This window comes from Mauremys mutica, chromosome 11, assembly GCF_020497125.1.
Source record: "Mauremys mutica isolate MM-2020 ecotype Southern chromosome 11, ASM2049712v1, whole genome shotgun sequence".
Taxonomy (NCBI): Eukaryota; Metazoa; Chordata; order Testudines; family Geoemydidae; genus Mauremys; species Mauremys mutica.
In genome coordinates, this window is record NC_059082.1 from 44,792,421 (window position 1) to 44,915,034 (window position 122,614).

General features: G+C 51.4%; 2 protein-coding genes across 10 annotated transcripts; one reads left to right on the plus strand and one right to left on the minus strand.

The window, feature by feature from the left end:
• Nucleotides 1-15,412: 15,412 nt before the first annotated feature.
• On the plus strand, nucleotides 15,413-114,435 carry CD276 (CD276 molecule). Of its 9 annotated transcripts, XM_044979147.1 has the most exons (11): nucleotides 15,413-15,574; nucleotides 23,380-23,524; nucleotides 24,852-24,929; nucleotides 47,101-47,264; nucleotides 47,702-47,830; nucleotides 60,446-60,796; nucleotides 62,006-62,302; nucleotides 94,451-94,591; nucleotides 100,533-100,574; nucleotides 103,487-103,522; nucleotides 109,635-114,435. In XM_044979147.1, the coding sequence occupies exons 3-11, from the start codon at nucleotides 24,856-24,858 to the stop codon at nucleotides 109,655-109,657; spliced, it is 1,257 nt and encodes a 418-aa protein (XP_044835082.1). In that variant the 5' UTR covers nucleotides 15,413-15,574; nucleotides 23,380-23,524; nucleotides 24,852-24,855; the 3' UTR covers nucleotides 109,658-114,435. The 9 variants fall into 9 exon arrangements, with proteins under 9 accessions (XP_044835082.1, XP_044835085.1, XP_044835086.1 ...); XM_044979150.1 differs by lacking the exon at nucleotides 47,702-47,830 and having other exon boundaries at nucleotides 15,414-15,574; XM_044979148.1 differs by lacking the exons at nucleotides 15,413-15,574; nucleotides 23,380-23,524 and adding an exon at nucleotides 22,849-23,024.
• Nucleotides 88,115-91,188, minus strand: LOC123343778. The gene is made up of 2 exons (XM_044979146.1): nucleotides 89,623-91,188; nucleotides 88,115-88,839 (listed from the first exon to the last, which is right to left on the minus strand). The coding sequence occupies exons 1-2, from the start codon at nucleotides 91,126-91,128 to the stop codon at nucleotides 88,318-88,320; spliced, it is 2,028 nt and encodes a 675-aa protein (XP_044835081.1). The 5' UTR covers nucleotides 91,129-91,188; the 3' UTR covers nucleotides 88,115-88,317.
• Nucleotides 114,436-122,614: the final 8,179 nt, after the last annotated feature.

Sequence of the window (122,614 nt, forward strand, 5' to 3'; positions counted from 1 at the left end):
GGTATCATAAAGATACTTGTAAACACCCATCTGTGATAAAAAATTTGGTCTTAACATTAAGTTTTGGAGATAAGAATTTTGACACAGATGTCAAACCTTATGATAATGCTACTTTTCAATTAATACCTGTAAACAGACTTAAAGCTTACCACAGCGGAGAAACCATAACAAACCTGGTTTGCTGAGTGAAGGGGAAACTGAGGCACACTGCCTCTTGGCCTTAATGGCTGGATGACAAGAGAACTATAACACAAACTGCCTTTGAGATAGTCAGTGACTAACCCTCTTTCAGTAAACTAAGGGGGTGGGGTGTGTCGCTTTGTACCTTGGGGGAACACCCTGCACCCCCATGTTCATTCTTATAATATGATTGTGTAGTATCCAATGCAAAGTTTGTCATGTTGGGTGTCTTCAGAAGGTTCATGATGCACTGAACATTGTTGTTATAGTAATGTTATAGACTGTAATTTCACGTTATAGTTATGAGGCTGAAAATGTGTCCTCATGGTGTAAAATAAGCCCAAGCAAAACTCTCCAGGAACAGAGGGGGAGTTCACACCTCATCAAGGCATGTATGGGACAAACCCAGCCCAGCCTCACAGGAACAAAGGACGCTGGCCTAGGCAGCAACAAAAGATCTGTTGGACTCTTGAGTGAGTCACCCCCCTTCCCTTGGTCAGTTGGGAATTACAATGAGGTAATGCTCACCTGACTCTCGCTCTTCCACCTCCATCTACAGACATCACCACCAAGTGACTGAAGTGCTGATCAAAGGGGAAAGCCTGGCTGAAGGGCAACCAGCCAGCCTGTGGTGAGAAGCATCTAAGTTTGTAAGGGCACTGAAAGTGTTAAGATCTGCTTAGAATGTGTTTTGCTTTTATTTCATTTGACCAAATCCGACTTGTGCTTTGACTTATAATCACTTAAAATCTATCTTTTGTAGATAATAAATTTGTTTGTTTATTCTACCTGAAGCAGTGCATTTGGTTTGAAGCATGTTAGAGACTCCCCTTGGGAGAACAAGCCTGATACATATCAATTTCTTTGTTAAATTGACAAACTCATATAAGCTTGCAGTGTCCAGTAGGCATAACTGTACACCACAAGACAGAAGTTCCTAGGGTTGTGTCTGGGACCGGAAATATTGGCTAGTGTCATTCGGTTGCACAATCCAAGGAGCAGCTTACATGCTACAGGTTGTGCATGAACAGCCCAGGAATGGTGGTTCTCACAGCAGAGCAGGGTAAGGCTGGCTCCCAGAATTGCGGACTGGAATGACCTAGTAGATCACTGGTCCAGATAACACCAGGGAACATCACAGTGACTCACCCCCCAGATCAGATCCACCTCCAGTGCATGTCCCATCTCTGTGCCTCATGAGCGAGCAGGATTTATGGTGTCTTAGACACAGTCTATCAAAAAGGCTATGGAGCTTGAAGTCAGCAATAACTCTGCCTTGTGGGAATGTGGCTGGCATGGATCCACTCCTGGCAAGGGCTTGATTCTCAGTCTGCTGTTTGAAGCAGCCTGAGGAATCTGCTTCCTGTCTTTCCTCATTCCTTTGCTCTCCACAGACCCAGTGTTGCTAGCTTTGCTCGCCCCTTTTCCTCACCCTCCACATATTATTTTTCTTGTCCTAGGTCAGGTTCTGGGAATGGCCTTGGGGCAGTCAGTGAGTGGAGAGATCCCCTACTGCTTATTAAAAATAGCCCAGCCCCTGGGCTGCAGCTGCTTTGTTCCACACTGGTGTAAAGCCAGCCTTTGAAGGAACTGCTGAGGCTGATGACATCACCAAAGGGGTGGAGCCGACAGGGGTTGGTCAAGGTAACAGTTGGAGACAGAGTGGATCTCCAGGAGGGAGATCTGGGAATGGTGACAGAGAAAGCTGTTACAGGGGGTCAGACAGAGGGTCTGGCTACACTTGCCTGCAGAGAGAGGGCTACCTGAAGAAGGGTTGTCTCTGAGGAGGGAACTGGAAGATAGCTCAGCTTGTCATTCCGAGCCCCAGAAGCTCCAAAATAGGTAGAGCATGGAGTGCTTTGGGGGGAAGAGATTCCTCAGTGAAAGGCAGGGTCCCAAACCCATCCCAGTTACCCAGCAGCAAAGGGCTGGTGCTCGGAGGCAACATCAGACAAGGTGGCAGCTGTAGTTAATCGCTTTACCTGTAAGGGATTAAGTAGCTCAAATCACCAAGTTGACACCTGACCAGAAGGAGCAATGAGGAAAGAAGATACTTTCAAATCTAGTGGTGGGGATTGGGGGGGAGGAATTTGTTTGTGGCTTTCTTTTTGTTTGTTCCCTCGCTGGACGAAGGGAGAGACCAAGCAGGTACAACATCTCCTGAAAACATTTCTGGAATGATCCATCTAAAATTACAGAAATTGTAAGTAAGGCAAGGAAATGCGTTAGGTTATCTTTTGTTTTGGCTTGTGAATTTTCCTATGCTACAAAGGTAGTTTTATTCCTGTTTTTTTAACTGTGAAGCTGAGTCCAGAGGGGAGTCTTCTGTGTTTTAAATCTTTTTATTACCCTATAAAGTTACCTTCCATCCTGATTTTGCAGGTGATTCTTTTATTTTTTTCTTTATAAATAAAGTTCTTCTTTTAAGAACCTGATTGATTTTAGTGTCCTAAAGATAAAGGGTCTGGTCTGTACTCACATTGCTAAGGCAATTCATTGGTATATTATTCTCAAGCCTCCCCAGGAAAGGGGGTGAAGGCGCTTGGGGGGGGTATTTTGGGGGGGATATGGATTCCAAGTGACCCTCCCCTGAATTTTTGTGTAAATCACTTGGTGGTGGCAGCAATACCGTCCAAGGACAAGGAAAGGAATTTGTGCCTTGGGGAAGTTTTTAACCTAAATTAGTAGAATATAAGCTTAGGGGTCTTTCATGTGGGTCCCCACATCTGTACCCCAGAGTTCAGAATGGGGTGGGGGGAGGAACCCTGACAGCAGGTCACAGCCCAATGTGTTTATATATTTGTAAATGATTCAGAGCCTCAGGATGCATTGACACAGACAGGATAAGCAGTGTGGCTTCTGTGTATAAAACTGTTTCTTTAATGCCTCCCATTCCATGTTAGATTAGGTTTGTTCTTGGTGTAATAAATAAGATACTTTGTTTTCCCTAACTGCAAGACTAAACCTGAGATGTGCTACTAGCCTCAGGGGTTGTGAGCCTTGGAACAGTTGCAAGGGTAAGCTCTCTCTCTGACTCAACCACGTGCTGCCTATTCTTTTCCCCTTTTCTGCTATGTTCTCTCTTTTAATCTATCTTTATATTTTTCTCTTTTATTTAACCCTTTTAAAATACTCTTTTCTTAACCTAACTTTATAATTATTTTAAACGCTTTTCTATTAACCTACCTTCATATTTTTACCATGTGCTTACTAAACAGTCTTCACTTTATAAAATTCCCTTTTTTCTGCTATGTGCTCTTTTTTAACCTAACTTTATATTTAATAAAACTTTTACATCTATTTTAAATTTTTTATTCTTTAATAACATGCCAAACGAGTCTTTTAAAATCATTTCTCCTTTCTAAACCTAACCAATCTTTCTTCTGTTTAATAACCTTTCTTTCCCTTTTTCCTCTAAACCTAAACAAAGCTTTCTTTTTTTAATCTTTAAGCTCTCTCACTCTGTTCTTACAACCTTTTTCTCTAAACACTCAACCAAACGTATCAAAGCACTAGCATGCAACAATCCCCCTGTTCAGATATAAAAATAATAATAATAAAAAATTCAAAATGGCCGATGGCACCAAACCTCAACACCAATGGAAACAGGAATGGAGGGCAAGACATAAGCCCTAAATAGGGTGTGGAAACCTGTCAAAAAATACGTGGGGATGAATACTATCGAGCTGTATACTTCTACTGTCCGTGAGCTCCTTGGCCACAGCTGAGGATCTGGGGCTATAACTTTCCATTTAGAGATCATTTTTTCATCTCAAAGGATCATGAAGTTCCTTACAGAGTGTCAGTGTTCACTCACTCATCAATGGAATGCAGTCACCTCTGGGGTGGAGCACAGCAGCCATCGTGTGCCAGAAAAAACAAACATACAACCCTTTGAAGGAAGAGAGAAGAATAATAATTTATCCTGATAAAACTACAGGGGGATTTAGGGAGATGGAAATCGGCCATTACCTGAGTTGGAGTTTAGCCCATCCACACTACTACCGTCTACTGGATGAGATCAGAAATACTTAGCTATGTGTGGTAAACCATATATGGATGGGAACTAGCAGAGATTCTCCTTTAGCTTATTTGGTAGATGTCTGTGTCTTTTGGAGCCTGAGTTTCTGTCTCTGCTGTTGCCCTGAAATCCCAAGTGGCCACAGTGTGAAATACTAAACGTCCACACATTTGTTGCCAATGATCTAAGCCTATAGTTCTAACCAGCTGTTGAATGAAAAAAAAGAACAAACATTAGTTCCTCCCAGATAAACACGGGGAGAGCTGAGAAGCAAAAAGCTGACCCTCAAGCCCACTCTCTTTGCTTTGTGCTCACTATCTCCATGTCACTTCTGAAGCCCTGTCAGAATAGTAAGGTCTTGCCAAGATAATGAAAACTTCCCTTCCAGCTTTCACTTGGCTCCTTGATCAAATATTGGATGAGTGCAAAATTAAAATTGCAGGTTGCTGCTTTCTCCTGTCTCTCTCTTTTGGTGGAGGGGGCGATAGCTTCATTATTAAGCACATTTTTTATTCACATACCTTAGATAGTTCATTTTTTGAGAAGGGAAAATTAGCCAGAAATAATCATTTGGACAAAGAACATACAGTATTTAAATTCCTTCCCTGAAACCCCTTTATTATTAATTCCAAGCAGACTTGGAAGGATCTAATTTAAAGTTTTAATTGAATTTCAATTCCTCAATCTGCCTTCATTTTCAATCATTTCTTTTGAGTTTTACATTTGTGTGTAGTGGGAAAAAAGTCAACAATGCTCAGATACTGATTGTTACTTCCTCAGAGTCTAATGAGGATAGTTGTCAGGATCTGTGGCAGACTCGGAAGTGAAATCCTAGATGAAAACCATGCTATCTGACATTTAGAGAACCGATTGCCAGATGGAATGAACAGCCAACCCCCTCCCCCCAAACAAACAAACAAACAACCAGCACCAGTTGCCTACAAGTGCTCTATGTTGAATGTAAGATCTTTGCGGGTAGAGACTGTTTATTTGCTCTGTGTTTGTATAGCACCTAGAACAATGGGGTTCTGGTCCGTGACAGCAGCTCCTAGGTGCTACTGCAGTATAAATAATGCTTTTAACTTAATCTCTCCAGGCCTTTTGATGGCTCAGGATATCGATTGTTTTTTGCATTGAGGTAGAAACTGACAGTGACAGACATTTACTGATTACAATCAAATTCTGCCACTTTTAATCACTTGAAAGTTCTGATCCTGTAAGGTGCTGAGTGCTTGCAACTCTCTCTGAAATCGACAGGGCTTATGAGTATTCTGCACGTCTCAGGACCAGGCTTTTCCTTGGGGGAAACTGAGGCACAGAGTTTACTGCCAAAAGTGACTCTGAGTGCCCCAATTTTTGGGTGCTCAACATGAGACAGCTTGTGTCTGACTTTCTGAAGTGCTTTTCCCTCCAGTTGAACTCAGTGGCAAGTGTTCAGCACCTCTGAAAATCAGGCTGCAGGTATCTCAAGTTGAGCAGCCAAAAAACCCAGTTGCACTGCTGACTTGCCCAGCATCAAATAGAACCCAGGTCTCCTTACTTGGGACTTGACTACACTACAGAGCCTTTCCCAGTATAGCTATGCCAGCAAAGCCTTCTAGTAGAGACACAACATATACTGGCAAAAGGAAATCTGCCAGCATAGCTATGCCGCTTCCCAAATGACCTTAGCTATGCTGACAATGGCACTTTTTTGTCAGTACAGTTGCACCTACAGCAGGGGATTTGCTGGCACGGCATACTACATCCGCTGGGATGTGTGTGACTTTTTCACACTCCTAGCCAACACAGCTATTCTGGCAAAAACTGTCCTGTGCAGACTAAGGCATGGTCTACACTACACGTTTTTAGCAGCGTTATACCGATTTAACCCTGCACCCGTCCACACAATGAGGCCCTTTATATTGATATAAAGGGCTCTTTAAACCGGTTTCTGTACTCCTCCCTGACGAGGGGAGTAGCGCTGAAATTGGTATTGCCATGTCGGATTAGGGTTAGTGTGGCCACAAATCGACGGTATTGGCCTCCGGGAGCTATCCCACAGTGCACCATTGTGACCGCTCTGGAAAGCCATCTGAACTCGGATGCACTGACCAGGTAGACAGGAAAAGCCCCGCGAACTTTTGAATTTCATTTCCTGTTTGCCCAGCGTGGAGCGCTGATCAGCACGGGTGGCGATGCAGTCCCAAATCCAAAAAGAGCTCCAGCATGGACCGTATGGGAGATACTGGATCTGCTCGCTGTATGGGGAGACAAATCTGTTGTATCAGAGCTCCGTTACAGAAGACAAAATGACAAAGCATTTGAAAAAATCTCTAGGCTATGATAGACAGAGGCCACAGCAGGGACTCAGCACAGTGCTGTGTGAGAAGCGTAATGGAAAGCCAAAGAATCAAATGGACGCTCATGGAGGGAGGGAAGGGGGAATGAGGACTCCAGCTATCCCACAGTCCCGGCAGTCTCCAAAAAGCATTTGCATTCTTGGCTGGGCTCCAAGTGCCTGAAGGGTCAAAAACATTTTCCCAGGTGTTTCAGGGTGTATGTCGTCAATTTACACCCTTCCCCCCCCCGAAAGAAAAGGGAAAAAATCGTTTCTCGCCTTTTTTCAATGTCACCCTATGTCTACTGCATGCTGCTGGTAGACGGGGTTCTGGAGCGCTAAACAGCAGCATCCTCTCCTCTCCGACAGACGGTACAGTGCAGAAGGACTGGTATCCGTCCTTTTCATCAGCCCGTGAGTGCTCCTGGCTGGCCTCGGTGAGGTCGGCCAGGGGCACCTGGGTAAAAATAGGAATAACTCCTGGTCATTCCCAGCAGATGGTACAGAATGGCTGGTAACCGTCCTCATCATAGCAACTGGGGGCTGAGCTCTATCAGCCTCCGCCCCGCCCCCATCATGTCTAAAGAAAAGATTCTGTACTGCCTGGACTATCATAGCAGCGGAAGGCTGGTCTCCTCTCCCCCCCTACCCTTTAATGTCCTGCCTGGACTATCATAGCAGCTGGAGGCTTCCTCCCCCTCATTTTATCTCACTAAAAAATCTATGTTTCTTATTCCTGCATTCTTTATTACTTCATCAAACAAATGGGAGGACACTGCCATGGTAGCCCAGGAGGGTTGGGGGAGGAAGGAAGCAATGGGTGGGGTTGTTGCAGGGGCACCCCCTAGAATGGCATGCAGCTCATCATTTCTGCGGGATCTCTGGGGCTCTGACACCGAGTGGCTGTGCTCTCTGGTTCTCTAGTACACTTGCCCCATATTCTAGGCTGGACTGACTCTATTTTTAGACAAAACATAGGAAGGGAATGACCCAGGGAGTCATTCCCATTTTTGCCTGTGTGCCCCTGGCCGACCTCAGCAAGGCCAGCCAGGAGCACCCATGATAGCAGCAGACGGTACAGAACGACTGATAACCATCATCTCATTGTCAGTTTACAATGGCAGATGGTGCAATATGACTGGTAACCATCTCTGCTATCTTGCAAAGGCAAATGAATGCTGCTGTGTAGCAGTGCAGTACCGCGTCTGTCAGCAGCATCCAGTACACATATGGTGACAGTGACAAAAGGCAAAACGGGCTCCATGATTGCCATGCTATGGCGTCTGCCAGGGCAATCCAGGGAAAAAGGGCGCGAAATTATTGTCTGCCGTTGCTTTCCCGGAGGAAGGATTGAGTGACGACATTTACCCAGAATCATCCCGCGACACTGTTTTTGCATTGGGATCTCAACCCAGAATTCCAATGGGCAGGGGAGACTGCGGGAACTATGGGATAGCTACAGGATAGCTACCCACAGTGCAACGCTCCGGAAATCGACACTAGCCTCGGTACATGGATGCACACCACTGAATTAATGTGCTTAGTGTGGCCGCGTGCACTCGATTTTATACAATCTGTTTTACAAAACCGGTTTATGTAAAATTGGAATAATCCCGTAGTGTAGACATACCCTAAGACTCAGTCCTAGACTTTTGCAGGAGGATTATCCTTCCCCTCATTCATATGAGCCATGACCTGAGGCAAGCCAAGCAGCTGGTACTGCCAAGCCCAAGGACTCAAAAATCCTGAGTGAGCCCCCCTCAGATAATCCTGAGATTATTTTATAATCCTGCGATTATAAAAATAAAAAATGTCAGATTCTTTTTGAGTTCTTTGATTTCATCTTTTCTTCTGAATCATGAGGGCTAGAAACTTCCTTTTTTAAAGAACAGAAAGCCAAGATTTTCACTTAGTCACCTGACTCCTGGAGCTGGGGCTTCAAGAACAAACACAAAACACCATGAAACTCACTATCAGTTCACAAGAGCTGGCGACACTGATGTGTCCATAGAGCCTATCAGCCAGGCTGGAAAACAGGTTAAAAACAAGAAGCCATTTCCTGTGGGGAAACACATCTGATGCACACTTGCATGCATCTGAAAATGAGCTCCTCTAAGAAAATACATCACATAGTCATCATCTGAGCAGAGCTTCCTGGCAGAAATACATCACACGCACAGAGTCCCCCCATAACATAATGCCCCCATCTCCACCAACACACCCCACTTACTCTTCTCTTACCAGGGGTCCTTTCTCCTGTTTCCTCCTCCTCTTCCCTTTCCTGTTTGATTGCATCTCTCTCTGTCCCCAATCCCCACCCCATTATATGTCCATGGGAGTGGAGGGTTGTGGTCCTGGCTGTATGCACAGAGGCAGATTGTTCTTGGCCACACCTGAAAGGGACTGTGTGTGTGTGCATGCGTGCGCGCGCAGGGAAGGGGGCAGTTCTCAATCCTTCCCCGCCTCGCAGCAAGCCAATCCCACTAGCCTCAGCAATGTTTTAAAGCTTGTCTCTTGAGCTAAGATCCATCCAGGGCTTGAGTATTTGCTGCAGTTAGTGTGTTCCCAGGGAAGTAGGGCTGGGGGATGATAAAGCCTGACAGGTCTCAAAGGTGGGGGGGGGATTTTTGGTTTGCGTTTGGCAAATACAAATGTAACCCTTCTGCCATCTGAGTTGGCAGCAATAAGGGCCAGGTTCAGTACCTAGGGGTTCCATTTCAATAACGCAATGCAAAACCAGCTCGAGCCTCCACCCAGTGACCTGGGACAATTACACACCACCCCCCGAGTGCCTCTAAGAGGCAATACTTCCCCTCTCACAAGCACAGAGTCTGAGTGTAGCAAAATCCTTTTAATAAAGGAGGGAAACAATGTGGCATCATGTTGGGGAAACACCACAAACAGGATTCATAACACAAACCATGAGTGAAAGACCCACCTCCAAGTAAGTTTGGCAGTATCCTTTTTCCCTTAGGGTCTTAAGTCCAACACCCCAAAAGATCACCCCAAAATCCCAAAAGTCCAACAACCCAAAAAGTCTCTGTCCCTGGTCAGTGCAGCCCCAGAATTCAAAAGTTTATCTGCAGAGTTTTACACCCCCCAACCTGGGTGAAAATGGGGGGCAGGGAGAAAGGGGCACGCAGGGTGTTAAGTGGCACCTTACATGGTCCGAGGCCAAATGCTCCGCCTCTCCGTGGCGTTCTGCTGCAGCCTTCACCACAAGCCACTCCACTCCACCAGCTGCCCTGTGAGCTGCTCCAGCCGTCCCACAAACTGCTCCACTCTGCCCCGCTTCACTCCACTCACCATCCCGTGGGCCACTCCAACCATCCTGCAAACTGCTCAGCTCCGCTCTGCTCGCCATCCCATGGGCCACTCCGACTGTCCCACAAACTGCTCCGCTCTGCCAGCCACTTAGCAATATATCTTCAGGCTCCCCTACTAGTTAACACAGCACTCAGTGATCTCAGCTCTTTAGTATCAGAGGGGAGCCGTGTTAGTCTATAAGGTGCCACAGGATTCTTTGCTGCTTTTACAGATCCAGACTAACAGACATTTTGCAGCATGAGCTTTCGTGGGTGAATACCCACTTCGTCGGATGCAAGTACATCAGACGAAGTGGGTATTCACCCACGAAAGCTCATGCTGCAAAATGTCTGTTAGTCTATAAGGTGCCACAGGATTCTTTGCTGCTTTTTCAGCTCTTTAGGTGATTTCAGCTTGTAGTAGGGGAACCCCAGTGCTGGTGCACCATGGCCTTGATTCACATAATCAGGGTAACACTTTATTCTCCCTGCCCCAATAACAGAGAAACTGGGGATCCCACAGCAGCCAAAGTGACCATTTGGGTGGCTGTCGGCTCATGCTAGGTGGGGTGGGTGTGCCTATGCAAACAAGACCAGCCCCTGAAGTACTTTTCCACAACTCACCACAATTCACCACCAGATGTCAGGGTAGAGCTCATCCTGACTCTGCTTACACAAACTCCTGGTTGTAGAGGATTAAGGATCAAACTGCTCTGCAGGGGTTGCTAAATGCTCCAAAGCACCTGAGATCAGGACCCCAATGTGCTGGGCGTTGCAATGACACAGTAAAGGGCAGGAACTGTCTCCAGGAGCTTACCATCTAACTAGCCAGGACAGATAAAGGATTCAAGGAAAAGTAACTTGCCCAAGGCCATGCAATCAAACACCGGCAGACCAACGTTTAACACTCAGGACCCTAGAACCCCAGTCCTGTGACCTATCCACTGTACCACAATGGTCCCCACACCTCATTGTACCCCTACCAGATATAAATGGTTTTGAAGCCCCACTAATTTAGATGGACTAAAAGGGCCCAGAGAGTTTGTAACGAAGCTGCTCTTGGTAGGACACAACTGAGAGTGTCAATTCAGGACAAATTGCTTAGAGCAGGGCATTCATAGCCCAAAGTTGGGTGTCCTTTATTATTAAGGCACGCCAAACCAGCCAAACAGAGAGGACTTTGGTTTTACCCCACTGACTAACCATAAGTCATACAACCAATGTCTTAGACACTCCAATTTCCTGAGCTGCACTGGGCCGTGCCATGCCTCTCTGGAGCCCTCCTCCTGGCCCCCCACCCCAGCTTATCTGCGGCTGCTTGTTTCCAGGCTTTCCACACAAACATCTGATTCATGGGAAGCAGGGGAGGGGGAGGCGGAGCGTTCAGGGAAGGAGGGGGAGGTGAGCTGGGGCCAGGGGCGGGGTGGACAGCTGCCGGAGCTTGGGAACCGGCTCCAGCTCACCAGTGGACGCGGGGCCCTCTTAGGCATGGGGCCCGATTCAGGGGAATTGGGGGAATCAGCCTAAAGCCGGCCCTGGCGCTGTGCATCAGAGAGGCTTTGAAAACCAGTTTCATGACTGGCTAGTCTTCAGTGTGACAGTTGTGTGTGTTTCTCCTTGATGCAAACCTGCCCCCTTTGTTGATTTTAATTCCCTGATTTTAATTCCCACCCTCCCCTCTTCAAAATAAAGTAACTATTGTTTTGAAACCATGCATTCTTTCTTTATTAATTAAAAAAAAAAAAAAGAGATAACGGACAAGGTGGCCCGTGTGGGGTGGGGAAGGAGGGAAGGACAAGGCCACATTGCTTATTGTAGCCACACTAAAAATCAAACTGTTTGAATGACAGCCTTCTGTTGCTTGGGTTGTTTGCAGTGAAGTGGCTGGGTGCCCGGAGCCTCCCGCTCCACGTTCTTGGGTGTCTGGGTGAGGAGGCTATGGAACATGGGGAGGAGGTTAGGTGGTTAGACAGTGGTTGCAGCAGGGGTCTGTACTCTTGTTGGCTTTCCTGAAGCTCCGACAGACGCTTCATCATGTCCGTTTGCTCCCCCAAAATACGCTTCATCATGTCCCTTTGCTCCCCCATTAACCTCAGCATTGCGTCCGCCTCTGCTCTTCACAATTAATTCTTTCCTGGCCTCTGCCACTGAATGCCTCCATGCATTAAGCTGTGCCCTATCAGTGCGGTAGGACTGCATGAGCTCGGCAAACATGTCATCGCAAGTGCATTTTTTTCGCCTTCTAATCTGTGATAACCTCAGGGACAGAGGTGATGGGGGAGCAGCTATGCTCTATGATTCTGGGGGGACTGCATGGTCATCTGTGCTGCTGAGTTTGCCACACTGACCAAACAGGAAATGAAATTCAAAAGTTCCAGGGGCTGTTCCTGTGTACATGGCTAGTGCATTGGAGTTCAAAGTGCTGTCCAGAGCGGACACAATGGAGCACTCTGGGATAGCTCCAGGAGGCCAATACTGTAGATTTGTGTCCTCAAATTTGACCCAGCTCAGTCAATTTTAGTGCTACTCCCCTCACCAGGGAGGGGTACAGGTCTATTTTAAGAGCCCTTTAGGTCGACAGAACGGGGTTGGTTCTGTTGACGCATTCATTTTTAAATTGACTTAATGGGGCTAAATTCGACCTAACCCCATAATGTAGACCAGGCCTCAGCAAAAACATCGCGGAGTCCTTATGGCACCTTAGAAACTAACAAATTTATTTGAGCATAAGCTTTTGTGGGCTAAAACCCACTTCATCAGATGCATGGAGTGATAATGCAGTAAGCAGTATATATATTACAGCACATGAAAAGATGGGACTTACTTACTTACTGTATTTTTCACTCCATGCATCTGATGAAGTGGTTTTTAGCCCATGAAAGCTTATGCCCAAATAAATTTGTTAGTTTCTAAGGTGCCATAAGGACTCCTCGTTGTTATATATTGACCTGGGTCTGGAGCTTGGTCCTTTGGGATTGGGAGAACTTTTTTTCTTTTACTGGGGCATTGATTTTCGTAACCATTCATTCCCATAACGAGTGGCACTGGTAGTAATACTGGGAAACTGGAGTGTCTAAGGGAATTGTTTGTATGACTAGTTTGGCTGGTTTTGTGTGCCTTATTAATAAAGAACACCCAGCTTTTGAGCTGTGACTGCCCTGCTCTAAGCAATTTGTCCTGAATTGATACTTTCAGTTGTGTCCCACCAAAGGCAGTAACATTACACCTGCTGCAGGGATCTCCATCTGCTGATCCAAGCCATCTGCTCTACAAATAGTACTGAGGTGGGGGGATGAGGATCCAGGGAGCCTTCACTCCGGTGCCTCTTGCATCATGTTGTGTTTTTTGCTGTTCTCCACTGTTGTTGCACAATGTCACTTCTCCCTTGGGGTATGGGTCTCTCTCCCTGCCTAGAATCAACGCAAATTCCTTTCTTAGCTATTCCCAGGTTGGATTGCTCCCAAAGCCTCACAGCTTGGCAGCATTTGGTGCTAGTGTAGTGCGATCCCACAATGAAGCGGGTGCCACATTCTGTTATTCAGTGCAGGTGAATCGAGATGGTCTTTTCTAGGAGTGTGCTTCCCAAGGGCCTGATGTCCTTCCATTGTATGCAGGGCTATGTCTGAGTCTAAGGCAGCACATAACCCTGTGGCTGCACACAGCCCTATAGTTTGGGATTCCTGATTTGTCAGCCCCCCCTGCCACTATATAACCCTCTATAAGCCCTATAAGAACATTTTACACTTCTGGATCAGCTGCCACAACAGTCTCAAAGCGCTTCCCAGCCATTAATCCATTAACCCTGACAGCCTCGACAGGCAGGGGAGACTCCTTTGCCACATTTTCCAGATGAGGCAAAGAGCAGGGAACCAAATTAACTGAGGTCACTAAGACAGTCACTGGTGAGAATGGAACTGGGCTCCCTGGCCATCCCCACCCCACTAAGCACTTTTCCTCTACCGGGACCCTGGTGTCCCCTGCCCCGAGTCCAGCTGGGAGCACAGGCGAAGGAAACCAGGTCTCCCCTCTGATGCCTGTTGGAACGCAATGGAGGTTAAAGTAGGAGGATGAAGGTTTTTCTGTAACACAGGCACCGTCTCTCCCAAGCTGGGGCATTTGGCATGTCCACCAGCTGCTCCTCACCCGACCAGCGGACACTTTCCCCTTGCCAGAAGGGAAATCAGGACCCTAAGCCTGAAAATCCCGAGGGAGCATGCCAATACTCCAGCTCAGCCTGATTGACAGGGTGGGCAGGCTAATGAGGGAGTCAGGAGGCCAGGGGGGTCCCGTCCTCCTTGTGAGCTGGAATTGCCTGGAACAGAGTGGGGCCGAGCTAAGGGGAGAGCAGGGGCCTGAGTTAAGCTGGGGAGCAGGGCTGTGCCAGCCAGAGAGAACCAGAGAAGCAGCCCAGGGAGCAGACCTGTGCTGGGAGGAGAGCTACAGCAACCAGAGCCAGAGAAGCAGCTCAGGGGCCTGGAGGCAGAGCAGCAGCAGTGCTGGGGCTGGAACAGTCTGGAGCCGGGTGCGATGAGCATCTGAGGAGAGCGAAGGGGAACTCTGGGCAGCAGGTCCAGTACAGGGAGACACCCCCAGGCAAGATGCCTTGCAGGCCAGACTTGGAGGGGGATTGTAACCCCGATGGGGGCGGGGAGGCTGACGCTGGGAAGAAGGGCCCTACCACCGCTGCAGCAAGTGGCCAACCTGCGGCATCTCTGCAGCACAGCCAGGGCCTGGGCAGGAGGCCTGGGATATGTGAGGAACAGACTGCAAACTGCCCTGACATTTCAGCAATGGCTGTTTGTGGTTCCCTGCACCCACAGAGTGGAGTGATGGGTTTTCCTTTAACCTTTCCCATCCCCCCCTTACTTTTTGTAATTAGTTGCTGTTTAATAAATTGTATTTGCTTTAAACTGTATGTAATGATCAGTGTGTCAGGGAAGCCTCCAGAGCGGAGAGAATACCCTGGAGTGGGGACACCCTAGCCCCTGCACTAAGTGACTATGCCAAGATTGGGGGTCAAGCCCCCAGTAATCCTGGGCCCAGCCTTGTTGGGGTTAAGAGGACTCTGCCACACTGGAGTGTGGAAAGAGAGCCCTCAAGGGCAGGGAGGCCTCTGGGTAAAGGGACTGAGGACTCAGAGCCTTTCGCTAGCCCCTTTCACCGGGGTAGTGTATAAGCCAGGAAAGTTCCCCACAATAGCAGGATCATTCCCCCACTTACACAGGTCTCCCCTCTGACGCCCCTGGGAACCCAATGGAGGGGAGGTTGGCGTAGGAGGATGGAGGTTTCGCTGGAACACAGCGAAGTAGGGTAAGTTGAGTTGGCATGGCCACCGGCTGCTCCTCACCCCACTTTCCCTCCGCCAAGGACCCGAGACCCGCCTGCAGCCCCCGCTCTCACTGCCGCAGCCGAGGTCCCCTTCAAGGGCAGCGGGTGTCTTCTCCTCGCCCGGGCCCCGGCCCCCAGCCCTGCCCGGATCCTGGCCCCTCCCGGGGGCAGCCGGCCTAGCCAATCGGGTAGCTCCCCCGCAGCCTGGGGGCCGGGATGAGATCACTCCCGGCCCAGGCAGGCGGCCCCTGCTGCTCTTGCTGGCGTCGCGCCAGCCTCCGCCTCTGCCCTCTTAGCCCGCGGAGTTCGCTGCAAGGCCTGCCTGGTCCGGCCGACTCGGGGCCCTGGCCGCCGCCCCTAACAGGCGGGGGAAGAACCCGGCCGGTTCCTCAGCGAGTTGCTGCCGCCGACCCTGGCAGGGTGAGTGCTCGCGGGGCCATTGTTTGAATGAGAGGGCGGGGCGGGGGGAGCAGCCCGCAGCTGCTGGAGGGAGAGAAACTGGGCCCGGCCGCGGGGGTGTTCAGCCGTCGCCGCTTGCAGTTCCCCTGCGAGTTTGCAAGGAGTGGGCTGCCCCATGCCTGCGGGCAGGGTGGGTCTAGTCACAGCACCAGGGGAGTTAGGCGGTGTGCACCTAACTCCCCTGGGTGCTTTGGCTAACCCCACCCGAGCCACGCACCCCTTTATGGTGTGTATCCCTCTTGCCACAGATTTATCTATGCCTGTCTACGAGAGAGGCGCTGCAGTATGTGTCTCATAAAAATCACTTATTAACTTCAACCCGCAGGAGCTCTGCCTGGCTGCGGGACCGAGACATCCCTAGGAGTTTCCTGCTGGATTAGGAACATTTTGACAAGGAGCAAAGGGCCAGCGTGGACTGGGCTGGCTTTCGGAACTGAAGGCTGCTTGGCGTGGTCCGCAGGCAGGAGGGAGTACTAGGGAGTTCAGTGCGGGGAGAAGCTGGCTAGCTGCTGTTCCTCTGTCATGTGCCTAGAGCAGGCGGGTTGCTGGCCAGAGCGAGATTCCTGAGTGACTGAAGGGACGGTGAGGGATCCAAGGCATCAGTATAAGATTCTCTGCCTAGGGTGTCCTGGGGAAAGGAAGGGCCACACATTACACTCCCCATCTAGACAGGAAACAGACTTGCTTGGGAGACTCTGCGCTGCTGGGAAGGGATTGGATTCTCTCGCTCCTGGTTAGGATATTATGCTATCCACCACTGTGGGCACCATGTTCTCTCCCCCCTCCCTCTTATGGTTCCTCAGTAGCATGGTGCATGTGGCAGTACTGCAGGGAAATGCTGATTGCAGGGCTTTGGTGTCAGGCTGGGAGGCGGTACTCACAAAACTGCAGGCACACAGCATGGGTTTAGTGGCATTGTTGCAGGCACAGGCTGGCACTTGATCCCAGACCTAGTTCCATTAGGGAGCTCCATGTGAAACAAATCCCTGTGTGCAGTTCCTACTGGGCAATTGGTGTCCATAAGTATGTCAGCTGGCTCCAGTGTTTGGGGAAATGGGCATAACTGGATGTGAACCTTTGCCCAGTATTTAAACCAAACATGATGTTCCAAAAAAGTTCAATTAAAAGTGACATCAACTTGAAAGCTATATTTCCCCCTGAAAATACCTGCTGTTGTTATAGATGACACTTTGATTCCTATTGGTGAAAGAGACAAGAGGGGGCAACAACTCTATTTCTTTTCCAGTTCATTAGTGCATTTGACAACAATTGCTCTTGCCGGTTTCATTGTTTTGTTGCAATCAGGTGCACTTCTCATCTCATGGCTTAGCATGAGGACATCATTCCTAGCCTGTACTCCTCAGCAAGGCGCTCGCTTATGGCACGCTCTGTCCCAGGCCCTGGTCTGCAGGAAACTCACCCCTTCACATCTTAATAGATTTGTAAGGCCAGGATGAATCACTGTGATCTAGTATGGCCTGCATGACACAGACCTTAGAATTTCCTTCAGTGATTGCTCATTTAAACCCTATCTTCTGGGTGAGCAAATGTGTAAGTACTTATATGGCCCCCATCATCATAGAATTCACTTGTTTTCACAAGTACCATCATCCCCAGTTTCTCCTCTCTTGGTTTTCACTCAGCTGCTAGAACAGGGCCTCATCCTCCCTGATTGAACTAACCTCGTTATCTCTAGCTTGCTTCTTGCTTGCATATATAAACCTGCCCCTGGAAATTTCCACCACTTGCATCTGAAGAAGTGGGTATTCACCCACGAAAGCTCATGCTGCAAAACGTCTGTTAGTCTATAAGGTGCCACAGGATTCTTTGCTGCTTTTATCATCCCCATAGTCTCTGGCCGTTGGTCCCTAAGTCACTTGACCAAGTCCCCCCTCTTCAGCACAGCAGGGAATTAAACCCAGCTCTCCTGAGTCTCTAGCTAGCACCCTAAGCAGTAGACAGTCCTTCCTGTGTACCAGGCCCTGCAAGAGGGTGGTCAGCAATGGAACTGAAACAGAAACCAAAGAGGCAGCTGGCAGGAGTGTGCAGAGTGGAAGGGCAAGGGTGGGCCTGAGCACGTTTATTGGTATTGGTCTCTGTTCCACCCCAAAGACCCTTCTGAACACGAGCAAGACAACACGAACCCCTGTAATAGCTTTAAAGGAATAGGGATATTTTAAAATCAATACTATTTAAAGGGGGATCTTAAAAAAATCCAGTTTCTGATAATTTGACAATTAGAGTGGACAGTATCCCTTTAAATGACCTTCCCCTCCCCTCACCCCCGCAGTTCTGAGGTGTGATGGGAAAAGTAGAGATGGCATCAGAAAAGTTTAGAATAGTTTTCTAAGGCTCTTTAAAAATGATAAAGTTTAGGCACTGAACCTCCAGCGCTCATCTCTCACTGGGCTGGAATTGGTGCTGGCTGTTTGTCTTTGCTCCAGGAAGAAGAAATGAGTCTTTCAGCATCCTGTCTTCTTGTGCCATGGCAGGAAGACAGGAGAATCTGGGTTGGGGCCTGAGGGCGGAGAGAGCAAAGCTGGATCTAGGAGGAAGCCAGCTAGGAGGGGGAGAAGCAAAGATGGATACAAGAGGAAGCCAGTCACTCAGCATGGTTGTCTGGAAACTTGTAGACTGTGCTTCATTGATTGAGAGTTCTGGTAGCCCACAGCATTGTCCTGGCACTTAACTAAGGGGAGGTGCCAGGTCCATAGTGTGCAGACCCTTCAGTAACAAAGTGCTTGGGTTTATTTAATTGCCTAGGTGGTTTGTCTGTTTTCAGAGCTGATTGGCCAGAGAGAGCATACTCCAAGGTCCATTCAGCATATGGAGGCTGGCATGTCCCTCTGCTCTCCTCCCACACTCCACTAACGAGATCAATGGGGGCATTATTTACATGCCAGGTTTTGACACACAGAAATCAATCCCTGCCTGTGGTTTTGGCCAGAGGCGGCCAGATGACACTGATTTCCCCCCCGCCCCAATGAGTTTGAAACAGATGCTTCATTCAGATCTGGGATGTACAGAATGGATGATTACACCATAGAATGATTGCCTCTTCATCAGCTTATTAAGCACCAGTTACTCTGTGGCACCTGAAATAATGGAGAGAGAGTCTCTTCCAGGGGTCAGGGTCAGGAAAAACAATGTCCAGGGCCTGGCAGGGGTAGTGTAGGGGTCTGAGCATCAGGTGTGATAGGTTAGTGCTATCTGGACACATGTGATCAGCTTAGCCCTTCCAAGGCAGGTAAATGGGAGTCACCTGTGTGGGGAAATTTCAGGAGAAATCATAAAACCTCAAGGCCCCACTTGCTTGGCGTGGCTGAGCTGAGCATGCTTCATGGGCATAGGGGCCATTCTCCAGTGAGACAGATCTTGCCTAGGGGCTATCGGGAGTCACACCAGTGTGACAGCTCGACTGTCCTCAGAGAGAGTGGGGTGAGCCTTGTGGTCTGACTCTCATCCCACCCTCTTCCAGGCAGCTGGCAGCCATGGGGCCGAGAGAAGGGGGCAGAGCCTGCATTTTTAGCCCCACTATGGCTGGGCCCTGTGCATGGGCTTGTTGCTTTTGCCTTAGGCCCCCCAGGCAGAGGCTGGCTGCAGCTTGGTCCTAGCAATCCCAGAACCCTTTTCCTAGGAAGTTACGCTCTGGTGTCCAGTCTGTCCTCTCAATGTGCTGTGCACAGGTTGGCTGGTGCCCTGCATTCCAGAGGTGGATTTTGCAGCCCTGCTGAAATGCAGCCTTTGGGCTGGAGATGGGCAGAGCTAGAGGAATATAAATGGCCCTAGTTATGTTACTTTATTATGGTTGGTTCAGTCATGGACAAATCTGGCCTCTCTAGCATCCTTTGTCCTCTGAGAGGGCTGGCAGGGCAGGGGAGAGTGCCTGGGGTCTATTTCATGGGCAACCACCACCCTCTATCCCATGCCCCAATGCTATTCCTGCCATGGTGTTAGGAATGCACACCATGGTGAGATTTCCAAAGTGTTGGGAAAGGACAAATCCCAAAGTTGTGCGGGGGTCCCCAGGGATGCATGCAGGGAGTTAAAGGGCAGAGGAGGGGTGGCTTCATAAATGTGTTTCTCTTATAAATGTCTGCCTTTAGCTAAATAAATACTGCATTTCAAGAGGCACATTCTGCACTGGGAGAAGTAGCCTATTGCTAGTGAACTTGTTATTCCCGGCCCCTAGACTCTAAGTGAAAGGATAATTTTCCTCCCTCTCCAAAGAACAAGTTTGACACCTCTTCTATAGCCCCACCACTTCCAGCATTCCCTGCTGTGCTGACCCCCATTCTAGGCTAAAATCAGGCAGAGACTGATCCCTTAAAGGGCCAGCCTGGCCTACTGCAGTTTGGAAACAGACTATTCCTTGCTGGTTTTTCTCTTTCTGCTGGTGGAGGGGCAGGGTTGGAACTAGGAATGGATGAAAGAATCTGTCCCAGTGTAGGGGTTTTTGGATTGCAAGAGAGGAACTATTGGGGCTAGCACAAATCCTCACCTCTCCTCTGAGAGAAATACTTTAAAGGAGATGGGGTGAAGGCAAAAGGAAGATCTTCCTTCAGACATTTTTGAAACCTTGGTGCATAATTTTAAACACGTGGATAAGGGCAGATTGGTTAGGTCAGTGGTTCTCAAACTTTTGTATTGGTGACCCCTTTCACACAGCAAACCTCTGAGTGCGACCCCCCTGATAAATTAAAAATACTTTTAAATATATTTAACACCATTATAAATGCTGGAGGCAAAGCGGGGTTTGGGGTGGAGGCTGACAGCTTGCGACCTCCCATGTAATAAGCTTGATACCCCTTGAGGGGTCCCGACCACCAGTTTAAGAAACCCTGGGTTAGGTTGTTTTCTTCTTGTATCATTTCCACTTAGGAGTTGGCCAGGGCAGAATGTTCAGTTCAGTATGCAGGGTACAAATGCAGTGTTGCCAATCCTTGCAATATTGGATGTTTTACTTACAGACCCAGCTTCTGGAGATAAGAGATTATGAGGGAATCCCATCTTCTTATTTTTAAATGAAAATTTCTAGCCCTTATGGTTGCAGAGAAGTTGGAAAATTAGACCCAAGTGCATCTTAAAGGTCAAACCCAGAGGGCAAAGAACCCCAGTTTTTTTAATTCCCTGATTTTTAAACCAGTTTTAGGATTGTTGGGGCCCTGATTCATGATTTTTGAACATTTGGGGTTGTCCTGTGCAAATGATGGGTATTAATACCCGAACCTTAACTAAAAAGTGGATTATGCCTGAGCTGGTGACTTCAGTGTACTTCCTAATGGGCAAGTGTCCTCATCACAGACCACCACAGCTGACACTAAGTGCCCCCCTTGTTCATGATCTCAGTGGAGAGGCTGAATTCCCCTTTCAGCCTAGGTTTGGTCTCATCATGTTTGTGCTGGGAGAACCTTGCTCTGCTCTGAAGCTAACTGTAGGACTTCAGTGTCCAGAGGCGCCACATGGATTCCTTTGCGCTCTATCCATGTACAATACAAATCATTCAGTAAAGGAAACCATTATTAATTTGCTTTTCCTGTGCTGGTAGGAGCATCAGTTGGACAAGCCACACTTCCCTAGGAAGAGCAGGTTGAGAGAGCAAGAGCATGTAGCTAGAGCCCTGCAAATCTGTGGATATCCGCTTTACAATCGCGGATATCCGCATCCGCAGACCTCACACACTTGGGGCAAGCTTGTTTAACAGACGTGCTGTGCACTGACTTAGCATGTGTGAGCATAACTCTCTCTAGTAGCAACTATAACGCCCTGCTACTTAAGCGTGGTTAACAGTTATTCTTTTTGCTCAAGTGGTTCTTATGCTGAAGGTGTTAGGTTTGATTCCTTTGGGTGCTTAGAGCATCTATGCAAAGGGGATAGGTTCTTTTCATATCCCATGATGCTTTCTAGGGAGTAAAGTACTCTTCTGAAATGGAGGTAGAAATTCTGTATCTCTCTAAAAATGGAGTTCACTAGTAAATAGTGCATGGAAACTAATGAGTTATATTCTCTGTGGTTTGTATTTAGTTTACTAAACAGCACACGCTCTGTGAAAGTGTGGTAACCAAGATTTTAAATTGTTTACATATGTTTGATGAAGTGACTTTGTCTATTTATATACTTGTTCAGGGCCAGATTCAGATACAGGGTTGCCAGGCATCTGGTTTTCGACTGGCATGCCAGGTTGAAAGGGGACCCTGGCACTGCTGACCGGACCGTTGAAAGTCTAGTCAGCAGCGTAGTGGGGGCCTGGTGCTAAGGCATGCTCCCCGCCTGCCCTAGCTCCGCACAATTCCCGGAAGTGGCCACCAGGTCCCTGTAGCCCCTAGGTGCTGGGGCAGCCAAGGACTGGGAGGTTTTGTGTGCTGCCCCTGCCCGACTGCTATTTCCGCAGCTCCCATTGGCTGGGAACCACGACCAATGGGGGTTGAGGGGGGCGGTGCCTGCGTGCACAGAGGCAGTGCACACTGCACAGAGCCACCTGGCTGCCCATGCACCTAGAGGCTGCAGGGATCTGGCAGCTGCTTCCTTGGAGCCGTGGTAAGCGCTGCCAGGACCCTGCACCCCAACCCCTTGCCCCAGCCTGGAGCCTCATCCTTCATCCCAAATCCCTCATCCCTGGCCCCACCCGAGAGCCCACACCCCCAGACTGAGCCCTCACCCCCCGCACCCCTACCCCAGCCTGGAGCAGGGCTGCCGGGGGGGGGGGGGGAAGTGGGGCAATTTACCCCATGCCCCGGGCCCTGCAGGGGCCCCCACAAGAAGGGCTGAGGCTCCCCTGGCCCCCGGCTTCCCCCCAGCACCTCAGCGCACGCGTCCAGGAGCGTCCCTGGACAGTGCTGCAGCCACTTGCCTCTGGCGGGGCCTGAGCTCCTCCCCGCTCAGAGCCGCATGGTAAGGGGGCGGGGCTGCGAGCTCTGGGCCGAGTGGCGGGAGCTCCGGTCCCGCTGGAGCTCACAGCCCCACCCCCTGACCACATGGCTCTGAGCGGGGAGGAGCTCAGGCCCTGCTGGAGGCACACGGCTGCAGCGCTGTCCAGGGACGCTCCTGAATGCGCGCGCTAAGGCTCTGGGAGAGGGGGTAAGTGGCCGGGGCCGGGTGGGAGTGGGTTGGATAAGGGGCAGGGAGTCCCGGGGACTGAAGAGTCCTTTTACCTCTGTACTATAGTTACACTGTTGAGGTTTGCATCAACGTAGCTAATGGCCAGTCAGTGTTTCCATCACAATCAAGGTTTTAATGAGGGTGTTAATAGAATTTCTCTGCCTTGAAATTTGGTATGAAAAGATATAGGGACTAGATAGCCATGGAGGTTGCTGGACTTTCCTTTTCATCTCTTGAGATCCAGGACCAGCTGGTGCGCAGGAGTGCATTCTTGGGGGATTATTGATGTTACAACAGAACCTAGAGACCTCAGGTAAGATCAGGGCCCCATGATGCTAGGCACTGTACAGACACCCAGCCCCACAACACTTCTTATCTGAATGGACAAGACCAACAAAAAAAGATTTATTTCTGTTTTAGAGATGGGGAACTGAGGCCTGGGCTATAAAATGACTTGCCTCAGGTGAGACAGAAAGTCTGTGACAGCCAGAATTGAGCACACATCGCGCAAACTCCAAACCAGCTCCTTAACCACAAAACCATGCTTTCTTTCTGTGGGCTCTCTGTTAATATTCCAAATGCAAAACAAAGCTGAGGTGCTTTTCCCTGCCACTGCAGACATTTACACTCTCTCTCTCTCTCTCTCTCTCTCTCTGCATGTGATAAAGCATCGCTGCCAGAGATGACTCAACCCTGGGGCTCATAAAATACTTTACTTTCCTTGTGGAATGGAGCAGATTGGACCAAGCATTTGGAATTTAAACACAGCAACCCACCCAGTCCTAGGACCTAGAACTGGTCAGAAATATTCCGGTGAAGTGTTTAGCATTTTTTGAAATACAAGTGTTTTGTGGAGTTGGTTTGATTTCAGTTAAACCTGCCTGGTTTTCTGCCAGGTCACCTGCTTGGCTGCTAACAACCCACCTGCCAGACTGGCTCAGAATCCAGGGCTCCATCCTCCCTATTGAAATCCTCTGCAAAATAGAATTTCCTTCTCCACACAGCTCAACAAGGGACCAGGGCGGTTGGATAAGGGGCAGGGAGTCCTGGAGACAGTCAGGGGACAAGGAGGGGGCAGAGATTCTGGGGGGGTGGTCAGGGGACAGGGAAGGTGGGGTTGGATCATGGGCATTTGGGGGTCTGTCAGGACTCGGTGGGGGAGTGGATAGGGGTCGGAGCAGTCAGGGGACAGGGAGTTGGGGGGGTTGGTGGGGGAGTCTCAGGGGGGCAGTCAGGGGACAAGGAGCAGGATGGGTCGGGATTCTGGGGGGGGGCATTCTGGGGGCAGGAAGTGGATGGGGGTCGGATGGGGGCAGGGCCAGGCTGTTTGGGGAGGCACAGCCTTCCCTACCCTAAAGCTCATTCAGCAGTTTGAGGCTTGAAGACAGCTATTTAACACCAAGAGCCAAGCTGTTATCTTTTCCCTTTTCCCTACATTTAATTTCAGTGCCATAGGGAGATTCATGTCAGGGGAGAGTAGTGTCGAAGAAAAACTCAGTTCTCGCTTTCTGTTTGGGTGCAGCAAAATCAAATACTTTATTCTTTCTCTAGTAATTACAATAGAGGGAGAGAGTGTCTTAGGAAACAGGGTTGCCCCTTGTCCCGGACAGGTCTCTCTCAATTAGTAAACAATCACAGCAAGCATTTATACCTTTGTTACAGACAATAGCTAGCAATCCTGGAGACAGTAAAAAGAAAACATTTGCATTTGTTCATACATAAGCTTCTTTGCTATCTTATTTGTCTCACTACTAGAAAAAAAGCAAGACTGCATATTGCAAGGTCCTAATGACTTTTCACACAGTTCACTCTGTCTCTCATTATCTTGCTTCTACAAATCTCACATCATTAGGGTCACAGCTAGCCTAACTCATGCTAACTTAACTAACATACATTTAAGATCCCTTCAAATCCTTATTAATTATTTCCTGGCCTCCACAGTAGCTTCATTTAAAATTAGCCACTTTAGATTAACAGTGATAGAGCCAAGAGAGCCATGGGGGAGGGATCACATGAGAAGAGCAATATCTACACCACCTATCTCCTTCCCAACCCTACCAAGGGAGACCCCCCCCCCCTCCCCTGCATTCCCCGAGGCTCCAGAGATTTTACTTACTGGTCCTCTGTCCTTTGTCCAAAGCCTCATGCATCAGATGAGGAGCGCAGGTTGCATATGCTGGACATCAGATGGGTGCTGGCCTTCTACATCGTCCATTCCGTAAGTCAACGTAATTGTTTGTTGCTGTCATGGACGGGATGAAGGGCTGCTCGGTGTCAGTCCAGAGAATTTTGTCTTGGATCATGGCGTGCATCTGCCACTGCTATGAGCTGGCAAAAGTGCCCCTGCCAGCAATCAAAACTTCTCATTTCACTAGAGCACAGGCATCTTCAGCGGTCTTCCTGGTGCAGGTGCCGATCCAAGAGATCTGTTGGGCTGCTACCAGGTCGTCCATCCATACGTTTGCATTGCACTACGCACTGACCCAGCAGGCGCGAGACGGCACTGGCTTTGGCAGAGCTGTGCTACAAGCTGTGTAACGGTGAACTCCGAGCCCACCTCCATTGATACTGTTTGCAAGTCACCTAGAATGGAAGCAAGCACTCGAAGGAAAAAACGGTTACCTACCTTTCCTAATGGTTGTTCTCCGAGATGTGTTGCTCATGTCCATTCCATTACCCGCCCTCCTGCCCCTTTGTCGGAGTTTGTCGGCAAGAAGGAACTGAGAGGACGTGGGCCGGCAGTGCCTGATATACCGTGGTATGAGTGCGGCACGTGGGAGAGTGTCACAGCCGGCCCTACGAGTACCGCTAAGACAAATATCTCTTGCCACTCACACACATAGAATGGAATGGACATGAGAAACACATCTAGAAGAACAACAGTTACAAAAGATGGGTAACCATTTTTTCTTGGAGGTCTGCCTGGAGGAAACCCCAGTTCAAAGGATGGAGGCTCAGTCCACATGGATGGCTGTTCTGCCTCTCCTGGCAGCATGGAGGAGCTGCATTGCACCGAGCATGTCCCCCTGGTGTAGTAGCAAATTCAGATGGGCCCAGTGGGATCTAAAGCTACTTCAGCATTAACTCCTTGTTAACTGCCCTGATGGGAGTTGGGAAGTATACTCTACAGAGTGGCTGGTTCCCCATATCCCTCATTCTGCTCTGCCCCAAAGGGATAGAGGGGGAAACTGAGGCACAGAGCATGGAAGTGACTTGCCCAAGGCCACTTAGTGGACTAGAATGCTGGTCTTCCCAGTCCTAATTCAGTGCTCTAGCCACTAGCATATTTGGGAATCCTGCTAGCTAGACTTGCAGGCTTACCCCACTTCCCACACGTCCAGCTCTTGTCTCTGCTGGTGAAAATCCTTTGTTAAAAGAAATGATTTGGAGTGTAAAAGTCCCCAGTCATGAGTCACTCTAGCTGAAGGAGGGCTGTGGGAAGTTGAACAGCTGAGTGTGATGTGTCTGCGCCCCGCTGCCCCTTCCCACCATGACTCACTCGCTTCCTGCCTCCTTGGAGTTTTGGGGGTGGGGTGGGGAGGTTGGCTTCTTTCTCTCCAGATTTAGAAAAAGCTGTGCTCATCAAGAGAGAGGACAGTGGTTAAAACCAGCCCAGCCCAGCCACTTGTTTCCGGGACAGAAACCATGTGCTTCAAAGAGAATAGAGGAGCCTGGGAAGGAGAAGTGGGTCTGTTTCATCTCTGCTCTTTTCCCAACAAACAAAATTGCTATGTCAGGGTAACAGATGATTGACAGAGGACTGGGCAGCTATTGCTTGTGAGGAAATGTGGTTAGGGAGTCAGGAGAGACTGGTTCTGTTTCTAGATCTGCCAATGGGTGACCATGGGCAAGAACTGCCATGTTCTGTGCCTCAGTTTCCCCACTGGTAAAATGGGGATAATGACACCTCGTAAAGTGCTTTGAGAACTATGGGTGAAATGTGCTAGTGGGTTGCTACATAGCAGTATGGCTTTTCTCTTCCGTTTCTGCAAGTCCATGCGAGATTTAAAAAAATAAAAAATGTGGTGGTCAGCAGTCTGGTCCCCAGAATGACAGCGACAGATTGAGGGTAACTGCACTGCTTGGGGCTGATCCTGAGGCATTGCTGTGGGGGGGTCTTTGAAGAGTTATGGGCAGGAGCTGAAGCGCCAACAGAAAAAGGTTTGGAATCTCTTCTGTGCAACCTTTCGGTGCTGTGCTCTCCAGGGAAGAGTCCTGCTGTGGCACTGTGGTGAGCTTGTCATGTTTTTGAAGCCATTGCTGGGGAATTGGGTTTGTAAAGCAGCAAGTCCCTTCCCCTGTCTGTGCCTCGGTTTCCTCTCCCAGTCTTTTTGTTCTGTCTGTTTAGACTATAAGGTCTTTGGGGTGGCAACTGTATCTCGCTGTGTGTGGCTGTAAACTACTGGCCAGTGGGCGTTAAGCATCTGCACCTTGCGAGTGGGGATTTGGGTGTTTTAGCTCTTAGTGTGTTGGCTAAGGTGGTTGCCATTGCATGTACAGCACCTAGCACAATGGGACCCTCATCATGGATGGGGGGGGCCTCTAGGTGCTACTATACTGGAAGGTGTTAATGGCCACCATGGAGTGTGTCTTTGCTCTATGGATCAGTCACAGAGACAGTTAAAGCTGATGGGCTTGTAGCTGCCATCATTCCAGCTAAATGGAAAGAGTGAATAACTCCTTTATGGAGTGAGATTGCTAGAAATAATCAGGAGCCACTGTCCCAGGTCATGGCAGCTGCACTGGTATCTCCTCTCAGTGGCCCAGCATGGGCACCCGCTCCCAGCTCTTGCTTTTCTTGGGTGGAAACCCGCGTCTCAATCCATTCTAAGCAGGGTATTTCCAGGCTGCTGTGTTATTCCCAGCACAGACAGGCTGCCCAAGGACACCTGGCTGCTTCTCTTCAGAGATGGTTAACGGTGTGACTGCCCCCGGTTATAAATACCACCCAGCTCTTTTTATGTGCGCCTGTTTTATTGTCTTGGTAAAAACACTATGGAGAAAACATTAAAAGCAATGAAAGAACCTGCACACATGCTAATACTGGAGATTACCACAACTCCAACCTGGATGCTGGCAAGAGCAGTCCTTCAGAGCCCCACAAGGGGTCTCTTCTATGGTCACAAGTTCATAACAGCCTCCGTTCAGAACTAGCAGTAATAGCAGATTGTTAGCAGTTGAACTCTTCCAACCCTATAGTTCAGGAGTCTCTGTTCTTGAATTTCCAGGAGCAGGTAAATATTAGATCATGGGATTTGGTCCCCAGGGCATAGCTTCCAAAAGGGTTGATTCCAAGTGGATCATTTGCATTCCCCTTATCCCCCGGTACTTCCTAGGAAATCCACTTCACACGTATCAGGAAGTTCCTAATACCTTCTGGAGGTTGCGTTAGGCCAGGTCTGCACTACAGACCTGTTTTGGTATAACTATGTCTCTCGGGGTGTGAAAAGTCCACACCCCAGAGTGACATAGTTATACTGACCTAACCTCTGGTGTGGACAGAGCTGTGTCGACAGGAGAGCTGCTCCCATCTACATAGCTACCGCCTCTTGGGGAGGTGGAGTAACTATGCTAATAGCAGAAGCTCTCCTGTTGGCTTAGTAGCATCACTAAAGCACTACAAAAGCAGCAAAGAATCCTGTGGCACCTTATAGACTAACAGACGTTTTGCAGCATGAGCTTTCGTGGGTGAATGCCCACTTCGTCGGATGCAAGAGTGGAAATTTCCAGGGGCAGGTAAATATAAGCAAGCAAGAAGCAAGCTAGAGATAACAAGGTTAGATCAATCAGGGAGGATGAGGCCCTGTTCTAGCAGTTGAGGTGTGAAAACCAAGGGAGGAGAAACTGGTTCTGTAGTTGGCAAGCCATTCACAGTCTTTGTTTAATCCTAAACTGATGGTGTCAAATTTGCAAATGAACTGAAGCTCAGCAGTTTCTCTTAGAAGTCTGGTCCTAAAGTTTTTTTGCTGGAGGATGGCCACCTTAAGATCTGCTATTGTGTGGCCAGGGAGTCTCACCAGTAACTGCACACCGCACCATAGTAACTCTAGCTCAGGAACCAATCCATGCAACAAACCTCGATGCCAACTCTGCCCACATATCTACACCAGCAACACCATCACAGGACCTAACCAGATCAGCCACACCATCACCGGTTCATTCACTTGCACATCCACCAATGTAATATATGCCATCATATGCTAGCAATGCCCTTCTGCTATGTACATCGGCCAAACTGGACAGTCTCTAAGGAAAAGGATAAATGGACACAAATCAGATATTAGGAATGGCAATATACAAAAACCTGTAGGAGAACACTTCAACCTCCCTGGCCACACAATAGCAGATCTTAAGGTGGCCATCCTCCAGCAAAAAAACTTTAGGACCAGACTTCTAAGAGAAACTGCTGAGCTTCAGTTCATTTGCAAATTTGACACCATCAGTTTAGGATTAAACAAAGACTGTGAATGGCTTGCCAACTACAGAACCAGTTTCTCCTCCCTTGGTTTTCACACCTCAACTGCTAGAACAGGGCCTCATCCTCCCTGATTGATCTAACTTCGTTATCTCTAGCTTGCTTCTTGGGCTTTGGCTACACTTGCATTTCAAAGCGCTGCCGCGGCAGCGCTTTGAAGCGCTAAGTGTAATCAAAGCACCAGCGCTGGGAGAAAACTCTCCCAGCGCTGTCCGTACTCCACTTCCCTGTGGGGAATAACGGACAGCACTGGGAGCGCGGCTCCCAGCGCTGGGGCTTTGACTACACTGGCGCTTTGTAGCACCGCAATTTGCAGCGCTGCAGAGGGTGTGTTTTCACACCCTGCTGCAGCGCTGCAAATTTGTAAGTGTAGCCAAGCCCCGCTTGCTTATATTTACCTGCCCCTGGAAATTTCCACTCTTGCATCCGACGAAGTGGGCATTCACCCATGAAAGCTCATGCTGCAAAATGTCTTTTAGTCTATAAGGTGCCACAGGATTCTTTGCTGCTTTTACAGAACCAGACTAACACGGCTACCTCTCTGATACTAAAGCACTACAGCGGTGCAGCTGCAGCGCTGTATGTGAAGACAAGCCCTGAGTCCCTCTCCTAGAGAAATTACATACATGCACAATTGCATTTTTCATATAATGGACCCCAAGGTATTACATCTAATTCAATCAGGTTTAACTTAATCAATAAAGTTCATTCAGGATATTGCTGGAAATTCAGTGTGTCACAGCCACCACCTGGGTACTAGGCCTGAGCAAGAATGAACTCAGTGAGAAAGAGGGGTTTATTCTCTAATTACAAACACAGAAGCTGGGGCATTGGTTGCAGGTGTGTGTGTGTGTGTGTGTTTCAGAGCCTGGGAAAAGCCAGCAGACAGCATAGAGAAAAGCCAGCAGACACTGAGGGCAGCTGTCGTGAGCATGGCCCCGAGAGGAACAGAGGCAGAGCCCCTTGGGGCACAGGACTGACTGGAAAACAGGTTTGAAAATTGAGCAAAGAAATTGCCTCCACTTTCAGGGAAACAGGACTTTGTGCGCATTCTGTGTAAATCAAGCAGGATTGCACTACAGAAATACTTGACTCCATCCTCAGTTTCTCCTTATGATGGAAAGAACCCAGGAAGGCCCCCAGTATTGGCTCACCATTTGGGTTAAGGGGCTGCAGCATTAATAGGCCACTTGATCTGAGGCCAGAGAGGTCTCTGGCTGGGCAAAGTTTGGACATCCTCCTACTTGGGTGAGCGACAGCTGTGTGTTTGTCTTTCAGGGTGGATTCTCTGCCATTCTCTGGATTAAAGGTAGACACTCTAGATCGGGGTAGGCAGCCTATGGCACATGTGCCAAAGGTGGCACACGAGCTGATTTTCAGTGGGGGGGGGGGCTCTGCATTTTAATTGAATTTTAAATTAAGCTTCTTAAACATTTAAAAAACCTTATTTACTTTACATACAACAATAGTTTAGTTATATATTATAGACCTATAGAAAGAGATCTTCTAAAAACGTTAAAATGTATTACTGGCACGTGAAACCTTAAATTAGAGTGAATAAATGAAGACTTGGCACACCACTTCTGAAAGGTTGCCAACCCCTGCTCTAGATGGAGCTGGCACACAGGGTGTCATCAGCTGCCAGTTCCAGGTGCTGTGATGACTAATGGGCTGCTACAGCCCAGCCTGTCTGACTTTCTCTGTGCCTGCAGGCTGTGCATACCTGGCTTTGTTTGCAAAGGGCTGCACACCTGCCCTTTGGGTGCCTGGATGCTATAAGTGGCAGACTCCCTTGTGTAAAGGCCAGGCAGCAAGGGTATGAGTGGGGCTGAGGGAACATGTGCAGGCTAGTTGTGTGCATAAGACCAAGTAATTAAACTGGCGGTTGGTAGGAGAAATAAAAAACCTTTGGGGCAGGGAGGAAGGAGAGATGGGAAAAGACTAGGAGAGAGAAACTGCCATGGAATTAAAAATATAAATACATAATTTCTAAACAGTCAAATCCCAGGACTGCCAAAAATAGGGATGAAGGTATGGAGCCATAACTGGTCAGTGAGGAATGGGGAGCAAGAGGGTGTCCTTGCACAGCACATGGTGTTAGATGCCGTGCTTGGTGCTCTCCATCTGCAAAGCATGTTACAGTCCCCACTCCTGGGAGGTGGGTGAATGCAGTCTTACCATCCATGCTCTACGGATAGTGATTTGGGCAGAGACACTAAGGGAGCTGCCCAAGGCCTTGGACACAGTGTCAGAGAGATGAGAACTCAGGAGTTCCTGGCTCCAGCTTAGACTGGGCCTCTCTCTAGGATAGTGGTGATTTTGGACATAGTGAATATTCTCCTGCCTTGTAACAATCCTGGCGTGGCCCCAGTTAGGTGAAACTAAGGGTGGATTGATTATCCATAGTAAGATCTTGTTGCTCTGCCTGTCTCTCCCTGCATTTGGCTGTGTATGGTATTTATAAGATGCTCATTCTCTTGATCTCCAAAGCCCTGATCCTGCAAAGAGACCTACAGCTATGAATCCTGTAGGAGTAAGAATCCATATTTATAGGTCCCTTTGCAGGCTGGAGCCTACGAGCCAGATTATTAACCATGTTTATTGTTATTGGTTATTTTTATTACTCTAGTGCCTGGGAGCCCTTGACATGGACCAGGACCCATTGTGCAAGGTGCTGCACAAACAGAACAAAATGACTCTCTCACCCTGCCCCAAGGGTTAGAGACAACAGCTGGGCATAGACGCAGGGGAGTAGATGAAAACAAGGAACCAGTATTGATCAGCATGACCAGTATTGGTCAGCATGGTGGGTGGTCTCTGCACACTGACAGCCTAACTTTTGCTGAGCAGTTTTGTAGACCACAGGTCTGAGGAGGGACTTTGACAGATAATGAGGTAGCTTTGCAGATGTTTACAGGGAGCAACTTGCAAGTGTGTGGGGCAGGGTGGGAGAAAGCAGGAATGTGTTTGTTTGAAAATGTCACCAGTGGGCAGCAGAGACTGGCCTCCTGGGCTGATTTGAGGTGAGGTTGATTTCAGTGAGAGGTGCTTAAATACCTTTTAGAAACCTGGGCCTAAATGCTTCTTGCTTTGGTATTTCTCTTGTGTGCTGGCCCATTGTCCTGATAGATTTCCTTCTCAAAAGTTGGGCTGTCTATAGAATAATGGATGTTGGTGACAGCTAAATTAGTATCAGAACCACCCCAAAGCCAGCAAATTCACACTCGAGTGCAAATCTAAAGTCTGGGAACTTTTGAAGTTGGAGTTCAGGTTTGGTCCCATCTCTAGTAATAATTCACGTCTTGCTGCTTACTGAATATTCTGTTCCAGTTGCTTTCCCACCACAGCCTCCCAGCATGCCTGGTGCTGACGAGTGTGGTCTGGACACTGGGACTCAGAGAGGAATAAAATAAAAAGCATGCACACCCCCATCATAAGAGCAGCTGAGCTCTGTGAAACTAGTCTTAAACCACCTCGCTCAAGGGAGGAAGGAACTATCCAAACCTATGGAGCAGGCACCAGGCCAAACAGTCTGGGGAACCCACACCTCTACCACAGCAGCTTGGAAACAAAGAGCCAAGCCCCCTCAGCAGGGCATACCCACAGGGCATTCTGGGTGGGGGTGGGCTAGGAAGGGAGGGATTGTAGGGGTCTGGCCAGGGCAGATCTGTCTCCCAGGGATTGTCCACCCTGGCATGCTCCAATGGGTTTACGAAGCAGAGGCACAACTTAGAGCAACCCTGAGGGCTGCCTTAGCCTGTGCCTGGGCCACGCTGGCCTATGCAACCCTGAAGAGAGGAGGCCCAAGATGGCCTCCTCCATCGCTGGGTCAGTGCGTAAGAACATGCACAGTTACGTTGAATGGAGGGAATCTAAACTCTCATGGTTCACGCCGTAAGGCAACCTCTAACTGCCATGGGGTAAGAAGAATCTTCTTTTAGGGGCAAATTATCCCATAACTATCTTCTCTGGGGTTGGTTCCCTTTCCTCCGAAGTATCTGGTGCTGGGTGTAGTGTGAAAAACTGTTGTCTGACTTAATTTTACTACTTAGGGTGTACTGAGCATGCTCACACAAACTGAGCATGCTCAGTAACATCTGCTGAAGCCACTGCCCGCCCTTGGCATCAGATTCTGCGGACTGCTTTTTACAGCGGTTAAAAAGGGACAAAGGGGACAAATCGGAGAAGGGGTGAGCAGGTGGTGGAAATTGACTGACTGGGGGACAAATAAGGATAACCTTAGGTATCAGTAGCTGCTACTGGTTACAATTCACTACCCTGTACCAATAGCAGATTAGGTCAGGTAGCAGTTTAATATCAGTGACTACTGCTGGTAGCAAATTACATCAGATAGCAGTTTTTCACACTAAGCTGGCACCAGGTACTTCAGAGATGGGATACTGGTCTGGCAATTGCTAGCTCTCTAATGGGGTGCCTGCTCATCGCTGTGCTTTTTAGGCACCAGAGAGTCTTAGCGACAGCCTGGCAAAGGATTGGTAGGTCCCTGGTAGGAGGTTATTGATACTGTGTTGAACTGGATCAGTGGTTCTCAACCAGTGTTCCCTCTAATTTTTCCCATCCACGTGCGGAATGAATTGTGTTATGTGCACTAATATGGAGGTGTTGTGTGACACATCAGCTTATATTGGTGCACAAAAAAATTCATGTGGTGGGGGTGGGGCCGAGGGATTCAAAGTGAGGCAGAGGGTTGGTGTGCAGGGGTGTGAAGGCTCCAGCGGGGGGTGCGGGTGAGAGGTTTGGGGTGCAGGAGGGTGCTGCAGGGCTATGGTGGGGAGAGAGGACTCCTCCCAGCTCTCTCCCTGCAGCAGCACCTGGGCTAGGGGAAGAGGTGTCTCTTCCCTCCACGGCAGCTCTGGGGCTGGGGCCGCAGGATAAGTGCCCCTCCCCCCGCAGGTCCGGGCTGGGGCTGGGTCCGGGCTGGGGGAGGGGTGCCTCGGCCATGGCTGGGTTCAGGCTGGGAGAGGGCCACCCCTGCCACGGCTGGGGGGCTGGGCTAGGTGGGGCCGGAGGAGGGGAGGCCCTTCCCCAGCCACGGCAGGTCCCTGGGTGGGTTCCCTGAGCACCTGTGCGGCACTAAGATGGCTGCTGCACGGCAGCGCAGCTTACAGGGAACTTAGTTCTCAACCTGTTTACCACTGTGGGCTGCTTTCTATATGGGCCACATCCACACAACATATATACTACCTGTATGGCCCTGAGGATGTCACATGGGCCGCAGCTGTGTTCTGATTGGGCTAGGGTGACCAGATGTCCCAATTTTTATAGGGATAGTCCCATTTTTTGGGTCTTTTTCTTATATAGGCGCCTATTATCCCCCACCCCCGTCCCCATTTTTTACATTTGCTGTCTGGTCGTCCTAGATTGGGCTGCGGGTTGAGAACCACTGAACTAGGTTGTGTTGTAAACCTCTTGAGAATACTTTACAGTGGTTGCTTATGACAGGCTTGTCTACTGCCATTTGTGGTGTCTATTTAGACTGTAAGCTCTCCAAGGTAAAGACTGTCTCTTTCTCTGTGTCTGTACAATGCCCTGCCCAGTAGGGCCACGATCCCTGCTAGAGGCTTGTCTGGGCCGCTAGGTTCTAGTGTAATACAAATAAAACTAACGATTCCCATTGTCTGGGTGTGGCCAGGCCTCTCCCAGGAGAGGCTGGAGGAAACCCTGTGTTATTCATTGCCTAGGTTTGCTGTTCATTTCCATTGGAAGTGCTGCCTGGAAGCTCTGTTGGGTGCTGCTGGCTTTATGCTGTCCCAGCCAACCCATGGAAATGCCTGGGCCTTGCTGAATAAAGAGGCTGTTGATGTGGTGGGGAGGTGCTGGTATGAAAGGTGAATGGCTGCTTTTGACAGGAACCGAGCGGCTGCTCTTTTCTCTCTGTTTGTTGTCTCCCAGCCTGCGCTGGCTCTGATTCCCTGGGAAATCAAACTAAGCTGAAATGCATATGCAGGTCCTTATCCTGCTCCACTGGAGTCAGTGGTAGTTTAGCTATTGGGTTTGGTGGGAGCAGAATTGGGCCCTTAAAAGAAGCCTGTGTAACACCAACAGATTCTGGTTGTTGGCGGACGGGATCGAACCGGGGACCTCTGGAACTTAGTGCATGAGCCTCTACACATCATGAGCTGAAAGTCAACTCCCTATTAGCTAGGGCTGTAAAGCCGACTCATTTAATCTCTCTCTAAGTGTTCTCAGTGCCACTAGATGGGACAGAACACCACACCCAGAAGGTGTGTGGGTTACATCTGCACCTGGAACTAAAACTCTCCAGTGAAGAAATAAGTAAATCCAGGCAGAGCTGGATTAAGATTTACTGGGACCTTGGACACAAAGAACAATTGGGCCTCCCACACTGCAGGGGCTCGGGAGCACCGGAATCATGAAGTGCAGCACCTGCTAGCGGCACCAGCCTCTTCCCAGTGCGGGGCTGAGGTGAGCCCCGCACTGGGCTTAATTATGACAACTCTGGATCTTCTTGGTAGACATTTGTGTCCAATTTTTTAACCTTAAATTCTTGACCTCAGCTTAAATTCTTGACCTCAGTGGGCTTTGGAGGCCATGGGGATGGGAGGGAATTCCAGCAGAGGAAGCAGGTGCTGCAAAGCTCTTCCCCCACTCTGTGGTAGCCCTCAGGGGACAGGATGTGGAGGCAGTGAAGGAAATACCCCATTAGTGGAGAGAGCCATTGCAGCTTGGGGAGGATGTCATTACCAGGGAAGGAAAGCCAGACTTCTTAGCTGGCTGAAGCAAGCATGTCTTGCTTGTGTAGCAAGATGGGCTGTGTCTGCAGTTTTGTTTTTCCTCTCCTTCCAGGGGCCAGTGGAGTTAGCCCCTTCCCTTCTGTAGTCTGACAGGATGGTGGGACTGTTGATTCCACTTGATTGCAGAAGTGCAGCATTTTGGGTGTAGGGGAGGGAGAAGGGGCGGATGTGTTAATCTTCCAGTGCTGTTTCCTCCTCAGATCCCCCAGTGTGCCAAGATGCTGGTGATCTGTAATCCCACGCCAGCGCATGGGACAACATTCATCCCTGGAGTAGTACTGTTCAAGTCAAGCCCAGCATAGGAATTGTCCACAGGCACTGGACTCCTACAGTTCCATGGGTCCCCCTGGAGCTTGTGCCCATATTCCCCAAAGCCCAGGGGTAGGGGGCACATGGTTAGCTGCATCTCCACAGGCAGCTGGGTGCTTATCTGGATGGAGATCTCCAGATTGTTCTGGGTCAGAGAGTCCCTGGCTCTGAGCACTTCCTGGGCTCTAGTGGGGTGAGTTTGGGGATGAATGGGTGATTTGGGCATCCAAGGGCTGCCCCAGGGGCCCCCAAATTAGTCAGGACAGAGGCAGGTCTAAGAGGGAGGGCCTCAAGCAGTGATGGCTCGGCAGCCCTGCAGTGTGTGCACCCTACGACAGTCTCCAAAGAGGGTCCCTGACCTCCCCAGTGCACAGCTGAGTGGGTGACGAGTGGGGCCAGGCTTGCTGGGATTGGACTGGGGAGGGTTCGGGGCAGGGCTGGGCTTGGGAGGCGACTGAAGGAGCAGCCTGATCAGAGCACAGCGGTCTGGGTGTGTCTGGGATGTACAGGGCCAAGAAGGCTTGATATACATGGCAGGGTGGCGTATTCAAATTTCTCCATAATGACTTCACTTTCCTCTTCCTCAGCAGCTGAGTGCAGGAATCAAAAGCTCCTGTAATTGGGGACTTCCCTCCCCCCAACTTCCTAGTGAAGGGTAGCAGATGAGAGATAGAAATGGGGAGCAAAACGGTGCCTGGAATAGGCACCATTTGCCAGCACTGAGGGGTTGAAAAGCCCATTCTCCAGCTGAGTGTAGATACAGTGTAGTGAGGCGGCCTGGCTCCCGGCCGCTCCAGAGAGGGAGGAGCCAGAACAGCTGCCACAGTGGGTGGAGCCACTGCTGTCTGTCCCCGCCCCCCGGAAGTCAAGGGGCGGGACAGGAAGTATAAAAGCCCCGGCCCAGCACTCAGTTGCAGCCCGGCGGCCGGAGAGGACAGACGCTCCTGACCGAGCTCCTGCTGGACTGAGCCCGCCCCGAGCCCGGTACCCTGAAGAAGGTTGGCCGAGCCTTCCCTGAGCCCGGTATCCTGAAGAAGGCTGGCCGAGCCTTCCCCGAGCCCAGTACCCCGAGGTGGACTGGCCGAGCCTTCCCCGAGCACGGTACCCAGAGGAGGACGGGCTGAGCCTTCCCCGAGCCCGGTACCCCGAGGAGCTGCCTGAGCGTAACCCCGACCGGAGTCCTGAGGAGCAGCCCGAGCTAGCCGGCTCTTAGCACGGCGAGGAGCCCATGGTGTGGGACCCAGCGCCGGACACCAGTACTGAGCAGGTACCCGTGGAGGGGGAAATGGAAAGTAGCCCGGGGGTAGCTGACCCCAGTCTGGCTACAGCAGACTTTGAGCCGATGTCAGTGTGTTGCAGTCAGGACCCCACCGACACAGCAGCAGACTAACTGCCGCTGTTAGGGCCCCGGGCTGGGACACAGTGGAGTGGGTGGGCCTGTGTCCCCCCTGCCACCCCACTCACGGACCCAGAAGTCTGAACTATTGCTGTTTGCTCAGCTCCTGCTTCCAGGACCTGAGCCCCTTGAACTATTGCTGTTTGCTCAGCTCCTGCTTCCAGGACCTGAGCCCCTTGAACTATTGCTGTTTGCTCAGCTCCTGCTTCCAGGACCTGAGCCCCTTGAACTACTATTTGCTGCCCCGCCCTGACTGAGGGCTTGGGCTTAAATCACGGTTTATTTTGCTCAGCTCCTGCCTGAGGGTCTGAGCCTAGAACTGCTGGTTACTGCCCCGCCCGGACTGAGGGCTTGGGCTTCACTGACTGTGTCTTTTGCTCAGCCCCTGCCTGGGGGTCTGAGCCCTTAGACTATTGTTTGTTTCCCGCCCTGACCTAGGGCTTGGACCTTCAGAGACTGAACGACTGATTTAGGCCGTGTAGTGAGGCGGCCTGGCTCCCGGCCGCTCCTGAGAGGGCCGAGCCCCCACACTGGACCCTTACATACCCCCTTGAGCTCCCCGAGCTGGGAGCAAGTGATCAGAGCAGACACACTGTCCACGGTTGGCTCTGGAATTTCCCACTCTCATCATAGCACCCCGAGCCCAGACTAAACCCCCAGGGGAATCCATTGTGCACTCAAGAATCCCCCTGCCAGCGTCTTGCTTCCCTGGGCCTGTCCTCCTTTCCTGACTATTCACTGAGCAGAGCTACTTCCTAGCTTCTCCCTCCCTAAGCCCATTGGGAATGAAAGGTGCAGGCTCCAGGGCTCGCTTGGTGGTTGGCAGAGAAGTCCCACGCCCTGTTGCTGACATGTTCCTGAGGAAGGACGCGAACCCCTGGAATTGGCACCTGTGTGGGAACCGTGAAATGGAGGCAGCTACTCCCACTGCTTTCAGGAACTGGAGAGCTGAGGGTGCATTTGGAGCACTACTGCTTAGCCAAGCTGTGACCCAGAAACAGCTGCTGCCAGGGTGGAGTCGGACCTCACGGCCAACAGTGTGTTAGGACGCAATAAGATCACCATGCTGCTGTGAGAAGTTTTTGGCTTTTCCTCTGCAAACTTCGCCTGTAATGCAGTTCCAGTTAGTCTCATGCAGGGTCAGGATCCCCCCGAAGCATCGTGTGCCAGCATGAGATTGGGACAGGATCTGTGACCTCTGGCCACAAGTCGCAGAGCCTGAGCACTCTCCCAGACCACAGCAGTGTGGGAGCCACAAAAGAGAGAGGGAGTCTGGGGTTTTCTTGTTTGCTGAATGTCTTATGGGGACAGCATTGGCACAGGCAATGAATGGAGCAGTCTTCTGAGACGCCAAGCTGACAGCATGCAGCAGGGGTCAGAGGAGAGGAAAGGGAAGGGCAGGGGAGGTGAGTCTATTTCTGACTGGGCTGGAATATCTGGCACTTGGAGGTGTTTTTCTGTATCGTAAATGTTGCAGGTGAAATTAACGAATACAGTGGAATTTTGCAAAATTTTGGGGATGGGGGGTGTGAATGGGATGGGGAGATGCCAGCCTGCTGCCTTGCTTTGCACTATTCCATCTGCAAATGGATCATTCACCAAGACAACCCACCAGGCTGCCTGCTCCAGATTTCCCTGCCCCATGCAGGTGTTGGATCCATCCCTAAAATGCTCCCAACCCTTTTCTATAAGGCAGCTCCCCCTTCTCCAGCCTATTCAGTAAGGGTTGGATATTTTTGTTAGCAGGGGATGGGTCGAATCAGTGTCGTAGCCAGGTGGAGGGAACAGAGGGAGCAATAAAAAAAAAAAAAAGGCGCCACCCGCTACGGCGCTTTTACTCAGCCAGCAGCGCTCTGGGTCTTCGGCAACAGGCCCTTCATTCGCTCCGTGTTTTTCCAGCGGCAGTGAAGGTCCCGCTGCTGAAGACCTGGAGGGTTTGGGAGGCAGGAGCTGTGGGGGGCACTTTTGGGGGCCCGCAGGCCCAGAGTGGCCCAGGGGATTAGCGGGAGACGGGGAGCATCCTTCTCCGCTTCCCTCATCCCAGCCCCAGCTGTGTCGCTCAGGGGAGGGGGCTTGGGGGAAGAGATCCCCCCCCTGCACTCAGTGGCAGCAGCAGAAGCGGAGCAGCCCGGCCCCAGCCCGCTCCACTCTGCCAGCTCCCAGGCACAGCACTCCGCTTCCCACCGCCAGTGAGTGCAGGGGAGGGGGGACCTTTCCCCAGCCCCCTCCCCCCACAAGCAACATGGCTGGGGTAGGGGCAGGGGCAAGGGAAGCAGAATGGGCTGGGGCCGCGTCACTCCACTTCCCGCTACTGATGAGTGCAGGGGGGCATCCTTTCCCCAACCTCACTGCACTCACCGGCGGCGGGAAGTGGAGCAACGCGGCTGGGAGCTGGCAGAGTGGAGCGGGCTGGGGCCGGGCTGCTCCGCTTCCTGCCGCTGCTGGGGGGGGGGGGAACCTTTCCCCAATTCCCCCCCTCCCCCCCCCCCCCAGTGACACGGCTGGGGCCCGGGCAAGGGAAGCGGAGCAGGCTGGGGCCGCGTTGCTCTGCTTCCCACGCTGCTGCCGGTGAGTGCCCCGGCCCCGGCCCCGGCCCCGGCCACCTTCCCGGGCTCCGCCATGCCCGGCAGCTTCACCCCCTTCCCGGCCACCACGCTTGTGATCCTGCCGTGCTCCCCACGCGGCTCTGGCCCTGCGCTGACCTCGCCCCGCTCTCGCTGCCAGCCACTAGGATTTAAAATCCAAGCCACTCGCCGCTAGGCACCATGGGAATGCCCCCTCTTGCCTGGTTTAAAGGGACAGGTGCACCCGCTGCGCTACGAGCTGACTGCCACGAGCAAGGAGGCGCTTCCAGAACACAAGGTCTCAGCCCGCAACGTCGTCCCCGTGTGAGTGTAAAAATTAAAAAGCCACCACTTTTGGGGAATGTCCTCCCCCCTAGCTATGCTACTGGGTCAAATCTCATGGATTTGGAGGTTTTAGGTTCCCAAAACTAGCTAGGAGTCTGCAAATGTTTGCAAGCTCTAGGGGCGACCTGCGCTGGGGGCCGTGCCTATGTGTGCTGGCCAGTCTCACCTCAATCCCTGGAAAAATCATGGAGCAGGTCCTCAAGGAATCCATTTTGAAGCACTTGGAGGAGAGGAAGGTGATCAGGAATAGTCAACATGGATTCACCAAGGGCAAGTCATGCCCAACTAACCTGACTGCCTTCTATGATGAGATAACTGGCTCTGTGGATATGGGGAAAGCGGTGGATGTGATATACCTTGACTTTAGCAAAGCTTTTGATATGATCTCCCACAGTATTTTTGCCAGCAGGTTAAAAAAGTATGGATTGGACGAATGGACTATAAGGTGGATAGAAAGCTGGCTAGATCATCAGGCTCAACGGGTAGTGATCAACGGCTCGATGTCTAGTTGGCAGCTGGTATCAAGCAGAGTGCCCCAGAGGTCAGTCCTGGGTCCAGTTTTATTCAACATCTTCATTAATGATCTGGATGATGGGATGGATTGCACCCTTAGCAAGTTCGTGGATAACACTAAGCTGGGGGGAGAGGTAGATACTCTGGTGGGTAGGGATAGGGTCCAGAGCGACCTAGACCAATTGGAGGATTGGGCCAAAAGAAATCTGATGAGGTTCAACAAGGACAAGTGCAGAACTTAGTACGGAAGAATCCCATGCATTGCTACAGGGTGGGGACTGACTGGCTAAGCAGCAGTTTCGCAGAAAAGGACCTGGAGATTACAGTGGATGAGAAGATGGATATGAGTCAGCAGTGTGCCCTTGTTGCCAAGAAGGCTAACGGCATATTGGGTTGCATTAGTAGGAGCATTGCCAGCAGATCGAGGGAAGTAATTATTCCTCTCTATTCGGCGCTGGCGAGGCCACATCTGGAGTATTGCGTCCAGTTTTGGTCCCCGTACTACAGAAAGGATGTGGAAAAATTGGAAAGAGTCCAGCGGAGGGCAGTGAAAATGATTAGGGGACTGGGGCACGTGACTTATAAGGAGAGGCTGAGGGAACTGGGCTTATTTGGTCTGCAGAATAGAAGAGCGAGGGGGGATTTGATAGCAGCCTTCAACTACCTGAAGGGTGGTTCAAAAGACGATGGAGCTAGGCTGTTCTCAGTGGTGACAGATGATAGAACAAGGAGCAATGATCTCAAGTTGCAGTGGGGGAGGTCTAGTTTGGATATTAGGAAACACTGTTTCACTAGGAGGGTGGTGAAGCACTGGAATGGGTTACCTAGGGAGATGGTAGAATCTCCATCCTTAGAGGTTTTTCAGGCCCAGCTTGACAAAGCCCTGGCTGGGATGATTTAGTTGGGGTTGGTCCTGCGTTGAGCAGAGGGGTTGGACTAGATGACCTCCTGAGGTCTCTTACAACCCTAATCTTCTATGATTCTGTGATGCTGCTACAGCCTCTCCTAAGTGCACTGCGAACCCACTGACACTTGACTCCCAAGTCCACGGGCCCTGCTTCAGAGCTGTGCTTGGCTGCAGCTGGGGGGCAAGAGGGAGTGCACAGGGAACAGGTAGCTACATGGCACCTTTTTATGGGCCCCTGGATGCTTAAGGTGGCTGGGAGCCGTCCTCATCCTTCTCCCCGATGTAAACGGCAGCATCTCCAAAGCCAGCTCTGTCTGCCAACGATTGTCCCCAGAGCAGCTGCAGAGCAGTGTGCTCTCAGCCTCCCCTGAAGTGCCCCCATGGCAGGGGTTCAAGGGTGGGTGCACTGACATGGCTGTGTGGGGGTCCAGGACTGCAGTGTCTCGGGGGACTGCAGACCAGGGTTGAAGTGCATTTATAGGGCTGGGTGAGGGCTCTAGGACTGAAGTAATGGGATGCTGCAGGTCCAGTGCACTGACAGAGCGGGAGGATGTGTTTGTGGGGAGCATAGGGGGGGTGTTTCTGGACTACAATAGCAGGGCTGTTGCGGGGCAAAGTGCACTGGCACATGCTCTGCCTTTGCCTCTGGATCTCCAGCCTATCTCCTCCATCTCACACTTCCACAGCAGGACTAAAACCAACCAAAACAAACTACAAAGCCCCTGGAAGGCGGGGGTCTCCTGAGCACCTGAGAGAGGTTCTCCCCTTCCCATGGGCATTGCCGACTTCCTAGGAGGAAAGCTGAGGTCTCAGCAAGGACAATACAGTAGAACCTCAGAGTTATGAACACCTCGGAAATGGAGGTTGATTGTAACTCTGAAATGTTTCTAACTCTGAACAAAACATTCAGATGTTTACAACTGAGCATTGACTTAATACAGCTTTTACTCCTGGGGGCATTCTGTGCCAAAAAATGAAAATTCTGTGCACATCTTAAAAATTTGCAAAATTCTGCAAATTTTATTTGTCAAAATAACACCACATAATCACGCCAGTTTCAATTATTTTGGTAATTTATTTCAAAATACTTATCAGCAACTATGTCTGTAACAATACAGATGCACACAAAATTTCCCCCAGGAGTAGAGAGTTAAAGAAACCCCTATTACTACCCAGTTCCTGTTTCTCTGCCCCTTTTGCACCCCCCCCTTCCAGCCCAGTCATGGTGCCCCCCAGCCAATACTCCCCCCCAGCCAATACTCCCAAACCCCCTTTCTCCCCAGAGCCCAGCCACAGGGCCCCCCCTTGCCCAGATTCCCCCCCATTTCCCCCCAAAGTCCAGGGATCCAGAGGGAGACACAGCCTGATGCTTGATCCCAGGCTTGTACCGAGTTTCCTGCGCTGCCCTCTCCTTCCCTCAGGGCATGCTGGGAATTGTGGCTGCCAGGAACCCTCTTGCTCCCTTCTCCTCCCCCCAGCAGTGTCTTCTGTGTGTGAGCTGGGCTATGCCAGGTCCAGTGTCCCCTAGTGGCGGCCAGCAGCACTGCATCCCGTTTCTGTGGGGGAATGGAAATTCTGTGTGCACAACGTTAATTTCTGCAAAATGCTGCATTGCGCAGTGGCACAGAATTCCCCCAGAAGTAAGCTTTGAAACTTTACTATGCAGAAGAAAAATGCTGCTTTTAACCAGTTTAATTTAAATGAAACAAGCACAGAAACGGCTTCCTTACTTTATTAAACTTTTTTTTAAGCTTTCTCTTTATTTTTTTTGTAGTTTCTATTTAACACAGTACTGTACTGTATTTACTTTTTTGAGTGTGTCTCTGCTGCTGCCTGATTGCTTACTTCTGGTTCCAAATGAGGTGTGTGGCCGACTGGTCAGTTCATAACTCTGGTGTTTATAACTCTGAGGTTCTACTACTATGGTCCCCAGACTATGGGGTGTGCCCCCCTAGGGGGGCGAAGAGGAAGATTTGTGAAGGGGGGGCACAATGAGGCCTAGGCCAGCCCCCATGGGGGGTGGGGAGGGAGTGCCTCCCAGCCCTGCTCTGTCCCCATCTCTGCTCCGGCCCAGTCCCAGCGACAGCTCTGGCCCCGGCTTCAGCCACTGGCTCCTGGCCCTACTCGCAGCCATGGTCCCAGCTGCAGCTTTGGCCCCAGCCCTGGCTCGTGGTGACCGGGTAAGGGGAGGTGCGACCAAAAAAGTTTGGGGACCACTGTTCTATTTGAATTTCCCCAAATTACCCAGCATACTTTGCTTTATGTTATATGTAATTTATTCCCCCTGGTACTCACGTGGCACTAAAATCCCTATTGATCTAATTAAAGCAAACCAAGGCATCCAGCAGGGTGGCAGTGAAGGATAACTGGAGGAGAGACCATCGGGCTCAGGCAGTGGGACAGGCTGCTTGTGTTGCTAAAAGTGTGGGGGCATTGTCTAACCCAGGAAATGAGGGCCAGAGGAGCAGGGTGGTGGGAAAATGAAGTGCTCTGGTCTTCCCCAGCTGGGCAAGTTTAGGGCTTAAGCCAGGCAGGATGAAGGATTTGTGGGAGGGCTAGTGACGTGATTATTTCTGGGCTGGCCTCTCAAACCGTCCCAGGATCATTTAACTGAGGGTGTGTGGGAGGCTCTGGGCAGCGACCAGTGCCCTCTGCAGGAGAAGTGGATCCTAGCATCTGTGCTGCAGCCTGTACGCTTTGCCATCCCTTGGACTGTAAGCCAGTCAGGGTAGCCACCAGCCGGTTTATATATGCTGTACAGCACCTAGCGCAGTGAGGCCGTGATCCCTAGCTCTAGGATGCTATCACAATGTACGTTATTTCAGTGGGCTATTCAGTTTCAGGGCAGGGCTGGGGACTGCTGGGCCTCACTGGCTGGAGGGCTGTGCGCGATCTGGGGCTTGCCGTGTTCTCTTTCAGCTGTAGAGTCCAGAGCTGTCAGCAGTGTCAATGGGACAAAGGTCTTGGGGGTTGCCTTGGGGAGGAGGGGAGGAGAGCCTTCCTTTTGGTACAAACTCTGCCAGTGACTTTGAGGGCCCCCCTGGCAGCACTGTGGCAGGGAGAGGGAGGCTGAGCTTCCTCCCCTGCCCTTGCCTTATGCCCCCCCGCCCCCCTCCCAGGTCTGGCCCAAAGAGAAGGGGAAAGCGTTATGGGTCTACCAAAGCCTTTAAAGGGCAACGATTCTTTTTGCTCCCCTCCTGGCCTCTCCCCACCTCCATCGCTCTCACTGCCCACACTGTTCTGCCTCACGTTCCCAGGCTATCTCAGCCCCTGCACCCTAGAGCCGAGCAGGGCTTCCAGGCCTTGCTCTGAGCCTGCTTAGCCCTTCTCATAGAATCTCAGGGTTGGAAGGGACCTCAGGAGGTCATCTAGTCCAACCCCCTGCTCAAAGCAGGACCAAACCCAACTAAATCATCCCAGCCAGGGCTTTGTCAAGCCTGACCTTAAAAACCTCTAAGGAAGGAGATTCCACTACCTCCCTAGGTAACCCATTCCAGTTCTTCACCACCCTACTAGTGAAAAAGTTTTTCCTAATATCCAACCTAAACCTCCCCCTCTGCAACTTGAGACCATTACTCCTTGTTCTGTCATCTTCTACCACTAAGAACAGTCTAGATCCATCCTCTTTGGAACCCCCTTTCAGGTAGTTGAAAGCAGCTATCAAATCCCCCCTCATTCTTCTCTTCTGCAGACTAAACAATCCCAGTTCCCTCAGCCTCTCCTCATAAGTCAGCCTTGCCAGCCCCACATATTCACAAATCTTGAGTTGGGCCCCCTAAAAATAATTGGAATGGCTTAAAAATCCCAATTTTGACCAATAACAACCTATTTCTGGCTCTGAGCCTTCGGGGGTCTCGCTTTCCAGCTTGTCGCTGCCAGAAATGGACTCTTAAAGAATTTTTTTTAAAACTTTCCCTTTATTTTTTTCGTAGTTTCTAGTACATAGTTATTAGTTTCGTAGTTTCGAGATTCTGCTGTATTCGTTTGACTCCAGGAGTTGGGGCAAGCCACTGACAGCACGAGGCTCATGAGAATTGGCTGCCCTGCCTCCTGGAGGTGAGACCTCTGACTCCACCCATGGGTCCTGGCTCTGTGGGGTTAGGCTGTGAAAAGTGGCGCCCAGAGACTGAAAGAGAGGAGAAAGAATGGGGGGAGGAGAGCAGTACGTAATGGTAAAAGCCCCCCGCGGTGTATAACACGTATGAAGGGTCCCTGTGTGCCAGCCGAGGTCTTGTGACTCTTCTCGTCCTTGGGCTGCTCCGAAGCTGGCTGGAGTCTGTCTCATTGCACGTGTTCCAACGGGAACGAAGCCGGACAAGCCTGGCCTCTTTGAAGCATGTGGGTGAGAGAGGCAGCGTGTTCATCACTGGTAACGGTGGCCGTTGCTGAGGGCAGGATTATTTTCATTTTGGTAGCATGTAGCGGCCCAGTTGAGATTGGGGCCCTTTGGCTGGGCGCCGTATGCACGCCTCAGGAGAGACTGCCCCTGCCCCAGTCAAGACAAGAGCTGTTTATTCCCAAAGCAGAGAGACCAACTGACCTTGCCAGGGCTGTGCCAGGAGTCAGTGGCAGCAGGTCGTAGAGTGCAGCTCTCTGGAATTCCAGGCCAGTGCCTGACCCACACAGCCATCTCGGGTGGTTGGACTGAGCATGGCAGGAGGTGGGATCCTGAGCTGGATGCACCCACACTCTGAGCTAGTGCAGCCAAGGCAGGAAATACTGGATTAGGAGAACCAATGGCCAGACAGTGGGCAACTGGGCTGTATGGGCTGATGGCCTGTCTGAGCCGATGCAGGAGGCAAGCCGAGTTTGACCCCTCCGAGAAAGAAGAGTGCCAGAAAGTCCATTACATGCCCTAGGGACCTTGCTATTGCTGTTGTACATGGAAGGAGATCAGATGCCACGGTGATGGGCATTACTCAGGGAGGTAAGTAGTGGTAGGACACAGGCCGAGGCGGGTCTCTGGCTGAGCTGATGTGCTGACTCTTCTGCGCTGTTGGGGCTGAGCTCAGCCCTGCCTTCAGCTCTGTTCCTGGTGGGCCCAGCCTGGAGTCCCTGCTGTCCACGGCAGTTCATGCTGATTGTTGTGTCTCTTTCTTTTCAGCTCAGGGCAGTTCCTGCTGAGAGGGAAGATTCCCTTTGCCAAGGACACGCGGGGCCTTGCTCTCCCCTCCCCACCGCCCCCCACTGACGCTCTGGGATCTCGCCCTGCAGCACAGATGCCCTTCCCATTTCTCTTCCTGGGCCTGCTGGTGCTCGTTCCAGCCGGTGAGTGGGGCTGGGCAGTGTGTGGCTCTTCAGGATGGGAGATGGGACACTATGATGGTCCAATGCCCCGAGTGAGACCTTTGGCCTGAGTTACAATCCCCACAGGCTGCCATAGGTCCAGGTCCCATTCCCATTGGGGTCAGTGGGGGCTGTGACTTGGTGAGGAACAGGATCAGGCCCTTTCTCCATGACACCGACTCCTGGGATGTGTGGTGTGAGGGTCGGGATTTCAGAGGGGGCTGGAGCTCATCTGGCAATGACGTGAGACCCTCCCGCCCGGCTGTCTCTCCCCTCTGCTCCCAGCCCTCGCAGGGGAGGAAGAAGGAGCAAAGAGCCCAGCAACTCAGTGCGGCTTTGCTCCCTCCTCTCCTGTGAGGACCAGGGGCAGAAAGGTTCCTCACCCTGCCCCTCTTCCCCCCCCCACTCCTTCCCTGCAGCATCCAGTCTGGGAAGGAGCAGAGGGCAGGTGAAGAGCCTCTGGAGCTATCCCCCTCCCTCCCAGCCTGGAAAGGGGAGAGAGGACCATTCTGCAGGTTTGGGGATGGAGACCCCCAGGAGGAGCAGAGGTGAGGCTGGAGGGGGCAGAATGAATGGTGGGGATAAGCAAATGTGGGGTGAGAACTCCAGCAGGAGGGGCCAGATCAGCTCCTGCAATACACCACTTGTCACCCATGTGCTGGGTGTGGGCAGGGGAGTTGGCCATCAGCAGATGGACTGATGAACCGCAATAGAGTCTTTGGCCCTGCAATTGATTCTATGGGCGTCTCTGAGAACAGATGTTCTCATGACACTTCAGAGCTGCAGGTTTCAGCTGGGCTATCAGGAGAATGGTCTTTCTGGCAGCATTTCAGTTGCTTCCATTCCTGGCTGAAACCTCAACATGAAATAGTGTTTGTTTCCCACTTTGGGTGTAAACTCAGGTAGATTTTGACTTCTCTAGAGTCACAGAACCTGGCTGCAGTTCTTGGGAGGGGCATGCTGGGTGGGTGGGAGAGGTTCTGGCAGCAAAGGACAGAGGCAGGCATGGTGCCGGTAGGGGAAGCATGCTCACCAGCAGCCCTTGCTACACCATTGGGAAAGAGGTCGTTTGGTTTCCCCCTGTACCCACTGCAAGGGGAGGCTGGCAGGGAAGGACTAGAGCCGTGGCCCAGTATTGCTGGTAGCACTAGTGGCCTCCGTGCTCGAGTTCACAGGAGCTTCTGCAGCCGTCTCATGGATGGCCCCTGTGCAGCAACATCGGCAAAGGCGAATTCTCCTGCAGTGGGGCAGCCCTATCAAATCCAGAGGCGGAGCAGCCCCATTCGGTCATATAATCCTGCTTGCTGCCAATGCCATAGGGGATCAAAAGATGGATCTTGTGTGGCAGGGAGACCAGCTGAATTCAGATGGTTTTGTTTGTCCCACCGCCAAGTCCTGGAGGAGCTGTCTAATTGGTGATGCTCCATGGAAGTGTGGGGCTGGGGGAAGAGGCTCCAGCAGTGTGACTCTTGTCCAGCTTGGGAGCGTGGAGCCAGGCTGCTTTGTGCCTCTGCAATGGGTGTTCCCAGTCGGCTTGGTAGGACAGGGCTGAGTGAGGGAAGTTGCGGGCCTGGTCAAATAGTGCAAATGGAGCGGTGCGGGAGCAGGGGTGATGGCTGGGTTGGGAACGGGTTGCAATGGCAGATCAGAGGGCGGGGGAGGAGGAGAGGACCAGAACAGCAGGGGGCACTGGCCAGTACCGAACCATCTAGCACAGGGGAGGGCAAACTATGGCCTGCAGGCCAGATCCAGCCTGTCCTGGCCCCGCGCCACTCCTGGAAGCAGCTGGCACCATGTCCCTGCGGCCCCTGGGAGGGGAGGGGGGCAGAGGGCTCCATGTGCTGCCCTCGCCTGTGGGCACTGACCCCCCACAGCTCCCATTGGTCGAAAACAGGAACTGTGGCCAATGGGAGCTTTGGGGGTGGGACCCACAGGCAAGGGCAGCACGTGACGGAGCCACCTGCCCCACCCCACCCCCAGAAGCCACTGCCAGACATGCTGTCCCCTTCCGGAAACGGTGCGGGGCCAGAGCAGACAGGGTGCCTGCCTTAGCCCCGCTGCGCGCCATTGCCATCCCGGAGCAGCTCGAGGTATGCGGCATCGCACTGGAGCCCGCACCTCAACTCCCTCCCCTGATCCCCCTAACTCCCTGCCCTGAGCCCCCTCCCACACTCTGCACCCCCTCCTGCACCACAGCCCTCTGCCCTGAGCCCCTTCCTGCACACAGGACACCCTCCCACACCCCACACTCCTTCCTGCACCCCAACCCCCTGCCCAAGCCCTACATTCATGGCCTTGCATACAAGTTTTCCACCCAGATGTGGCCCTTGGGCCAAAAAGTTTGCCTACCCCAATCTAGCAGGTTCCGTTTTCCCACACTTGATTTAAAGGCTAGCACACATGGCGTCCAGAGAGGGAGAGACAGGTAGGATGACCAGATGTCCTGATTTTATAGGGACAGTCCCGATTTTTGGATCTTTTTCTTATATAGGTTTCTATTACCTCCCACCCACTGTCCCTATTGTTCACATTTGCTGTCTGGTCACCCTAGAGACAGGCAGGTGAGGTAGGTCATTCCCTGACGTGGCTGGAGGTTTGATAAAGTCAAACCTCTGGCTCCATCTAGTGTCTGAGAAGGAGTCACACACATCTTCCACTGGGCTTTATTCCAGATTGCAAGTATTGATGTGGCTGCTGCGCAGTACCTGTTAATTGCCTCACACCTGTGGCACCTGCAGGATGGTAGGAGTCCAGAGTGGTGTCGCACCTCCCCTCCCCCCCCGAGCTGTGATAATTTTCAGATTTTGTTTTTTCTTGAAACATCTAAACCACACTGAGTGCCTAGCGTGAGAAGTTCCAGATCTAAAGCAAACTTCCTACAGCATAAAACCCACGGCGTACTGCTTTTCCCAAGCCTCTTCCTTTTTTCCTTTTTCTCTAGCCTCCTCTTTCCCTAGGCTGTGATGTCTTTCCTTCACTCTCTTCCTTTGCCTGCATTCCCCTTGCATGAGTTAGTCCATTATTTTTCCTTCTTTTAAAATATTTTGCTCTCTCTCTCTTTTCCTCTAACGTCTCTTTCCCAGGGCATGTATACACTACAAAATTAAGTCGACCTAAGTTACATCGATATACAGTAATTACATTGCTTTTGCCTGTTCACACCACATTTCATTAGCAGTGCTTGCATCGATACAGAGAGCAGTGCACCATGGGTAGCAATCCTCATGGGCGGCATGTGAACCGCTGAATGGGGGCGGCTAGCCCCAGCCCTGCCCCTTCTGTCAGAGGCCCCTCCCCTTCTTCCCCCCGCCTGAGCCCAGAGGCCCCCCACCGTGGCCTCCAGCCCATGCCCCAGGCTTGTGCCCCCAGCCCCGGAGCACCAGGAGGGTGGGTGGTGTGGCCCCAGCCCCAGAACGCTGGGGGAGCCACAGGGTGGTAAGCAGGAGGGAGCCTGGGGGTGGAGTGTGGGTGGGTCCACGCCTGGCTGTTTGGGGAGGCACAGCCTACCGCAGCATATGATATCTGCTGCCCATGGCTATCCCACTGTGCAACTCACTATCATTTGGCACAAGGTGTTTTGGGAAGGGTTTGCAAAGCCTCATGGGCAAACAAGTCACTCAGAGGTGACTGGGACCCTGGGGTCAATGTCCCATGATGCAGTTTTCTCCATCCCATAATATTATCTGTATTATCAGTGGGGTTCCTGAACTGTGGTGGGGCAATAGATGTCATGCATATTGCTATCTTGGCACCAGACCATCTTGCCATGGAGTACGTCAACAGAAAGAGCTACTTGTCTATGGTATTGCAAGTGCTAGTGGATCACTGGATGTTTTACCGACATCAGTGTGGGCTGGTCAGGGAAGGTGCATGATGCGCACATCTGTAAAAACACAGGCCTGTTCCGAAAGATGCAAGCAGGGATTTTCTTTCCAGACTGGCGGATTACTGGGGATGTGGAAATGCCAGTAGCGATCCTGGGAAACACAATCTGTCCCTTGCTCCCGTGGCTCATGAAGCCATACACCGGCCACCTCGACAGCAGCAAGAAAAGCTTCAACTACAGGCTCAGCAGATGCAGCATGACTGTTGAATGTGCCTTTGGCCATTTGAAAGGGTGCTGGTGCTCTCTACTCAAGGATTGGTTATAGCTGCCTGCTGTGCACTTTGTAATATCTGTGAAGCAAAGGGGAGAAAAGTTCTGCCGGGGTGGAGCGCAGCGGTGGAATGGCTGGCTGCTGATTTGGTAGGGGTAGTGCAGTGGCCACGGAAAATACGTGGAATGCAATGGTGGGGTGTGTGTGTGTGTGTGTGTGTAGGGAGGTTCTGGAATGCAGTTATCGATAGACTGCAGTGGGAGGTGAGCATGGGTGACTTGGACCTGAAGGTCTAGAAGAGTGTCCATCTGGCGCTTGAAAAGCGCTATCATGTCCTGCTGTGTGTGTCTGTCCTTTTGATGTGCGTTTCTCCTCTCCACACTCTCCCTTTCCATTCTTTTTGCAAGGGAGATTCTCCAAGCCCTCTGCTCGGTATCTGCAGCACCAGAGCTTGCAGGATCTCTTGGAACATGTTGTCCTGCGTCTTTTTTCTTCTGCTCCTTGTCTGGCTGAGCCACTCTGCTGGTGTGGATAGAGGGATCTCAAGGCCACATTTCCAGCTGCAAAAGACACAGTGCACGGAGGTACTATTGTGAGTGTATTCACTCACCTTGATTCACACGCATTACAAGCACTACATTCTCACTTCCCTTTGGGATTCATAGAGCATGGCAGCAGTCCCAGCCATGGTGAGTACTGCCTGGTGGAGGGGTTAATTTGGGACAATAAGGGTGGGGGAGCATATAGGGATCAGTAGATGCAGATACGGCAATTGAACCGAATCCTGGCACTGTTTTCCAGGTGGTGGTGTTTTTAGCTGATAGCTCACTCCTGAGGGTAATGGAGGCTGAAAGGGAACAGGTCCTGCACACGTCTGGCTGCAGGCTGGGTCCATGTGCTGCTAGCATGTGTGCTGCAATGGTGCCTGCTGAAGTAATGGCTGAGTGGCGTGGGAAAGTGTCCTGCTGCAGTGGAAGAAACAAGACAGCACCCACCAGACACCTTCGACAGAGGATTGCAAACCACCTCCAGGAAAGTTTCCTAGAGATCTCTGTGGAGGTTTCATGGGACATCCTGGTGTGCATAAACAAACTATTCCGCAGGGCCCCCTCTGCCTTGCTGTACAGGGGAATGAGAAGCAGACAGTAACTCTACCTCCACTGTTTACTTCACTACCTCTTGTTGCCTGATTAAAAAATAGTAAATGAACAGATGTGTCCCTGCAATATCAAAGCAAACTGCATACCGGTACTTACCAGAGGTTCCTTTCCCTGCATCTCACTCGCTGGTGCTGGATGGTAGGGACTGGCTTGACTGCTGTGGCATCAGAAAGAAGTCCTGGCTAGCCACCCCACTGGATCACCGGTCGCCTGTCCCCCATATTTCTCCTCCTCATCTTCCTTATTCAACATCTCTTCCTCACTCTGCATTGCGGGGGTCTGTGTCTCCAGCTCCCCCGAAATATCCAAGGGGAGCTTGGGGTTGCTACTGAGGATGGCATGCAGCTTCTTATAGAAGCGGCATGTCTGCAGCTCTGCACCAGAGTGACTGCCTCCCTTGCCTTCTGGTATGCCTGCTGTTATATCCTTGGGGCAGCCGGTGTAGGAAGCAATCACTTGAGGCCAGAGAGCAGGCAGCTAACCAAAACCTCCATTTTATTTACATATATACAGAGAGCTCCTCAGCCGGTTGAAACCGGTTGAGCTAACCCATAATAATCTAACTCAGTTGCCATAGCAACAAAACCATGACAACCAAATACACAACATATTCCTCCCCCCCTAATAAGAACATCCCCTAAATAAAACACACACTAGACTAGAGAAGGAGGGTAGACTGCCTCCATTCCCGGCTAAACCCTGGGGATTATTTTGCCCCATAACCGTGGGTTCGCCCTAGCTAAAGATCCAGCCAATGAGGAGGCCTTCTGTCTCTAGGTGGATTACGGCGAACTACTGGTGTTATTGCACCCGAAAGCACTAGGGGCTCAGGGTCCGCAGCACGAACAGGTGAGGAGGTGGTATCAGCTCGTGCTGGGCAAAGGGGTATCTCAGCCGCCGGCAGTAATGGAGGAGAACAGTCAGAAACAGGTGACTCGTGATTCGATCCCTCACCAGAAGAGGTGAAGTCAGACCCCTCAACTGCAGATGAGTCCTGAGGACTGGCATGACCTGGCAACAGCTGATCTACATGTCGCCGCCAGGTAAGATTCTCTGCAGTCCGGACTGTGTAGGAAACAGGTCCTGTTTGAGTGATGACTGTGGCCGGAACCCATTTAGCTCTGGAAGTATAATTCTGAGCCAAAAATGGCTGTCCCGGGCTAAAGGTTCGGTCTTTTGCTCTGGGTGCCCGTCTGATGACTTGATATTGCTGCTGATGTTGCACAATTTGTCGGGGTTCAGAAGGTTTCAGCAGATCAAAGCAAGTGCGCAGCTGTCGTCCCATCATTAGAAAGGCCGGAGATGCGTGGGTCGTAGCATGAGGTGTGTTTCTGTAGGAAAGTAAAAAGGTATCCAGACGCTTTTGAATGGAGTGTTGTCCCCTTGCTGATTTCAAAGCGTTTTTCATTGTCTGCACAAATCTTTCAGCTAATCCGTTGGTGGACGGATGATATGGTGCTGACGTGATGTGGTGTATCCCATTTGCTTTCATAAAATTTTGAAACTCCTGAGAAACGAACTGCGGTCCGTTGTCGCTCACAAGTTGTTCTGGCAGACCAAAACGACTAAAGAGTCCTCGTAGTTTTTGGATAGTACTCTCTGCAGAAGTGGACTGCATTATAGAGACTTCTGGCCATTTAGAATGGGCATCTATTGCCACCAAGAACATGCTTCCTTCAAGGGGGCCAGCAAAGTCAACGTGAATACGTTGCCACGGGTTTTCAGGCCAGTCCCATGGGTGTAGGGGTGCCCACTGGGGTGCATTCCTCACACCCTGACATGACATACAAGCTTTTGCCTTCTCTTCAATAGCGCTGTCCAGTCCAGGCCACCAAAAATAGCTTCGTGCAATTTCCTTCATGCGCACTATTCCACAGTGACCGGAATGTAGCTGTTCTAACATCTGTGATCTCAGTGGTGGTGGAATAATGACACGTCTCCCCCACAACAAACAACCAGATTGGACCGATAACTCCGTCCGCTTGGACATGTAGGGAACAAGGTCGGATGAGACCGGAGAGGTTTGTCGAGATGTTCCATGCATCACCAGGTCCATCACGTGGGACAATACTGGGTCAACGCGAGTTGCCTTCTTTATCTGAGTAGCAGTGATGGGTGTATTCTCTACCTGTTCAAAGTAGAAGATTTCCTTGTGGGCACTATCTTGGTGTTTGACCGGCAAAGGCAACCTTGAGAGGCCATCTGCATTGCCGTGTAGAGTGGATTTCCGATATTTGATTTCATATGTGTGTGCTGAAAGTAACAATGCCCAACGTTGCATACGACTAGCAGCTAATGGGGGAATGCCTGTGTAAGGTCCAAAAATTGATGTCAGAGGTCGATGGTCTGTGAGAAGAGTAAATTTTCGCCCAAACAGGTACTGATGAAACTTCCGAATTCCAAAAACAATTCCTAATGCCTCACGTTCGATTTGGGCGTAGTTAGTTTCTGCTTTGCTTAGAGTGCGTGAAGCAAAAGCAATAGGTCTCTCTTCTCCTGAAGGCATAATATGTGACACGACTGCTCCCACTCCATAAGGGGAGGCATCGCAGGCCAATTGCAGTGGTAAGGATGGATCAAAGTGCGTTAGAACTTCAGAATTTAGCAATGCATCCTTAGCTTTGTTAAACGCAACATCACAGGCTTCAGTCCACTTCCAGGCCTTGTTCTGCCCAAGGAGCTCATGAAGTGGTTTTAGCAGTGTGGCTAACTGTGAGATGAACTTTCCATAATAGTTCAGGAGTCCTAGAAACGAGCGCAGCTGGCTTACATTTCGAGGTGGGGGAGCCTCCACAATAGCTTTAACTTTTGCAGGGGCCTTATGAAGACCTGCAGAATCAATGATGTGTCCCAAATATTCAACAGAGGGCTTGAAGAATTCACACTTGTCTTTGCGAACTCGTAGGCCATACTCTTCCAGTCTTTGTAGGGTAGCCTCTAAATTCTTTAAGTGATCCTCTTCATTTCTTCCAGTGACCAGGATATCATCCAGATAGCACTGAACTCCTGACAAGCCACACAAGATCTGGTCCATAGCCCTCTGGAACAGGGCGGGAGCAAATGTTATTCCGAAGGGTAGACGACAGTATCGATAAAGCCCCTTATGAGTCACAATAGTCAACAGCTCTTGGGACTTTTCATCGACGTGCATCTGTAAATATGCTTGACTCAGATCAATCTTACTGAACTTTTGTCCCCCAGCCAGGCCTGCGAAGAGGTCATCGATGCGGGGAAGCGGGTATTGCTCTGCACACAACACTGGGTTGACAGTGACTTTAAAATCACCGCAAATCCGGAGAGAGCCATCTTTCTTCACGATTGGAACGATAGGAGTGGCCCATGAGCTATGGGTAACTGGTATTAGGACTCCATTGGTGACCAGGCGCTCCAGGTCTGCTTCAACTTTTGGCCTGATGGCATATGGCACAGTTCGGGCTTTCAGATATTTTGGTGGACTGCCAGGTTTAATGTTCAATGTCACAGTGATTCCCTTCATACTTCCCAAATCATCTCCAAAAACAGCAGCATGTTTCCTTAGTATAGGGGTTAGACTGGTTTCTTCTTTAGTCATCCGTTGCACTTCTGCCCAGTTCAGTTGAATCTTCCCAAGCCAAGACCTACCCATTAAGGCTGGGTAGTTACCTCTCACCACAAACAGTGGCAATTTAGCCACCTGTCCATTGAGCTCCACCTTAACATCAATAGTGCCCAGCATAGGCACAGCTTCTCCCGTATACGTCTTCAGAACAGTTTTTGTTGCCTTAAGCGGAAGATGCTGTAGCTTTTCTTTATACACAGTCTCGGAGATCAGTGAGACGGCTGCACCGGTGTCCAGTTCCATGCGTATACGTTTGCCATCCAATAACGGGGTTACCCAGTATTCATGTGAGCCCATTGCCAAAGACAAAACATGCAGTGGCACTTCCTCTTGCGATGAGGTGTCACCTTGATCATCCTGGGTCTGCTCTAGGGTATGCAGGGTTCCTCTTTTTGTCGGCCAGACCACAGGCCTCTTTTTCTTTTGTTTACAGGCACACTCAATGTGTCCCTTTTTGCCACAGTGTCGACACACCAGGTCCTTACACCAGCATTCTGATGCCTGGTGACCCGGCTTACCACAGCGGTAACATTCTTGACTCTGCACAGTTTTGTGGGTCGGTTCTTGTGACACTTTTTGCACCCTAGGGGGTGCACCGATGTATTGTGCCTCCCTTGTAGCCAGTTCCATGGAGACAGCAATATCAACAGCCTTCTGTAAGGTAAGCTGAGCCTCTGTCAGTAGGCGCTTCCGTATAGCTTCACTGTACAGGCCACACACTAACCTGTCACGCAGGGCATCATGTAACATTTCTTTAAATTCACAGTGTTCTGCTAGCTTTTTTAAAATGGCTACAAATTGTACAACTGTTTCATCTTCCTTTTGGTCTCTTTTGTGGAACCTATATCTTTCAGCAATTACCAGTGGTTTTGGGGAGAAATGAGACCCCAGGATTTCCACAATGTCACTGTAAGATTTAGTCTCAGGCTTAACAGGGTGTAGTAAGCTGCGTAGCAGAGAGTAGGTTTTAGCCCCTACAACAGTTAAGAATATTGGCACCTTCTTCGCTTCTGTAATGTCATTTGCAATACCAAAAAGCTCAAAACGCTCAGTATACACATGCCACTGCTCTGTATTCTCATCAAAAGGCTCCAGGGGCCTGGTCAGAGTAGCCATGATTTTTAGTTTCACTTTCACAGTCAGTGCAAACAAGCAGCTTTTTTGTTTGTTTGTTCTTTACCTTAACTTCTACTTCCTTCTGTTACTGGAGCAGCACCGGAGTCTCACCCTCGTCGCCAGTGTTATATCCTTGGGGCAGCCGATGTAGGAAGCAATCACTTGAGGCCAGAGAGCAGGCAGCTAACCAAAACCTCCATTTTATTTACATATATACAGAGAGCTCCTCAGCCGGTTGAAACCGGTTGAGCTAACCCATAATAATCTAACTCAGTTGCCATAGCAACAAAACCATGACAACCAAATACACAACACCTGCCACAGCTCCTTGGCTTTCACACAGCACTGCTGTGGGTCCCTCTTGTAGTCCTTTTCCCCCAGGCGATCTGCTTGTTATATGTTGCTGTTTCTACTGCTGGATTGGAGCTGTGCCAGCACAGCCTCTTCTCCCCACAGACCCAGGAGATCCCCCTGCTCCTGTGTAGCCCAGGCAGGAGCATGTTTGCTGCATGGAGCCAGCAGGGTCAGCTGGGCAGTTGCTATGTGAACTCTCCATGCCGACCAAACAGGAAATGGACTTTCAAAAATGTGTGGATCTTTAAAAGGGGAGGGGCATGTTCCTGCGTACCTGGCAGCTGGGCAGCAGAGTTCGAAACAGTGACCAGTGTGGGGCATTGCGGCAGTGTGGGGCATTGCGGGAACCTGTTGGAGGCCACTAAAGTCAACAAGAGTAACGCAGTGTCTACACTGATGCTGCATCGACCTAACTATGTTGACCTAAATGCTGCTACCTCTTGTGGAGGTGGAGTTAAGTTGGCGTAGCGGGCGAGTTACATCAGTGGGAGCAACATTGTAGGGTAGACGCTTCCAGAGTTAGGTTGATGTAAGCTGCCTTATGTCGACCTAACTCTGGAGTGTATATCAGGCCTCATTCACGTATGGATATTTTCTAAATCCCCTTTTCTCCCCATCTCTCTTTTCTGTCAATCCATATTTGGAATGGGGATATTGGTAAAAGCTGTGCTAGCAGAGCTATGTGTGGTGGGCAAGTGCCATTTCTGCCGGCTCACCCTGCCCCTGTGCTGGGCAGGAGGCCAGAGAAAGGCAGCTGGGAGAATTGCAGAGACAGGGAATGGTTGCACCTGCGGAGCTGGTTGAAGTAGATGGGCATCTAACTCAAACTCCACAAGACGGGAAACTGGCAGAGCGATGAAATGTACAAAACTGGATTCATCCTGAGGCAGTATGGCCAGGGCCATTAGAGCCAGATTCAGAACGACTCCTTCCTGTGGGGACACACACACAGGGCTGTGTCATCGTCTGTTGTTTGAATGAGATCTTGGAAGGGGAAAGAGATCCACAGGGAACAGATGGGAAACGTCACATTCTGGAACGGTGGTAATGGAGTTGAAAAGAACAATGTGTGTTCCTCCAGAATCAGCTTACTGCTTTAGGGCAAAGCATAGAGTGAGCATGCGTGCGTGTGTACACATGCACGTTCATGCACCCTTCAGTGAGGGAACATGGGTAATTGAGAATGTTCCCCTAAATGCCCAAAGACAGCTGATGCCTAAGGACTGTGCTGGCACTTGGGGAGATATGGACTGTCCTCTCAGCTCTGCCATTGACCTGCTGGGTGACCATGGACAAGTCATAGCCCTGCTCCATGCCTCAGTTTCCCCTCTCACCCTTTGTCTCTTGTTTCTTTAGCTTGTAAGCCCTTTGGGGCAGGGACTGTCTCGCTATGTGATTGTACAGCGCCTAGCACAATGGGGCCCTGATCTCAGCTGGAGCCACTGGGCACTGGTGGAATATCAATAATAAGGTTTTGGGGCCAATACCTCTATTGTCACTTCAGCAATTGGTTTGAATCTTTGTCGGTATAACATCCGGTATAGTGTGCTAACATCAGCTTGCTCTCCAGATTCCTCTGACAGCAGAGATGCAGCCAAGGGTAAAATCTCTGCAGACTCTTTCCCTGCGAGCACCTTCCTGTTACAGCCAAGGCAGGAGCCATGGGTATAAAAGGAGACCGCTGCCCTCGTTAGTGATGCTGAGTTACTCTTTCAGGATGGTTGCGCACTGTTGCGATGAGAGACCTAGAAGGAAGAGGATTTTGGCAGAGGATGGTTGTTTGCTGTAGGGCATGCTGCTAGTAATATCGCAGAGCTGGCAGGAGGGCTGTGGGTTGACTTACAGGCAGAAGTTACAGCCATGAATACCCTGCACCGATGCTGAGCTGAGCGTCCCCTCTAGGCTTGGGTAGCTGCTCCATACCCTGTGATTCCCCTCAGGCGGCGCCATCTGTGGGCCTCTGCCATTGGGAGAGGGTTCAGTTAGTGGTGGTGGCCAGCTGAGGGCAGCAGTGCTGCAGATGTGGGGGATAGCGCCTATTCTGTGATGCCTGCTGAGACTGGCTCCTGCTGCAGCAGGCTGTGTTGGCTCAGCTCTTTCATGCCTTAACCCAAAGGGACTTGATATGGATGCTGTGATTTAATGGGGCTTTCTCTGCAATCACACTGCTGTGAGCTGTATTCCTGTGAGCTCCCACAAGCTAAGCAGGGTTGGCTGGGTCATTTCTGGGATGGGAGACCTGCAAGCAAAACAGAGTGCTGCAGGACAGAGTGCTGGTGAATCAGTAGGGGGCATTCTAAGCAGTAGGGGGTGTTGTGCTGTTGGGTGAGAGCTCACATCCTGACCACTGTGATCATTAAGGATCAGAAGAAGAGGGGTTGTTAACCCATAGTGTCCTGACCAAATTCCAACTGTACAGTTTGCCTTCCTCAAATCCCTAGCAGTGCCAGCTGGGTTTAGAGTGCTCCTTTGCTTTCTGCCCTAAACTGCTATGTTCTGTTGCCAGGCAGCTGAGGTGGCCATAATGGTTATGTCTGTATATGCAGCTGTATCGTGCAGAACCCAGGGGTGGGGAGTGCCTGTTGACTCCATGTGCAGAGAAGGAAATGGAAAGGCACCTCAGTGCTTTGGCCCTGGGGGGGTAAAGCCTAACGTCCCCAGAGACCCCCTCCCAGTCTAGGGGAGGGGAAAGCTGAGCTGAGGTTACCCTCTGGTTGTCCAGGGGCCCTGCGTCTCTAGCCCTGGTTTGCATGGTGCTGTGGGCTGGGAGGGGTTGTGCTGTGGCAGTGTTTTTAGAGATGTCTCACTGTCATGTGCCTTTTTCTCCTCTCCTGCCAGGCTCAGTGAATATCCGGGTCCCTGATGACCCTGTGATCGCCCTCTTTGGTCGGGATGCCATCCTCCACTGCTCTTTCTCGCCTGATGCCAGCTTCAGCCTCGCCGAGCTCAGCCTCATCTGGCAGCTGACGGACACCAAGCGGTTGGTGCACAGCTTTGCCAGCGGGCAGGACCAGCTGGCCGACCAGGGCAGTGGCTATGTCAACCGCACAGCCCTATTCTACGAGGAGCTGCCCCGGGGCAATGTCTCGCTGCTGCTGCGGCGGGTGCAGATCTCCGATGAGGGCAGCTTCACCTGCTTTGTCCGGGTCCATAGCTACAGCAGTGCGGCGGTGACGCTGCAGGTGGCCGGTGAGAGACAGGAGGAGGGGCTGGCTGTGGAGAGACACCCGGGCAGGGCCCAGCCCCTCATGTTCCTGGCAGAACCATGCTCATCTGGGGCTTACCCCAGGTTCCCCCCACAATCTAGTGTCATCCCCTCACCCTCTTCCCTCCCACAGCACCTGCTGTCCTGCTCCCCGTAGTCTCCCTCTCTCCCCCTCCATCCCTTGCCCTGTTTTCCTCCGCAGTTCCTGTCTCTTTCCCCTCTTGCCTGACCCAGAGTCCAGCCATGGGTGGGTGGGGTCTGGGAGGGTTCAGGGTCCTGAGCTGGGTTTGTGATTCTCTCTCTCTCAATAAGGGCTGATCTTGAACCCCCAAATCCAACCTCCCTAGCTCTGGAAAGGGTTAGACATGGGGCTCCCAGCCACCCCCCACTTTCGCAATTTGGGCCCATCTCTACCCCCCTCCCGCTGTAGTCCCCTGCCCCGGGGATCCCCTCTCAGATGCTATGGGGACGGGAATGATTTAAATTACCTGGATAGCCTGTGTGCCCTCCCTCCTCTGGGGAATGCCAGCTGCTAGCCCCAGGAATCCATTGAGGGGCTCAGCTGAACAACTGCATTAAAATCCTGCAGCCGGCCCAGTGCAGTTAGCCCTCATGGTTCCCCCCAGCCTGGAGCATGTGAAGGGATGGCCCCAGCCTGCCAGTCCCCCTTGGCTGGCCCTGGCCTCTGATATGTCCACAGAAACCTCCCTATGGGGAGGGGAAAGGGGGTACGTTCTCAGCCCCCAGGTCCCATTAGAGTGAATAGGTGTCACGTATATTGGGTGGAGGGTTAGATGCCATGAGCCCAACTGATGTCCAGCAAGAGGGCGCAGAGGGGCTGCACTTTGTGGGGTGTTTCTGCACAGCTCAGCATTTTGCCTGGTGGGCTGTTAAGCTATCTGGAGCATCTGCAGCTCCCTCCCCCATCTCCAGCTCCCTAGGTCATCTTCTCCATGGCCTCCCAGCAGAGAGCATTGTGGGAAAGTTGTCCCAGCATGCCCTTTGCTGAATTTCTGAGGTGCAGGGAAGGGGTGGGGTGGGAATGGTGGCCTGGGTCCCAGTGGTGTGATGACTGTGGGGTGAGAAGGCCATGGGGGGGGGAGGGGAAATGACCTTGCATTATTCATCAGCACTCCCCTCTGGCCAGCTGGCTAACTTCCATTGCCTCATACCGGCTCTCCTTTCCTTTTCAGCTTTGTATTCGAAGCCCAACTTGAACCTGGAGCCCAGCAAGAACCTGAAGCCAGGGGACCTGGTGATGGTGACCTGCCACACCTTCCACGGCTACCCTGCGGCTACGGTACTCTGGCAGGATGGCCAGGGAAACAACATCACGGAGAACGTCACCACCTCCCAGGTGGCCAATGAGGAAGGGCTCTTTGATGTGCAGAGCATCCTCCGTGTGGTGCTGGAGCCCAACAGCACCTACTCCTGCCTGGTGCGGAACCCTGTGCTGCAGCAGGAGACTCATGCCTCCGTTACCATCACTGGTGAGTCAGGCAGGGTGTTATGGCAGGGTTGCCCAAAGGCTCTGGGCATCCAGAACTTGGATCCTCAGGCTGGAGCTTTGGCCTCCCAGTTAAAACCTAGAGAAGGGTGAAGGTGATCCTGGAAAACGAGGATTGAGCAAAATATTCCCCCTAGATGCCAGCCCAGTCTGTCAAGGGGCCCGGAGCTTGCCTAGGCAGCAGTCTTCCTGCCTTCCCTTTGGCCTCTTGGCCTCTGCCTGGCCTCCATGCCGTGCTGCAGGAACCTGGCCCTCACTGGCTGATGCGAGTCTCTCTGATGTGCCGCACTGCAGGGGGATCTTGGGCCGAGTCAAGAGGAGTGCATGGCAAATCATTCTACCAGCTGGAATGATCCATAGAGGGGCAGGCTCTGGGCTGTGGGAGACGCTCCACTTGGAAGGTGCAGCCTGGGAGGAGCGGGGGAGCAAAGGTGGCTTCACATCACCTGCACTCTGGGCTGCTACAGGGACAGAAGCAACCTGCACCGTAACCTGGAGCAGCCCAAAGGGTTGGTCTTAGGGCAGCCTCCCCTGCACTGCTCAGCAGCCCCAAATCCCTGTGTTCCCTCCTACCCGTGGCATGCCACCAACACTGGGGGCTGAGGAGCGGGGCAGTGTGGGGCTGCTTATACTGGGAGTTCTCCCTTGCCCCTATACGCTGCTGGAGCAGCATATGGGGCCAGAATCTGGCTCCTAGTCTTCACTCTGTCTGCAGCCCTGCCAGCTGCTTTTATGATAGACCTCCAAAGGACCCCTGGGAGGAAGGGGATGTGATGTGCATGGTTTGGTAGGTGGCGCTCTTCTCTCTGAGTCAGCATGGAGCTAGTGCCCAGCATGACACCAGGGGGCGCTATACTGCCAGCAACGCAGTCCCAGCTGAAATGGAAGTAGAGGTCCTGAGTGCTTGAGATTATTAAAGATCCTTTTAGTGAAGCCCCAGCATCTTGCATAGACCTCAACTCAGGCAGTTACATTCCACCAACCTAAATCTCCTTGGTATATTTCAATAGGGTAAGGTGTTTTTCACGTTTTTTCTTACACTGTTGTGCAGCTGTGAGCTGTTAAAGCGTTGGTGTTCCACCCTAGAGGTGGCTGCAGTGATCCCTGTGTGTTCCCCACAGAGCACACTGGGAGCCTTGGGGCTGTAAAATTACTATTAAGTTCCACTAACATCCTAATAAGTAACTTCCCTAAGCAAATCCCTGCTATTCCTGGGCCACGAATATACCTGTAGTTACAGTAATCCTTCCAACCAGGAGCCTACCGTTTTTCAGTGTAACTCATGTCCTGGTGAAGTTCCTGGTAAGTGGCTGAGCCTTAATCAGTGGGCGGGGCATTCACTCAGGCCAGGGCTTTAAAAAGCCACGCACAAGCGACCAGGGGCTGCTAACAGGGAGTTTCGCAAGGGAGTTCTCCAGGTGAAGGAGGAGCAAATACAGCATCTGTGGGGTAAGTGACTGTCTGTAGTGTGTGTTTGTTTGTGTTTGGGGGTTACTTGCTGTGTGCTGGGCTTGTGTTTGTCAGTCTGTTTGTTTGTTTGGTTGTTTGAAGGACCGTGTGCTGTGGCTGGCAGTTGGAGGCTGTGAGCTTCAAAGGAAGGTTTGAACGCTAGAAGCCTCTGGTAATTGGCTGAGCCTTAATCAGTGGGCGGGGCATTCACTCAGGCCAGGGTTTTATAAAGCCGCGCACAAGCGATCAGGGGCTGCTAACAGGGAGTTTTGCAAGGGAGTTTTGCAAGGGAGTGGGAAGGGAGCGGGGGTCCCTTGTCGGTTCTATCTGTGCCCCTTTAGTCCCTTTAAAACCTATAAAACAAACCACATTCAAAACCTCTTTCTTTAAACCACCCTTTCATTAACTAGGAGACAATGCAGGCAGAAGCCCAGCAGCAGAGTGGGGGCTATCCAGTTTATTGCACTGAGTGTAGCATGTATGATTACCTGCCCTGTGGGCGGGTGGCGTATGTGTGCAGTCGGTGCAAGGAGCTCCTGGCCCTCAGAGACCACGTATGGACTTTGGAGGCCAGGGTGGCGGAACTGGAGGAACTAAGAGAGGCAGAGAGGTATGTTGATGAGGCTTTCTGGGATACTCTAGAATTGTCCCACCTCCGGTCAGACAGCCCCTGCGCTGTTGAGGAGGAAGAAAGGCCCAGGGAAGCAGAGCAGTCAACGGGAGCAGAGGGAAACCTTCCCATAGTTGGGACCCTCCTTCCAGATGGTGCTGGGGTTGCCTCTCGCACTGAGGTTACCTCTCTCGGGGAGGGAACTCCAGTCACTAGGAAAAGGCAGGTGTTAGTAATGGGAGATTTGATCATTAGAAACATAGATAGCCGGGTTTGTGATGACCGGGAGAACCGTATGGTGACTTGCCTGCCTGGTGCGAAGTTTGCGGATCTCTCGAGGCATCTAGATAGACTTATGTGTAGTGCTGGGGAGGAGCCGGTGGTCATGGTACATGTAGGTACCAATGACATAGGGAAGGGTAGGAGAGATGTCCTGGAAGCCAAATTTAGGCTGCTAGGGAAGAGACTGAAATCCAGGACCTCTATGGTGGCATTCTCAGAAATGCTCCCAGTTCCACGTGCAGGGCCAGGTAGGCAGAGCTCCAGAGTCTCAATGCGTGGATGAGACGATGGTGTAGAGAGGAGGGGTTTACGTTCATTAGGAACTGGGGAAACTTTTGGGATGGGGGGAGCCTATACAGGAGAGATGGGCTCCACCTAAACCAAAGTGGAACCAGACTGCTGGCACTAAACATTAAAAAGGTTGTAGAGCAGTTTTTAAATTAGGATATGGGGGAAAGCCGACTGCTGCAGGGGAGCATGTGAATCGGACACAGACTTCTCTTAGGGGAGAGTCTGATGATAGAGAATCTCCAGGTTATAGTCAGGAGCAGAGGACGGAAGAGGATAATGTAAGGGCCAGATCTGATGATAAACAGTCACATAAAAAAGAATCTGGCACATCAGAAAAGGGCAGACAAATAAACAGGGACAAGTTTTTAAAGTGTTTGTACACAAATGCTAGAAGTCTAAATAATAAGATGGGTGAACTAGAGTGCCTTGTGATAAAAGAGGATATTGATATAATAGGCATCACAGAAACCTGGTGGACTGAGAGCGATCAATGGGACACTATCATTCCGGGGTACAAAATATATCGGAAGGACAGAACAGGTCGTGCAGGGGGAGGAGTGGCACTATACGTGAAAGAAAATGTAGATTCAAATGAGGTAAAAATCTTGAGCGAATCCATATGTTCCATAGAATCTCTATGGATAGAAATGTCATGCTCTAATAAAAATATAACATTAGGGATCTATTATTGACCACCTGACCAGGACAGTAATAGTGATGATTAAATGCTAAGGGAAATTAGAGAGGCTATCAAAATTAAGAACCCAATAATAGTGGGGGATTTCAATTATCCCCATATTGACTGGGAACATTTCACTTCAGGACAAAATGCAGAGATAAAATTTCTCGATACTTTAAATGACTGCTTCATGGAGCAGCAGGTACGGGAACCCACAAGGGGAGAGGCAACTCTAGATTTAATCCTGAGTGTAGCGCAGGAGCTGGTCCAAGAGGTAACTATAGCAGGACCGCTTGCAAATAGTGACCATAATATAATAACATTTAACATCCCTGTGGTGGGAAGAACATCTCAACAGCCCAACACTGTGACATTTAATTTCAAAAGGGGGAACTATACAAAAATGAGGGGGTTAGTTAAACAAAAGTTAAAAGGTACAGTGACTAAAGTGAAATCCCTGCAAGCTGCATGGGCGCTTTTTAAAGACACCATAATAGAGGCCCAACTTCAATGTATACCCCAAATTAAGAAACACAGTAAAAGAACTAAAAAAGAGCCACCGTGGCTTAACAACCATGTAAAAGAAGCAGTGAGAGATAAAAAGACTTCCTTTAAAAAGTGGAAGTCAAATCCTAGTGAGGCAAACAGAAAGGAGCATAAACACTGCCAACTTAAGTGCAAGAGTGTAATAAGAAAAGACAAAGAGGAGTTTGAAGAACAGCTAGCCAAAAACTCCAAAGGTAATAACAAAATATTTTTTAAGTACATCAGAAGCAGGAAGCCTGCTAAACAACCATTGGGGCCCCCTGACGATCGAAATACAAAACGAGCGCTTAAAGACGATAAAATCATTGCGGAGGAACTAAATGGATTCTTTGCTTCAGTCTTCACGGCTGAGGATGTTAGGGAGATTCCCAAACCTGAGCTGGCTTTTGTAGGTGACAAATATGAGGAACTGTCACAGATTGAAGTGTCACTAGAGGAGGTTTTGGAATTAATTGATAAACTCAACATTAACAAGTCACCGGGACCAGATGGCATTCACCCAAGAGTTCTGAAGGAACTCAAATATGAAGTTGCGGAACTATTAACTAAGGTTTGTAAGCTGTCCTTTAAATTGGCTTCTGTACCCAGTGACTGGAAGTTAGCTAATGTAACGCCAATATTTAAAAAGGGCTCTAGCGGTGATCCCAGCAATTCTTATATAAATCCATGGTACGCCCACATCTTGAATATTGTGTACAGATGTGGTCTCCTCACCTCAAAAAAGATATTTTAGCACTAGAAAAGGTTCAGAAAAGGGCAACTAAAATGATTAGGGGTTTGGACAGGGTCCCAAATGAGGAGAGATTAAAGAGGCTAGGACTCTTCAGCTTGGAAAAGAGGAGACTAAGGGGGGATATGATAGAGGTATATAAAACCATGAGTGATGTGGAGAAAGTGGATAAGGAAAAGTTATTTACTTATTCCCATAATACAAGAACTAGGGGTCATGAAATGAAATTAATAGGCAGCAGGTTTAAAACAAATAAAAGGAAGTTCTTCTTCACGCAGCGCACAGTCTACTTGTGGAAATCCTTACCTGAGGAGGTTGTGAAGGCTAGGACTATAACAATGTTTAAAAGAGAACTGGATAAATTCATGGTGGTGAAGTCCATAAACGGCTATTAGCCAGGATGGGTAAAGAATGGTGTCCCTAGCCTCTGTTCATCAGAGGATGGAGATGGATGGCAGGAGAGAGATCACTTGATCATTGCCTGTTAGGTTCACTCCCTCTGGGGCACCTGACATTGGCCACTGTCGGTAGACAGATACTGGGCTAGATGGACCTTTAGTCTGACCCGGTACGGCCGTTCTTATGTTCCTGAGTAGTTCTGTTCAGCTAATATGCTGACAGTTTGATTCCCACAGGCTGTCAGTGGCACCGCTGCATTGTTGATGGCTGATTGTTCAGTGCTGTTCCCTCCACTTGATGACAGAGCGAGGAGGAGGAGGGAGCTGTGAAAACAGATCATAAATATAAACAGGCCCAGTTTATTAAACACTGTTTATTGTACAGGAGGTTCTGCGCCATAAGAGCATCGTTCAACTTAGCTACTTCCCTCTGACAGTGTCATGCTCTGCTGGGTCGATAAATAAGAATTGTCACAGCTGGAGCTGCCAAGGGAGCACAGTCAGGGTTTGCTCAAGGAGACTGTCAGCTGATAATGCCAAAGTTGCAGGCTAGTTTCTCATACAGGCCACCACTTGCAATGCCTGTACCCTGGGCAGGTTGTCTGCAGTAGGGATCACACCTGGGATGTGGATGCTGGATCTTAAAGCGTGACCTTCTACTACTTGAGCCAAATCCCAGCTGTCAGCCTAGGCTGCAGCAGGTGTAACCTGTGTATGAGCCCAGCCCCAGCTAGAGGGGATAAGAGTGCCACGGTGAGTGAGCGAGCGGGTTACACATGGGCCACCCCCTCCACCTAGCTGGGTGAGACTGACTGGCTGCAAGACAGCCCATGGCAGAGCAGCTCTTCGTACTGCAGCATGATGGGTACAGGCCAGGCCCAGGGCACATGGAGCACAGACCATGACTGTGATATTGTGAGCCTGAGGGACCTAAGGAGAGTGGCCACCGTCCACAGCCCTTAGCCGAAGGAGGCCTGGCAAAGGAGAGCAGCAGTGCTGGGAGGGTTAGAGCCATCTGGGGCACGCAGGGTTCCTTGGTTGGCAGAGCTGTAACAGACGCACCTTCCCCCAGACCTCAGTCCACGGGGCAGCACTAACCTTCCCCAGGGACTAGGGACCCCATCTGAAGGGGAGATAGGCAACAATCCAACCAGATTCTCTGCTCCACCCGGGTCTCTTTTGCCCAGCCAGTGGTTGTGCTGTGGCTCAGCCCTTTACCACCCTGAGATTCGATCGGCGCCCCTCAGCCCTTTCGCTGAAATTCACCTAGCCCTACAGTCCTGCTGGCACCCCTTCCAGTCCCCTTTCCCCTTCAGAACACACAGTCCACCCATCTGGCTGCTGCTGGGAGACACGACTCCTGAGCAAACTGGGGTTTGGAAGAGGGAGCAGGGCTCAACCCTGGCTCTGGGAGGGCGGACGGGAACGTTCATGTGGCTTTGCTCTTCCACCCTCCTCCTGTTTTCTTGGAGGAATCTTGCTCCTCTTCTCCTGGACACCAGTCATATTCCCCTGCTCTGTGTATGTGGTCAGCTCCCCTCCTCCTCTCATTAGTGCCTAGATAGTCAGGCTCTGGGGGGATCAGGGATGTTCATGCTTCATTTTAAAGAGGAAAGCAAAGGGAACGGAGTGAATTTGGTCTGGGAGTAGCCAGGCGTCCTGGGTTGGCTACTCGTCCTGGTCATTTTCTGCCCTTTGTGTTCCTGCTCCATGATTGAACCGCATCTTCTCCATTGGTAAAAGGGGTGCTTGAAATCTCTGCACAGTGCTGGCCCCAGGCAGAGCCACTCCCATTGTATGTGACGGGACCCAGGTGGGTCCCAGGCTCTTTTTTCTGGAAGTTGAGCTGGCAGGAGAAGTTCGACTTCTCAGTAAAATACTTTATGGGCCTGTCTCGGTGGTGCAGGTGACTAGCTTGCAGCTGGGTTATAAAGGGCTTCCAGTTGTCCTTGCTAGCTCTGCTTTTATAGCTGCCTTGGAGATCTTTATAACCTTGTACACTTACCGGTAACATTAATTTAGTGCATAATTATCCTTGGAACAGCACTTGCTGGGATGTGAAGGAGGGTCCCTGGTGGAGCATAAAGCTTTTGGCTGGATTCACGGTGCTCCTTCCAGCAAGCTGAGCACTGCTGTGCAGATGCTGGCTGGAGGACCAGGATTTCTTCTGTACAGACACGGCTGGTGCTAGCCACCGCCACTTGCCAGCAAGTTAAAGAAGTATGGGCTGGATGAATGGATGGTAAGGTGGATAGAAAACTGGCTAGATGGTCGGGCTCAACGGGTAGTGATCAATGGTTCCATGTCTAGTTGGCAGCCGGTATCAAGTGGAGTGCCCCAAGGGTCGGTGCTGGGGCCGGTTTTATTCAATATCTTCATTAACGATCTGGAGGATGGTGTGGACTGCACCCTTAGCAAGTTTGCAGATGACACTAAACTGGGAGGAGTGGTTGATACGGTGGAGGGTAGGGCTAAGATACAGAGGGACCTAGACAAATTAGAGGATTGGGCCAAAAGAAATATGATGAGGTTCAACAAGGACAAGTGCAGAGTCCTGCACTTAGGACGGAAGAATCCCATGCACTGCTACAGACTAGGGACCGAATGGCTGGGCAGCAGTTCTGCAGAAAAGGACCTAGGGGTTCTTCTTCGAGTGATTGCTCCTATGCATTCCAGTTAGGTGTGCGCACCGCGCATGCACGGCTCTTCGGAAGATTTTTACCCTAGCAACTCCGGCGGGCCGGCTGGGCGCCCCCTGGAGTGGCGCCGCTATAGCACAGGATATATACCCCAGCCGGCCCGTCCGCTCCTCAGTTCCTTCTTTCCGCCCGTGACGGCCGTTGGAACAGTGGAGCGCAGCTTAGCTGACCTCCACTTCCCTAGCTACTCGTAGTTTTATCTCGTTCTGTTTATAGTTGTAGTTAACTCTGTTTGTTTGTAGAATAGTATAGTGTATTTATTTTACAGGGGTTTGGGGTTTATCCCCTTCCCCTCACCCAGTGCCGGGTCCGATGCCCAGTCCACAGGGTTTCTAATGCTCGGCCGGCCACAAGCCGCTGCCGACAAGAGATCTTCTCCTAAGTGCCTCGAGGGATCTTACCTCACAGATAAGTGCCGCATTTGTGAGGCCTTTAATCCGTGAACAAAGGGGAGCAGGGCTTTTGTTTTAATCAGCTCCTGAGGGAGGCAGCTCTTGCTCCTCCGCTCTCGGCGCCGAGCGCTAGTTAGTTTTCAAGGCGCGCTCCCTCGGCACCGGATCGCCAGTACCGCCAAGGCCTCCTGGCACGACCGTCGCTGGCTCCGACGTACCCTCGGCATGGATCCCTCTCCTGGAGAATGAAGAGGCACAATATCCTTGCTGCGTCCGAGCCGCCGCCTCTGCAGCTGAGTGCTATGCTCAGTCGGATCGTCCGGCACCGGTGTCTGCCGCGGCACCGACAATACCCGCACCATTTACTCCGGCCAGGCAAGAGCCGTCGAGTCTGGTGCTGGAAAGCTCCCATGTACGGACCGTGGTCGAGCTCGCTTTGAAGCTGCGTTCGAGATGCCTGCTCCACAGCCGAGCGCGATGCTCAGTCGGATCGCCCGGCACCGATGTCTGCCGCGGCACTGACAGTATCCACACCGTTAACTCCGGCCAGGCAAGAGCCGTCGAGTCCGGTGCCGGAAAGCTCCCATGTACGGATCGTGGTCGAGCTCGCTAGGAAGCTGCGTCCGAGCCGCCCGCTCCGCAGCCGAGCGCTATGTTCAGTGGGATCGCCCGGCACCGATGTCTGCCGCGGCACCGACAAGAACCGCACCATTAACTTCGGACAGGCAAAAGCTGTCGAGTCCAGTGCTGGAACACTCCCCGGTACGGACCGTGGTCGAGCTCGCTATGAAGCTGCTTCCGTGGTGCGAGCTATGGTCGAGCTCACTATTCCCTCCACGCCGGAGACAGTGTCCACGGCGAGGGAGCTGATTGCAACGACAGCATCTGCGCTGCCTCAACCCCCGGCACCGCCGGTGAGGGTTACATAGTCGATGGGCAAGCCTGCCTTGATCAGACCACCCTACGTCGGCACCGCAGAGCGGCACCGTTCAGGATCGCGGTCCCGGAGATGTTCTCGGTCCCGTCACCGATCTAGGTCTTGACGCCGCTCACAGTCTCGGCACTGTTCTCCATGTTGGTACCAGTAGTACTCGCGGCACCGGTCAGCATCCCGTTCGCCAGTCCGGGACACTCAGCACCGATCCAGCTCCCGGCACCGCCCCAGGCACCGGGACGCCCGTAGCCACTCCTGATCATCGAGCCTCGCACCCTCGGTCGACCGCCCGGCACAGCTTCGGTGGCAGGTCCCGTTCTCGGTACCGGTCTGTCTACCGGTACCGATCCCCGGTGCTGCATCGAGCGACGTCAGTTACAGACGGAGACTCTACAAAGAGCTTTTCAGCTCCTCCAAGGCCATCCAGCCACGCATCAGTGTCGTCCCGTGCGGACACTTCATATGCGTAGCACTCTGTTTTCCGATGTGCCCTCCAGAGTCTTCCAGGAGATCTATCAGTGGTCATTCTGGACGCCTTGGGTGTACTACCACGCCAGAGGCGTACCGGTGATCCCATCTCGCTCTGTTCCCTCGGAGCTCCGGGTGCCAGAGGTGACAATTAGTCGTCCCCGTCCGACCGGTACAGAGCAACCCCCGGTTCGGCACCGGGCTCCCAGATCCCACCGGATCAGGAGGTCATCCAGGAGCTCGAGCCCACACAGGACCCGCTTGTCCCTGGCCTTTCTTCTTCCTCCTCCCCAGATGAGGCGGGGGCAGGAACATACCCCTCCGGCCCTCCTCTAATTGAAATGCGACCAGCCCCTAAATCCAAAGAGGCTGGGCGTGTGGTCTTACTGGGCCATAAGATGTACCCGGAGGGGGCCCTGCAACTTCGTGTAGCGAACCAGCAAGCCCTGCTTAACCGCTACTGTGGGTGGCGGTGGGCAAATTTACAGAGTCGGTTCTTCGGAACTCCCGTCAAGAGTTCGATGCCCTCCTGCAGCAAAGGACGGAGCTGGAGAGAGCTTCCTTCCAGGCCTCGTTGGACGCAGCTGACTCCGCTGCCATGATTCTGGCCTCGGGTGTTGCCACGCGGCGCGTTTCATGGCTCCAGTTGTCGAGCCTTCCCTCGCAGCTGCGGCACACTATACAGGACTTGCCCTCCAATGGCACAGGCCTGTTCTCTGAAAACACTGGCCCTAGGCTGCAGAACCTAAAGGGCAGCAGGGTCACTTTGCTCTCTCTCTCTCGGCATGCACACGCCGGTGATTCAGCGCCGACGTTTCCGTCCCCAGCCTCCGCTCTTACCCTGCGCCTTGACAAAGTCAGGACTTGGCCAGCGGGCGTGGCTTACACGGTCGTGGCCATCAATCCGGACCCCAAAGGAGCCGAAATTAGGGTCCTTCTGGCCACCAATGGGGCAAAAGCCTACCCATCCTCGCCCCTCCTAAGGACCCCTCTCACGAGCGATTCCTCTGGCAAGAGGTGCGGACGCTCCTCTTCATCGGAGCTATACAGGAGGTACCTAAGGGCGAAACCTAATCCCCTAGGTGAAGGGAGGTCCCAGACCTATCCTAGGCCTACGGGAACTCAACAAGTCACGATGCAGATGAGTTCCGCATGGTACCCAGGGCGACCGTCATCCCATCCGGGGTTCCCGGAGACTGGTACGCCGCCCTCGATATGAAGGGTGCGTGTTTTCACGTCGCCATTTCTCTTCCACACAGAAGGTACCCTCGGTTTGGGGCCCACCATCATTATTCCCAGTATACGGCCCTCCCGGTTGGCCTCTATACAGCCCAGGGGTATTCAAAGTGCATGGCTGTAGTAGCCGCCTTTCTTCGCCACCGTCGGATACACGTTCTCCGTATCTAGACGAGTGGCTCATTCGAAGAACCACCGGGCCCAAGTTACTAGTCATGTGGGCATCGACACGAACCTATTCCTGTGTCTAGGCCTGATGATCAATAGTAAAATCCACTCTGATTCCCACACAGGGAAGGGAATTCATTGGGGCCGTCCTGGACTCCAGACTCGCCAGAGCCTGCTTACCTCAGCCTTGGTTTCAGGCGAGGGTAACAATTGTACAAGGTCTACGGACCTTCCCGCCAACTTGGGCTCGCGCTTGCCTAGGTTTCCTCAGTCACATGGCTGTCTGCACGTTTGCAACCAAACATGCCAGGCTTCGCCTCCGTTCACTTCAATCGTGGCTCGCCTGGGTGTGCCACCCGGGCAGAGATGGCATACTCGTGGTCGTCTCGTTCCCCCTGAGCAGCCTAGGCTCCCTCGACCGGGAGTCAGCGTCCTCCCTGGTGTATCCAGGGATGCTGTTTCATTCACCCCTCGGGGTCCCTCATGACAGAAAGCCCATCTCTCGGCTGGGTGCGCACCTGGCGTAGTTTCGCACTCACGGCCTTCGGTCAGCGCAAGAGCTGGCCTTACACATCAATGTCCGAGAGCTGAGAGCAGTCTGCCTTGTGTACCAGGCGATTCAGCTGGCGGATCGTCTCAGCAGATCCTTCCTGTCTCACAAGTATTCCGTTTTCCAGAAGTGGTCTTTCCCCGCATAGCCCCCCTCGCTCTCGCGAGAACGGAAAGAGAGACAAATTCTCCTCGTTCCAAGGCCTCTCCCCAGGCTCGGTCTTGGAGGATTTTCCTGAGGCCGTGGATCAGCCATCTGCTGTACGCTTTCCACTGTTCCCGCTGGTTCACAGGGTCCTGCTAAGACTCCGCAGGGACAGAGCGCCCCTGATCGTGATCGCTCCAGCGTAACCTGGGCAGCACTGGCACACCATGTTGCTACACCTATCGGTAGCAACCCTCTTGGCACAGACCCCATGACGCGGGATCACGGCAACCTTCACCACCCGGTCTTGTAATCCCTGCACCTCACAGCAGGACTCCTGCGTGGCTACACCGATCCGAGTTACGTTGTTCTGCCTCGGTTCTACAGGATTCTCCGGGGTGGTAGAAAATCTTCCATTCGGTTAAAGTATCTGGCCAAGTGGAAGCGTTTCTCCTGCTGCTCCGAAACGCGCAATGTTTCTCCCGCCGAGGTCCCGCTCCATTCCATCTGGTTCCTCAGGGCTTGGAGCGTTTATACCCCCCCCACCCCCCAGTGGGGCCCCGCCATAAACCTGGCTCTTCAATCTGGTTCTAACCAGTTTTATGACTGCCCTATTCGAGCCAATGTCAACATGCTCATTGATATACCTGTCCTGCAAGACAGTTTTCCTGTAGCCTTTCCTGCGGCCAGACGAGTCTCCGAGCTTCAGACTCTCACAATAGGCCCAAGGTATACTGTGTTCCTCAAGGACAAGGGCAGTTATTACCATGTCCGACCTGCCTCCCTAAGGAGGTGTCGGCCTTTTATATCTACCAGGATATCTTCCTTCCGGTCTTCTTTCCGAAGCCACTCTCTTTGCAAGGAGAGCAACGGTTGCCCTCCTTCGACATCCATAGGGAGTCCGCAATCTATATCTAGCGGACAGAGCCCTCTCGTAATGCCCCCAAAACCTTCATCGTACCGGCATACCAGACGAAGGGCATACCTGTCTCCTCCTAGAGGATTTCATCTTCAATGACGTTGTGCATCCGCACCTCCTCTGTTTTGGCCCATGTTCCATAGAGCCACCTTGCTGCACATTCCGCCAGGGCTCACACTTCTCAGCTGCCTTCCTGGCTCGCATACCCTTTCGGGGGATGTGTTGTGCACCTACCTGGTCCTCGGTCCACACCTTTGCCTCATTGGTCCAGGAGTCCAGAGCTGATACAGCCTTTGGCTTAGCAGTTGCGTTCTGCAACATCTAACTCCGACCCCACCGCCTACGTAAGGCTTGGGAATCACCTAACTGGAATGCATAGGAGCAATCACTCGAAGAAGAAAAGACGGTTACTCACCGTAGTAACTGTTGTTCTTCGAGATGTGTTGCTCCTATCCATTCCAGACCCGCCCTCCTTCCCCACTGTCGGAGTAGCCGGCAAGAAGGAACTGAGGAGCGGACGGGCCGGCTGGGGTATATATCCTGCGCTATAGCGGCGCCACTCCAGGGGGCGCCCAGCCGGCCCGCCGGAGTTGCTAGGGTAAAAATCTTCCGAAGAGCCATGCACGCACGGCGCGCACACCTAACTGGAATGGATAGGAGCAACACATCTCGAAGAACAACAGTTACTACGGTGAGTAACCGTCTTTTACGGTGGACGAAAAGCTGAATATGAGTCAACAGTGTGCCCTTGTTGCCAAGAAGGCTAATGGCATTTTGGGTTGTATAAGTAGGGGCATTTCCAGCAGATCAAGGGATGTGATCATTCCCCTCTACTCAGCACTGGTGAGGCCTCATTTGGAGTACTGTGTCCAATTTTGGGCCCCACACTACAAGAAGGATGTGGATAAATTGGAGAGAGTCCAGCGGAGGGCAACAAAAATGATTAGGGGGCTGGAGCACATGACGTATGAGGAGAGGCTGAGGGCACTGGGATTGTTTAGTCTGCAGAAGAGAAGAATGAGGGGGGATTTGATAGCTGCTTTCAACTACCTGAAAGGGGGTTCCAAAGAGGATGGATCTAGACTGTTCTCAGTGGTAGAAGATGACAGAACAAGAAGTAATGGTCTCAAGTTGCAGAGGGGGAGGTTTAGGTTGGATATTAGGAAAAACTTTTTCACTAGTAGGGTGATGAAGAACTGGAATGGGTTACCTAGGGAGGTAGTGGAATCTCCTTCCTTAGAGGTTTTTAAGGTCAGGCTTGACAAAGCCCTGGTTGGGATGATTTAGTTGGGTTTGGTCCTGCTTTGAGCAGGGGGTTGGACTAGATGACCTCCTGAGGTCCCTTCCAACCCTGAGATTCTATGATTCTATGACTAGAGGAATAGAGGTGATGGGCTCGGGTGGCACCAAGGAACTGCATTCCCTGGGCCCCAGACCTCTGCTGAATGTCCCAGAGGAATGCGTGGAGAGGGCAGTGACATGTGAGCACTAGACAACACTCCTTGCAGAGTGCTAATGGAGTCTTGTCCAGCTGTGGTAAGCTGTGATTTCGGTGTAGTTACACGGGTTCAGTGTGGGAGTGATGCAGCGCTGACTCAGATCCAGCATATGCCCTCTGCTGGAGAAGGGTGGACATGTACTGAAGAGCACTCGCTGAGACGGTCCTTCTGCCTGCTGAGTCCATAAGTCCCAAGCTGTAGTGCTGTTGCCTCCTCTCAGCGCCAAATATACGTCTGTGGTGTCTGGCTTCACTCTGGTATCTGAGTGTGGGTGGCCAATAGCCTGTGTCGAAGTGGGACTGTTCTTCTTCAAGTGATTGCTCCTATGCATTCCAGTCAGGTGTGCGCGCCGCGCGTGCACGGCTCTTCGGAACACTTTTACCCTAGCAACTCCAGCGGGCCAGCTGGGCGCCCCCTGGAGTGGCGCCGCTATGGCGCCGGATATATACCCCAGCCGACCCGTCCGCTCCTCAGTTCCTTCTTACCGCCCGTGACGGCCAGTTGGAACAGTGGAGTGCTCTCGTACCTCCACAGCCCTAGCGTTTCTCCATTCTTCTTTGTACATAGTTGGTTAACTTAGTTTAGTAGTTAGATTAGTTGAATAAGTTTAGTTAGTTATAGTATAGTAGGGGAATTAGAGGGGTTCGCCCCTCTTCTTCCACAACCGGTGCGGGCTCATGCCCAAGGCACCGGGGTTTAAGCCCTGTGCGGCTTGCCAGCGGCACATGCCCGTGGGCGACCCGCACGACTCCTGCCTGCGCTGCCTCGGGGAATCTCATAGGACAGATAAGTGCCCGATCTGCACGTCGTTAAGCCGCGCACCAGAAAGGAGCGAGACTCTCGCCTCAAGCAGCTCCTTATGGAGTCGGCACTTCAGCCTCCCGCGCCGTCCCCGGCGGCACCGAAACCGTCCTCGGTGCGCAGCGCACCAGCGGCACCGAGCCGCCCCGGTACCGACGCGGCTAAACCTTTGCAGACGGCACCGAAGTCCCGGCACCGTTCCCTCTCTCCACCGAGGAAGCGGAAGACGGCGCACTCGGCTCCTAAGCCTCCTGTTTCGGGACAACTTACCCAGCCATCACCGGCACCTCCGGCACCGGCTGTGGTAGTGCACAAGCCGTGCACGGTCCCGTTGACTCCGGCACCTCAAGAGCCGTCGAGTCCGGTACCTCCCTGCTCCCCGGTGACAACCGCGGTCGAGCTGCATCTCCCGTCCACGCCAGAGACATTCTCGACGGCGAGAGAGCTTATCAAGCTCACAGAGGCACCGAGCCTCCGGCCCCCGGCACCGCCGGTGTGGGCTGTTCAGTCAGCGGGCAAGCCGGCCATGATGCGGCCCCCTTCCCCTGACGGATGGGAGAGACGGTGCTCCAGGACTCGGTCTCGCTCCCGGTCCCGAAGATGGTCACCGTCGCGCCGCTCCAGGTCCCGGCACCGCTCTCCATCGCGGTACCGTTCACCCTCTCGACGCCGGTCGCAGTCCCGGTACCGCTCAACATCGCGGTACCGGTCGCACTCCCAGAGACGCTCCCGGTCCCGATCACCGTCCCGTCGGCACCGCAGGAAGTCCGAGTCCCGGCACCGGTCCCGGCACCGTGACTCCAGAAGCCGCTCCCGGCACCGCCGGTCGAGATCCCGGTCGAACTCCCGGCACCGGTCGAGCTCCCGGCACCGCGGCAGTCGATGGTCTCGCTCGCCATCCCGGTACCGCGACGACCGGCACCGACCCTCGGCACCGTCTGGGGACAGGCTGCCAGCTTCGACGGCGCAATCCGTCAGCGCCTCCGTGGCCATCCCGTCACTCGTCGGTCGCTTCGCGGGCAGACAGCTATGGCCATCTCCAGGTGGCCCTGCACGGACAAGTCCAAGGGGCACAGCAGTGGGGTTTTTGGGTCCCCTGGGCCCAATACGAAGCTCAGGGGCTACCTTGCCCCCAGCGGACCCCAGCCTCCGAGCGCAGAGTGCCGGAGGCCACTGTCAGCAGGCCACCCCCATCACCGGGTGAGGCCCAGTTACCGCCTGATCCCGCGGAGCGTCCACGGTCCGAGTCAGCTGCCCACCCCATCGAGGACCCACCTGCGGAGGCGGTGGTCCAAGGGCTCTCCTCGTCATCTTCACCAGACGAGGCGGTGGCGGGGGCTTCTACGGCAGACCCTCCGCCTATTGACTTGCGGGCCCACCAGGACCTTCTTCGCCGGGTGGCGAAGGCTATCGACCTACCGGTAGCGGAGGTCACTGAGGATGAGGACCCGGTGACAAATGTGATTGGAGCGGAGGCTCCAGTGCGGGTGGCCTTGCCGTTCATCCGCACTATCCAGAAAAATGCCACTACCATCTGGCAGTCACCGGCGTCCGTCCCTCCCACCGCCCGCGGTGTCGAAAGAAAGTACTCCGTCCCCCCCACGGGGTACGAGTACTTATATACCCATCCTGCTCCAGACTCGCTCGTGGTCCAGTTGGTCAACGACCGGGAAAGGCATGGTCAGCCAGCCCCTGCGCCGAAGTCCAAGGAAGCGAGGCGCATGGACCAGTTGGGCCGAAAGGTCTATTCGGCAGGGGGTCTCCAGCTCCGAATCACCAACCAGATGGCCCTCCTCGCCAGATACACCTTTGACATCTTGGTGTCTCTGGCGAAATTCACAGAGCTGATCCCAACAGCCTCGCGCCGGGAGTTCACGGCCCTCCTGGAAGAGGGCAAGAAGTCCTCCAGGTCCTCCATCCAGGCCGCTCTGGACTCCGCGGACTCAGGTGCTAGAACCCTGGCCTCAGGAGTAACCATGAGGCGTATCTCCTGGTTGCAGTCCTCCACATTGCCACCGGAGGTGCAGTACACCTTGCAGGACCTACCCTTCGACACTCAGGGTCTGTTTTCTGAAAAGACGGATTCCAGAATTCAGACCCTGAAGGACGGTCGCATAGCCATTCGCACTCTGGGTATGCACACACCGGCTACCCAGCGAAGGTCCTTTCGGCAGCAACCCTACCGGCTATTTAACCAGCCTAGGTCGCGACCCTACAATAGCAGGCGTCCCGGCCTGAGTCGCCGTAGACCGTCGGGCAACAGGCGAAACCAGGGCCAGGCGCCTTCCAAGGCCCCTCAAGGACCCAAACAGGCCTTTTGATGGGACGCCCGAGGACGGCCCATCAGTCTCTTTCCCGGATCCTTCCCGTTTATTTTGCAACCGCCTTTCCCACTTTCTTCCGGCGTGGTCCCGAATAACATCGGACAGCTGGGTGCTTCGTACAATCCAGTCCGGTTACCGCCTTCAATTTGTTTCGCCCCCTCCTTCCCACCCGCCTTCCCTGTCCCTCTACAGGGACCCCTCTCACGAGCAATTCCTCCTACAAGAGGTCGAGACTCTGTTGAGCTTGGGTGCCATAGAGGAGGTGCCGCACGATATGCGGGGCAGGGGATTCTATTCCCGATATTTTCTCATCCCCAAGGCGAAGGGAGGTCTTCGACCCATATTGGACCTCCGAGAGCTCAATGCGTATGTGCTCAAGCTCAAGTTTCGCATGGTCACCCTGGGGACCATCATTCCCTCCCTGGATCCAGGAGACTGGTTTGCCGCCCTCGATATGAAGGACGCGTACTTCCATATCACTATTTACCCTCCCCATCGACGCTACCTGCGTTTTGTGGTCAACGGTGCGCACTACCAGTTTGCGGTGCTACCCTTCGGCCTGTCCACCGCGCCGAGGGTCTTCACCAAATGCATGGCAGTAGTTGCTGCAGCCCTCCGCCGTCGTCGCATTCATGTATACCCATATCTCGACGACTGGCTGGTTCGCGGGGCATCCCGACAGCTGGTAGAGGCCCAGATGTCAGAGACACTATCCCTGTTTCGGTCCCTCGGCCTTCTCATCAATGCCGATAAGTCCACTCTAGCTCCATCACAGCGGGTGGAGTTCATCGGAGCGGTCCTCGACTCCACTTTGGCCAGGGCCTGCCTCCCACGCTCTCGGCACCAGACGATGGTATCCATCATCCAGGCCCTTCTCACCTTTCCCACAACGACGGTTCGGTCCTGCCTGCGCCTCCTGGGCCACATGGCGTCCTGTACGTTCGTCACGGCGTACGCGAGGCTCCGCCTTCGCCCCTTTCAATCTTGGCTGGTGTCGGTATACCGCCCGCACCGCGACTCAATAGACATGATAGTCACTGTCACAAAGCCGACACTCGCGTCGCTCAGCTGGTGGCTGAACCCAGAGGTCGTGTGTGCAGGAGTCCCGTTCCGTCCGTCCTCGCCCATCCGTCACCTTAACCACGGATGCCTCGGCGTTGGGATGGGGGGCTCACCTGGGCGACCTTCACACCCAGGGTCTCTGGTCCCCCCAAGAGCTCGCTCTCCACATCAATGTCCGGGAGCTGCGAGCGATCCGCCTAGCGTGTCGCACCTTCCGCGCCCGTCTGCAAGGCCGCTGCGTGGCAGTCTTCACGGACAACACGATGGCTATGTTCTACATGAACAAGCAGGGCGGAGCCCGCTCCTCCCTCCTCTGCAAGGAAGCGATGCTCCTGTGGGACTTCTGCATGACCCACTCCATTCACCTGGAAGCTTCATTTCTTCCAGGAGTACAGAACACGCTGGCCGACCATCTCAGCAGGTCGTTCCTCTCACACGAGTGGTCTCTTCGCCCGGATGTGGTGCACACAATTTTCTGGAGGTGGGGGTTTCCCCAGATAGACCTATTTGCCTCCAAGGAGAACAGGAAGTGCCACCTGTTTTGCTCATACCAGGGTCGCTTGCCAGGCTCCCTGTCGGACGCATTCCTTTGCTCCTGAACGGATCACCTCCTCTACGCCTTCCCTCCGTTCCCGCTCGTACACCGAGTGCTACTGAAGCTTCGGAGGGACAGGGCCCACGTCATACTCGTAGCTCCGGCCTGGCCGAGGCAGCACTGGTACACCCTGCTACTCGAACTCTCCGTTCGGGATCCCATGCCCCTCCCGTTGTGGTCGGACCTCATCACACAGGACTTCGGCAGGCTCTGTCACCCGAACCTACAGTCCCTCCATCTTACAGCTTGGTACCTGCGTGGCTGACCCACGCAGAGAGGGGCTGTTTGGAGGCAGTGCGGCAAGTCCTGCTAGAGAGCAGAAAGCCTTCCACTCGCTCCACCTACCTTGCGAAATGGAAGCGTTTCGCGCTCTGGTGTGATCAACGAGGCCTCAATTCCTTCGTAGTCCCTATTCCTACCATCCTGGACTACCTCTGGTATCTTAAGGAGCAAGGTCTGGCGGTCTCCTCCTTGAAGGTGCACCTGGCAGCCGTGTCCGCCTTTTGGCCATCCATAGGAGGTCGTTCCATCTTCGCTAACCAGATGGTTTCCCGCTTCCTTAAAGGCCTGGACCGTTTGTACCCGCTGGTGCGGCGTCCTACTCCGACCTGGGATTTGAACCTCGTTCTGGCCAAGCTGATGGGACCGCCCTTCGAGCCTCTGGCCACGTGCTCTCTGCTCTACCTCTCCTGGAAGACAACCTTCCTCGTCGCAATTACATCAGCAAGACGAGTCTCTGAGCTCCGTGCTCTAACGGTTAGTCCACCGTACACCGTCTTCCACGGAGACAAGGTGCAGCTTCGACCACACCCGGCCTTCCTCCCTAAGGTGGTGTCGGCCTTTCACCTTAATCAGGAGATCTTCCTCCCGGTCTTCTTCCCGAAGCTGCACGCCTCACCTCGTGAGCAACAGCTTCACACCCTGGACGTCCGCAGGGCCCTCGCTTTTTATATCGAGCGGACAAAGCCCTTCTGGCGTTCGACCCAGCTGTTTGTAGCGGTTGCCGATCGCATGAAAGGCGAGCCGGTCTCCTCGCAGCGGATTTCCTCCTGGGTAACGGCGTGTATCCAGATATGCTACGAGCTTGCTCGCGTGCCTGCATGCCGCCTCACTGCTCACTCGACGAGAGCGCAGGCCTCGTCTGCCGCCTTCCTGGCCCATATTCTTATCCAGGACATCTGTAGAGCGGCCACCTGGTCTTCTGTCCACACCTTCGCTTCCCACTACGCGTTGGTGCAGAGACGATGCAGCCTTCGGCTCAGCAGTCTTACACTCTGCCATGTCTCACTCCGACCCCACCGCCTAGGTAAGGCTTGGGAATCACCTGACTGGAATGCATAGGAGCAATCACTCGAAGAAGAAAAGACGGTTACTCACCGTAGTAACTGTTGTTCTTCGAGATGTGTTGCTCCTATCCATTCCAGACCCGCCCTCCTTCCCCACTGTCGGAGTAGCCGGCAAGAAGGAACTGAGGAGCGGACGGGTCGGCTGGGGTATATATCCGGCGCCATAGCGGCGCCACTCCAGGGGGCGCCCAGCCGGCCCGTCGGAGTTGCTAGGGTAAAAATGTTCCGAAGAGCCGTGCACGCGCGGCGCGCACACCTGACTGGAATGGATAGGAGCAACACATCTCGAAGAACAACAGTTACTACGGTGAGTAACCGTCTTTTCTTAACGTTTCCTCTGAATACTGTGTGGGTGCCTCAGTTTCTGGCCGACACACTGTCTCCTGGCAACTAATGGCCCGGGCCCTTCCCCTCTGCAAGGGGATGCTAAAGGTGTGGGAGAACAAAGAGGTCAGGTGACCTCCTGGCCCGGGAAAGAAACTCAGCAGAGAAGGAGGGGCTGGAGTGGGTTTCAGTTTGGAGCTGGCTGTGGATGGGAAGTGAGGGCAGACAGAGTTGTCTGGCTCGCTGGGCCCCAGAATGGACCCGGCTGAGGGGTCCCGTTCTCTGTACCTACAAGCTCTGTTTTAGACCATGTTCCTGTCATCTAATAAACCTCTGTTTTACTGTCTGGCTAAGAGTCACCGCTGACTGCGAAGTGGGGGTGCAGGACCCTCTGGCTTCCCCCGGACCCTGCCTGGGCGGACTCACTGTGGGAAGTGCACAGAGGAGCATATGCTGAATGCTGCAAGGTCAGACCCAGGAAGGTGAAGCCATGTGAGCTGCTTGCCCTGAAGACAGTCTGATCCCAGGGAGAAGAGGCTCCCCAAAGTCCTGACTGGCTTTGTGGGGAGCAGTTCCAGAGCATCGCCCAGGGACTCCGTGACATGGCCCCAGCCCGCCTCTTCTTGGCTTGGGTGGCAGAGGCTGCTGGGCGAAGGTCCCAGAATCCTGACCTGTGAAGAGAAAGAGGCAGGATACAGACCACTTGTCCTCCCCAGGGTCCTGCTCTATAGACTGTCCGAAGTGGATAAGCTTATTGCAGGGAGCACCAGGTGGCGTGTTTATAGTCTGCCTTAGGAAGACATGCTGTGTTGTAGCTAGATTTTGGTGAGGCGAGATTCTGGGGAGAACCAGTGTCTTGTGAAGAGGGAGCTGTGTGAGCGTCAGGAGAGATTTTTGTGTGCCTTGAACTCTGAGAGTTTATTCCCGAGGCAGCATGGCCCTCTGGGAACCAAGCATTGGTGCTGAGCTGAGATTCTGAGGGGCTGATGTACAGGTAAATAAAAAAAATTAGACTTGGAATTTACTCTGATTTCACATCACTGATTTCTCTTCTCCTGAGAAGCTGATCTGCAAGATCTTGGACTCCTGCCTCTTACCACTCAGCTGAGGGCAATGCTGGGCTCAGAATGGAATATTTATAAGAAGAAAAGGCACCACTGACTGTGAAGAACATGTATCTTTCCAGACTTCCATCACTTCCTCTTAGAGCACTAAAGGAATGTGAGTGGATAGGACTATAACTGCCCCAGTTTTGCAATTTCCTATATGGGCTTGAACATGGCTGTTTATCCCTCTTTAATCCTCTCCCCACCCCCAGTAAGATTCGCAAACTCATTTCTCTTGAGCAAGGCCAAGTGTGTAGCTTGTCGGCCAACCCATTGCAGAGCTAGAAGGAGCCCCAAGGCTTGTCTCCTTTGAACCGAACTTCCCAGATGAAAGTTCTCCTGCGATAAGACAGGCCATGGCAAATCTCTGGGTTCATGAAGTTGTGGGTGGCACTCTAATGGGGAGCAAACTTCTATCTGCACTATGCAGAGACATCCCATTGCTGCTGCTTTCCGGCCTGCCTGCTTCTAGGGTTCCACCCTCAGACTGCTCAGCCTGTACCCTGGATTCTCTCTCCGCAGACCCTGGACAACAGAATTCAGTGCCTGGAGAGAAAGCTCGGTTGGTGCATTCTCAGTAGAGCACACAGCAGTGGGCTGTGTAACTGACTCACTATTGAATCCATTGCAGTTCATCATGTGCAGCCCACTTGAGGTTTCCCTTGGAAGTCGTGGTGCTCTCCTGCTTTTCCATGTGTTTGTCCAATGGGCAAAATAATGATATGTCGTTTACTCCCCCACATCCTGTACCCAATGCCCAAGTCCAGGATTCTCTTCTCCTTCAGCAGGCTCCAGGGCAGGACTCTGGGAATCAGAACAGTCCAGCGTTTTCTGTAGCTGGCTGGCAGCCCTTGCTCTGTGTCTCGTGCATTTTGATGTGTGTCCTGTCATGCTGCTCTGGCATTGTACCTGACTTTTCTTTCTCCTCCCTCCCAGCAGAGCGAGCTTGCACCACAGAACTAATTGCTGGGCAAATTAGCATGTAAATGTAAACAACTCATTTGATCCAGTTTTGTTTCTTGGGTGAGAGTGGTGCATGTGTGTGTATGGGAGACAGGTGTTGGGTTTGCTTCAGGTTCTTAGTGGCAGCAGCAGGAACAGCAGGCTTTGCTGTGGCAGGAGCATATGTACATGTGTCATATATACTCCACTCTCCTTTCTCCAGCAGCGGCCAGTGCCAGATACATGCAAGCTAGTGTAATTGACCTGCTTGTGCGATACCCTGCAGAGCCATGGGAAGAAATCCCTTCCTGATCCCTGTGGGCGGCTGGCTGTTTCCCTGAAGCCTGAGGATTGAGGGGCCTTTTTGTTTTTAATCCCAGCTCATGTAACCACAGGTACTCCTGTATTCTCATTCCTCAAACAAAATCCAGATCTCTTGTGACCAAAGCTACTCCCAATGATCAAGAAATTCGAATACAAAATGGATGAAGAAAAGAATCTGCCTATTTATTTACTACTTGGCTACCTCCGAAGGATTGGCACCCAGGTCTGCATCTTCCTTTATTTAAAACAAACCTAGTGAGCTGTTTATTATTCAGGAGTAGCCCAAACACTTCCACTTTGTGTAACAGCCCCACATCGTGGGCTGCCAGCAGGCTTTGGGACCTTTGGCACTAAAAGCACAGGCCTCTGATACCTGAGCTAAAAGAAAAACTTCATTAGTTGGCACTAGCGGGCAGCTTTTTATCTTCTGTTTGGACCAGCTGCTAGAGGGAGCAGTCTGCTTAGCCAGCATATTACACTGGCTGTAGAATTGCTACAGTATATGCTGTACCATAACAGAAGTTCTAGCTCAATTCCTCCCTCCCCCCTGTAGATCTCGGTACCTGACCCATGTGTATATACCCCAGGTTAGTTTCCATGGCCAGACACCACCCCCAGCCCATGGGTGGCCCACTGAGGTGCATGCCAGGATGTGTGAGTACCTCTGAACCTGTGGTGGGAATGTGCTGTGCCTGCTTCTAGCACTGCTGGAGTTAGATTGCAGGGGAAGGATGAAGCAGCACCTGAGTCTACTCTCTGGACTCCTAACACGAGACAGATCGGCATCTGATTTGAATGTATTAGTATAATTATTTAAAGGTTAATGAAGTGTTTTATGGAGCGACTCAACCGGCTGCTTTTCTGCCTTGCCTGCTGCATCCAGAACTATGGTGGAAGGTGGCAGTTAGAACATCCAAGGATCCAAATGGCCTGAGAACACCACACAGTTGTACAGATGCTGTTGAGATGACTGAGAGGCTGCAGCTGGACTAGTCTGACAAGCAGTCACCTGATCTACCACTAGCTAATCTAACTCTAAAGCCCCATCACCATGGGCACAAGGCCTAGGCACCCTGTAATAATACCTAGCTCTCACAAAGCCCTTTTCACCTGTAGGTCTTGAGGGATGTGAGAATTGGCTCCATTTTATAGATGAGGAAACAGGTACAGAGCAGTGAAGCCTAAGTTCAGGCAGCAGACCAGTGGCAGAACTGGGACTAGAACCCAACTCTCCTGAGTCCTAGTCGATACTCTATCCACTAGGCCATGCTGCCTTACTTAAAGCCCACTTCAGCATATGGGATGGAATAAGGAAATCAGCAGCTGTGAGAAGCATCTTTGCAGATAATTGCTGATGGTGAGGCACTTGTAGCATATTCTAACAGGACCAATCCTCACACTGTCTTCCCCAGCAAACTTCACCAGAACATGCAGCATATCCTGTAGGATGCTCTGCAGTCTCTCTTGCTCTGCTATGCTGAGAGCTAGAGTGTGTTTATCTAAGTACTATTTAACGAACCCTGAAGAGAGAAAGTTAAACATATTTGTCCCTGCCAGCAGGTATATGGGATCTTGGGGAGCAATTACCACACAGGTGGGGTGCAAAATAAACTTTATTAAGAAAATACAAAAACAGGGAAAATTCAATAGTGAGGGGTGTGGGGTTTGTTAAGGTAGACAATTGGGGAGGGGTTTCTTTTGGTGAACAGTATAGGGGGTTTCAATAGTGGGGTACAATACAGTTGGTAAACAATTAACACTGAGGTATAAATGTAACAGGTAGCTAACAATTTCTATGTAGAAAGGTGAGTCACAGCAGCATATAACCAACTAACAGTTATGGATAAAAATGTGTTAAATAACAAACAATTTTAGGTAAAAATGTGTCACAGTGGTGTAAATATAGAATGTGAGGTGCATCAGAGAGGGAAAAGTAACCAATGGGGTTTTATGCTAGATTGGGATGGAGGAAGAGGAGCATGTGGTGGAGCAGAGGGAGATTTAAACTTAGAGAGACACAGAGAACAGACAGACTGTAAGGAGTCAGATAGACACAAAGAAGCTGGGGGGGGGGAGGGAGAGTTGCAGTGGAAAGACAGACTTAACCACAATTATACAAAACACAGCAAAATCTTATCTATGATCTAACTTAACCAAGACTACACAAATTAGCAAGTAACAAAACACAATGCAACAATTCTTTAAACCTAACTTACAGAGTATAATGCTAAACTTAACTTAACCTAATACTTATACTAGGGGTGGTTGTTCAAGGGTGTGGCTGCAGCAGTGGAACAAAGCAGGTAAGCTGCCCAGGATAGAATTCAGGGAGGCACAGGCTTATTTCTAGCAGCAAAGGAGCTGCAAAACCAGAAACAGATTACAGATGCAGACCAAGGAGTTAACTTGGGTCTGTCCGTTGGGGAAAGAAAAAGCCAGCAGTTAAAACAGGAAGGGTCTGCAAGAGAGAGTTCTTACCAATCCCCAGGACAACAGCAGAGGCAGAAGCAGGTACAGTAGTTTCAGCATCAGAGGACGCAGAGAGGACTCAATTCGTTCACAATAATCAGGAGATCTCCAGGCAAAATTCGTTGTTCGTGGGAGGGGAGTTTAAAAACGGGGGTACGCTCAAAAACAAACGAGAGCGGGGGGAGGGCCCTCTCAAAGACCCCTAGCTGATCAGACCAGGTGGCAATGCAGGACCTTCTCCGAGGTCTGCTTACAAAATGTCTGGTTATATAGGCAGACTTAGGCAGTTTCCCGCCAGTAACTTTGATTGGTTCCCCTTCTTACAGGGGAGGAGAGAAGACTTCAGGTGAGCACAGACATGTCTGGGCAAGTCCTAAATCACAGGCATGACTTACATGCTCAGCTATGTGGCCATATAAGGTCTTGCATTCTTGGGCAGTGCCCCCTACACCGAGCCCAGGTCTGAACAAAGGAGGCAGAGGCCCACCCCCACCTGAGCAGAGCAATGGCTCCGGTTAGTCTGCAAAGGCCATTCCACTGAGCAGGGCCAGGCTATGACTCTTGCTAGCCCCATGGCCGGGGGGGGCGGCCACACAGAGAGGAAAACAGAAAGGAATGCAGCAGGGTGGCGGCTGTAACAGACATGCCCCCCTGGCCGACCCTCACGGGCTGTGAGGGGGTTGCCCCGTGCAAAGACCAAGGCCAGAAGGGTTACAGATCCTCACTATCTGAGTAATCTAGGGGTGATGGTTCGCTGCTGTCAAGGGGAATGGAAGAGTACCTCGCCTGCAAGGGCAGGGCAGACACAACCCTGTTAACCAGCTGCTTGACCACTGCCATCCCCAACAGAAAGGCCACAAGAACAATAGCCACAGTAATAAGCCACTGCTTGATGGACTGGGCCCAGGATCCCAGCCCCCAGCTGGACCACTGGGCTTGCCACCAATCCCACTGCTCACGCTCCTTACGAATCTGGACAGCGAAGGAGGACAGATGGTTAGCCACGGCTGAGATGTTGTTCCACCCGGGCTGAAGGCGCAGGCAACATTGTCCCTTAAAGGAAGGATCAAGGTCCTCCAAGGCAACACAAAAGTCCTTCTGTAGGATGGTCTGGAGCAGAAGACGGTTCTGCTCGGCGTAGTTGGCTAGGACTGTGAGAGCGTCGCTGGTTCGACGAAGCCCTTCGGCTGTGATGTTGGCGAGGGCCTCCAGACCAAACGACAGTCCACGGATTTGCTGTAAAGTTAAACTGTAGGAGAGGGGGTTAAACTGTACATAGCCCTCTATGACCATTTCGGTGGCCGACTTAAGCCGCTCCCATGCGGTGGCTGCTCGTCGTTCGCGTGGTGAGGAGAAGAGGGGGCGACGGTGGTGAAAGAGTCCCCCTCCCTCTATGAGAAGTTGCCCGATGGCACATACCCCTTTTGGGGAGGTGGGTAGGGCAGTTCGGGCAATGTTGTTTCCACAGAGCCACACTTGCCCTGGGGGAGAGGGTAGAAACTGTTTGTGGTGCTGGGGGGACTTCTGGCCGGGAGGTGCATCAACCTTCATCCACAATAAATGAGCGGCTCTGACCTGCCTTAGTTCTATGTGGGTCAGAGCTGTGGATGAGTACTGGGTGAGGTTGAACGCTATACTAGTTGGAAAATGGCTAACAAATTTGGTAAACTCAGTTCGGTACCTTGGGCTTCCTTGTTTGGGGTTCGGGTTGGGACGGGGTCCTGTGAACCACTGGGTGCAATTGGGGTAATGCCCCAATGGGGTAGGATTGGGGAAGCCAAAGAACACGATGCAGGGGGCCGCTGGCAGTGGTTCTGTTACCGCAACAGGGGCGAATGAGTTAGGTTTCCGGTCGTCACTGCTGGTGTTGCATGTGAACAGGGGTCGATGGACCCAGTCTGTGTTGTTGCAGGTGGAGGCTGGATACTGTGGAGTCAGGTTCGTGAGTGGGAGGAACTTCCAGAGGAAAGGGGGTCCTCCGTCTGAGGCCTCCCGATCAAGCGACAGTTGACGGATTTGCTGTAAAGTTAAATGTGGGGTTAGGTTCATGAGAGAGAGGAACTTCCAGAGGAAAGGGGATCCTTCCTCTGAGGCCTCCCGTCTTGTGCAGGCGACACAATCATGTGATGAGGGGACATCTGACAGGTTCCCGATGAGGACCTCCTGCAGGGCGTAGGCTTTTAACCAGGCAACCAGGGGGTTCTCTCGAGGCGGAGTGGCAATCATGGCAGGTGATTCCTGTGAAGACATAAAAGAATAGGGGCGCGGGTCCCCTGGCCAGGTGCTGGCCTGAGTTAGTCCTAGAGGGTGTTGGGCAGGGGACCATAGCATGATGGACCCCCCTGCAATGGCACATCTTAGGGAAGAGAGGTCCTTGACACTTCCTTTGGGGACAGGGATCCCTTGAAGGGAGTGCTGTAAATGGAGGAAGGCCAGGGCTGGGGCAGTCAGGGGCCATGCGGTGTCAGATATTACCGGGCTCCCTGAGAGACCCCGGGACCAGCTACTGGTCCTGGCTAGTACTATGCCCTCTTCCCTATCCACTAGCTCCTGTTCATGTTCCAGGGCCAGGCGGCCTAGCCACAGTAGTGGTGGCTCATTGGCTCCCCTAGCGGTGTCTGAGATGAACTCCTTCATCTCTGCTTTGGAGCGGGGCCGGAGTTCTGTGACCTGTGTGGCGTTGCCCTGACCATCAACCTTTATTCGGCTGATGGATACAGGCAGGGCTTCACTGGAGGTCACAGTGGGTGGGGGTGTATGGGCTTGGGCATCTGGTGGGGCGGAGGGTAGAGTGGGGTATAGCGGGGTTTTTTCAAGGGGGAGTGGGGCCTCTGGGTGAACATATGGGGGTGGGTGTTCGGGGGCTTTATTGGGACTGGGCAGGCTAGGGGTCAGTGGTGGTCCCTCCTGGCTAGGCTGGCTAGTGGCATCCTTGGCCGAGGTCATTAGGGCCCCATGGAAAACAGTTAGTTTATCAAGGGCCTGAGCCAGGATCTCATAGGTAACTGTGGCTACCTTTTGGGGCTTATATATGTCATGCCACAGTTTCTTAGGCTTTCGAATTTCATCCAGCTTCTGCACCAGTTCTGTTAATATCTGGTGGGTGGGGGACCCCTGCAAAATTCGAGGTTCAGGGGTGAGCTTAGATGGGGCCCCCCCGCACGCTTTCATGACCCTCCCCACCTCCCTCCAGAGGCGGGTAGGATTTGAATCTGCAGCTGGCTCTCCTGCCTTAGTGCAGGTTAGCCGGAGGCTGGAATCAGCGGGGCTGGCCCTGAATGTGGGGTGACAAGTTAAAAGGCACCCCACATCAGTGAGCCCCAGGTGGGTAGTATACACCCTGGAGCTCTGGCCTTTGCCAATCGTGCAGACCCACTCCAGGGCTTCAGGCTGCTGCTTACTTTGCAGCAAGTGATATTGCAGATGGTTAGTCTGATCTTCCTCTGTCCCAGAGGTTTTTGCCTCTTTCCAGGGACAGGGGAGGCAGCAATTGTTACCCCAAGATCCTGTTCGTGACGCCATGTCCCTGCCAGCAGGTATATGGGATCTTGGGGAGCAATTACCACACAGGTGGGGTGCAAAATAAACTTTATTAAGAAAATACAAAAACAGGGAAAATTCAATAGTGAGGGGTGTGGGGTTTGTTAAGGTAGACAATTGGGGAGGGGTTTCTTTTGGTGAACAGTATAGGGGGTTTCAATAGTGGGGTACAATACAGTTGGTAAACAATTAACACTGAGGTATAAATGTAACAGGTAGCTAACAATTTCTATGTAGAAAGGTGAGTCACAGCAGCATATAACCAACTAACAGTTATGGATAAAAATGTGTTAAATAACAAACAATTTTAGGTAAAAATGTGTCACAGTGGTGTAAATATAGAATGTGAGGTGCATCAGAGAGGGAAAAGTAACCAATGGGGTTTTATGCTAGATTGGGATGGAGGAAGAGGAGCATGTGGTGGAGCAGAGGGAGATTTAAACTTAGAGAGACACAGAGAACAGACAGACTGTAAGGAGTCAGATAGACACAAAGAAGCTGGGGGGGGGAGGGAGAGTTGCAGTGGAAAGACAGACTTAACCACAATTATACAAAACACAGCAAAATCTTATCTATGATCTAACTTAACCAAGACTACACAAATTAGCAAGTAACAAAACACAATGCAACAATTCTTTAAACCTAACTTACAGAGTATAATGCTAAACTTAACTTAACCTAATACTTATACTAGGGGTGGTTGTTCAAGGGTGTGGCTGCAGCAGTGGAACAAAGCAGGTAAGCTGCCCAGGATAGAATTCAGGGAGGCACAGGCTTATTTCTAGCAGCAAAGGAGCTGCAAAACCAGAAACAGATTACAGATGCAGACCAAGGAGTTAACTTGGGTCTGTCCGTTGGGGAAAGAAAAAGCCAGCAGTTAAAACAGGAAGGGTCTGCAAGAGAGAGTTCTTACCAATCCCCAGGACAACAGCAGAGGCAGAAGCAGGTACAGTAGTTTCAGCATCAGAGGACGCAGAGAGGACTCAATTCGTTCACAATAATCAGGAGATCTCCAGGCAAAATTCGTTGTTCGTGGGAGGGGAGTTTAAAAACGGGGGTACGCTCAAAAACAAACGAGAGCGGGGGAGGGCCCTCTCAAAGACCCCTAGCTGATCAGACCAGGTGGCAATGCAGGACCTTCTCCGAGGTCTGCTTACAAAATGTCTGGTTATATAGGCAGACTTAGGCAGTTTCCCGCCAGTAACTTTGATTGGTTCCCCTTCTTACAGGGGAGGAGAGAAGACTTCAGGTGAGCACAGACATGTCTGGGCAAGTCCTAAATCACAGGCATGACTTACATGCTCAGCTATGTGGCCATATAAGGTCTTGCATTCTTGGGCAGTGCCCCCTACACCGAGCCCAGGTCTGAACAAAGGAGGCAGAGGCCCACCCCCACCTGAGCAGAGCAATGGCTCCGGTTAGTCTGCAAAGGCCATTCCACTGAGCAGGGCCAGGCTATGACTCTTGCTAGCCCCATGGCCGGGGGGGGCGGCCACACAGAGAGGAAAACAGAAAGGAATGCAGCAGGGTGGCGGCTGTAACAGACAATATTAACCCAGTAACATGAACCGTGGTTAAAGTACTGTACAGCAAACTACTTTCCTCTATCTAATTTATACAGACACACATCTGCCACTGCCTTCTCATCTTCACTCACTCTTAGGATAATTTAGGTCTTGGCTGTACCAGGAGCAACTCCCCCTCCTTGTTGTTAGCGGCTTGGACCAATGCTGCTGTGGAGACTTTAGCTGCAAGCATAGGCAGGACCAATCCCTGGTCAGCACCAACAGCTGAGCCTGGCTTTGATCTCAGTTCTACATGCTTTGGTTTTTACGGTACTTGCAATTAAGCCATTTTCAGTACTGGTTCAGGCTACACCCACTGCTCAGGTAAATGGGGTCGAGCTAAGCTGGCAGGATGGGGACTCTGGTACTTGGCTGGCCCCCATTACCATGTTATTGGAACACCTCACAATCTTTATCATCCCTGGGAGACAGGGCAGGGTTGTTCTCATTGTACAGATGGGGAAACTGAGGCACAGAGAGGGAGTGACTTGCTCAGGGTCACACAGGAAGATGATGAGAGAGCAGCAACTTGAACCCAGATCTCCATATCTCCCTAACCACTGGGCCATCCTATCCCTCACATAGAAAACCCACTTGCCCTGCAACTAACTGGGGGAGGCTCCATTCACCAGGGCTGCTGAGCCAACGCTTTTCAACATTATTAAACCCACACAGATTTTCCTTTTGAGCTGAAGTTTATGGTTATAAGCAAATTATTTGTGATTATGCAAATTAGGCAATTTGCATAAAACATTGCACAGAAGCTGCACAAAGCGATGACGGAGAGAACTTAGAAACCAGGTGGTTTTGAATGGTTCTTTGAGAACCGCAGTTCACACACTGTTTTTTTTTTTTTTTATTGCTACATATTTCTGGGAGTGACTCATTCTCTCTGTTGGCTTGGTTCAAGATCTCTCAGCTGAACGAGTCAGCTGCAGGCCTGGCGGCCATCCTTGTTCTGTGTAATGTGTGCACCCGTGACTCCACGGTGGGAGAGTTTTTCTCACCAGTCCTTGTGTTTGACTGAGGTAGTCTGAAATGCAGGTAACTGGCGGAGGAGTCAGCCTACCCCACCTAACCCCCCCCCCCCCCCACGAACTGACTGCCTTTTTCCTTAGTGCTCTGGGCATCAGCTAGCCTCGCCCCCTCATGGCAGAGCAGGGTAGGGATGGGTGATAAAATCAGACTCTCCCATCTTTACCCCCCTTTGCTCTATTTCTGAGGCGTTCATAGCTGGGCTGGCTTCCTGGATGCAGGAGGTGCTGCAAGGCCACCCGTTCTGGTGAGATTTCCCACTCTGCTCTGCACATCCATGGACTTGGAGACGAACCCTGACTTAGGGCTGTGTCATCCCTACTGAGCCACCTCCACCTTTTTGTGGGCTGCCTATCACCACAGCAAAGGGGACTGTGATAGCCCCTGAGCTCCGGGGGGCACTGAGATCCCCCTGGGCGCTGGCATCAACTCAGTACATGCCTAACTCCAAGCATGTGAGTTGTCCTGTTGAAGCCAGTGGCAGTGCTCCCAAGCTTGCAGTTCAGTGTGTGCTCCAGTACCTTGCTAACGGGCGAGGCACAGGACAAAGAGCCCCTCAGTGTCCCTGTCCCACCAAACACCCTTCCCATAGGAGGGGAACCTGGAGCCAGGGCATAGCTTCTGGAGGCCCCCTGGGACGTGCTCCCCCCCTCTCTGTGGCAGCAGCACTGATCATGGTGGCATTTCTGTTTTTCTTTGTGAAGGGCAGCACCTCAGCTTCCCTGCTGTGGCTCTTTGGGTGACTGTGGGACTTGCTATCTGCATCTTGGGGCTGCTGGGCGCCCTGGCTTACGTGTGCCGGAAGAAAATTCGCCAGAGCTGCAAGGAAGAGGAAGAAAATGCAGGTAAGGAGCCCAGAGCCTGGTGCTCCCTTTCGTGTGGGTGGGGGAGGGGGTGGAGGGGTGTGAATTCTCAGTCTGTCTGCTCCGAGCCCAGAGGGCCCGATTCGGGGTCGCACTTATGCATGGGCTTGAGTTCCTCTGAATTCAGTGGGCTCAGCGACTCCTCCGCTGGGGAGATGTGGACAGTTTCCACTCCCTTTGCTCCAGCGTGCGTGAAGCACTTTGGGATCCTTTGGGGAGGAAGATGCTGGGCACCTGGCAGATCTGATGCCCATCTCCCTAGCTGTGACTTCCCTGCTGAGGGCAGTGTAGATGTTGCTGGCCTGGGAGGAGCCGGTTATTTCAGATGTTATTGACTGGGTGGAGAAAACCTTCTGAACTATGGATTGCCACCACTGGCATGCACCTCCAAGGACGAACCCAGCTTCAGGGAGTTCACCCTGCTGGGGGCAGCTGTAGGAAGCTGTAGGCGGTGATGAAGTGCCTGGGGGAAAGTTTACCACTGAAAGGCCTTTTACCTGTGTCAGTGTAGGGTGAAAAGCTCTGCTGAATGGTGAGAAGCCCTGTATGCTTGAGAGGATTGAGGGGTGTTTATGTGGCTCGGAGCAGAGCTTTGCTAAGTGAGAGGCAGTAGAAGCAAAATTCTCCCACCCTGCTTGATGGATGGTCGTAAGCAGCCAGCTCCACTATCCCCAGACCTGTGACATGGCCAATGGGGAGGTACCAATAGCTACGTGTGCGTGTGTATGCGTTTCACTGCTGCCTGATCTCAGCAAGGCTCTGTCCAGGAACGTACCCCAAGGGCTCTCACTGCCATCTGGGCGGGCAGGAGGTTTGCAGACAGCTTCTGGCAGGAGCCTGGGTTAGAGTGAATTTAGTGAACTTAACTGTGAGCAATATGGGGTGTGGGAAGAGCCTGTTTTGTGCAGGCTGTTCAAACTCACATAGTGCACCTCCTGCCTGAGCCCTGGAACCCCACCCTCTCTGCCCTGGCCTGCACACCCCCTGCTGTTCCAGTCCTGGGGCCAGCGTGTCACAGCCCTGGCCCCTCTGCTGTGCCAGACCACTGAGCTGCAGCTGAAGGTTGGGGTGCGCTGGCGGAGCTGGGTGTGGGAAGGTTGCCATAGCGCTGGCCTGCCTTGTACCTGACTCCATGGAGAGCTAATGGCCTGTTGAGCTCCTGTGTGCCACCAGCACCCCCTAATGCATTTGAAATAGTCTATGGCATGTGCTCTGCTTTCCTTACCCCCCACAGGAGGGGCTAGTCTCCCCCTCTGGGGGACCCAGCTGTGCCAGAGGGGAGCAGCCTCCCAACTCCAGTCCCGTTTGCTTTTGAAGTGTCTGTTTTCCCCCACTGGCACTGATTGCAAAGAGTGAGTTTCCCATGCTCCAGCACTGATTCCCTGCTCTAAATGGACCAGGAGTGATGGATTCTGTAAATGACACACTGGGTTCTTTAGAGTGGGAGTTCAGGCTCTTGGTTGTTGGGCTCTGTACTTACTTGAGGTGAGCCTCAGGGAGGCAGTGTGGCCTAGAAGCAGCAAAGAATCCTGTGGCACCTTGTAGACTAACAGATGTTTTACAGCATGAGCTTTCGTGGGTGAATACCCACTTCTTTGGATGCAAGTGTGGCCTAGTGGATGGAGCACAGGACTGGGAAGACCTGTGTTCTGTTTGTACCTCTGTTACTGGTTAGTTAAGTGACTGGCCCAAGAGCACTCCACTTCACTTCCCTGGGCCTCAGTTTCCCCATCTGTAAAATGGAGATAATGATACTCCTTTGTAAAGTGCTACATGTAGAAAGTGTTTCCAGCTGTGAAATGGGGAAATGTGAAAAGTCCACACCTCCCAGCAGAGTTGGGAGGTATAACTCATTCCAGAGTTTTGAGATCCTTGGATGAAAGATGCTGGAAAAGGGGAAAACTAGTGTTCCCACCTCTACCAGAAGGCTGAATCAAAATGACTGAGAGGCAGGCTTCTGGGTTACATGGCTGGTTTTTCAGTCAAGACACATTTAGTGGTACTATTTTTGTGGGGGCGGCTGGGTGAAAGCTTGCAATGCTGCTACTACAAAATGGGACCAAAGAAATTGGACTACAGGATTTAATCCCTTTTACTGCGATGCCCCCGTTAGCCCAAACTGTGTTCCTACGCTCTGGGGTCGTAATATCTGCACCAGGTATCTCTCCCCTGCCCAGCCATGTGCATTCTCAGAGTTTGGACGCATCCCATGCCGAGGAGGGTGTCTTGTGTTGTCCACACGTGTCTGCCTAACCCCAGCTATGGGGCAAGGACCCAAGTTCGCAGCAGCAGTCTATCCCCTTGGATGCCTTGGGATGGATGCGCCTGCTGCAAACATTATGCATCTTCTCTCTGGGGAGCAAACCGAGATGATCTGCCGGGGGGTGGGTGGGATCTTTGTTGTTGAGGTTTGCAGCTGACATTTTGGAAGCAGTGAGGTGTCGCCAGCCAAGAAGCAGATGCTCAGAACCTGACTCCCAATCTGGTCTGACATTTCCCTTCCCGATTGACTCCTCACCCGACCCCCGACGGAGGAGATGCGACTTGCAAAGTGACAGTTGGCCAAGTGCAGACACACACAGGGCAGTACACACTCAGGATAGTTCGCACACACGGGTGTTTCCTTTCTGCACCCCTCCCCCTTCTCATCTGAGAAGACATCACTAGCATTTGCCATTATGGAAATGTCAAGCACATAGACACAAGGAAATAGCATGAGACACAGATGCTATGTGCTCTGCCTCTCTTGTTCCTTTATCCCTGCCTGCGTGTGTTCAGCTTTGAACGAATTAATTAAAGCCCTGCCGATGTCTCGCAGGAAGCACTTTGAAAGCCCCTGTTTGAAAAACCGTTCTCCCCCTTGCTCTGTATTTTCTGCATCCTTGTCCTTTTCCCTGCTCTTTATTTCTGAAGGGCATTTGTATGAAAAGGGGATCTTTGTTCCTTTAAGTGCAGTTGCACATTTAAAGTGGCTGTAAAACCAGCTTTAATTCCGTACTTATTGTCTCTCACTGGTTCTCCCAATGGGTTCAATTTGCCAAGCCGCAAAAAGGTGGGTTTTTCTAGCTGCCACCACTGCAAACTCCACCTGGGCATGGGAAGTTTGGCTGGGTTCTTTCCTCCTCCTCCAACCTCTGAGCCAGAGATGAAGAAGGTTCTACAGACGGAACTCGCTTCATGAGCCTGTTGTTGCACAGCAGAATAGAATTCAGCTGGCTGTCCTGGTAGGTGGGCTGCTTCTACACGACTGATGAGAGTGATTTTTGCCAGTGAAGTAAGCAAATCATGATGAATGGTCAAGAGAAGGTAGACAGAGATCATCTCCTACACAAGGACAAGGGGACAATCAATGACATTGTTAATGATCCCTTCTGACCTAGGAATCTATTAAGATCATCTAGTCAAATCTCCTGGGTAACACGGGTCATAGTTATTTTTAGTTTCTGCTGTCCCGGGATTTAAACCCAGGACCTTTGCCATAACCCTACACAACAGGGCCAGCCATTTTCTTAGCTTCTGTGGTAGATTAGGTGGGATTTGAACATGCCGCCACTAGCGTACACAACATAAATGTTTCATTGCTCCACCAAATTAAAAGGGCAAATTTATAACTGATAAAATGAAACCCTTTTTTCCACACAAATTTGACTGTATCATTTGATTGTGGAACTCTCTGCCACATGAAATTGTTGAGGCCAAGATCTTAGCTTGTTTCTAAGAGACTGTTACATCTACATGGATAACAAAAATATGCAAAGTTATCTTAGTTAATGCTAACAAATTTTGGAAGGGATAATACACCTGGTACTTCAGCCAGTTTCTCTCTGGTAGAGATCAGTGTAAATTGTAATGTGGGGGCAGATTATTTCACAGCTGTTGTGTGGGGTTCTTACCCCTTCCTCCAGAGCAGCTGGCCATTGTCGCAGACAGGACACTGGACCTCTGTTCTGATCCAGTCTGGCAATCTCAGTGTAGGTTGCCCCTGGGGGCCTGTTAACTTTGGTAGTGCCCCTTTAACGGTGCATTAGTGTCAAGGAAGAGACGTGGAGTCTGCTGGCCTGTTTGCTTGCTACATGAGCCTTCCAGGGCTGATGTGGGACCCTGGTGACGTTGCCATCTCGGCATGCCCCGTGCCATTTCAGCTGCCTGGCTGCTGGGGTGGGGTGGGTGGAGCAGCATGCCCTGCGAAGGACATAGGGGAGGGAAGGAATGTGAAGGATGGTCTCTGGGACTTGTCAGGATGGATTCTTGCAGAGCAGCTGGGGTGCACATCCAGGGTCTGTTCTGTTGAGGGCGGGTACAATCCCATAGACACTCTGAGGGGTGTCACAAGTGGTGGGTCAGTCTTGAGTGTAGAATTTGCAGGGCCCTGCCAGGCAGCACCAAAGCAGGGTGATGTCACAGCTTGGTTGTGGCTTAGCAGCGTCAGCACAAGGCTGAGGAGCCAGGAGCTCCTGGGTTCTAGCTCAGTGTCTCTGATAAAGACTCTTCTGTGGCCTTGGGTGAGTCAGCTAGGAGACAGTCATTACAGCGTGTCAGTAGCAGTGGCTTATTGCCCTGTGCGGAGGCAGTGTCACAGCAGGCTGTGCACATGTTGCAATGGCATGATGCAGTCCTGCCCTTATGGTGCCCCACAGGACAAATACTAAGGGCTGGAGACTGCACAGCCTAGTGTGACTGGCGTGTCCTGCTGCGGTAGGCTTGGAGTGAGGAGGATGAAGGTGGTGTGAAGTGCAGTCATGCTGACCTTGTGGATCAGTGGATTCACATGCCACAGTGTGCATCATTCAGTGTATACATGACTGTTTGCTTATGCAACATGTGTTCATGTACCAGTATCTGCAGGCAGAAATGCGCATACGTGACGTGTGTTCCAGTATGTTCTCACAGTGTGTTGTGTGCATGGAAGCAGAAGGAGCATACCTTGGAGAGCAGATGCCAGCAATCGGAACTCTCCTGGGTCTAGGCCCCTTTGGATCTCTCTAGACCTGTCCTCTCCCCAGGTCTCTGCTTGGGGTTGCTGAGCCTTGTTAAGCCACTCAAAGAGCGCAGCTCCAGATGGCAGCCCTGCTATAAATAGGGGAGCTGGCAGCGGGAGAGCCTTTGTTTGGCAGCCAGGCGTCTGTGTCACGTCAGACTGATTGGTGGGTCTCCTCTGCAGTCCAAGGAGAGGGGATCACACTTGTTGGTCGCTGCTTCAGCCAAGGGTCCAGCTCTGTACTGGGGTGGGGAGAGAAATGGTCATAGCACCAAAACATTGTGTAGACTGGTACAGTGCGTCACAGCTAGGACAGGACAAGGGTCTGGGGTTGGGATCACAGGGTCTGCAGCCTGGGGATGACTGACCAGCTGTCAGAAGCTAAAATTGTCTTCTCTGCAGGCTCCTCGAGGAGAGTCCTGTACACACAGCTGGTGTCTGCCCTGTCAGACAGACACAACCTGCAGACAGCCCCACCCTTTCATGTTAGCTGCTAATGAGCCATTATCCCCAGCAAGTTCCTGCCTCGCTCTTCTGTATCAGAGAATGCACGCCCATCACTGTCGCATATAAATGCACCCCTCCTCCATTCCCACTGCAGGTGCATGGGCTCCTGAGGGCTGGCATTGGGCTCCCCTCTGCTCAGTCCTCCCCGCTTCAGATAATGAGTGGGGGTCCAGGGCTGGGATAGCAATAGGGGCCGTGGGCCAGGATTGAGGAGCATCAGCAAAGCTTTGGGGGCAGGGAAGGGCTGGGTTAATAGGGCTGCAGGTTGGGACCTAGGGGCATCGGCAGGCCTGGAATAGCCAGAGGGCTGTGGGATGGGACAGGGGACCACCCGTAGAGCTAGTCTGAGCACCTCCCCTACCAACCCTTCCCCATTTGCTCAGTGATTTCTCTGCGCATCTCCGGAGGCTTCATGCACACATGGCTTTTGTTTTGCAGGGATGGAGGAGCAGAGTGAGGATGGTGGAGAACCCAAGACAGGTTGGTGAGATCTCAAAGCCCACGTTCTGTGTAGATGACCAGGGTGGGGGCTGGGGTGCTGAATTTCATGTTGGGGTTGGGATTGCTAAAGGAGAAACCAACGTGCATGCTGGGAAGGTAGGTCCTTGTGTTCCCATCCCAGCCTCCTGCATCAGTTCCAGGGGGCACCCCGTGGACGGGGCTGGAATGGGTGGGTGGGTCTGATTCTTCCCTGCACCTTCCCACTGGTTCCTGTGCTGCCTGGCTTGTTTCTTACTGTCACCTGCTCGGTCTTAACTAGGGTTGCCAGGCATCCAGTTTTCAACTAGAACACACAGTTGAAAATGGACCCTGGCAGCTCTGGTCAACACTGTGACTGGGCCACACACAGTTCTTGCTCTTAAACACTGACCCTTGCTGGGTCGGCTGTACCCAATGCTGACCCTGTGGTCAGCAGGAGGTAGTTTCTCTAGTGCAGATGAGACCTGGTATGTTCTTGCATGAAACTTGCAAGAATATTAAGGAAAAAAGGAGCTGCCCAGCCCTGAGTCAGAGAGTATGTCTGACCTGGAAGATGAAGCCGATGTGCCACAGCCTGGGTGTGCACACAACATATCATGAGCACATACTGGAATGCACATGTCACATATACACAGTTCTGCCTCTATATACTGGTATATGCACACATGTTGCATAAGCAAACAGTCATGTATACATTGAATGATGCAAGCTGTGGCATGTGAACCCACTGATGCACAAGTATGTGCATACACAGAGTGGTGCACACTTGCATGTGCACACACTGATGCATGAACATGCGCACACAGTCGTGCATGAATATAAAGGCGCACACATGCACATACACATGCTAATGCTTGTGCATGTGCAGACAAACATGCATGCATAGTGTCACACACTCTTCCATGTGCCCACATGGATACACAAGCATAAGCACACAGTCGTGCATCCATTTAAGAGCACATGCTCGCACATGTACACACTAATGTATGAGCGTGTGCACACAGTTGTCCATGCATATTGCATACGTGCACACACATACACTTGCACATGCACACACATTGCCAAGTATGTTCATACAGTTGTGCATGTTGTACACATGGACTGTTGCAAACGCACACACCGATGCAATGAACATGAACATAGTCTCACACAGAAGTGCATTGTCGTGTGCATGATCACACGCATGCCAACACAGCCAGTCTCACGTTGGCACCTGTGCCATCTCGCACGACTCTTTGAGGCAGGCCAGCTGGCCGGCAGTGAACCCCTCCAAGCTGTGAGCAGACTGGCAGCTTCACAGGGCCGACATAAGCTGTGTTATCTTTTAATAAAAAGTGATAGTGGCACTCTGCTGTAATCAAATGAGTTAATTATATGCCTGGTGATTCCCTTTATCTGCTCTGAGCACAACAATAGCTTTGGTGTATACAGATTGGCTTGCGCCTAATCTCTCCTTGGGAGAGAGCGTGCTCCCAACCCAGGCTTCTTGATGTTTGTAGTTGCCTGTGAGATTTAAGGGCTGGGGCTTTGATTGGTGGTGGAAGTTGGTGGGTGTAATTACTGTGGAAGGCTGATAAATGCTATGAACTGTTAAATGGATTTTTTTCCCCTACCTTCATTAATGGTGGGAGATAAACCATGCAGCCTCCCCTCCTCCAGCCCAGTCCTTTCTCCTGACCCCCGCCCCCCCCAAACCAACAGGAGATTGATTTCATATCTATACTGTAAATTTCAGCAATTAATTTCCACAGCCTCAGTGCCAGAATTTGGAGGCTGAAGATGTGGCAACATCCTGGTGTTTGTCCTCATTTTTCATGTTGTGGCAGTAGTTTCCATAGGGGGGATTTGTGTGTGGGGAGATCGTAGTCAGAACGAAGCACCCTGTCCCTGCCTGATCAGGAAATTCACTTCTTTTAAGAGCTGATGCCAAGAGCTGCTGAGAGGAAGCCATGTGCAGGCTACAACCACCGCCAGTGTTTACCAAACTCAGCTCCGTAGCTTGAGCACGATATCTATTAATGGCCTAGTTACTAGAGCATTCCTGAAACCGCACTCAGGAAACGTTGCTCTCATTACAAATTACGGGGTGAGTGGAGGGGAAGGGAGATCTTGGATTTTACTGTCATTGAAAGATATGGCTGGGTCTCTGTCCATTTCCTAATCAGTAGGTATCCCCATTACAATCCCACCACTAATAATTGGCATTGATAGGCCCCCTCATTAGCAAACTAAATTAGAGAAGCCAAGGACTGAGCAGACCAGGGATTCCAAACTCTCCACTCATGCCTAGGCTTGGTGTCTCCAGAATTGGACTCAGGTTCATAAAAGAGGTGTAGCTTGGGGGAATCTTGCATTGCTGCTGCCCCTTCTTTGGGTACGTAGAGTATGTGATCTCTAGGGCAGTCAGGCCTGGGGCTCTGCTCAGTGTCCCCCTCTGGGTCTCTTGTTTTGATTGGCTGATCTGTACTCAGTTGAGGTCTGGGCTCTGCGGCCCCTCTCTCTCCTGAGGGGGCAGGCTTTTGTTGTTCTCATGGGCTCTGCCCACTGACCTGGGATTCAAACAGGCAAGATCACAAACCAGGGGGAGCAGGCAAAGACAGAGTTTGCAAAACAATTAAATCAGGTTGCTTGGCTCCTTGATCAGAGGCAGCTCAGATGCGGCAGTGAGTCCTGGGCAGGGCAGCCAGGGGCAGTGCAGAACCGGCTGGGCAGGGCTGCATCACTGGGGAGGAAGAGAAGGATCCATTTGGGTTGGAGGAGGGCTGGGAGGAAGAGCGTGTCCAGGGTGCCCTGACAAGTTGGTGGATCTGGGCCCAGTGTGGCTGAACGCTCTGCTGCTCGAATGCTCTGTTTGCTGCATGCTGTGGTCCCAGGCCTGAATGTGACAGAATTCTCTCTCTTCTCACCAACAGCTTTGCAGCCTCTGAAGAGCATAGAGAACAAAGAAGGTAAAGGGCATTTCCTCTCTCCTTTTGCACTCGCATACAGGGTCTCTTGCAACAACTACACAGATTGGCAGACCCACTGGCTTCTGTACCCTTAAACCTCTGAAACTGACCTGCTATTACAGCCAGCTGGCTGTTTAGCCCAGCAGGGACACTTGGAGATCTGAGCTGTAGGTTATCTAAAAACAACAAAGCCTAATGCAGAACCACAACCATCTGTTGGATGCTTTGTGTATCTGGGATTTGGATGATTGTTTTCTGCCCACTCTTCTGATTTCTAGATTTGCTCATCTCCATGGTGTTTGCAACTTCTCCCAGTTTGGTGTCAGCTGTGTATTTCATTAGCACCTTGTTGGTTCTCACTGCCAGATCGGCAATGAAGGTGTTAAATTATCCCAGATTAGATTGGGAGGCTATAAACACATCCCCTAGAACAGATAAATTGCTGTTTAATTCTACCCTTTGTTTGTGGTTTCTTGGCCACTTTTCAATTCACATCAATGATTTTATCCCAAGCCAATCAGTTTTTTGCTAGATACAATATTAACCGCATTACTAAAATCCAAGTGTATTATATTTATATCTACTGCATTCCTCTTGGCCATTGATTTTGTAATTCTCCCAAAAAGAGCAATCAGGTTTGCCAAGATTTATTCTTTTCCCAACATCCAGCACAGTTTATTGCTCATGCATCCATTATGCTCTAGCTATTTATTGACTTTTTTCTTTTAATTTCCATCATTTCACTAGTGCTAGAAGCTGGGCTAATGAGACAGTAATTGCCAGAATGATTCATTCATTCCTTTTTGCTGAGAGTATCCGGGCTTCCCAAGTTCTCTGTGATACAGGCAATCATTTCCCAGGTGCACTGTGGAGGAGATGGCCAAAAGACAGCCAGATGCCCAACTCTCAGTGAAAATCTATGGGAGTTGGGCACCTAACTCCCATTTATGCCTTTGAAATTTCTCCTTCTGTCTTCCCCTGATTAATTATCTGGTTGCTTTATTATCCTAGGGCCCAGCTATCTTAGGTTGCACATGCAGATTTCCTTCTCAGTCGTCAAAATTTATTTCCTTTGGTGTTAAAGGCAGATTTTCCTAAAGCAGTTAGAGGTCTCAGCTATTGTTAAGCCATGGTTAATTTCACCCCTCTCCTCCATTATTAATGGCCCTGCTTTCTCTCTAGTGCTGCATTTTGCCCTTATGGATTTATAAAAATCTTTTCTTACTGCCCTTCATACCATTAGCTGGAGCATTATCTCACTCTGCTTTCTCTCTCCACCCCCCTTGCTGCCCTTATCTTTCCCTGCAAGCCTAAACAGTCTGTGCTTGTTTTCATTGCCTCTTCACTTTTCATCTCCAAGCCAGATTGTTTGCTTAACCCCACAGCTTAGAGAAGTCCCTTTGCATCCTCTCTGGCTGCTTTTTCAGCAGAAATGTAGTATGAATAATGGCATCTCCTAGGATTCTCCAGCTGATGAGGGTTTTTTAGTGCTGTACAATGAGCTCTGAAAATACACACTCTCTTTCACAACACGCGCACAGGCTCTCTGGCCAGCCCTTGTTGTGTGGGCAGGCTCAGCCTCTGGGAATGAGGGGGGAAATCTCTCAGCACTGACTTTCTGCACTTTGGCAGCCCAGACCTTTTGCAACATTGGCTTTGTCTGACAAACCATGCCACCCGCTCCTGCTTCCCTGTCTCTATGCCTTAGTATGTGATAAGGAGAAGTTCCTCTGGAATATGGCTGAATGAGACTGGCTTTTTAACCGTTACATTGCCGGACAAACCAGTGCTTAGGGAAACCCATCGACACAGCCGGCAGAACTGGATCGCAGAATGTTGGTTAAAGTGAAAGGTAGCACTGGCTCAGCGCACCATATAGGGCACTTTGTATTGTAATTATTATTTCCTTTAGGTGTATATGACTTTAAGGGAAGCTGGGGTCTCCAACAAGCATAGAGATTGGTGCCCTCCATCACTGGGTGCATCATAAGGATTAGCCTGCGGGAAGCTTGTAGGAGGGATGGGGTCCTCTGCACAGCTGGCTGGAGCTCTATTCCTACCTGTGTTCTCGTTTTCCCTGCTTCCCGGGTGTGCTCTTCAGTTCCTTGCATCTGGATTCGCAGGGGGAAGTGTTCCAACCGTGGCACTACACTCCAAATTAAAGATGTCACTTTATTGTAAACGTCTTGGAGTTGTTCTAGTGTTGTATGGGAGGAGGAAGGATGGCCGGGTGCTTATGGCCCACACCAGGGATCTGGGCTCCTGGGGTCTATTCCAGCCTCAATCACGGTGTGAACGAGGACAAGTCTTTTACCAGCATTGTGCCTTGGTTTGCCCATATGTAATTAGACAGTGATAGCACCTCCCATGGGGCTATATTCATCTAGGTTTGTAAATCCCTTTAAGTTCCATAGCCTGCAGCAGCAATGGGAGAATGCAATGTTGCTATAGTCCAGAAAACCAGCTCTAACCGAGAAGGTGTGGGAGCTGGTCACCAGCCTTCCCATCCTCAGGCCTGGTGGGCCTTCGAGCACGTGCCATGCACAGTTATTAGGAGTCCAGCCTTTGTTAGCTGGGCACAGCAGTTAGTCCATGGACATGTGTCTGTGCTTGTTTAGGGACTGTGCTTGTTTGCCATACAGAGACAGCTAATTAGGGGATTCCAGCATGAGCGCCAGGGATGAAAATCCCCCAACAAACCCAGTCGCAAACCCACTAACAGCCATGACAAGAAGAGAAGTCTGTCCTACCTTCTGAGCAGTGCCTGGGTGCTGCAGGGCTGCTGTCACAGCTGGCAGCCTGCCGGTGCCAGCCTGCTGGCTGAACTAGGCCAGAAAGCTGCTCACTCAGGACACTGGTCACAGGCCACCTTGTGCCAAGCCATATTTTAAGCTGCTGCTGGTTGTAAATCATTCCAACAAAAAGCCACCCATTAGAGCAAGGTGCTTTGCTTGGATGCAGACTAGCGTAACAGTTGGGCAGAATTTGCTGCTAGCCAAGAGCAGTGATGGGGGTTGCTCTCCAGCTGCATGGGAAGTCAGCTGATACATGCCAACCACCCCTCATCAGCTCAAGTAAAGCAAGGGCCTGCCTAGGAGCCCTGCATCCCATGAAACCGTGAAACTTGTGGGCTGGCCAGAGACCTAGGGGAAGATCACCCTAGGCTTCTGCAAGCCCCTTCAGAGCAGAGATGACCTCGGGTGTTACGGTCATGCCAGAAAGGTCCCCACACTATTAATCCCATGGATGTCAATGTGTCCACTTCCAGAGTGGAGCTCTGAGGTTTGTCTCTCTGTCCTGTATTAAGAAACCCCAGCCTTCATCAGAGGTTGTAAATACCGGGTCTGATTCTGCTCTCACTTACTCAGTGCAGCTCCAGCGACTTCAGTTCATTCACCAGTGTGAGCAGAACTGGGCCATCATTTCATTGCTTCCTGGTTTTGTGTCTCTGGAAGCATCTGCTGCTTCCAAGCATGAGATTCCAGTGTATGGAGGGGAAGGTTGTGGGCAGGGACTGCAGAATGTAATGTAGCATAGCATAACACCACCCTGCTGGGGCTGTCCACAGGGATCGGACTCTGGGTGGCTGGATTGAAAAAGTATGTGCTGCTACTGCCTGAATGAAAGGAGCAGAGCTGTCAGGGCCAGGAGTAAAAGGCTCATCGGCCTGTGTATGGGGACTAGCCACTAGAGAGGTAGAAAGACCCACCCTGTGCTAGCCTGGGCATACTGGTCTGGGGTTATAGGATGGAGGGAATCTAAAATGACCATGTAAAACCGAAGCTCTGTGCAACAGCCTCCAGATTATCCACATTTCAGGCCTGTAGGGCTTGATCTGGAGAGATGCTGAGCATGTGGAACCCACATTGACATCGAGGGGTGTGCCAGGAGCTGAGCGTCTCCCAGGAGCAGGCCTGTGACCACTTTGAGATTGTTAAGAATTTTCACTTTGTAAGTGAATCCAGTGGTGAGGAGGGAGATCAGGCCTAAAGTCGGAAGGCAGCAGCAGGCCCAGGCTGGACAGCAGTGGTGCAGGCTGCTCCATGCTCACCTGTCCAGGCAGGTTCACCTCTAGCATGAAGAGAGGAACTTGGCCTCCATGATGCCCCCAGCCCAGGCTGCCAGTGGGGAGTCACTGGCACCAGTTGTGATGTGGGAACCAGGTTACTGAGAACTATCCTGAGACTCCAACATGTTTCGTGCAGGCCGCTGCAAAGCTGCCACAGGGAGAACAGCTTGTGGGAGCCGCCAGCTCACGTGGGGTTTGAACCCACAGCCTCATTACAAAAGGCTGCATCTCCTATGCATGAGGCACTTGCTCCCAGGTGGGAGTTGTTCACATTCAGGAGTACTGTCCATGCCTGCAGCGTAAACAGGCCCTCACAGTGGACTGGCCACACAATAGCTGCTGCCTTTGCCAGTGCAGTCACTGCAGTGCCAGTGTCTAATGCTCCATAAAGCACTTGGAAATGCCTGGCATTTTGCAGGAGGTGCACAACCCTGCTCTCTGTGCTGTCCTCCCGGTGGTCCCTCTGTGGCAGGAGATGTGTGGATTTTGATGCAGTAAAAGCACCGTGCTGGTCAGACAAGCCCCTTGGCACATCACCTGGCTTGATGAGAGTGCTGGAGGAAAAGCTTATGGCCCTGCAGCATGAGCTCTGGATCCACAGTGTGCCAAGGTATGATAGCAATACTCTGCGCTCCCTGAACTCTTCTCTCCTGAGGGTCACAGAGAGCATTGGAAAGGGGAATTGAGGAAGTATCCTTACACACATAGAAGGAAAGTGTGAATATCTCCATTTTTCAGATGGGTGAAGTTACAGGATCTCCCAACACAGCAGTGAAGGAGCCTGGAATATCTCTTGTGAGTCTCCTGCTCTATCCGCTAGACTGGGATCTTCTCTCTGGGGGTCACAATGCAGCAAGCCACCTGATCCTTTCCAGATTGCTCAATGGAAGAGAGTCCCATAGGGATGGGAGGGAGCTCCTAAGGGGCTCCTGCTATGGAAGAGGGGCCATGGATGGGATAGGATGCGATAGGATGCATACCACTGCACTAGATCCCACTTCACTCCCCGTATCATGGTCAATGCAACAGTTCCATGCCCTTCATTGCGTGCGCCTTACGGTAACTAAAACCTACCTCAGTCCCTTCCCATGCCTGCGGGGCCCAGCTCCTGGCCGGGAATGCTAAGTGAGTTGTCTGTATCCTCATAGAGACTCGTAAAGCATTTTCTCCACAAAAAATTCATCTGGTGCCAATCTTAGCAGAGCATGAGTGATATAAGCATGAACCCCAGGGCACTGGTTGAGCTTCTGTAACTTTGAATGGTCATTTATTGACATGGGTGAATTGATGGATTTATTTATTTTTTACTTTAAACATCAGCCATTTTGGTCGAGGTTTTCTTGATAATTTTTGTTAACTGGGATGGGGGCAGGAGTGTGGGCTAGTGACTGGCACACAGGACTGTTTGTTTGTTTTTTGATGGAAAAAATCAATATCTGAAGTGTTTTGTCCAAAAGCCGAAATACTGGGATTCTGAAATGCTGACCTAGTGGCACATGGGAATTGTAGTTCAGGTACCTCATGTCCCCATTCTCCTCTCTAGATTGGAATCCCTGGTTGAACTACCTGATGAGGGGAGGGGAGGTGATCCATCATGGCAGTAGCGTAGTCACGGGGCATCATGGGAGATGAAGTCCAGCTGGGAAGCCTGGTCCATAGAAGAGAATGGGAACACAAGGCATCCAAACTACCATTCCCATGAAAGAGTATGATGGCATTTCACAATTAAAATATTTTGGTTCTCTGGCGTTCACTTTTTTAAATGAAAATTTGAACTTTTGTATGGAAAATAGACTCTTTATGTCAAAACTTTCATTATGTTGAAATCCCAATTTTGCATCAAAAAAATTTCAACATAAAATTTCCCACTAGTCCTACTCATCACTTAACATTCACCCAATAGGCCCCTAGTGTGGATTGTGCCCTTTGACCCACCTGGGAGCTATTCTCGGTTTCTCTGTATTCTGTTTCTCTCACCTTATCCCCCCCCCCCCCACATAAGGTCAGTGGATTGATTATTCACCACTTTTCTTTCACTTTCAGGCAACGAACAAGAAATTGACTGACAGGAAGTGGAAGAGACACACAAACGAAGCCCCATGCCACAGACTAGCAGACTGTCCTCTCGGACCATTGTAGCCTTCTGGGGGATGTCCTATAGGAGACACTGAACATCCCATCCCCTGTGTCACCATTGCTGCATACCCTGGCCATGAAGGACAGCAGCTTCAGCCTGTTTGCTCTGTTTGCTTCACTGTAACCATCTTTCCCCCTCCCCCACCCAACACACATACAGGGTAGATGCGATTTTGTCACTATGTAGCGCTTGCTTCCTCACGGGGATGGATACACTTTATTCCCAGGAGTTCTTGTCTTCCTGGCCCGTGCAGCCCAAAGGGGCCTGATCTCCATTGTCCTGCACCTTGGGTGCTCACTTCCACCAGTGCAAAGTGGGTGCATAGTGCTCCCAATGGTGACCATTTGCACTCACACTGCCCCGGTGGAAATGACTGCCCAAGATGCAGGGCAGTGGAGAGTTGAGCCCAGTATGTGAAGGGCTCCTTCCTGTAAGGTGATTAACTTAGAGATCAGTGGGGTTACTCCTGCATTTAAAATTAAGCAGATGCTAAAGTGCTCTGCTGGATGGGTTGGAAGGCTCGGTCCCTTGTGAGATTGAACTCTCCCTGCACAGGAGGTGCAGCCAGCAGGATCTGAGCAGCCAGGAGGGATGCAGTGGGGACTCTTGTCCTCTGCCAAACAAGTGTGTAGTCAGGTGACGTGGGTGATGAGCTCCCCCACCCCCCGCAATTTTATCGATGGTTAAGGGGGTGTTTGGTTATCAGTGCCCCAATACAGCACCAGCTCTTGGTGTCTTGGCCCTTATAGCATGTAACTAACACGAGAGCCGGCCCTACGGCTCCATGGATGTCCCTCTTCCCCACTCCCAGCCATCCTTCCCCCACTCTCACCACAGATCAGGCTCCAGCTTATTCCCAAACCCTAAATTCAGCTTCTAAAGGGGGCGGGCAGGGGAAGGGATGGGACCAGTTGTCTGTCTTTCAGAAGATCCTAAAGGCAGAGGCTCTGAGTGTCCTTGTGCCCTCCTGTCTGCTTTTCCTCTCCTGCACCTGGTGCCTGAGGCCCAACCACAACCGCTCTCCTCCACTCAACCAAGGGGAGCCTGCTGATCATTGGACTATCCTCCCCACAAGATGCCTTCATGGACAAGGTTCAACAACCTCCAAGCAGCAGGCCTGTGGAGGTAAACAATGGGCCCAAGAAGGTCTTTGAAGCTCCTTGGAGATGGACAGTGGGTCCAGGTGACTGTAGAGATGGAGAATGGCCTAGTGCCATTGTAGAGGCTCCATGGGGATGGAGCTCATAGACTTGAGTGGAAGTGGTCCATGGTCTTGGTCTTGGTCCTGGTTATGGCAGAGGCACAGTTCCAGAGGGCATCTTGTTGATATCTAACGTTGTACCACTGTCATCAGCATGTGTCTTTTGCCATAAGCCCCTGGAGCCAGATCTGTCCCTGGCTTAATTCCATTGAGGTTGGTGGAGTTACCCCAGGGGTGGGTTTGGCCCAGAAGATTTTGTTGGGGCAGGAGGGGGAGAGGAAACGTCATAGATCTCACCCCCCTGCCCAGGAGTCAGGAAGTATCTGTAACTGGATGTTGCGCCTGCTTGAGCCAAGGATGAGGAGGGAAACTTGCAGGTCAGATGTGACCCTCGGCTACTAACTCCCAAGCTGCTTGCGTCCCTGCTGGAGAAGGGGATGGGCATGAGTGGAGGCAGGGATGAATTCTCTCATCATTTTTGCATCCCTGGTTGGGAGGGATAATCCACAATTTTCTGCAGCAAAGCTATCCCCATTACCTGCTCTATCCATTGGAAAGCCTCCTCTGCAGCCTGGTTCCAGGGCCAGTGAGGCCAACGGCGCCACCTCAGCTGCCTGCGAGGAGCACTGTGAAGTTAAATGGGAGTCCCCCCCATGATTGTAGCTCTCACACACTGGCCAGTCTCTTCCTGGGCATCAGGTGGCCATTTTGAAGCCAAGGTTTCCCATGAGCTGATGCCTCTAAAGTTTGTGTTTTGGGGTCAGCAACTCTGAGGTGAATGGAAAATACATGACTGAGCAGCATGGAACCTGCCTGTGACCCTAAGTTTTTCCTGTCAGAAAGCTAGAGGCAAGAGGAAGCTAGGCTGTGAGAATCTAATGGGCCTGCCTTCTCAGCCCCACCCATGGTTCATCGGAATCACTGGGCTTCTCAGCTTTGTCAATGGGGGTGGGGTGCGATTAACTTCACTGGGGATGCACTCATGTATCCCAGCTGAAGAACTGAGGGGCTATTATAGGTGGCGGGGGAGCACCTCCTATCATTAAGATTTGCCGACACCTCCCTATATAAGACCTTGCTTTCAGTTGCTTTATAACTTTGCCAAGCTTTAGCCATTTGGGTGGAGATTTTCCATGCCAGAGGTCTGCCTCAGGCTGAATGTGTTTGGCAGATTTCAGCCAGAATGGCTTGGCTGTTTCTGAGAATGAGGCTAAGGGAAAGTACATTGTTTAGTCCACGTTAAAAATCATTTGGGTGCCCTTTTCTTTGAGCAGCTTTAGCACCCCCTTGCTTGGGAATGGGGACTTGACATTTGGTGGGGGCATGGCCTCTGTGTCAGGGATGTGCCTGTTGCCACCCCGGTGAAAATCTGCCCACATTTGGTCAAGTTTCATTTTAAAATTGCAGTTTGCATGTGCCCAGAGACTTCAGTTTTGCCAGCTAAAATCTGTGATGATTCCATCCTCACTGAGCATGCTCGAGGCTCTCTCAGCTCCTAGCGCTGACCAGACTGTGCATGTGCCATCCCCAAAGAGCAGCTCTGCATGCTGCTGCTAGACTAGGGCTGCTGGGACAAAGCTGGACTTGCCCTGTGATTGCTGCTCTAGGCCAGGTGTGGCTGGGCACTAGAGCTGAGGGCAGAGAGGCTCTCTCTTGTGCTCTCAGGATCCAGGCACTTTGGCAGAGGAAACTGTCTGATGTGAGTGCAGAGGGGACAAAAGCTGGATCGGGGCAGAAGAAGGAGTAAATCGGTGACATGGAATCTAGTAAGCCTGGGGATGCTGGGACCAGCTGGACAAGGAGGCTGTAGGGTGACCAGATGTCCCGATTTTATAGGGACAGTCCTGATTTTAGGGTCTTTTTTCTTATATAGGGTCCTATTACCCCCGACCCCTGTCCCGATTTTTCACATTTGCTATCTGGTCACCCTAGGAGGCTGGGACTAGCAACTGGGGGAGGGACTGGGAACCAGGGAGAGAAATGGGACAGGACTGGGAGCCAGTTGGCGGGTCGGGGGGGGGGGGTTGACTAGCACTGGCTGGACAATGAGGCTGGGATTAGAGACCAGTGAGCGACGGGCAAAGGGAGCAGGGGGAGGGGGACAGCTGAAAAGGAGCTGGGCTGTGGGAGAACTGGGACTGCTTGGGCAAAGAGACTGGGCAAGGAGCCAGAGAGGGGGAGATTGGGGCAGAAGGGTGGGAAGGGGAGACTGAATTTAAATGAGCAGCCCCGGGAGGGAGATTAGGAGTGGGAGCCTATGGGGATGGGAAGCAGAGGGAGCTCAGATGTGGAGCTGGGAGAGGAGTTGGGGCAAGATTGGGAGAATTGTGGCTGGGTGTGAGTGAGACTGGGAGTCGGGGGAGAGTTTGGGATTTGGAGAGTGCGGGGGTGGGGGGGATACTAGTGTAGGGGCTGGGCAAGGAGATGGGCTGGGATGAGAAACCTGAGCCGTAGAGGTGACTGGGTAGGCCAGGAGAATGGGACTGGAACAAGGAGCCAGGGCTGGGGAAACGACAGAGATAGGAATAGCTTGGTGGTGGTAGGGGAAGAGGGAAGTGCTGAGCACACCCTGCTGCAGCTGGTCGGTGAGAGCTCTGATTGAATACAGAAAGTGCTATATAATGCTTATCAGGCCCTCGGTGCCTTCTATTGGGCACCAAAATTAGTAGATACTTTTTTACCTTAATCTTTCTGTGCCTCAGCTGTCCACCTGTAAGATGTGGATAATACCTCCTCATCTCTCCAGGGTGCTGGGGATGGGGGATTCTTCGCTACTCTAATGACGAGTGCAGGGTAAGTGAATAACTCTGTCTCAAAGCAGGGTTTGACTAGTGGGCAGTAGGTGGGGCGTGGGGCCTCAAACGGAACAAAATATTGACTAGCTGCTCATTAAGGGAACACCGTCCACCTTGTGCCATGATGGGAAAAACAGTATGAGATTGTGTAATTAAAGGCTGTGTCATAACACATACGCACCAGGGACCGAATTTAGATTGCCAAGGCAGCCTTAATTTTGGCATTTCCTAACTTTTGATGGCTTGACTTTGCAATCTAAATAGCTTCCTTTTAATGTAGCTTTTGTGTGTAACAAAGACCTGTGCAGGCCACTAAATGTTTGAGTTAAGGGGCCCAAGACAGAATGTTCCGGGCCATAAAGGGTCAAAACCATTTAAGCTGTGCTCACAGCACCAGCGGAAACATAAAGGGGCAGACCAAAGTCAGGGAGGTGCCAGCATTGTCCGGCCAGCCTGCCTTATGCACAGTTTCTGATCCCTGGCTGCCTTCTTCACCCTCCATCTCTGCTTCTCATACCCAAGCCCCACTGTGCTGCATTCCTACATCCTCGGCACTCATCTCCGGCCCCACTCAGGCAGCGAGATACCATTGGGCTAGAATCAAGGTCTGGTTTGGTATTTTTTAATTATTTAAATTCCAGAATCTGGAGTATTTTGTGCCTTGACACTTACATTTTGGGGAAAATAAACGCTTGGTTCTTTTTGACAAAGTTCCTTGGGCCTGGTGTAGTTTGTAGTATGGTTTGGCGTGCAGGCCCAGCAGTCCTCATTGGCACGAGGAGAGAACATCATCAGCTATAGAAAGACCTGAGTTGTGACTCAGTAGCTGGAGGAGATGTATTTTCCTATGCTCTACTGGGGGTTCTAGGAGAAGCTGTCTGCCTGCTAGGGCCCTGTCAGAACCTGTGGACTTCCCCACCCTGGAGAACCTGGTCCTCTGTCAGCCCTAAGTTAGGGAGAGAGGTGCAGGTCTAGGTCTCTGGCCAGACCAAGAGGAGTCTCTGATGCCCTCATCCCATGGCAGGACTCATTGGCAGATGTGAACGGCATGCAGACTTCTCAGCCCTTTAATGCAGCCTCAACCAACATCCACTGTCAGGGATCTTCAGCTGCCCCGTCCCAGCTGTTAGGGGCACTCCAGCTCTCCAGTTCCAGTGGGTATTGGAGAGGGTAAAACGACTTCAGTTCAAACCTGCTGTGAGGGGTTCCCATATTAGAGGCAGGGGCTCCTGCAAAGGAGGGAGCCAGGCCAGAGAAGCACTTCCTGCTTTCTGGAGCTGGGTGTAGAGAGAGGTCTTAGGCATTACTGCATTGCACAGTTCTGTCAGTACTCAAGGCTCGAGCCATGTGGGGTTGTTTCCATCCTGCTTTCAACCTCAAGCCACTCTCCCCAGTCATTGTCCCAGCATACAAGGGGTACTCGGGGGCAGCACACACAAGTGCTAACCAGGCCCTGGGTACCCGGACTGCAAACGCTTTCTCAGATTCTCCTGTAGTAATGTCTTGCCCATGGGAAAGTGCTGGGATGTGTCACCGAAGGGTTTGTACTCTGGACATGAAGCCAACTTTTCAAGTGCTGAGGTCATGGGAGGGTAGGGGAGAGTGTATGGTTTAAGGATATCTGCCATGCAATGGCCATGAAGCAGCATGGGAGCTTTGGTGCACTTGCTAAAAGCACTGGGGTCTATACAAAAAAGTCCATGCAAAAAGTCCATCTCCACTGCTTCCCCAGTTCTGGAGTTTACAAGGTTCACCCACTAGTTAGGTCAATGGGGTTGCTCCAGATCTACACCACTGTAGCGAGATGCCACTGATCAACAGGGTTACACCCGATTAACAGCAATGTAGGTGAGATCAGAATTTGCCTTGGTGGGTGTAAGCATCTCTCTTTATGAGAGCTGGCTGAAATAGTTCATTCAAAACATTTTTCCCCTAAGAATGGCTTTTTTTGGTCAAAATGACAGTGTTCATTTTTGATGATAATTGGGGCTTTTATCAAAAAACTGGAAAGAATTTTTTTCACATGTTGGTAATCAAAAGCTGAAAAATATTGGCTGAAAATGGAAAGAATTTTGCTGAAAATTGAAAATGTTGGTTTGGACAGAAATTTTGGGGGTTCTGAAAACTTTGAAGAAAAAAGTGAAAACATTTTCAGTTTTGTCAAAATTTGTCATGGAAACAAAACCCATTTTCCCCCAACCAGCTCTGCTTCCTGTATCCAGAGGTTACCAAAGATGAGAGTTATCGCCTTTTAAAATCTGTGACACAGATTGCTCCTGAAGGACAAGGAATAGTGGAGGGAGGAGGAGGGTAGAATGATTGCTGGGAATGAACTGTGAGTCCTATTTTTTATCATGTATTAATTGTCTTTTAATCTCTGTTACGTTCTGGCTTGGTATTTGCACAATCCATCACAGTAATAAGCAACCGGACAATGGCAGGTGAGTCTGTGTGTGTGTAGCACAAGATATATTTGGGGTCTTCCAATAAATGAGGTACTTTCTAAGGAGCTCCTAGATAGCCCCTGGGAATTTCTGAGTTGAGTTCATGAGACAGCGTCTAACTGCGGTGGATGGGGCAGAATGAAATAGAAACCGCACCTCCTCCAAACGCCTGTATGCGTTCTATTGATCTGTCCATATAGATTCATAGACTCTAGGACTGGAAGGGACCTCGAGAGGTCATCGAGTCCAGTCCCCTGCCCTCATGGCAGGACCAAATACTGTCTAGACCATCCCTGATAGCAGGGGTGGCTCTAGGCATTTCGCCGCCCCAAGCACAGCGGCACGCTGTGGGGGGGCGCTCTGCCGGTCGCCGGTCCTGCGACTCAGGTGGACCTCCCACAGACGTGCCTGTGGATGCTCCACTGAAGCCACGGGACCAGCGGACCCTCCGCAGGCACGTCTGCGGGAGGTCCACCACCAGAGCCGCCTGCCGCCCCCCACAGCGACCGGCAGAGCACCCCCTGCGGCATGCCGCCCCAAGCACGCGCTTGGCGTGCTGGGGCCTGGAGCCGCCCCTGCCTGATAGACATTTATCTAACCTACTCTTAAATATCTCCAGAGATGGAGATTCCACAGCCTCCTAGGCAATTTATTCCAGTGTTTAACCACCCTGACAGTTAGGCAGTCTTTCCTAATGTCCAACCTAAACCTCCCTTGCTGCAGTTTAAGCCCATTGCTTCTTGTTCTATCCTTAGAGGCTAAGGTGAACAAGTTTTCTCCCTCCTCCTGATGACACCCTTTTACATACCTTTATCAAAGGCATAAATATAGCACTCCATTAATCTGATTTCAGGATGGGAGGAGGTCCCAAATATCATTAGTAGGAAAGGGTATTTATACTATTGACAGAACAAAGAGTAATGGTCTCAAGTTGCAGTGGGGGAGGTTTAGGTTGGATATTAGGAAAAACTTTTTCACTCAGAGAGTGGTGAAGCACTGGAATGGGTTACCTAGGGAGGTGGTGGAATCTCCTTCCTTAGAGATTTTTTAAGGTCAGGCTTGACAAAGCCCTGGCTGGGATGATTTAGTTGGGGTTGGTCCTGCTTTGAGCAGGGGGTTGGACTAGATGACCTCCTAAGGTCCCTTCCAACCCTGATATTCTATGATTCTATGATTAGACCATAATTTATCTACCCAAAGGAATCAGATATGAGTTTGTGGGGCAGGTTGTATCATTGCTAGGCCACTTCTCAGTAAGTGCGATGTGAATGTGTTCTAACACAGGAGTCTGGGCCATGGTGTAGGGGGTTGGAGAGATGTGACTGTGATGAGATCTCCGGGGTACAACCTGGAACTGCCCCCTTAGTTCTCCAGCCTGGGTTGTCTCTCATGATTCTTTGCTAGTGACAAGGAGCAACCCCCTCTGGGAACTATCACTCAGCCACCAGCATGGAGAGACACACCCAGCTCTATTGAATGAATGTTGTCCAAGACACTCGTGAACAAGAAATGGGAAACACCAGCAAATCCACCTGAGCCCCTAGCCTTGCACCTGAGACATGTACTGTCTTACACTGCTCAAGACCTCCTCTTGAACAATGCAGGAGCATTAATTAGTTCTCCACTTCATCAAAGGAGAGTGGACCTGCACCAGCCTTTGTAATCTAAGCAGATTCCCCAAGCAATTTAGACAAGCTGACTTGGTTAAGATAAAATATTAACATAAATTGATTGATTAAAGATAGATTTTAAGTGATTGTAAGTGTAAGCATACAGGACAAAGTTGGTTACAAAAGAAATAAAAGTAAAATCACAGTCTAAATTCTGAACTTTATCAGACTAAGCAAGATTGGAATCAAACAGCTTTTCTCACCCTACTGGATGTTACAGGTAGGTTATAATTCTTAATACACAGGCTGTATTTCCTTCTCAACCTGGGACTAATCTTCCCAGTTCAAAGTCTTTGTCTTCCCAGTGTTCTTGTTGCCTTCAGTGTATGTGGGGAAGGGGAGAGGTGGTCTCATGATGCCACTGTCCTTTATTTTATACCCTCAATCCATGTACCAGGGAAGATACTGACCCATACTGGTGGGCCTTGCTGCGTCAGAGATGAGCAATCCCCATTGTGTGGTGCTTGTGCAACTGTCTCTTACAAAATTGTAAATCCCTTTTTTACAATTCCCCTGCTGATCAATGATCATTTAACACCTCCCTGGGTCACCTCCCTTTTAGTCACTGGAGAGCTAGCCGTGGGCATCTCCTAAACTCACAACATATTTCAATAACAGCCATACAGCAAATCTCATAACTTCATACACAGTAACTATATATATATATATATATATATATATATATATATATATATATATATATATATATATATATATTGACAGAACAAGAAGTTTCAGTAGCTGGTGGCCTTTCATATGGTACGTTACAAGGCATGCTTTGTATGAAATATCACAATCATATACAAATGATGAATATGGGGGTTACAGGTTGCTACTTTGAGGTCCAGTGTGTCACAGTAACTTACTAGCACTTTTGGGAGCTGACTTAAAATAGGAAAGTTTGGCCAACAATGTAGTGACCTTGGTCAGTCTCATCCTATGGATATTTGTCCATATCCCCAAACCACTAGCATGATGAATTCTTATTAATTTTATGTAAGCTACTAATAATGAAAATCATCTGTAGAGTGATGCCAGCATACAGCATTTTATGATCAGGGGCATTGGCAAGCATTGCTCAGGCGGCTCCAGGATTAGACCAGCAGGGGCAATGCAAGAGGCATTGACAGAGCCAGATAGAGGTTCAGGACAAGAATAGCAGGGAATGGGTGGGGGCGGGAGAGGGGCTGCAGATCTGGACTGAGGGGCATTCAGAGAGCTGTGCAGGGCCCAGGACCAGAAGAACATGAGGGCTGCAGATCTAGATGCGGGAGGGGGAATGTTAGTGCTGGATGCAGGCCCCCGGTGGCGATTTTAGACTAGAACCACAGACTCCGTGGGTCAGGTCTAAGATGCTTTGACCAAGTTTTGTCATTAGTCAGGTCTGGCCCAGCAGGGCATGCTGCAGATCAGGATCAAGGTGCAATGGCTGAGCTCTGGGTTGGAAGTTTGCTCAGCTCCAGCCTATGGCAAGGCTGACACTGGCAAGTGGCTAGTGAATGGGGAGGTATGGATTCATGCATGGGAGGAGAGGAAAATGTGTGTATTGATTCTGCAGGAAGCCTTGAGCGCTCCTGTGCTCCAGCTTCCCAAGGGCAGCGGAACCCGAGCTGAGCCCAGGGAGCCTTTCAGGCTCAGCGCACACATCCTGTAGCTCCAGCACCATGCTCCTTAGCACATGCTATGAGTCTGAAGGTAAGGACCAGCTGCATGTGAGGAGGATCATCCTCAACCCACTTCCAGATAAGCCTCTTGCTCGCCTTCCATCCTCGTCGAATCGTGGAAATCAACGAATGGCTATGCAGATGGTGTCGGAGAGAAGGGTTTGGATTCTTTGACAATGGGATGGTCTTCCAAGAAGAAGGATTGCTAGGCAGAGACGGGCTCCACCTCACGAAGAGAGGGAAGAGCATCTTTGCAAGCAGGCTGGCTAACCTAGTGAGGAGGGCTTTAAACTAGGTTCACCAGGGGAAGGAGACCAAAGCCCCGAGGTAAGTGGGGAAGTGGGATACCGGGAGGAAGCACAAGCAGGAGACTGCAAGAGGGGAGGACTCCTGTCTCAGACCGAGAAAGCGGGACAATCAGCGAGTTATCTTAAGTGCCTATACACAAATGCAAGAAGCCTGGGGAACAAGCAGGGAGAACTAGAAGTCCTGGCACAGTCAGGGAATTATGATGTAATTGGAATAACAGAGACTTGGTGGGATAACTCACATGATTGGAGTACTGTCATGGATGGATATAAACTGTTCAGGAAGGACAGGCAGGGCAGAAAAGGTGGGGGAGTTGCAATTTATGTAAGTGAGCAGTATGACTGCTCAGAGCTCCAGTATGAAACTGCAGAAAAACCTGAGTGTCTCTGGATTAAATTTAGAAGTATGAACAACAAGGGTAATGCCGTGGTGGGAGTCTGCTACAGACCACCGGACCAGAGGGATGAGGTGGACGAGGCTTTCTTCCAGCAACTAACAGAAGTTGCTAGATCACAGGCCCTGGTTCTCATGGGTGACTTTAATCACCCCGATATCTGCTGGGAGAGCAATACAGCAGTGCACAGACAATCTAGGAAGTTTCTGGATAGTGTAGGGGACAATTTCCTGGTGCAAGTGCTGGAGGAACCAACTAGGGGAAAAGCTCTTCTTGACCTGCTGCTCACAAACAGGGAAGAAATAGTAGAGGAAGCAATAGTGGATGGGAACCTGGGAGGCAGTGACCATGAGATGGTCGAGATGGTCGAGTTCAGGATCCTGACACAAGGAAAAAAGGAAAGCAGTAGAACAGAGACCCTGGACTTCAGAAAAGCAGACTTCGACTCCCTCAGGGAACTGATGGGTAAGGTCCCCTGGGAGAATAACATGATGGGGAAAGGAGTCGAGGAAAGCTGGCTGTATTTTAAAGAAACCTTATTGAGGTTGCAGGAACAAACACAAAAAAAAACAGCTTACAAGAAGTGGAAGATTGGACAAATAACCAGGGAGGAGTATAAAAGTATTGCTCAGGCATGCAGGTGTGAAATTAGGAAGGCCAAATCACACTTGGAGTTGCAGCTAGCCAGAGATGTTAGGAGTAACAAGAAGGGTTTCTTTAGGTATGTTAGCAACAGGAAGAAAGTCAAGGAAAGTGTGGGCCCCTTGCTGAATGAGGGAGGGAACCTAGTGACAGAGGATGTGGAGAAAGCTAGTGTACTCAATGCTTTTTTTGTCTCTGTCTTCACAGACAAGGTCAGCTCCCAGAGAGCTGCACTCTGCAGCACGGTATGGGGAGGAGGTGACCAGCTCTCTGTGGAGAAAGAAGTAGTTCGGGGCTATTTAGGAAAGCTGGACGAGCACAAGTCCATGGGGCCGGATGCGCTGCATCCGAGGGTGCTAAAGGAGTTGGCCGATGAGATTGCAGAGCCATTGGCCATTATCTTTGAAAAATCATGGCGAGCGGGGGAGGTCCCGGATGACTGGAAAAAGGCTAATGTAGTGCCCATCTTTAAAAAAGGGAAGAAGGAAGATCCCTGGAAAAATCATGGAACAGGTCCTCAAGGAATCAATCCTGAACCACTTAAAGGAGGGGAAAGTGATCAGGAACAGTCAGCATGGATTCACCAAGGTCAAGTCATGCCTGACTAATCTAATTGCCTTCTATGATGAGATAACCGGCTCTGTGGATGAGGGGAAAGCAGTGGATGTGCTATTTCTGGACTTTAGCAAAGCTTTTGATACAGTCTCCCACAGTATTCTTGCCAGCAAGTTAAAGAAGTATGGGCTGGATGAATGGACGGTAAGGTGGATAGAAAACTGGCTAGATGGTCGGGCTCAACGGGTAGTGATCAATGGTTCCATGTCTAGATGGCAGCCGGTATCAAGTGGAGTGCCCCAAGGGTCAGTGCTGGGGCCGGTTTTGTTCAATATCTTCATTAAGATCTGGAGGATGGTGTGGACTGCACCCTTAGCAAGTTTGCAGATGACACTAAACTGGGAGGAGTGGTTGATACGCTGGAGGGTAGGGCTAGGATACAGAGGGACCTAGACAAATTAGAGGATTGGGCCAAAAGAAATATGATGAGGTTCAACAAGGACAAGTGCAGAGTCCTGCACTTAGGACGGAAGAATCCCATGCACTGCTACAGACTAGGGACCGAATGGCTGGGCAGCAGTTCTGCAGAAAAGGACCTAGGGGTTACGGTGGACGAAAAGCTGAATATGAGTCAACAGTGTGCCCTTGTTGCCAAGAAGGCTAATGGCATTTTGGGTTGTATAAGTAGGGGCATTTCCAGCAGATAGAGGGACGTGATCATTCCCCTCTATTCAGCACTGGTGAGGTCTCATTTGCAGTACTGTGTCCAGTTTTGGGCCCCACACTACAAGAAGGATGTGGACAAATTGGAGAGAGTCCAGCGGAGGGCAACAAAAATGATTAGGGGGCTGGAGCACATGACTTATGAGGAGAGGCTGAGGGAACTGGGATTGTTTAGTCTGCAGAAGAGAAGAACGAGGTGGGATTTGATAGCTGCTTTCAACTACCTGAAAGGGGGTTCCAAAGAGGATGGATCTAGACTGTTCTCAGTGGTAGAAGATGACAGAACAAGGAGTAATGGTCTCAAGTTGCAGAGGGGGAGGTTTAGGTTGGACATTAGGAAAAACTTTTTCACTAGTAGGGTGGTGAAGAACTGGAATGGGTTACCTAGGGAGGTAGTGGAATCTCCTTCCTTAGAGGTTTTTAAGGTCAGGCTTGACAAAGCCCTGGTTGGGATGATTTAGTTGGGTTTGGTCCTGCTTTGAGCAGGGG

Bases quoted from the DNA above. Each gene is read 5' to 3' on its own strand.
- LOC123343778 (XM_044979146.1), bottom strand. From the start codon at position 91,128: ATGGCGTCACGAACAGGATCTTGGGGTAACAATTGCTGCCTCCCCTGT. The intron at 88,840-89,622 runs ATCCGTCAACTG...ACTTTACAGCAA, and splicing joins CACATTTAACTTTACAGCAA to ATCCGTGGACTGTCGTTTGG.
- CD276 (XM_044979147.1), top strand. From the start codon at position 24,856: ATGCATCAGATGAGGAGCGCAGGTTGCATATGCTGGACATCAGATGGG. The intron at 47,265-47,701 runs GTGAGTGGGGCT...CCTTCCCTGCAG, and splicing joins GCTGGTGCTCGTTCCAGCCG to CATCCAGTCTGGGAAGGAGC. The intron at 60,797-62,005 runs GTGAGAGACAGG...TTTCCTTTTCAG, and splicing joins GGTGACGCTGCAGGTGGCCG to CTTTGTATTCGAAGCCCAAC.